Raw genomic sequence first — 120,627 nt, 5'->3', positions numbered from 1 at the left:
CCATGTATCGTGAGATCTTGAGCCAAAACCTCCTTCCATCAGTGAGAGCTTTGAAGATGAAACGTGGCTGGGTCTTCCAACATGACAATGATCCCAAACACACTGCCCGGGCAACAAAGGAGTGGCTCCGTAAGAAGCATTTGAAAGTCCTGGAGTGGCCTAGCCAGTCTCCAGACCTCAACCCCATAGAAAATCTGTGGAGGGAGTTGAAAGTCCGTGTTGCTCGGCGACAGCCCCAAAACATCACTGCTCTCGAGAAGATCTGCATGGAGGAATGGGCCAAAATACCAGCTACTGTGTGTGCAAACCTGGTAAAGACCTATAGTAATCGTTTGACCTCTGTTATTGCCAACAAAGGTTATGTTACAAAGTATTGAGTTGAATTTTTGTTATTGACCAAATACTTATTTTCCACCCTAATTTACAAATAAATTCTTTAAAAATCCTACCATGTGAATTCATGGATTTTTTTTTCACATTCTGTCTCTCACAGTTGAAGTGTACCTATGATGAAAATTACTGACCTCTGCCATCATTTTCAGTGGGAGAACTTGCACAATCGGTGGCTGACCAAATAATTTTTTGCCCCACTGTAGTTGTTTTTTTTTTTTTTTTTTTTTTTTTTAACATCTGTTATTCTGTGTTCTCTTGTTTTGCTGCCTGGTTGTATTATGTTAGTTTTCCTTATTTTATTTTCCCTTGATGTTTAAACCCGCTGTATCTGTTAATTGATTTCGTTGCTTTTAGTTCTTTCTATCCTACCCCTGCCCCTTGTTAGTCTTTGTTATCTGTGTATTTAAATGCTTGCCTTTGTTCATTTCCTTGGTCACTGTAGTTGTTGCTGTGTGTTAGTAGCTGTTTCCTAGACCTGCTCCCTGTTGTGTTTCTTTGTGTCTTCTTTTAGTTAGTTTCTTAATTTTTCCTGTTCTGTTTTAGACCCCCTGTGGTTCCTTTATTTTGTGGTTTCCCCCTTTGTGTTCCTTTTTGCTGTTAAACCCCTTTTAGTTGGAGCCGCCCCATGGAATATTCCTCTTTTCTCACGTTCACTATACCCTGCCGTGACAGAATGACTGATCCAAACTGACGATCCCGTGGAGTTTCTCAGGCTGGGATCCATATACCTCACCCTTTCTTCTGTTCCTGAGCCTGTTCCTCCAGTTCCCAGCCCTGCAGAGGTTTTTGTCAAGTTGTCTCATAGGAACACAACTCCTGCAGCTGTCTCCTGCATCACCTATTGAGGATTAACATGAGAGTACTCCTACCAGAGGCAACACTGGATGCCAAACCAGGAAAATGTCATTGTAACTAGAACGTTCGAGCTTGTTCCATAGCTTTTTGGGGATTAGCCCTGTGGAACTCCATACTTCAGATCATGGTCAAGAATATTTCTAGAGTTAATAAAAAAGTGTGATAGCAGCCACAGACAGTAGGTGACTTGTTTTATTCAGCACATTGTTGTGATGTAGCGGATTAAACTGAAATACTGACCCACTACCCCAGTTAATTAATAGGTGCTGCTTTTCACAAATGGTTGGCTTTCATTTTCTCTACATAATTATATTAACAGAACCAGCAGTGAATTTTCCACTAGATCTAACTAGTCTGCTTGAGCTGTTGCTAGTTAAGCAAAAGCAGGGTACCCTAGGCAACACTGAAAGTCCCGTTGCCAAACTTACCAGCAAGTTTTTTCTCATACTTTACCTAAGGGAGGACGTCCGTCTAGTCTCCAAGTTGGGGCTTTAGAAAGCAGCAGAAATCCTGAATCAGTCAATCTCTCCATTATTTTGGCTGTTGTAACCTAATAACTGACAATTGTTCCCAGACAATCACAAAATACCCTCCAAACCCTGCAGATAAATGAAGAACCTCTCTCAGATATGGTACCGCTTTGATTGCAGAAGAGACAATATAGGAGTTTCATTGAGTGCCACATAAGTTTGCAGGAGTGGGAAAAAGTTAAGCATTTCTCAAATATGTTTTTTTTTTTGTAAATTAAGCAAATCATTATGTTCTTGACTGAAGAGAATGTTGCATTTCTCACCTAATAAAAGAAAAACTTTCAGAAGGACATTGGCATTTGAAGTAACTCTTTGGCTGAATAGCATCCAGACCTGTTAGAATCTTATATACCTGGATCATGTCCCCCCTTAGTCTCCTTTGCTCGAGGTTAAACAGATTCAGTTCAGCTAACCTCTCCTCATAAGACATTCCTCTAAGACCAGGAATCATTCTTGTAGCTCCACGTTAAACCCTTTCCAAGGCAGCAATGTCCTTTTTAAGGTATGGTACAAACTTGCACACAATATTCTAAGTGGGGTATTATCAAGGAATTAATTAACTCCACACACCTAGAGATGTAACCCAACATCCTATTGGCCTTTTTAATTGCTTCCCCACACTGGTGAGAGTGGGACATGGAAGCATCAACATACACATCGAGGTCTTTCTCATAATTCAACTTCCTTTATTTCAGTGGAACCCTTAAAATATCTTACTTTATATTTCTGCTCCCTGCATGGATTACCTTACATTTATCTATGTTAAATCTGACAGGTATCAGCCCAGTTGCTAATTAAATCAAGATCCCATTGTAGCTTCTGTGCTGCTAGTTTGGTACCTGCTACACCACCCACCTTGGTGTTGTCTGTAAATTTAATCAGTTTACTGTATGTATTGGTGTCAATATCATTAATGTAAATTGGGAACAATAGTGGTCCTAAAATTTAACCCTGCGGTACCCCACTATGAGCGCAGGCCCACTGTGACATTGTGCCTGCTGCTTTGATCTTAAGCATGACCTGTTTGTGGGGGACAACATCAAAGGAATTCTAAGTAGATCACATCATAGGTCTTTTTATGATCAATTTCTCTTGCAGCTTCCTCAAAGAACTAGTAGATAAGTTAAACATAATCTACCTCTCCTAAATCCATGTTAACTATCCCTCAGAATGTTATTTGAATCCAGGTAATCTACCATTTTCACTTGGATTATAGCTTTCATTACTTTTCCAGTTAAAATGACCCATAATTTGCTGGATTACTTCTCCCTTTCTTGAATATGGCCGTTATATTAGCATGCTTCAAATCAGAAGGTACCACACCAGCAGATAAGGATTTCTGAAATAGTAATGTTAAAGGTTGGCTAATAATATCCCTCATCTCTTTTAAAACTAAAGGTAAGATACCATAAGGACCCTGTGATTAATTTATTTTGAGCTTAGCCAGGCTTTGTAGCACATCAGCCTCAGTTATACATATACTGGTCATAGACGACACAGGATTAGTAATAAGAGTTGGTAATTGCTCTTGTCCTCTACAGTGAATACCCATGTGAAATGGTCATTAAACTCATTTACTATATCAATTTAATTTTCAATTATAAGACCCTTACTATCCTGCAGATTAGTGATTTCAGCAGTTAGAGCTCTTTTGGAGTTAAACTATTGGAAGAAACTTTTAATATCATCCTTAGCCTCCAATGCAATCTTCATTTCTACATTCATCTTAGCGAGACTAATGTTATTTTTTAACTCAACCTTTAGACTTAGATACTCCTGCTTTATTCTGGAATCATTAGTTTTTTTTCATTTGTAGAACAGAGCCCTTTTTCCTGACTTCATTCTTAATTTCCATAGTAAACCACTTTAGATTTAGTTTAGCTGGAAACAGGAATGAAGTCCTCTTGCACTTGCAATAATGTGGTTTTGAAAAATTCCCATGCCTCTTCAACAGTTTTCCTATTTACCTCCATCCAGTTTACAGATTCTAGTTTCAGTCTCATACCATTATGGTTAGCCTTCCTAACACTGAATATTTTTGTTTTGGACAGCTCTTTGGACAATAAAATTAACCTCAAATTTAACCATGTTATCATCACTACTGTCAAGTGGTTCTAAAACCTCTAATTTTCCAATTCTATCCTGGTTATTAGAGAAAACAAGATCAAAAATAGGGTTTTAACAAACTGAGTCACAAAACAATAATGTACCAATTCCACCATGTCAAGTCCATTTATAGAAGATCCCAGGTCACACGCTGGGCACAAGGCTGGCATTTCAGGGCCACGTGTTCAGTCTTGTGCCAAACTACACTGACATTCACTACAGGTGTGAGCAAATCAAAAGTGACAATTGCACTAAAAACGGAAACAAAACAAAAATGTGTGGATTTTGTTTGTGCGGACCGATGACCTGTGATTGCAAACACAATCCATATTTCCTTTGCAGGTGGGCATGGGATGAGACTTATAAGATGCGTGTGGGAGTGGAACAAAATGTTTTTATAAAACATTATTTTACATTAAACACCAGCAATAAAGCTGTATGACAAATAAACCATAATGGCATGTAGCTTCGCTGGCTGAAGATCCGGAGATGAACCATTATGACACAGATTTCTTAAAATATTTTGATGTACATGTTATCTTTCACATTGCGATCTTTTTATTTTTAATCTTTTGCATGTTTGTGAGATGCTGCACGTTCCTAAATGTGTAACAAGCAGTGTACATGCACTATGCACACACTTATATTGGTGCATGTCACTATCTTGGTAAAGCACTCTTAAAATAACAAACACTGCGCTATTGACTTTAGATCAGGTTTTTGTTGTTCAAAAGCGCACCTGACTGCACCTCGTTTTATGATCGTTGCCCACGGGCAATCAGATGGGCGCAAGTACGTTTGCTATTTAAACAATGTGAGCGCTGAATGGGAAAATGACAACTGCTTTGGGTTCATGCTACCAAAGATGTTAGTGTACGTGTCGGGGGACTCCAAGTGTTTTTATGTCCTTGCCATCTGTTCAGGTGAGTCTAATCAAGACAAAATAGTGATACTATCTCTACCTAGAATATGGGTGTGACAGTCATATATATACACACACACACACACACACACATATATGATGATTGCATTATGCCATTTTGCTGGATACATGCTCAAGACTCTTTCTGTTTCTCTGTTTCACCATCAGGGCTAAGTTCTTTAAAGGCAAGAAAATCCATGGTGAATTTGACATCAAAGTTGAACAGGTAGGATATGCAACTGAATAATCATTTCTGTATCACTTGTAAAGCATGAAACTTAAGATCATATGATGAGCAGCGAACAGGGGCAGGGGATGTGTGACTATGGGGATTGAGGATAGGGGGCAGGTTACAAGGTTTGACTCTTAGAACAATTGATTGTTAAGTGAGAGCCAGACATGCAATGACCATTCTCAGTATTTATTTTCTGCCATGGCTTTCACTTTGGATATTGTGGAATTTTATGAATGTGTCTGAGGATCCTGTTGTCAGTCTTAAGAAATAGATATGATATGTACTCATATTGTGTGATGATTCCAGGTTATTGTACTAAGGGGAAGGCACAGTAATAAGCTGCATGAATTCAGTGAGATTTCCCCGCTAATGGTCCAGTCAGATGCCTGTTGCATGCAAAGACTCTCATTACGATTTGTCTGATAATTCATCGTGGCTTTGTGTTTGCTTAGTCGACTCGCCTTCATCGCCAGTGTTTTTCACAGTTTTCTTTTCTATTGGTGCCCACCCCCCCCTCTCCCAACAGGCTGAGTTTTCTGAGGTCAACCTGGTGGCCCACGCTACTGGTAGCTATAGTGTGGACATTGAAGCAGTCCGCAACGGTAACAAGGTGACAAAGTAAGTGTATGCTCCCTAGAATCGTTTTTCTGTGTTTCCATGGAAGGAGATTTAATCACTGCGTTATAAGCAAATAGTCTTACATCAAACATGACAGGAAAACAAATGCAAACAAGGTTAATCAAAAATGCTGTACATCTTCTACTGTCCTGGTGTTGCTGTAATTGTTGACTTTAAATGTAAGTCGAATTTCTTATAAATGAATGTCAGAGACCGGAAACAGGAGCATGTGACATAGGGACTGAAAGACAGAAAAAAAAATTGTTGCAAAGGCTTCCTATTCAAGGGATATAAAGGGACGGTCGCGGATGGGACATAACTCAACAAAGCACTGTTATTTTGGGTCTGAAAAGATAATGTGTGCAAATGAGCGGGAAAAATTACAACAGAACATGCCAAAATGTAAGGGTTAGGTGGAACTGATTAATACACATAAACCTGCTCACTTGATTCTCCGTAAGACTGCTGGATGGATGGGCCCTCAAAGGGCTTTATTAATGTTCTATATAATTTAGCACATAGCATGAACCTGTCACACTGTTGTTAATGCATCATTTTATAATTAAATTGAATAAGATAATCAGATAAAATGATTTCTGTGTAACGTTGGTACTGTAGTGGAGCATAGCACAGCTGGCTATTGCTGACAAGCGTTGCTAAGGGTCTGTTGTTGGGCAACGTTACTACAGCTGTGGCTGTTGTCTAGCAACCAGTCTGGAATGGAAAAGTCTTAATTGTCTTTCGGCAACACAACAAAATGTGGGTGTTTGCATCAAAAGACTTTGGTGCGTATATAGGTTTAAACAGATTTAATTTGACTGTATTTTAAAAATACATGATACTAGCAATTGTAATTTGAAATATTCGCCACAATTGTTTCAAAAAGCAGAATTGTCCAGGGATTGTGCTTTACGTGGAGTGGGGATGCTTATGTGAACAGCAGCACTTCAGTTAGCTCGGAGTTCCCAGAGAGACTGTGCACAGCATTGAGTTGATACCCCCCATACAAAACATCAAATTATTTGAAAGAGAAGGTGAAGAGGCAGTGGGTGGTTGCTGTGTGTAGCTGTAAAGTATCAGCATCAGTCTGTGGGGATTCTGTAGGATATTTTGATTAGTGGTGTGGGAATGAGTCGGATGATGTATCCAAACATCCATAGTTGATATATCCATACATCCACCTTGTAACCTGGAGTCTACTTGGGTTGGGGTTCTCTCTGCATGCGATGTCAGTCCAACACAGGAGGCATTCAAGTAGACAATATAGGAGATTTTATAGATGGTATTGATTGTAGCAGCATGTACAATATGTCGGTTATGGTAGGTGGTGGGATTCAATCCCAGAACCGTACAAGTATGAGGCCAACATGCCATCCATAGTTTTTATAGTGATTGTCTATTATAGTAACTCTGTAAAATCATGGTACCAGTCATGAAAGAGTAAATTGGGGGAGCATGAATATCTCAAGGTGGGACTGACCATAAAAAATTAAGCAGCCCGGAAGGGGCACCAGGACCCTGGTTCCCAGTCCAACCATGTTGTAGCCCTTCCTGCAGAGTTTTCCTCTCTGTTTGCCTTTGTACGGACACAGTAATGGCTGCTGTTTGCTTTCATGCCTCGTAACCATAAAGTCCCTGTTCCCTCCTCCCATTCCCTGGACAAATGACCGTGTTTAGTCTCCCGCCCTGAGCCTTGTCTGTAATAAGCAATAGAAAATTATTCAATGGCATGGAACAACGCAGACATCACTTCAAATTCAGTCAGAGCATCGTGACCTGGAAGAAACCGAATGAGTGTTAACTCTGCTTTACATCATGGGTTACTTTCATTAACGTGTATCTTGCCTCCAGGTGCTTTCGGCCAGACTTTGTGCTGGTCAGGCAGCATGCCTTCAGCATGGCAAAGAATGGAGATTTCCGGAACATCGTCATTGGCCTGCAGTATGCTGGCCTGCCGAGCATCAACTCCCTACACTCCGTCTACAACTTCTGTGACAAGCCATGGGTGGTGAGCACTTCAATTATGCATACTTGCTACTTTTCTAGTTTAATCTGAATGCTCTCAGATTGAAGAACCAGTGTGATACTTTTGCATCAAGCAGCCCACTGAAAAGAGAGGAGTGGTTCAGCTTTAATGCACCGGAGTCGTGATCTTGTCGATATCTGCCCATTTTTGTGTGGGTGTGTTTTTTGTGCTAATTTGCATCTATTCATATGCTTCTGGAAGAACATCAAAAAAGCAAATGAAATGCACAGTGTATTAGCTTTTATTGTCCCTCACAGTTCTTAAACTTGTTATATGGATTTCTGCCTTGTGAAGAACATGACATCTATAGAATATGAAAGAACATTTGCAGTTGTGGAATTTCAGGAAGAATTTTCAAAACCCCAGTTTTATTAACTTTCTAAAGTCTAAGGGTAATATAATTATCTCTGTAGGAATTGTAATGTTACAGTGTCACATGTGATGCTTGTGTCTGAGGGCAACAACTGTTGCATGCTAACATGTTATTTTTGCATATGAGGTTAATCGCTCTGCATGCTCACATGATATCTTTCTGTATGTGGGTAATTATCGTTACAGTCTAACATGCTATATGCATGTTTGAGATTTTTAGCTGTCTGAGGCTAACGTGCTGTCTTTGTGTGTGCAATTTATAACTGCTGCAGGCTATTCCTGAATATGAGACTGTTAACTCTGTATGAGGTTATTAGCAGCTGCAGGCTAACATGGCATGTTTGTGTTTGAGGGTAATAACACATTGCAGGCTAACATTCTAGCTTTGTGAATGAGGCTGATGGCTCTGTAGGCTGCCATGATAACTCTCTGTATGAGGTTAATAACTGTTGTATGCTAACATGCTATGCTTACGTTTGAGACTAATAACTTTCAGGCTAACATGCTATTCCTGTTCACAAGTGTGATGACAGTTGCAGACTTGCAGGCTAACATGCTACTGCTTGTCTCTTGCAGTTTGCTCAAATGTCCAGATTGTATAAGCAGCTGGGGCCTGAGGAATTCCCGCTGATTGAACAGATCTACTACCCCAACCACAGGGAGATGGTGAGTGTGCTCCTACCCCTACAGAGGCACCATCTGCACCCACCCTCCAAGGATGGGGGGATCAAACTGTGAGAAATGCAGTCTTGCACTGTGCCTGAGCCTGAGCCATGTCTATGTTGCATGTCACGCTTCAAGCACACAGGTCCACTCAGGATTATATTTTAGAAAAATAGACGTTATGGACTGGAACTTGGTGGGATTTCCCAGGAGAGGAAGCAGTTGCTATGCTCTGGAGAGTCAGATGTTCCCCGATATCAAGGTTACTAGATAAGCAAAATTCAAATATGTTTAGCTCTGAACATGTCTCTTGCTAAAGCAGATGTAATACATAAACAGTATCTGAAATGATAGGAGACTGGGAAGCGGTTGGAATGAAGGGAAATAGACTTTGTTGGTAAACTTTTCTAGGCCAATGAAGAAAAAATGGGTTTGCGTAATTACTGTCATCAGTCCAGGGCTGCTATATGAGACTGTAATGAGTAAATTGAACAGTTAGTTGGGCCAGATGGAGCCTGGGCTTCTCATTATGAAGCATGGAGCATCAACACTGGCTGAGTCATGCATTAGCACTCTGGCATTGTCTGGCAGAACAGAGCTCAGTTCTATGAATACACACCACCTCCAGGAAAGCAGCTTCAAGAGCATGGTGAGAGGTCCACTGAGGTGATTGTGGGGACTCAACCACCATTGTTATTGTGTTCCTATAACTGGTGTAGGTAGTAGATGTTATACTGTATACTATATCCACACACTATATGGACAAAAGTGTCAGGACACCTGGCCATTACACCTACTGTTATGACATCCCATTCCATAGGTATCAACATGATGTTGATTGCAGTTATTACAGCTACCACTCTTCTGGGAAGGCTTTCGCATAGAGTGTGTCTTTAGGAATTTTGGCAATCCATTCAGAAGAGCATTGTGGCACTGATGTTGGGCATGAAGGCCTGGCTCACGATCTGCATTCTAGGTCATCGTAAAGGTATTTGGTGACATTGAGGTCAGGGCTCTGTGCAGGCCAGTTCTTCCACACCAAACTCACCCAACCATGTCTTTATAGACCTTGGTTTGTGCACTGGGGCACAGTCATGCTGGAACAGAACAGGGCCTTCCCCAAACTGTTCCCACAAAGCTGGAAGCATTGTCCAAAATGTCTCAATGCTGAAGCATTAAAAGTTCCCTTCACTGGAATTAAGTGACCTCAACCCTATACCATTATCATTCCATTACCAAACTTTACAGTTACCACAGTGCAGTCAGGTAGGTAAGGTTCTCCTGGCATCCGTCAAACCCAGATTCATCCATCAGACTGCCAGACAGAGAAGTGTGATTCGTCACTCCACAGAAAACGGTTCCACTCCTCCAGAGTTCAGTGGCTTTACACCACTCCATCTGACGCTTGCCATTGCTCTTGGTAGTGTGAGGCATGCAGCTGCTCAGCGATGAAAGCCCATTTCTTGAAGCTCCCGGCGCACAGTTTTTGTGCTGGGGTTAATGCCAGAGGAAGTTTGGAACTCTGCATTTATTAAGTCAACAGAGGGAGTCTTAAGTCAACTAGGGACTTTCACGCACCATGCACTTCAGCATTCGTCAACTGCGCTCTGTTTCATTACATGGTCTGCCACTGAGTTCCTGTTCTTCCTAAAGGCTTCCACTTTGCATATGACTTACAGTTGACCGTGGAATATCTAGTGGGGAAGAAATTTGTCAAACTGACTTATTGCAAAGGTGGCATCCTATGGTAGTACCATGCCTGAATTCACTGAGCTCTTCAGAACGACCCATTCTTTCACAAATATTTGTAAACCTGACTGCATGGTTAGGTGCTTGATTTTATACACCTGTGGCAATGGGTCTGAATGAAACACCTGAATTCAATGATTATGAGGTATGTCCCAATACTTTCGTCCATATAGTGTATATACAAACACACACAGTGCCCATGGAAAGTCTTGGGACTCATTTTGTAGCGATGTTGCAAATTTATTGGTTTTATAACAAAAGTCCATTCAAATGCAATGATCAACATACCATCACGTTTTATTAAGTGTCATCACTTTTTGACTGATTCATTTAGTTCTGTTCTTGCCATTTTGCTATTAATTGCAATTGTAGTAATCATCTCCCAAAGAAATATTAAGCACCCAGTTGACTGTTTATCAATGAACGTATTTAATTCAGAACAGCACTTTAAGAATTATAGTTTGAGTTTCAGTTTATTACTACTTGAAATGAATGTTTTACTTAAGACTACTGACTGTTTATAATGTGATATATATATTTTTATACACAAAACAATAAAGTAATGATTTTGTTATGAAACCAATAAATGTGGAATATTTTTATTGAATTAAGCAAACATTCCAAGACTTTTCGTGAACATGGCATATACATGCTTACTTCATACAAGACAATTCTACATACATGACAAGTGTGTCAGACAGACGTGTTTTTAATGTTGTGCACGTCAGGATAGTCCCAGTGCCTTGTGTGGTTTGAAGCTAGGATGCAGCTGACAGTGTAGCTGGTCATTGTAATAATGTTGATTTTTGCTGCTAACCAGATACCAATAAAATATTTATTATTATGGGCTGAATCATGTCATATTAAAAATCATGTGGAAAATATCCGCTGTGTTGCTTACCAACAGCCGATCCCTGTGAGTTTGTGGCCTGAACTACTAAGCAATGGAAGTTTCCAGGTGGATATAGCATGACTCTGTTAGTGGTTGCTATGTACAACCCTGACACTCTTCGTAAGGATCACACAAGGGACCTCATGAGGGCATGCAAATCAGGTGTAGCCCATTGGACAGCCACTGCATGCTTGAAACATTTTGTGAAAGCTTGTTCATAATGAAGACCTCAACACTATGTTTTTTTTTCAAGGAATGATGTAATGCTTCATCAAATAAATTGATAAATCCTTTACTCTTTTCGGCCAAAGCTGCAAATCCAGGCCAAAGCTCTTTTACAGTCATGACCATGCAGATGCAGGACATTTGGTGCAGCCCTTGTATGTTTATTGGTGATTTGTACCGTGAAGAGCTGAACCACGTTAAGTGAGATACTTAAAATGTATGCATTTATTGCTATTATTATTATTTATGGCTAACGTGTCCTAAACCTCTGTGCAGTTCAGTTTTGTGAGATATAGATTTTCTGTCTTCTGAGTCTTGTAAATCAAGGGGGGGGGGGGCACTAGTACTAAGCCCTGCAGATGAATTCAGCATACCATGATGGAACGGCTTTTTGAGGAAGCATTTTGAAAAGCGACGCATACCAGAATATATCTACACAAGTTGCTAGGCAACGGCACTGCTACACTAATCGGGTTTTAGAAGGTTAAGCAGGAGTAGTATGCTGCATATTTCATGCAGTGTATTCTGTGTGTGTTTTTTAAATTTAATATTTCTAACACCAAAGCTGTTATAAGCTCTCACGCTTAAGATGTGCTTTCTAAAGGTCACTAGCAACCATTTCTTACATTAATGTATTTTTTTGTATTTCCCTAAGGCAATAGTGCAATATGTTCGTCATATTAGGAAGATAAGATACTTATGATTTTAGTGTTGAGTTTGTATAGTGTCTTTTTGTTCTTCTTTTTCTGTTTTTGGTTAAGACCCAGAAAGCCTCATAGTGAAACCTGCCATGTAGGTGTCTTTAGCACGGCTCATTACACACTCACCAGGGGACCTTACGCTATGTGCAAGTCTACACGTGCTTAACCAGGGGTGTAGGGACCAGGAGGGATGCAGGGGATGTGTACACACAAATATTTAACTTGAATTCATTCATGACGTCAATAAACAGGTCATTGTATTTAAATTATTGAGTTGCGTCCTCCCTCCTTCCACCCAATATCAAACTCTCTACAGTCCCATTGGGATTGTAGGGCATTACCTATGTGGAACATAAGGGGGCACTAGTGTTTTAAGAGAAAAGAGGCCCCAGGCCATAAGGAACACTGGATTTAGGGAATTACAGGTAAGGTAGCACAACAGAAAATGTGGAATCTGGGTTCAGCAGATACTATTGCGTTTGTGAGAAATCAAGAGCGAAATTTCATTGTTTGCACAGAAGCTGACATTTTGAAAGAGCGGATTGCAAAAGTGTCTGGCTGCCGACATCACGAAAGTGTTAATGCAATGTAATTTCTGTATTTTGTAAACTGCGTAGTTTGCCAGAGGCTCACAGCCAGAATGCCATTTTCGTAAAATGAAAGCCAGAATTATATAAGTGCATCCAGTCCTCCTTCTGAGACATAATTCACTTTGTTGAAGGAAGCACAGTCAGGAATTAGCCAGATGAATAAGTCTAACTGATTATGCACATATTGTTTGGAATCCATGTGTTGTAATGCAGATTTGCCATACATAGTCTCCCGACATGCCTTACTTGACTGCCAGGCTTGTTTTGGGAGAGATGGGATTAACGGGAAGTGGTGTTGCTTTCTCACACCGTAGATCACAACTCCAGGCTTCCCCGTGGTGGTGAAGATGGGCCACGCTCACTCTGGAATGGGGAAGGTAGTACAGCTGCTCTCTCTGTAACATGCCAGCTGAAGCCTGGAGCATCAATGCCAGCGGCTTCTGGGCCTCTTCAGCACTCGCCTTGTCGCTGAAACATCCAGTTGACTAATTAACATTGATTCTGTTGAGATGTGAAGAATGCCTTATATACAGCTTCCAACTTGGACACATAAAGAAGTCTTTACATGGTTTAGAATTACATGAAGAAGAGCCTCATTTTCTTACAGCCTCGTTACTTTTTATTTTATAGGTCCAGGTGTGGTGCTTCTTGAATTCTAGCTTAGCAGAGCTACCAGATTATTGACAGTACTACCATAGACACGTATGCCGTAAGATGCTATTAATAAGTTGAATTACATTTACAGACATCTACAGTGCAGGGTCTCTAAATGTACACACAGAAATGTACACACAGAACTGTGACATATGCGTTTAATGCACATAATGCTTTGAAATGGTCACACATTGGTTACCTTAACATGTGGCAAAACATGGTGAGAACTTCTCTGTCTGACATGGATCTGCAAATTGGCGCATCAACGCCAACAGAAGTGCCACGCCCACCTGTGGTCTGAACTGAGGTGTCGTCCCTCCAGGTGAAAGTGGACAATCAGTACGACTTTCAGGACATTGCTAGTGTGGTGGCCCTGACGAAGACCTATGCCACCTCTGAGCCCTTCATCGATGCCAAGTACGACATTCGCATCCAAAAGATCGGAACCAATTACAAGGCCTACATGTGAGTGTCATGAGGTGACCTTAACCAAAATGCCATGTGACCATAAGCGTCATGCAGTAAAATAGCTCCACGTTTTTCGGGACTTCAGATATTCTAGGAGTATATTTGTTTTTCTTTTACTCTTACAGATTTAGAAAGCACAGCGAGATTGAAGCAATCATTTTCAGTATGGGTTTTAGTAGACTTTAGAGAAATTTTACAAATTCTTGTGTCACCTTTGGGATTTTATTTTCAGGAGTCCTCCAGCATTTTAATAGTATCCATTTATTCACAAATTCTATATGAAACATTATCAAGAGTGAGGTGTAGGTCACTGCTAGTTATCTGTGGTTTCCTGTATGGTCATTGTTTTGATCTCTTACTGTATCACTGTTATTACAAGTTTAATAGCACACAGTTACAATATGTATGTTAGAACAAAGTAGATGCGGCCATGAATAATCAGTTATATGTATAAAATCTGTTGAGTGTATCCTTGCTCCACATAGTACCATATGTCCGGGTTTTCCTGGACATCTTCTGTTTTAGGACCCATATCCAAGCAGTTTTTCGAAAATTGGCAGTTTGTCCAAGTTTAGCGCTGCAGCTCATATGACCCAGTGCTACAAGTTACAGTAGAGTAACAAGTGATGGAAAAGTTACTGATTTTCAATTACGGCAGCCACTCAATAGCCCTCATGTGGTACCCTGTGTGAGCCCTGCATGCGTTAACTTTAAAAATTAAACGATATACACATCCCTACATGTCACGCTGCTCACGAGTGACGTCAGTTTCCAGAAACCATCATGTTGTTTGCTTGAAGTTTAATGAACTGTAGCTTATCATTTTGTAACTTTAGTTGAAATAGGCTTCCATACTCATATTTTGTGTCAGTTGTGTGTAGATTGTAAAACGAGAGTTAACTTTAAGTCTTTAACTGGCCACTTATACGCAGTAATTCAGGTTATAATTCTATAGCCTTAATTACCTGGGCTGCCTGATCGATTTCAGAAAGTGTAGATGATCAGTTTCCTTTGTTTGGCAGGAGGACGTCGATTTCTGGAAACTGGAAAACAAACACGGGATCGGCCATGCTGGAGCAGGTGGCCATGTCTGACAGGTGAGCCGCTTGTGGTTGGGCTGCTTTGTCTCTATTCTGATCTTTCCTGTGGTTTTTCCCCCCTGCCTGCGGCACGTTTGTTCCGAAGCCCAAATTCCCTCGATATTTGATGACACCATAGCACCAAATGCCACCTTAGTCATCACTTTCAATAAGGATGATCTGATCTCTGCTGTTTCTTGCTTGTTGATAAAATGTGACAACAGCTTCTTGCATAATTAAGTTACGGACTGGAAGATTTACATTTCTGTCCATAGTACTAAATGAAAATTAAGCTGTTACATGTAAGGGTGGATGTTCTTGTAAAGTACGTTCTTGTAGATTCCCCCAAAGACCAGTCAGATTTAAGTGTCAGGCTGAACCCCCCAACTCCCTCCAGTGTTCATACATCTTTTGTCACCCAGAAGTTAGTTCTGCCAGGATGCACGTTATCATTTTGCGGTCCAGGGAGCCTGAGCTTGTTAAAGTGTCTTCACTGAGAAGGATTCATTTTAGAGCCGTGTTTCGGTTAAATGTGTAGGGCATTTGATTTATATAAGGTGTAGGAATCATTATACCCTCCTCCCAGTCAAATAAAATGGGCCGTTGCCCCTTGGATGTGTCCTGGTGAGACTTTGGTCACCCATCCCCAAGTGAGGGAGGGCTTTAGGCAGCTCAGATGGAGATCTGGAGCAGCGAATGCTGCCTGATTCACCTACCTAGCAGGTGTTGACGCATCAGTCTGCAGCATGGTCTGCATGTGCTCTAAACGACTGCCCCCATCAAAACAGCACACACAGGCAGATACAGTTAGCCGTTTCTTCAGACTCATCATGTAAATTTCCACAAGCTCCGGTTTTATCTGACTGTTAATATGCAATAGACGAGAATGCCTTGGTACGAATTCTATACGTTCAATAGATAGGTATGGCTTAGGTCGAACACGATACAGCACATCTATTTTAGGGTTGGCTTGCAGATATCACTTGTAGGATAGCTTGTTTCTCTTTCCACCTGTGATTGGTTTGCTGATATTTCTTGACATTTGGTTTGTTTGTATTCACCGTTCTGATTGGCTGCCAGGTATCGCATGTGGGTGGATTCCTGCTCTGAGGTCTTCGGAGGCCTGGACATTTGTGCAGTGGAGGCTCTTCATGGTAAAGATGGAAGAGATTACATCATTGAGGTGAGAGGCTGGAGATCACGAGTCGAAGCCTGTATGTCTAATGTGACAAATTCTACATTTGCACTAAGACCAGTACGTTTCTGCTTAGACATCCTTCAAAACCCATTTAAGAATTTTCTTTAAAGGTCTCTCTAGGTATGGTGGTCTCAGATGCACTCCAAATCAGTCTCTAAATTTTTCATAACAGACTAAGCTATCAGCTTCTTAAGAACGGTGCCCCTAAGTTTTGATCTTTCTGTGTTTGGCGAGTGTGAGCATCGCAGCTGCTGTCAGAGCAGATTTCCAGTCTCCTGCTGGGTGCGTGACATTGTCTTCCCAGTGGGAGGGAATTGTTCCTGGGAGGTCCGCTCCTCTGCTTGCCTGGGTTGGCAACTGCGTCCCCTGCAGTCCTCTCTCGTTAAAGTCACGCTGCTTGGAACTGCTTCAAGTGTTTGGAACGTGCTGAGCTGCAGGCCTCTGTGGAAGTGGTCTTTCATTCAATTATAACATGAATTATAAAACAGCATCTCCTACTGCAGCGTTCCACAGCTTGAGAACTTCTTACTCGGCACAACGCGCACGACAAGGGCATTTTGTGCAGATATTATCTGACTAAGGAGCATCCTGCAATGCTGCCAGAATCCTGCTTTGTCTGACATTGATTTTAATAATGCCTACCTTGGTGTGCTTTCGTGACACAAGGCACTTTTATTTTTCGAATGTAGGAGTTGGAATTTGCAGTAAGGCAAGGCACAGTGTGGTGCTTAAGCATAGGATGTGAGATAGACTGTGTTGCTAGATATGCTGCAGTTTTCTTCTGGTGCTCAGACAAAATGGCATTATACTAATTTCTAGTTAATAAATAATCAGAGCTTAATGCATTTTACCAGCTTCAGTTCTGGAATTTATTATAACCTTTGGGTGTAATGGAAGAGCATTCTTGAGAAGTACCTTTCCATGAAAATTCATTTGACAGACATCCCGGAGTCTTGCAGCAAGTTCGTCATCAGTCCATGCACTGCGGTGTACTTAGCAGTGCAGGACACCATCTGTTACAATGCTATGGTTATAGCTTGACTATGCCATTTAAGCAAGCTACTGTCCTTGTCCCAGTATACGTGCAGACGTATGTCTGACTCCACTGCAATAGGTGACGAAAATGGATCCTTTCAGCTTATCATGGCTTTTTCCGGTTGACCTATTGTGTTACAGACATAAAACATACAAAATAAAATTTATGATAATAGATGCGAGGACAAATGAAGTAATACAACTAGAAGTAACATGCAGCACTCATGCAAAAACAGCGGAGGTAAACTTTAAACTGATTTTTAAACGTACTAGATAATCGTGAAAAGGAATAATCATTAAAATTGCAAAATGTACTAGGTTTTTTTTCCTACGACAGAGTAAAAATGCTTAAACTGCACTATAATATCCATACCAAATTGAAGGTAAGAAAAAGCCTGATCTTAATCTCGCTGACTAACAATGTAGGAATTGCATAACATTCAATGTTGGTATTAATATCACACATCATTCTGCCCTATAATACAGTACACCAATTTTTCGATTTCAGTACAAAACACCCTGCTTTACGTTTTGATGTCATTCAGCGGCAGTACCAGTTTTTACATCAGTGGAAAACCAACACTTTGAAGTACATTATTTTTGGTACCTTGTTGAAGTACCAAAAATACGATACCAGGTGCAGTGAAAAAAATGCCCTTTAGCAGTGAATTGGACAGCTTGACAGTGCTGTACTTGTCCACTGCTATTCTCCTTGCTTCTTCAGCATACCAGCTGGGGAGGTGGAACTTTGGAGTATGTTCAGAGTCCCTAGGCAGTTTGAGTCCGATTGGATGTGTACATGGAGTAAATCACCTCCCAATCACATCTTGGTGTCTTAGTGTATTAGTTCAAGTTTGAGAAATTCGATTTAGTGTGATCTCAGTCAGACTAACATGTTTACATGTACTTTAAAAATCTGGTTTTAGTCCGACTAACACAGCACTTGAGTTTTCTTAGCATGCATGTAAATATGCTGTGTGATGTGCTTCAGCCATAGCTTTAGGGGGAAGTTTTATGGCAGTATTTTAGGGGCCACATTCACAGTAAATATTAGTTTTTATCTTAATTGGCTATAAAGCCATCGCTAGTTGGTGCAGTGGTTAGCGCTGTTGCCTCATTCCTCTGCGACAAGGTTTTGAGTCTCTGCCCTGGCTTGACGTGTGGAGTTTGCATGTTCCTCATGCCATCGTGGGGCTGCCCATAGGTGTGAATGGTGTGTGTGACCTGTGGTGGGTTGGCACCCCGTCCAAGTTTATTCCCCTTGTGGCTGTAGCTTTTGGGATAGGCTCTTTGCCCCAGCATAGGACAAGCAGGTATGATTTTTAAAACAATTCTTTAGTCCTGTGGTCACCTTAGCAGAACAAGTGCAGGAGACATCTTAAAAAAGGAAATTCAAAACATTTTGTCTGAAAATAAATTTTTGAAATCCCATGTTGGTGGCCATTTTGTTCTGCGTGCCTCCTCCCGCTCTCTCTCTCCATGTGATAATGTGACATCTCTCCTTCTCACTTCTTAGTCACATGGTGCTTCTCCTTCTGCTCTACTCTCTTCACATGGTCACATACAATCTCTCTCTGGCCTTGCTCTCTATGCAGTCACATGGTGTCTGGACTTTTTCTTGTGCTTCCTGTCTCAGGTGGTGGGCTGTTCCATGCCTCTAATAGGGGACCAGCAGGACGAGGATCGTGCCCTGATTGCTGACTTAGTCATCTCCAAGATGAACCAGGCTATCCCACGTACCCCTGTCCCTTCACCCATACGTCCCACTGCTGGCCAGGCAGCACAGGTGATCCTCACCTACATTCATAGCTAGAAGACCTTAGATACAATTAGATTGACTTTTAGTGAGAGTCGATTTTAACCTGTGACTGTTTGATTCTGGCATCCATTTTTCTGCAGTCATTTAGTAGCAATAATAACAACTATATTGTTAGTCTTGCATCAAATATGACGCATGGACAAAGCAGTCAGAGTTCTAACCACATTCTTCTTTTTATCAGTCTCCCACATGCCATCTGACAAAGTAATGAAGATCTCCGTTTTCCAACAATAGATTTTGTTTCCCACATTTTTGCAAATGTCTCACCTTTTTCCATTCTAGGTGCTTCATTTCTTCAAGATGTAGTTTTTAAAAGTTATTATAAGCTTATCTTCCCTCATAAATAACAGGGTAACACTTTACTTGAGGTGGCACAAATAATCCTCATCCATAGCAAACCTCCAGCCTTGCTGGTTCTCCCCATGGCACTAACAGTGTGTCCCCACTTTCCTAATTTAGCCAGCGGTATCCCCTCAGCCCATTCAGGGACAGCAGAGGGTACCCCAGGCCCAGGCTGCCCAGCAAGGACCACCAGCTCAACAGCGCCCCCCTCCTCAAGGTGAGGTATTGCACATTTTGTGAATAAGTAATGACAGTTGCGTAATCCAACAAATACAAAGGGAAAACATTTTTTTTTTTTGAAAATGGCATCATAACTTGGGCCATTTCCTGGAATTAATCCTCACAGGTTAAGTCTGTTCATAGCAAGCAAAGGCCTGACATTTTGCCAGCAGGTTTGCTTCTGCTAAATACTCTACTGCTGCTTTAACATACGGTTCTCCTGATTGTGGAGGTTAGAGCATGGGGTATTTTCTTACCTTCATATGGTCTGGCAGTGTACCCTGACTCTTTCTCTCTTTCATTACTCTAGGTGGCCCCCAGCAGCCTCCTAGTAGCTCTCAGGGCCCCCGGCAGGGCCCCCCCTCTCAGCAACGCCCTTCCCCACAGGGCCTGAGCCAACCCCCACCCCAGGTCCAGCCACATATAACTAGCCCTGGGTCACAGCAGCCACCCCAGCCTATCCCTAGCCAGCAACAGCGGCAAACCGGTCCTGGGGGCCCTGCCCAGCCACGCCCACCTGGCCAGGGTGCTCAGCAGCAGGTGAGGGGCCCTCCCATGCAGGGTTCACCCCAACGCAGCCAGAGCAGCAGCTCCCCTCAGCTGTCGAAGCAACAGCAGCCGTCGCAGCAACAGCAGCAGCAGCAACAGCAGCAGCCGACTCCTCAGCAGCCGCAGCAGCAGCCACGCCCCCCTCCAGGAGGCTCGAGCCCTAAACCCACCAGCGGTCAGCCACCACAGCAACAGCGCCCCCCTCAGCAGAGGCAGGGCCAGCCAGCCAGGCAGCCAGCACAAGGGGGGGCGCTTCCTCCCCAGCAGCAAAGGCCGGCATCGCAGCAGGGTCGTGCCACGGGAGCTGGCCCCAGCTCCGGCCCTGGTCCCACCACCCAGCAGCCCCGGCCCTCAGCTCAGGGGCAGGGGGGCCCGATGAGCGTGGCTGGTGCAGGTGGGACTCGCCCACCTGTGCAACAGAAGCCCCAACCCCCACAAAAGCCCAGCCAGGATCACCCAGGGATGGGAGCCCCTCCCCAGCTCAAGTAAGAGCCGTTGGGGTGGCAGTGACCCCTTCCTGTGGTAAAAAGCTTATGACAGTCACACTGGCACCTTATCGTGATGTTTTAATAACATTCTTTACCTCTTTCCGTTCACTGAATGGCTATGTGTAAGGGCATAGACCATGTGCTTCGCTCATTAGCTCTCAGAAAAGAGGTGGAGATGCGTTTCTCATCCCCGAGCCGATGAAACCATTTTCCTCACAGTCATGCCTATAGAACACTGTCCAGTCTAAATTTACGGTAAGGCATGTTCATGCGGTTCTTTCGGGTCACACGGTAAATAAAGGAAATGTGTTAAGGCAGAATATGAACTGTGTGGAAGCTACGCTTGCACGTAACTGTGGGAGGAGTTCCCCTTAAAATCCATCTCCATTCAGGCCAAGGACTGCACATATTTCCCATTTGTACACTTCTCCTGTTGTGGCTTATCTGCGGCCTTGCATAAATACAACTTTAGTTCTTTAGTGAACTGCCTCACAAACTCTGGATCATGTTGTGAACATTCACTGCCAAAGAACAATGCGAAATGCTCTTATTTTTTGATAGAATGAGCCACAGAAGGTAAAAATATAACTCCTAAATAATATTTGAAAATGATATATTTATATTCACCTTTGTATTACATTTTACCTTACAAACATATGATCCATGCAGTATACCAACCTCCAGGTACTGCCAAGTCTCCTTGACTTGCAACACCTGCTTTGTCATTCTAGCATGTTTACAGCACGTCCATCACGATCACATGCCTACATCTCACATCGCAAGCCGCTCTTAACCTGAACCTGCTAGTTATGTCACTAGACTTACCCCATAAGAAGGTCAATATTCCTACTGGGAGGTAACAGGGAGCAAAAATACGGACTTTCTGGGGGGCTGGGTTGGGAAACACTGGCTTAGAGGACTGATTCAGCCTGCTTGTAAAGGGAAAAAATAGTTGAAAAGTGGCTAGTGGCTATGAAAGTATTCTTCCCTCCTGCTAGTGAGAAAATTACATTAATTAGCTCAACTAGTTAAAACGGTTAGGCTTGTATTCAGTAATTGAAGTCTTACTGAAGGAATTGTTTTTCTGGTATGGAATAGGAACTGGTAAAACAGGATAGTTTAATTAAACACCCAGCAGGTAACTAGCATAGCTTAGTTAGAAGACTTGTTTAGTCGTCTCCTAATGAAAGGAAGGATATAACTCAAAGGTTTATTTGTGTTAAAAACAGAAAATAATGAAATATTGCAATTTTACACAGAATCAAAATCAAATAACTGTGTTACCTTGTAAATGGATTTCGTCTTGGTGCATTGTGATTCTGATCTGATTGTGATTCAACATGTGGCATCTTTATTGAAACATAATGCTTTTTAATATTTATTGCTAATGGAAAAATTGGTAAATGGCACATTGACGTAGGGGTTTGAGTAAAATGGAGCTTGCATTTCAGAAAAGGGGGCTGTAGTTGTGTGTGTATATGTAGTTTAGCCCATTCCATATAAAATATCCTGAAAGGAGCATTGCTCAAACCGATATACAGCACAATGAACAGGCAAATTCTGCGTGTCTGCAACATTGAATGTAATCAGGTCTGGAATTTAATTAGCAGGAAACCTGAGAGAACAAATAATATGAAATGAATTTAGTTAGGGTATAGAAAGCAAAGAGACATAGTGGTTTTGCTCTGACAGGGAAAATTATCATGGCATATGTCTATAGAACTTTTAATGTGACACTTCAGAACTGATGGTAAATGTCTAATTACTCGAGTCTATACTGTGCATCCTTGCTTGATTGTCCTGCTCAGTTTCTTACCCTGAACATCAAAACAGTTTTTATCGTAATTATCATTACTGATATAAAAGTGTGTACTTTTCAGCTGAAACTGTTTCACAATTAATATTTCCATGTTTTTAAAAGATTTATAGAGTGCAGTATATACACGTATATGTGCTTATCTATTAAGTGTTAATAAATCACAATTTTTTAAGCGAATGTGATGTACTGTAGCACACAGACCTGTCATTGTCACTGAAATATCTTCACGTCGTAAACAAAACTCATCTAGCTGCTCTGTCGCCGCCTCACCCCTCCCCCCATTCCATGGGTTGCTGCATGAGTTTAATAGCCTTTTCCTCTCCTCTATTGCCATTCTCCTCTCTTTGTAGCAAATCCCAGTCTCTTACCAATGCCTTCAACCTTCCAGACACTTCGGCAGCTCCCCGTTCCAGCCTTAGCCAGGATGAGGTGAAGGCTGAGACCATCCGCAACCTGCGGAAGTCCTTCGCCAGCCTTTTCTCAGACTGAGCTGCCGCAGTGGCTCTCTCACAGCTTGACGGACAGACGGACGGACTGACTGACCGATGAAGAAACACCCCACCCACTGCCACCCACCTCTCCCAGTCCCCGACACCATAAAGAGCAATGGAGGAAGCCCACTCCATTGCCCATTTCCTATAGATGTAGGCTAAAATCCTTTGGAAAGTATGTGCATTCACAAAACTGTACACTGCCTGCACTGTTCAGCATCAATACTAGAAATGGGCCAGCAGGCACCTGGGTGGAACTATGTTAGAGTGGCCCAGATTGCAGCTCCGCTGTCTCCTTCATTCCAAGACACTTTCTACAAAAGAAGCTTGCTCATCCGCACATCCTTCTTCTCAACTTGCATGTTTGGTCGTGGACTGTCACAAAAAAAAGGCAAACACAGCTGTGGATTCTTGTCTCTGTCCTTTTTCTCCTACCAACCCTCCATCACTGGGCACTAACCACTTCGCGATGCACTGAAAGATTCAATGGACAGCCCAAATCTGTTTTTATTTTCTTATTTTAAATATAGATGAATAGTATATTTATATCTACCTTTTCCATACAGCTGGGTCTTTCAGTTGATTGTAAAGTTGTGCACTGAGTCTAGACCAAGAGATACCATCTCAGACCAAATCATGCAGGCTGTTAGATATATGGAGGGTGTTTTATTTTAAATCTGGATAAAGTTCAGTAGCCACATCATTTTACGGAAATTTACCAAGCCTGGAAAATTGCTTGGAGTACAAAAGGCTATAATATGATGAAAATCAACCCTTAGGAATACAAGGACTCGCAAATGAAACGCCATGTTTTTAAAGATTGTCTTATTCAACTTCCATATTAGAGACACAAAACATCACATTCCTCTATTAGCAATGTGACAAGTGTACTAATCCATAGATAATGGAAATAAAACAAGTCTTGTGCATGACAATGTACAACTCAAAGTCCTGTGCTTGTGGTGAGAGCACCAGGGTCCATGGTCCTATTCTTCCTGTTTTCCAATGGGTCATCGATGTGGGAAAACGGGGCAGGTGCTACACCCTGTCACCACCCCCACCCACTGTGGAGCTTGTCAGCTTGTTGTCACGCCTAAGTAGCTGTTGTGAAACTGTCCTGTGTTGTTTGTCGTGAATATGCCATTGCTGCATCCCTCTTTGGCCTCTCCACTCCCCTTAACATGCATCTCCTACCCCAACGATCAATCAAGCTCAGACGTTTTGTCTCAGGGAAGTCCGTAAGAAAGTAAACAGCAAAGTGGTTGTGGATTGTGGATCCCCCCCCAGTTCTCTACAAATGAAGTGTGTTGTGTTTTTAAGTGCTGCTACATACTTCTGAAAAGAAGGGGTTCGAACCATTTTGTTGTTTTTGTTGTTGCAGCCTATTTACGATGAGGGCAAAGTTGGAATGAGTCAGTTAGTGTTCATTTCAAGTCTTTTCTTGAGCTTACATTGCTTCTTGGAAAGGCCATGCTACTTGGCACTAGTTCCCAAGGACAGTTGAGGTCTCTTTTGAGGAACAGCAGTGGGTTAGTGTTCATATCTGCATATTATGGTGCAAACACCAATTGCAGATGGAGAACTACATAATTTTAGTTTTTGTCCTCCAAAAAAAAGAAAGTTTGACGTCTTTTATTTTCTATACATCGTTGGCAAAAAGCTCAAATTCTCGTGTTGCAAGAAGACTGGTGTGCACAGTGCAGGAATTTTCGATAAGGTCTTGGGACCCGATCCATGGCCTCTTCCCCATACATTACTGCCCCCCCCCCATCCACAGTAATCCTTTGTGAAAATTAGTGCATAAACATGTGAACGTTGTACTGTAAGACATAACCCCAAGTGTTGTACAGGTAGTGAATAATGAATGATGCAACCCTGCGATGCTTCTTTTTCATGGCTGTGCCTGTATTTTAAAATGTGTTGACTGAATGCCCACTGTTCTTCCCACATCCTGTCATGTTTAGTCTCAAATTATTTTATCAGTACCTAGTGGTTTATTTATGATATGGTTAAAACAGAATGGAGATATTATATAGCATTTTATATTACAGATATAATATTCCTTTAATATGATAGCTGTTTTAGACACTTAGCTATGCTCTGAGCTTCCTCTTCTGTGGGGTGTCAGTAATAACTGCTTTGAATGATGTTTTATTTGATTACAGCGCCACCTTCTGGAATATTAGATCCCAAGCGTCTACACAACTGCAAGCTTTCAGATTTCTTAGTAACGTACAATGAGCATATACAATCAGGTGGTCATGAACACTACGACCTCATTATATGCCTGTATACTGTGGGTAATGTTTCTGCACATTTCTGGGAAGTCTTTCGGTTTAACATCACTACCCTATAGGGGGAAGTGTTGAGCAAAGTTGGCTAAATGACCACTTCAGGGGTTCACTTCCTTATTTAAAGATATAAGGAAGCTGATCATGTATATTAAGCCCATCTTGGTAACTATAGTGAGTGTTTATAAAACACAGGCACATATGACTGCTCACACTCAGAGTGATATTTAAAAATGTTTCTATTATGCATTTAAAGCACTGAAAGAACTATATTTCACATCTTGTCTGTTGTATTGATTTAATTTTACTGAACTTATTTTCCTGCATCTGATGGCTGAGTTTAATTTCTGTTGTGCGTAAACAATTTTGAATGTCTTATCAAATATCTATCCATTGTGCAATGACATTTTTCAGGTGATTGATCAGTGTTTGTCTGATGCTTAGCTGTTATATAAAACAAATGTCTATCTATGGAATTATATATAACATTATATATACACATATATAATGTTAAATTGAATAATTGTATATCATGTTGTAGTATATTATGTGTATAAATGTTTATGATGTACCTGTCAGTATAGCTTAATATTTGTGAAAAATATTCTATAGAAATTGAGAAAATTAAAATAGAAGACATTGAATAAAGTATGATGAATATAAATAGTCTCAGACGTCATCTGCCAATACAAGAGTTTAATCTATAGTTACAGCTGATCTCTTTGGGGAACTGACTAACATTTTGTTAAGTTACGGTAGTATCAACAGTTAGTGATTGTGTAGCCGGCCAACAGGAAAAAAAAAATAAATGCAACATGCCAGAAATATCTCTTGGGGGGGGGGAATGTTTGACACATCGTAGGTTAGGCGTGAATTTAGAGAACAGGTAATGAAGAGAGACTGAGAGCTTAATCAAACTCTTTCACAGAGACACCGAAAAAAAAAACGGATGAAGCAAATGATCGAGCATAACACTGACCTGGGAGGTGTTTCACAAAGCAAGATTTCTCAGTCAGCTGGCTTAACCTAAGCTAGAAAGTCCATAAGCAACCCCCCTTACTGGACAGTCATGACTTCTAGCTTAGGTTAACCCAGCAAACTGAGAAATCCTGCTTTGTGGAATGATTGCACTGTGAGATGTGGTTTGCATTGTCAACCCCGGGTTCGAGTCTCCGCCTGGGTCACATGTGTGTGGAGTTTGCATGTTCTCCCCGTATCGCCGTGGGGTTTCCATCTGGTACCCCGATTTCCCCCCACACTCCAAAAACATGCTGAGGCTAATTGGAGTTATCGATTCCCACAGGTGTGAGTGAATGGTGTGTGCAAGTGCCCTGCGATAGGTTGGTGCCCCATCTTGGGTTGTTCCCTGCCTTGCGCCCGTAGCCATTCTCCAGCCCCCCCCCCCCCCCATGACCCTGAACAGGACAAGTGGTTCAGAAAATGGTTGGATGGATGATCTCACTGTGAAAATGCTGCCCCGTGAAAAATATCCTAATCTTACAAAGTAACCTAAACTTTTTAAAACTTTTTTTTTTGTTTGCTTTCAATTTAGTTCAGCAATATCTTTGATTGCCTCTCAATGTTTTCAAACATGAACACTAATGCAGTGAACAGCAGCATTTTATGCTCTGACAAAGACCGTAAAACTGTGATGTAATGGTTAACTTTACATAATGAATCACGTTTTCTACTTTCCTCCCTAACTGTAATAGAAATACAATTTGGGAGACTTCAGCGCCCATCTACACTCCCCTCAGCACAGACTGGAGGATATTAAATGGAGAAACCGCATAGATATTCCAGACTTTTATTTTAAGAATAAATCCCGCAGCCATCCGTATTTTTTACAAGACAAAAAAAAATTCTAAAAAAAAAAAAACCTAAGATTTGTCTCGTTTTAAAATAATTTGTTCTTTTAAAACCACACAAAAATAGAAACAAGTACATTTTTTACATTAAAAATGTAACTTTACACAAGACATACGTTTGCAATACAAAAAGGCAACATCCCATGTACCACTCCGACGCTGTACATCAGTGATCTACAATGTGTATTTTTCACTTCAACGCACTGATCAATTAAGTATTTCTTCAATTCTGAAGAAAACGGAAAAAGAAAAAAAAAAAAAAAAAGAAGCTCATCCGTTGAGGTCAATTTTTACTGAATCTTCCAATGGGACACTTCTGTTGTGCGCTTTTCTGAAATGGAATGCTTTGTCTACAGCCCCGAGGATGCAGATCTTTCAGGGGGAACCCTACAACACATTTCTGCTGCCACTTACCACAGTCTCAGCAGCGCTTGCAAAAATGAACTGGCTGAGAAGTGGGTGGTTAAGGTACCTGAAGGAAAATGAATGTTATTCCCTAAAGGTCCTTAAGTTTTAAAGTAATATCCAGTTTTAGAAATGGGTGAAATTTAACACAATATTCTTCTATGAAACAAAAGCTTCATATTAAGCAACCGGATGAGTGGAAACATGCACCTGGCTGGCAAGGATTGGGGTTGAATGACACAATTCTGTTTTGCTAATATTTTGCTGTGGCTTTATTTGCATCTATGGCTCCCCTGACATGTAAGAACACATTTTTCTTAATCAGACTGAAGGTGGTTTTGCAGTCGACCCCCCCCCCCCCAACTGGGCTTGTATCCCTGCTGCTTCAGGCATTCAGTATATCTGCCGCGCAGTTTACCAGTGTGTTCAGATTCTTTGATTACAAAAGGACTTTTTTTTTTTTTTTAAACAAACAAACAAATCAAGAAGATAGTAACGAAAGTAAACTAGGTTTTAAAAACCTCAGGACACGATTAGATGTGTCACAGGGAAGTCAGGAGCAGTTTTAACGTGTAATGTCGAAAAAAATAAATAAAAGTGGGAAATCATCTAGGTCACTACCCTGTTTGTTAGGAAATCCCCTGAACCCAAAAACAAAAGCAACCAAAACCCTACCAAACTACCTATATTAAACGTGAATGAGAAATGGGGTAGCCAGCCCCTTATTAAAAATTAAATAATTCTAAAACTCAAATCATATATACATACGCATTTATTCTAGAAACAAAAGCTGTCAGTTATACTTGTTCTGAAGTCCTTAACCAATTGCCAGGCGATGTCATCTTTAACATGATCATTACAGGGGTGGGCAGAATCATGCATTTCAAAATGCTGCCCTATGCAGACCCGTATTCACAGTACGTCAATAAAGAACTGGCCACACCCACCAGCTTGGCACGGGACCATGTTCAACAGTCCTGTCTTCTTCAACCAGCACCTGCACTCTACATACATGTATGATTAAGGTCACTACAAGCAAACTCCTCCCAGCAACACCAGTACTATTCACTTTCTACCAGCTACAAACTGTCCAATTTTACTGCCCAAATTTCTCATTCAAAAGCTACATATTTAGATGACGTGAACGTCGACCTATACAGAACAAAGACCCTGATGGGGGCAAAATCTGTGTGTTTATATAACTGCAAGTAAGGCTAAATTCTTAGGGAATGTCCTGAGCTGCTTGTAGGGAAAAAGAGGATAAAGTGACCCAATCTGGAAGACATACTAGATGCTGTATTCTGGAAAATGACTGATTATAAACAAATGAGGAATTTCCTGACGTGTCAATGTTAGGTCACGAGTTTCCAATCTAATAAATAGATACTAGAATAGAGATTTGTGGATGCAGACCATTTGTATTAATGTATACCTGTACATAATGCAACACTGAATATTATATAGTGATGCTTCTGCCTATTACAGGTCATTTTAAGATTAGGCTGCACCTTGTAACTGAATCTGTTAACCACCAGTGTCCCTCATCTGGCAATTACCAGTGTTCCAAAAAAAAAAAAATAATAATTTTATCCAGTTTTTCATTTTTTGTATAGCACTGCTGCCTGCAGGGGTCACCCAATGCCAGCCTCTGCTCTGCACACAGTGGATTTTTGTTTTTAAATATTATGACGGCCACTTTCCAGCTCAGATAATTAAATACATAACTTTCAGCATTCCGCTAGTGTGCGTTTGTGTGCATGGGGGGGTGGGGGGGGGGGGAACAGTCACATGCCTGTGGTGCCATTTTAAGTTCCTGTAAGCTGTATGGCAAGAAGCCGTAAATCCAGCTCTACAATGGATCAGCATCCCATATAGAATGCAGGCCAGTGTTATTCCCTTTGCTACCTGGATAGGCTGCCTGTGATCCTCACCAGAATAAGTGGTTAGAAGACAAATGGATGGATCCAAAAATAAGAATGGATGGAAAAAAAGCCAATTGTCTGTTTTTAATTCATTTAAATGGCGCAGATTTAGGCCATCATAGTCACAACAGACTATATTTCTGAGAAAAATAAGGAGGCCTCAGACCAACATGAATATTAAAATGTAAATAAGCAGCAGCTGAAAGATGCCTTCAGCGAATACATGCCTGCTTCAATCAGACATTAAGGCGCCAATGGTGAGGGAGAGTTGAAGCAAAATATACAAATGGACTTAAGACACCTTATTAAAATGTGCCACGAACCTGCATTTTGCTGCACAGCATTGAGCAGTAAGGCGTACTATTCTGATACAAGTTTCACAAACTGGCTATAAGGAGCAACCAACTATTTCTCTCCATTAAATCAAAGCAAACTAACACCACATTAAGGCATCCTACTTGGAACTCCAGACATCTACATGGCTAGAAACTTTGGGATTGACGTACTCCATCCTCACCGGCATGGTTGTAGAAAAAGAAACTGAACCAGGTCCAAAACCAGACAGGGCAAGGACCTCTCCAGGTTAATCCCTGAAGTCTACAGTGATGACAAAAAGCGAGCCTCTTACATGCAGACACAACCACACAGTTCAAGTACATATACAGAGCTACAGCCAACCTACCCAGTACACCAGAGCCAGTACACCCCAATCCCCCCTATCCTGGAGGAGGCAGGATCAAACAACAGTGTTTCAATATTCAGCCTACAGGGAGGCAGGCAAGGGCTTAACAATATAACTACACCACCGAATATGCAGAAACGGAGAACAACCAAAACCTGATCTTCTATAACCACATTTTACACCCAACAGGATGTCTCCTAGCTTCATGTTCCTTAAAGATGGACACTATTTCAGTAAACTAAACCATGATGATTTACTGTGTGAAGCAGCTTTGTTTCTGGCTGTTCCTTAACTCAATATTTATTCTAGCCCATCTATGGTTTTATTTTGAATAAAGGCAAATCCACAAAGCCTGTCCGTCTCTAGATTGTGGCTGCATGTTGTTTCAATAGCAGCTATTTTCAAAGGATTAACCGTTCTTTTAGGCGATGACTACTGTAAGTCTAAACACCAGCCAATTTTATTTTTAGCCAATATGTCTAAAAAGGCTGAATAGAGGATGCAGATTCTCTAATAGTCGCAGGTCTCCAGCTGTGCAATCTTATCACCAGCATATGTTGTTAAATATAAAATTTCCTAAAATCCAGCAACCCTTACAGTTTATTCTGAAAATTAGTCTACAAACACAGGTTATCTTCTCCGATTCTTTATTCTAAAGGGAATACCATGAAGGAGGCAGTCTAGTTCTTGGAGAACTAAGAATTTACAGGGACCTAACTGCCGAGTTAGGAAAGTCCTTTTGAATATTTCAAATAAGCTTGGGACATGAATGTAGATGATAATTCATTGCCACTCAGGTGTCTGCTTGTGGCTTTGCAGTTGAGCCAGTCTGGACCATCTTTGCTTTCCCTCCCTGTCTTGGTTTCAGCTGATATTTTCTACATATTGGGGTTGCAGTCATGGGCAGTCATGGCTGGTTATGTTGGGATCATGGCTGCCACCCCCGGAACTGAACAGCAGAGCAGCAGGTCTAGGGATGAGTACCCCTCCCGAATAGCGATCAGCAGTGTCACAGTGGCATCAGCCGTGTGGTGTGAAACAGGAGAGGGTTCAGATCCTCCGCATGAACAGCACGGTGCAAAGAGGGCTCCGACGCACTCCGCTCAATCTTTGGCATCAGGTCCTGAACCTGCTCAATACCGACCAGGATCTGTGCAGAAAAGCCAACAAACTGATGAGAATGAGGCTCTGTCATGACGAGGCCAACAACAGGAATTCTTTAAGTGGATTATGCTCAGATCGACAGTAGGAATACCACCAGTCAGTTTGGGTACAGCTAATATTGGGATGTATTCATGTCATAGCGTGCAAGTTTTAGCAAAGTGATGTTGACTAGCCGTGAAGACACAGAGGTAAGCAGATTCCAGGCGATCTCACCTGTGGGAAAAGGGGTCTTTCATCCAGTTTGAACTTCAGGCAGTCGACGATGAGCCTCTTCATGGCTTTTGGAGAGTTGCTGTACAGCTTACTAAGGTCGGGGGACAGATAGCCACGCCCCACCATGAAAATGATCTGAAAAAGGAAGATACAAGCAACTTTGGGTTTTAAATACCCAACACCAGCAAGGCGGACCACTTGAGGCAGACTGACAGGTTGAGAGTGGAATATACCTGATCACGGTTGCTGATGTTGGAATAAGGCAGCGTGCCAGACATCAGCTCATACAGAACTACACCATACCCATAGACGTCAGACTGGAATGTGTAAGGGTTGCTGTCTTGCATACGAATAACTTCCGGGGCCTGGAAAAAGAAGTCAACCGCTGTTATAAACAGAATCACCTACAACCTCAGCCATGGTTCTGAAGTTTTACTACTGACATCCCTGCTAGAAATACACATCAAACAGTTAGGAAGTAAAAAGGCAGTTGGGAACAGCAGTAAGAAAAACACTGAAGAAATACAGTTTGAGCCAAATGTCAGTGGTGGCAAACCGGCCTCCTGGGCTAGTCGGGAATTTCCAGTGTTACCTACCATCCAAAGAATTGATCCACTGGGCTGCTCCACCTGCTGGGACCCACTCCAGCGTGACTTGACCGTTGCCAACCCAAAGTCCCCAATCTTAACCGTCCAGCCTTCATGGAGAAAGATATCTGAGAGCTGAAGTCAAGGAGCATACAAGTGGTCCCTGGCAGTACAGCAGTAGGTAGGAGTGACAGATGCAGATGACCAGCCCCATCCCTCCATCAGGATGGTAACCAAGCAGAAGATAATCCACTTAGGGTCCAAATGGACGGTTTCACCATGATGCATCTCCATTAAAAGGGTTTTTGGGTTTGTTACTAAACTAGGGACTTAAAAAAAGTTCAACTGCAAGCTGTGAAACCAGAAAAATTGAGTTGTTTATCAGATCGGTGGAAAGGTACAGGACAAAAACAGTCATTAGAAAGTCAGCGTACAAGAAAAGACAGCTGCATGTCTATGTGGCAGCTACTTGGACAACACAAAATGTTAGAAGGATACTGTTTGATTTTAGGTCTCTGTGGATGATATTCTTAGCGTGAAGGTAGCTGGAATTAGAAATAAATAAATCATAAGGCATGGACAGGTTATAATCACCTGCAGTGCCTTCAGTTCCATCACAATATACTTTGTGCTCATCCCAACACAATAGAAAGAAGTTCACAAAAGGGGAAAGTCCACTAAAATCCCAAGATACACAATGCATACAAACCCCATCAGTGTACATGGATGTATTCAAATGCAATACAACATGTGAGTGCTGTGTGTGTGTGTGTGTGGGGGTTTGCATAGGTCACATTTGGGGACCAAAATGTCCCCAAAGTGCAGTAAAACCTGAACCTTCCTTACTTTTGGGGACACTTCCTCAGGTCCCCATTTGGATAACCTCAATTTTATAAAAAAATCTGTGAATGCAATCAAAAAAGCACAAGTGCCAAAAGTCTTGTATTTTGGTTGGTTACTTATGGTTAGGGTTAGGGCTGGGTAGGGGTTAAGGGTGTCATTGTTGGGATTAGGGCTTTTCCCCATAGAAATGTTATGAAGAAGAGTCCCCAAAAATAAACAAAGACATGGACTGCGTATGTGTGTGTGCTTGTGTGTGCGTGCGAGCACGCGTGAGAGAGAGGGCGCTCCGTCTTACTCCATGCCCTGGGCTGTCTGCCGCGCCACGTCGATGCGTCGCATAGTGTCGAACTTGGTCTCTGTGACGTGCAGGTGCCGGTAGAGGCTGCTGCCCTCACACCACTGTGTGATGATGGCAAACTTGGGCTTCGTCATGAAGCCCATGAAGAGCAAGATGTTGACGTGACGTGTCTTCCTGGAAGGAGAAAGAGAAAGTCAAACTCCGAGTCTCTCGCTACACATTGTGCCCCCCCGAGTAATAGCCAACAGCTGATAAAACAGTATCACTGGCCGACATCCTGATTAACATATCGCTGAAAGCAACCACCGCTGAGCTTTTGGGCCCCATGAAAGTGCATCATACTGGGTCCCCAACGAGGACTAATCCAGTTATGCTCCATCATCCCCTGGCTCCACTTATACATGTGACACGTGAGCTGGGCTGACCTGAGCACCTGCATCTCATTTTTGAAAGCCTGCAGCTGCTCTGGCGTGGGGTCCGTCACCTTCAGGATCTTCACAGCCACATCCCCATGCCACTTGCCCTTGAAGACGGTCCCAAAAGACCCCGTGCCAATGCGCTTCAGAATGGTGACCTCACTTGAGTGCACCTCCCAGTAGTAGCTGGAGTCCCGGTTTCCACCGCGGTGCTGGAACACATTTCCATTCACCAAAGTAAGGACATCTCCAGTTTACATGATTAAATATGTGAGAATTAGAACTTGATTATGCTAGATCCTGATACTGAAATTCTAACGCAAGTAGAAAAGAAAAAAAAAAACGCACAAAAGTGAACCAGGGTGCCAGCAAACAGCTGGAAACCAACTCACCACTTTCTTTTTGTCATCTGAGGAGGACGACTTTCGCTCTTTGGTCTCTGAAGGAGACTTGGGAGGTCGTTTCCCAGGCGAACCAACAGAAGGAGGACTGGTGGAAGGTTTAGACAAAGTCTCCAATCCTGGAACCAGGGGAGCAAACGCACAGAAAACTTTGACTGGAATGGGGGGGAAAGACTGAGACTCTCTTCAGTTATGGGTTTACAACTTGAATCAAACCTCAGCAGAATAATAAACTTAGAAGAGATGCAGTCCTGCAAGTTTTATTTATAAAGTAAAAAAATAATCAAACACTCACCCATTGAGTTGTTTTTAATTAGTGCTTCCTACAGACAAAAAGGCAATGTACGCATTTTAGATATCTAAATACAAAACCAATTACAATCAAAAATAAAGGAAATGACATCTTAATGCACATAACAGGAAACCTTCAGAACATTCTTTTGAATTGCATGTGGAGATACACCATCTTACAGTCTCAAATTCTCCGCCCAGATGAAATTGAAAGAAAAGCTGAACCATAAGATTAGATAGCCAACAAGCACCAAAGCTCACCTCAATAAGCCCAGGCCCTACTGTGCTGAACATGTGGACGTTGGGAGTCGATGTGGACCGGTGCCGCTGAAGGGACTGGCTGCCAGAGTCATGGGGGGGGAAGTGGAATGCCGAAGACGGTGACAGCAGCCCCCGCCTGAGAGAAAAGTGGGAGAATGGTACAGATGAAATGGTATAAACCATGACTCAGGTTAAAAGATCAATACACACAGGATTCACATTAAATGAATATTATTGCATTAAGTGTCATCAAATCAACCACATAGACAGTACCCCTCCAGAATGTCCTGCCTTCCATTTGGGTTTTCAACTTGCATTTAAACTGCAGACTAAAATGAAGGTTGAATGGTATTTCCTAAGTGTTTCTGGTTTGAATATTAGGAGGAATTAATCCTAATCTTTTTTTCTGCTCAAACAAAATCTGAATTAAACTGCATGTTGAAAAAAAGTATCCAGGTAATTTAAACTGATCTTTAGTGTACTTATGTAAAAATCAGTCACAATACTATCATGAATAGGCAGTTTTGAATCACAACACACTATATGGTTACACATGCAAAAAAGTTCATAAAACCACCCATTCTTTAGACATAAAACTAGTCCCTAGGTTACTGTTCCAAGTTGGTCTTAGTCTAATTTGTAGGTAAGTCAGAGCAGTTGACAAATAAAAATAATCAATACATACTGATTAAGGTAACTTTATACGGTACTGTACAGTGCCACAAGCCAAAGCACCACTGAAGCAGTGCAGTGTGTTCATGTCACTAAGTAGTGCTGCATTCGCTATCACAGTCCATTGTCTTTGACTCTAAAATTTTATATAATAGGCTTTATGGCAGCGTGTTTGTAAGTACAGGGTTCACTTGAACACATGCGTTGTAATATTCAGTAGCCTAAGAACTACAAAAACGAGTTTTAATTGTGGTTTTCACAAAATAGACTGAAAAATCCAACAAAATAGAAGGGTGAAGATCTTTTCATATGCCAGAAAGAACTTACTTCGGCTCTGGGTTTACTTCCATGTCACTTTTGGATAAGGAGCTGTCTGGTATGAGTATGGTGATTTGAGGATACTCATCTAGGCATGTACTGGGTAATCTGTTAAAAAAAAAAAAAAAAAAAGACCACGGTCTGTTAGTCGCCTGTCAGTGCAAACACCAGGGAACCCGCAGAGCTTCAGGGCAAAACGCAAACCCTTCACTCGCGCGTGTTGTGTGATAAAGCACTCACATCTTGTTCATTGTGTCCATGTCCACACACACTGTCGGCACCTTGCTGCTGCAGTGCTGATGGAACTTGTACCCGCAGGTCTGACAGCGGAAGCCATTAAAGAGAAATTTGTGGCAGAAATCACAGTAGGCCAGCTTCAGGAAGGTCTTACGCACCTGTGGACAGTAATTGGAACAGCCAATTGGTGAATGACCTGACAGTGACATCTCCTCTCTAATGGTGGCAGTGATATTGGCAAAATCAGGGTACTGAGTAAGGGACACCCTGCCGGTCTATTAAAGAATAAGGTCAATTTAAGTTATCGATGGACCAACTAGGGGCAGCGCGGTGGCGCAGTGGTTAGCGCTACTGCCTCACAGCAGGAAGGTCCTGGGTTCAGTCCTGGGTCCTCTCTGTGTGGAGTTTGCACGCTCACCCCATGTTCACGTGGGTTTTTCACGGGGGCTCCAGTTTCCTCCCCCGGTCCAAAAGCATGCAGGATAGGTTGTGAATGGCGAGTCTAAATTGGCCCTGTAATTGTGTGAGTGTGTGCGCCCTGCGGTGTGTTGGCGACTGCCCAGGGTTGGTTCCCGCTGTGCCCATTGTTCCAGGGATAGGCTCCCAGTTGGGATTCAGCAGTTTCAACAAATGGATGGATGGACCAACTTGTGCAAACATGGGAGGACAACCCAAGGCTTTGAGATGAAACTAATACTCCATGAATGATACCATCTCTACCTGTACCCTACAAATGTTATGAATATACCCAAAATGGTTTTATTGAAGAAAAAAAGGCTGATTTTACAAGGGAGAGACATGGGTGAATTCCCACAGCAGGATCACTCACAAAGTTGTGCATGGTAAGGGGGACGTCATCCAGGACCTCCACAAGCAGTTCCTCCCCAACAAGCGGCGTAATGTCCGTGCTCCAGTCGGTCAGTCTTTTGCGACTAGGACAGACACACATGTGATGTGTGCGTTTTCTGCACATCCACAACACACTTATCTGCTAGAGTGACCAAGCTCTCGTGAAGTTGTACTGCTTAAGATGGTGTGGACGACTGGTTCTAGAAGCATTGGAATCGGGGTTGAGAAGGCTGGTCTTGATCCTTTGTAACTCAAAAATTTCTACTTGACATTTACATGAGATCTGGCAGCATCAGCACTAATGGACTATACATATATTTCTCAGATTAGTTCATTTCAAAATTTCTCACACACACCCTCACAGACATACAGACAAGTTTCATTTATGTTTAAATACAAAATGATCAGATCAGGAAACACCGGTACCGCAAACCAGTCCTGATCTTTCTGCAACTTTAAGCAAGAGAGCAGAATACAACCAAGCACTTACCCCTCAAGAAGACGAAAAACAGCACAGCAATCCTGGCTGAGTCCTCGCACTTTCAAGGCCTTGTCCAGGCTGTCTCGGACTGTCTGTCCAGGCCGAACATTCACCTGGAGATGCAGAAGGTTGACCCGCCATTAAAGAGGTCATTCTACTGCTAAGCACAACAGAATCTAAAGTTAAAGAACTCAGACTGTCATTGCATACATGACAGCAATCTGTTACTAGAGACAAACATACTTCTGAAAATGTAAAAAGAAGTTGGTAGCTCTAACTGCACCTTCATAATGCCTTTAAAATGCACTCATATGCAGCCTGTACATATATCTTAACATCCTAACATACCTTAACAGCTTTATTGTACATTAATAAACAATATAAGCAGCATTATAATCATATAATTTTATATTTATTAATCCATAGTACACCTGTTAAGATACTGAATGTTCAATGAATGCATAATAAATGCATTGATGTAGTTAATGCAAAACGTTACTAAGAAGTTAAACCAAATAAGACTAGAAATGCAAAACTAAGCATGTTTCCTGTCATCAACAGAATGACATTTTGAAATCTATTGCATTAATATTCTCAGTATTTATTCCCAAATGACATGAATCTGCAGAAAAACGGCAAAGTCCTTGTGCTGCGGTGTTACAAGTTAAAATCACTGTTAAAATCAGACCAATTCAGGTCAACTATCATGATTCGTGTTCTTAATATTAGACCTGTAACTAATATAAGCATTGCAAAGCCAGGACCTGCAGCCCGAATATTCGACACATTAAGTCTAAGATACGCGACCCTACGGCAGCCACCCACCACAGTGCGCTGCTTATTAGGGAGGTAGACACGAATGGTACCACCACCACCACGGGGCAGGTCCTCCGGGCTGGTCTCCACAGAGGAGGAGCAAGACGAGGAAGAGGACATGGTGGGAGGCAAAAGGAGTGGAGGGGGGCGTGCTGACAGACTCAAGCCACTGGACAGCTTCATTCAATGGGGGCACAGACACAGAGCCTCACCTGGAACCTGAGACACACAGACAAGGGGGGGGGACACCAATTAGAGTAAGGCACATAAGGCAAAGAAATACATACCACCATTTTAAAGGGAATGGTCGGCATTAAATATCGGCTAATTTCTAACCACTGTGCGATACTGATGGGATGTAACAGAAAATGGTGCATTACTCAACTGTTCAGTACGCCCCAGCCGGTTCAATACACACACGAACAGTATTATGATATGCCTGTCATTTTCCTTTTTGTATTGGCACAAATATGACAGCTTTATCCACAAAAGAAAATACATATTAAAAAATGGGGTCAACTTATTTGAGGGCTAGAATTTACACAACAGCAGATGGCGTAAATTATCCACCTCCTGGCTTAAAGTACTTGCACATTTCAGATGGATTCAACGTTTCAGCATTATGTCAGCGATGCTCTCAGCCACTCGATAACTGGTTGATATAATGGGAAGCCATGGAACTGGTTTAGCAGCTGGCATGAATTGTACCACACCGCACTTAAATGAATGTAAATTAATGTGTGTGTATATTTTTTATAGATGTGTGCACATGCCCTTGCGCTGTAGTGGGGCTGTGTGAAGTGTGGCGAATGAGGCGAAAACCGCACTGTTGGTATCAATAATGGTGAAAATGAGTATCTAATCAGATACCAATATTTTATATCGATTAGTATCTGAGAATCGATTTAACAACTCCAGTCTCATTTTCCATTCCAGCGTCAGCTATATCTTCCGTTTCTGATCTTTCGCAGTACATCTTTAGTGATGCAGCAGTGAAAAAAGTCCCCCCCCCCTTAAGGAGTTTCCAGCTGCGCCACTTTCCGAACGTTGTGTAGGCTATTTAAACTGGTATTGATGTAAAAGAACAATTCATATCATAACAATAATAAAAAACATTTTTCGGTATGAACCAGTATACCGCCCAGTACTACCTGTACCCCCCATGCCCAAAAATTATTTTTATGAAATATCTACAAAAACTTGACAACACACCAAAATATCAATATGCCTAGTGGGTGCACATTACCAACCCTTTAAAAACACACACACACATTTAATGCGTGACTATTTCAATTAGTACCACGTTTTCACCACAAAATCTAATTTAGGACTTTCGCATAACTCCCTAAGCACAGCCAAATTTTAGGGCATCACATTCAATTAAACAAGCCAAAGGCCTATGTCTGGAGAGCAGCAAGACAGCAGGCTGGTTATGGAAACTGCTGGAAGCAAGAGCACAAGCCTGAGGGAACAAGCAAAACTGCCAGTGCGTCCATATCAGCACTCTCTAGGGGCAAAACTTGGCAAGATGTTCCTCTGCAATCAGCAAGACAGAAGGGCAAGTAAAGTGGGTTTTCCTGCATTTATAATATTCTTAAACTGCTTGTCCAGAAGAGTTTACCAGGAAGGATAAACAGTATAAGTATGTCCTCCAACTAAATAGTGCCAAGAACAGGCACTAATTACAATCTGTTATATACAAAGGAACTTTACATATTTACATACTTCCCGCCATCTCTGCCTGTCATGTGGCTGTCCAGGTAAGACGGCAATCCATCCACACTTGGAGAGTCATTGCTAGAGCTGCAATTGTAACCCTGGGATGCTAATTGGTCAACACTTTTGCAAAGTAACTTAGCTTCATTCATTTATGCAAGTGGACATTTCAGTGACTGATTAAGGTTCAGTCCTTTGCTCCAAGGAAAAAGCAGCAGGGCTTGTCATGGGACTAAAAGTTACAAGTTCATTACCTATATCACATACATGCCTCTCATTCCTCGAGACTCAATCTTAAAATCTAAGGACATTTTTCCACCACACCAAGAACTGTAATTTTGGTACTTTCTTGAAGTACCAAATACGGTACTTGACACCAGTGGTTTTCCATGACATAATAACGCGAGACAGGGTATTTTGTAATGAATTTGAAAAATGCTTATAGTAGGACTGGATGATTTACGATATTAACGATGCATGTTATGCACATACAATTCTTACACCGCTAGTCAGCTATATTAAAATAAAGCTTTTTCTTACTTTCAATTCTGTACACACATTATAGCGCAGAGGGTTAAAATTTCACTAAAATATTTTTACTCTGTTACTCTGTCATAGGAAAAAAATTAGTAAGCTTTGAAATTTTAATTAGTCTATTATTCATTTTATAGATTCTTAAATGTTTAGAAAACAGTTTAAAGTTTTACCTCCGCTGCTTTTGCATGAGCACTGCAGATGTTCTCAGAGACAATCATAATTATTTTCATCCTTGTCGTTTATATCACTCGAAGGCGGAGTTGTGAGAAATTTATGAACTCATTTGTTTTATACATACCCCAATATTTATTACAACAAAATCACATTGTTAGGACAGCATGCTATGTGTCTACTGCATTAGTATATTCAACAAGATACTTCTTAATTTCTTATTGTGCCATCTGGATCTTTTTGTTGTACATGTTCTTACGATCAAAGCGCATTTTTTCTTCATTTATCATTATTTTCTGAGTTTGCAATTGTTTTCAAGGTGCCATTTGTATTTTATTTCAGCAGCAGGCTATTTGCATGAGCAAATCGACAAAGAAAGCATTTCAAGTCCCACCCCAAAGTACCAAAGAAGCACCCCAGCTGGTTTGGCACTTTCAGTAATGGAACTTTTGGTACTGGTACTCAAACGGAAGTCAACGGAAAAGCGAAAGTACCATACTTGGTGCGGTGAAAAACCACCCTACATTTCCTTACTGCTGTAGGCCTGGTTGCCTGCCAGGCCTCAGATTTAAACCACCACTGCGTAGCTACAGAAAAGATATAAAAACGTCTGTCATTACATTAACACAAAACACCACCAAGCATTGCGGAAAGAACTTAATGCCTGAATGCCTCTTCTGGGAATCTTTCTACCCAGAAATCCCAACCCAATTCCACTTCAAACTTCCCAAGTAACAGCAAAGCAGATGTTTAACATCCACCATAGCAATGCCAACTTCAACAAGAACAGTACCCCCTATTTACTAGTGCACACATGACTAATACTCATACAAACTAGATAAACCAATAACCACTACAGTATATATTTGGTATGTAGCAAAATTCTGGCGAAAAAAATGCAGCTGTACAGTAAAGAAACAATCCTTTGCTAGTAAAGCACAAGATGAAGTACAAGATTACATTAGCCAAACTATGACAAAACCCACTGAGAATGAAGATTTTTATGCAAGCATATACAAATTTTGAACAAGCTAATGTAACATTTCCATAAACAATTCAATGAGCAGGAACATAAATGTAAAAGACATTTTCATTTTTATACTTCTAATTCAGAACAAGTCTGCAATAGTTAAAGAAAAAAATGATTTTCACAAGAGGAAACTGTGTGGAAATAAAGGCCAACACAAATAAAGTAGTTACACAACTTGTCCTGCCAAGAAGGTTTTAATAGAACATTTTCTAACATACTTTCAGGTTCTGCAAAGCTTGTAATTTTCTTTTGCCAGGATAATGTCAGGTAAGCTAGGCCCAATGCAGAGGAATTTACTATAATACCATAAAAGCCAGTCTTCAAAACCATTTGGTCTTCTATTCCAGAAGAAAAACTAATGAACATATGCGAATGTCTATAAACATAATACAAAGACAGTATGTAATATGTTGAAAGTGGCACGAACAGGGTCCCTTTAAGAGCAAGACACTTAAATACCTACTGAAACACCTATTCAGATAACTCACTATAACTGTTAGTGATTGAAGAGTTTAGCATTCTTTCCACGGATGTACCTCGGCCGCTTAATCCCATTCCCAAGAAGCTGGTTTCTTAAATAACACGACATCATGGGAAGTAGAGGCACTGACTAGAGGTCCTCTTATGTATAAGACATCAATGTCAAAACACTACTATTCCTACCCCACCAGTTATGCACCTGGCACAAATTGGATATGAGGAGGAAGACTAGGAGGGCCCCTCTCCGGCGCCGAAAACCCGCAGGTACGCGATCAAGGTAAATTGTGTTCCGGTAGTAAGCCGGCCAGCTACTATTAATTATACAAAAGACAACGTAATACAGTATCGACACATTATGTCCCGTCAAAGGCAGAGCAGCCACCGAGTAAGACTGTCTGCTCTCTCTAGCCGTCCAGATGTCACTTCCAGTTTGTCTCGTTACTACTCACTGCTAATCGTGGCTAGAACTATTTTACTAGAAGAGGCAGGAAAGTAGCTACGGGTCAGAGAAACGTATGGGTTAAGCAGCAAGCCAAACAATTACCCTTTTTCGCGCATAAACTAGCTCTCTGTTAAACACACAGGACTAGCCACTAAGATAAAGAGCACATCGGAATGCTCCTTGCTAACACATGGTAAGTTAACTTGTTCTTTTTCTGAATGGTTAGCTGGTTAGCTGCCTGATTAGAGTAGAGTAAAACTAGTGACTGCCGATCGCCCTTCGGTTCACAGCTTAACACCTGCTTCCTGATACGATCTTTAATGCAAACCGGTATTGTGTACATCTGGAAAGGCTTGCTCCCTCTTTGTTGTTTTCTAAATTCACGCCAGGTGTTTGTCACACTGAAACTGGCTACTGTTTCTGAGACGGAAAGGGATTAGCAGACTAGCTACTTTTACTCCCCTCCACTTTTAAAAGTTGCAGACTGCAGAATAAACTGACTCAAGATTTAAAAGAAAGCATTTCTAACCCAGAAAGACGATAAATTAAATTCTCTGTAACAAAGAGATAATCAGATATTTTCCTTAATGTATTTTTTCTGAAAATAAACACCTACCTGCGTCGGCCATCTTGAATACTCTCGAACTGAAGAACAAGGCAAGAATTTCTGTGTCGACAGAGAGGAACAAGCGCATGACGCTTCTCCATTGGTTCATTCTTGAAATGGGCTTCGCTGATTGGGTAACGAGTCCTACGAATTCTAAAATTACCTGGCTCTCTGCTAATGGGGTGGTTATTAGATCTGCATGGCTGCAGCTACTGCTGTCTTAAAAGACACCGTATAAACATTTTTCCTTTCCTTGCTTATGGGAAACATTCTCGGAACTTGCTGGATGGTGAATTTGCTAGAGTTACTTGTCCTCTACATATATGTGTTAGGTATTTAGGATATTTAACAAAATATTTAATAACATAATGTATTACTGAAGAAGTATTAGTAGTTTAGTATGAAAATGTGCCTTGAAAGAAATGTGCTTGTAGGAGGTGTAAGTGCAGCACAGAACAAATCTCGATCATGTAACATGGAAGGTTAGTATTTGGTCGGATTTCAATAAGAGAAATACCGAAACTTCGAATATAAGTCCTGCATTTCTCTTTAGATTGCGCACTGAAACAGAACCCATGGGTGAATTTTCATATATACCTGTGAAAGAATACATGACTACATGCATAATAGTGTTACTACCTCCCTAGTAACAGCAAGACACGTGCCCTCTGACTGATCGAGTTCTCGCATTTGAAAGAAAAATAATAAACGAATTCAATTTAATTTTAGCATTATTAAACAACTCGTTCCTTTAAAAGATGTTTGATAATCAAATGTTTTAACTATGAAATATTTTAAAATATACTGTCAGAAGTGGGATTCGAACCCACGCCTCCAGGGGAGACTGCGACCTGAACGCAGCGCCTTAGACCGCTCGGCCATCCTGACTCTTAAACGATTTTGTTGTTCTTATAATTAAAATAGATATCGTCGTCTTCATGTAGAATCTCTCGAAAATAATATAATACTTCAAAATTATGAGTCTAGTGTTTTTAATGAACATTTCGGATTTCTTACAAAGCTCTAAAGTTACACATGTAACCAGGAAATAAAGATTTGCGGATTTTAGTTCCAGCTCAGCTAAAACAGTAACATATGAAAAACAGACAACTGCTGAACAAACTGAGTACATTGTAATATATGGTACCACAACATACTGCATTTTGGAAACTATAAGGGAAGTAAGAATAATGAGAGATGAAGGATTTCTTAAGATTTGATTCACCACTGATCCAAAGTCAATAAGTTACAGATGGATGATATTCAGCATTGTCTCCCCTCCCAAAGACTGCCACAGATCAGTAAGGAATGCATTAAAATCTTTGAAGAAATGCCAAAGAAACTTAGTATGATACCTGATGAGTAATCTGCTGGCATTTTTGCCTGTGTTCACCATAACAAAAACACAGAACAAGAATGGTCATGAGAGGATACTGCAGAGGAAGCCATAGCTCCATTAAAAATGTTTTGTAGACAGGCGAGATAATATTATTCTTTTTGGTTTATGTGCTCAGTGTTATGTTTTGATAACCAACACCAAAACCTCATCCCAACTATGAGGCATGGTGGAGATGGTAAAATGGTGTTAGACAACTTTCACAATCAAGTGGGCTTTATTGTCATATCATACGTACATTGGTGCAACACAACATTCCTGCATGATTTGGAACACAGGCTGAAACATCTTTGTATGAAGGAATCGGCCAAATTACCATCAAATTGCAGTGCTCTTTCGCTCAGTAGAATCCAGTTGAGATTATTTCCAATTGAGGTTCAAACTAGTTACCACATACAACCATCCATAACTGCTCATCCTGATCAATAAAGATAAATGCTGTTTGTTGTCCATCATTATTATACCTTTTATGAGACTGGGTCACACAAAACCAGATATAGATTTCCCCCCAGAACACCAATGAAAAATACTTACTAACCTACTTGCAAAGCTCAAAATTGCAATTGAAGAGATGGATCCAAGGAGAAAAACACAATTTCTACAGTATAAACTTCCCTTAGGGCAAATAGAAATTGGTTTGGTTACAGAAATGCTGAAAGATTCCTGTTAGAGAAAGGGGAAAAAATAAAAAATTCACAACATCTGGGTTTCATGTCCCAATTTTGGAGCTTACTTACAATGCACTGTTTCAACAGAAAATATCAGGATAATCAGAAAATTATTCACACAACCAATCAATCAATGAGCAAGCCAAAGAGCTTGGACAAAAAAAAAAAAGTGAAACACCAACCTGCTGTATAACAAACCTCTTTGCAACCTGGTCAATTACCTATAGCCAGTATTCACTAATGTTGAAAACAGGAAATTATGGCACCAATAAATTACTTCTCTGAAGCAGTAGTAGATTCGCCGAGTAACAAATATGATACAAAAACTGTTTTTTTGGTCCCAAGTCTCACAGCTACTCTGTGGTAAGAACCCGACGCTTTTTTGCTGTATGCATGTAGCTGTGCAGACGCCACTCCACCTCTGCCGTGGCCTCGTTCTCCAGAGTGCCGAGCTTGATCATATACACTGTGACGAGACAGGAAAAACAGACTGACTCAAGAGAGGGATCCACTGCGGAGGATAGAATCATACAGGTAATTCTTATTTACACCACGTCTGTATTTACTAGGCATGATTTAAATGACAAGCATATTTTCAAATTATGCGACTTACATTTCATTTCAAACCTTGGCCCCACTTCTGTCAGTTCAATATTCTTGTGGTCAGTTTTCTTATACGTGTGATGTCTACAAACAAGAATTACCAGAGCTCAAAAGAAACATTCAGGATCACAGCATCCAAATTACGACGTAGGTTAACCAAAGGATTTATAAAGGGTAGAAATGGAATTCTTGTCCGTCTCACCTGAAAGAAACATAGTCTTCCTGATTGGAAAATGTGATCACACGTTTGCTGTCTTCCTTGGGCACTGGAAACAGATACTTCAGGATGTTGGACACCTGAATAGAGAAGTATTTCCAGATGAAAAGCATTACTACCATGACTTGTGTGACCAGTTTGAATATCACAAATCCAAAAAACCTCCGTACCAGACTGTGGCTCACTTAAGGAGCATATCAAAGTATCAAAGGGAATCAATAATAAGACTTCGATGTACAGTCAACCACCGCAGCTTTCCTCATCATGCTTTCGCTATATCTTGGCCCCAACATAAGAAATGGTGAGTTTTGTGATGGCTGCAAATGACATGCAAAGGCCAGCGGACGACACATAAAGGTTTAGTAAATTATAAATGCATAAAATATATGTACAGTGCTGGTTTGGAGGACATGTTCAAGGCAGCCTCTCGCAGTGGCCTGTAGTGATCTTTGTATCTCACGTTTCTTGCATTTCTTCTTGTTTTTTCCGCTCCGCTCACATGGTCGCTTTGCTCGCCGAGGGGGACCAAGGAAAATTTCACATTCACATCCAGATCACGGAGGACCTGTGACTCTAACCCCCGCAATGTGGTGAGGTTGACCTTTGCCAATCAAACCAATTGTAAATAGCGGGAGAAGAAAAGGCTGACATCTTTAAATAACCATGAGTCTAACTCGGAAAATATCCAAAGCTACTCACCATAATAATATATTAAATGAATATTATATAATAATATGAAGCGCCATACATTACTTGCACTTCAACAATACTGGATTACGTGAACACAAATGGAAATACTAATTGCGCCTATGTAACACTGATTGGCGATCAGAACTGTCACGATTACAGTTAAAGTCAATTACTAATAAGCACAGATTAAAATGTTCCTTCTCAATTACTCGACAAGCTGGAGGGACTACGGCACATAGTGGATGAGGGTTCAAATAAAAAGTTCCATGGAAGAACCTCTGATTAAAACTGAGTGAAAATGAAGTCGTCTGTCAGTATTGCAAAGCAGAACTTAAATATCACCACAGAACGACAGCAATGCAAATACATCTTACAGGAAGACATTCGGGATTGATCGACTCGCCCAATATCGTGAGGTTAGCCAAAGATGTGTGTCATTTAGCCTCGCGGAGTAGCATAGTCTGTCTTCGCCATCACGTCCGCTTAAATTATTTTGCTTAATTTACTTTCTATACTTCCTGTAAGTCAAAATAATCACTGCTAAAACAAAGCTTGATCCTGTTACTTAGCCACATCTTACATAATATGTTCCATAATGACTGGATTAATATTCATCTTTTTTTGTTAACATATCGTGTGTTTTACGACCAAATGAGACTGGGAAAAATACACTGCGATATTTAGGAGTTGAAAATTAACTAGACAGCCAAAAAGAACTTTAGTAGCAGAGTCTGTCAAATAAATTGGTGGTGTTGCTGTGTGTTGTGACAACAGACACAAAGCAATTCTGAGAAATCAATTACTTTTCCTCAATAATGGAATATAAAATATTTCCATTCATTGAAAGATAAATGCCTTTTTGCAGCCAGTCCTGCTCGCTTTTCCCGTCTTTGCTCATTTTTGTTTAATTTTTCACAAATGTTCTAAATAGTCTAAGAATGAGTCCAAGGGCCTGGATGAGAATGATTGTGACTGTCTCGCAGATCTCATGCAAATGCAGCCTTTAAACTAAAGCTTGCAAAGTTTCCAGTGACTGAGTAAAAAGGTTTTAGTGCAACTTCTCGACGGTTTGAACCCAACAGACTATTGCGGTCCTTACGATGTGACAGTTGCATGTGCATGAAATATCAAGTGGATATTAACATCACACGTAACAACACCATATGTTTTAGTGTGTCCCCTGCAACGATAGGCTGATTCCTGCCTCGCGCTAATTATATTATATATTACATTATGTATAAATGATTGCTCTGTGAATCATCAGCTTAATCAGTAGATTACTTGATTATTGATATAATTGATCGTGACAGGCTTATTGGTGATGCAAATGTATAACATTTTTACCCAGTACAGCGCACTGGATAAGGTTGTATGAGAAATAAGAACATGTGAAGTAAACGAATGTTAAAATATCTCATTAAGAATCTATAGCAAAAACAACATGAGCTAAAACCCACATTCATGCTGTACTCACTCTCTGCCCCAGGCGTGAGGTGAAGTTGTGGAAGATGAGGTGTGGGAAGGCCTCGGACATGGTGCCGATGTCTGGGATGTCGTGTCTCATAACCACGTTGTACAACGTGAAGTAGGCTGTAGGTCCAAATGGCAAGTGGCACACGACCAGGCCGTCTGTGGGTGGGAATACAGGTAATGGTAAACTACTGGACACTTTATTCTAATCCATATTTTTATTATCATTTTAATCTGCCCATTTCTTCCAAAGATTCTTCCAAATATCCATCTGCCACAGCTCCACGGCCGCTAGACCCCACGACCCTGCCCAACACCCAGTCTATGCAAGCATTAAACAGTCCCTCAGACCCAGGGGGACCGACACAATCCTCATAGCCAGCCTTATCAGTGTCAGTGGTTGCACTGAAGTCACCCATGACCAGGGGAGCTACTCCCGTCGAGAGCAGGAAAGTGTCATGCCTGTTCGGTCCGAGCAGACATGAGATGTTCTACTGTGGCTGGAGTGCCAATCCCACCACCAACCCCCAAATTTTCCCCAGCAAGTTGGAGGACTGCGTTCTGTGTCATTTATACACTTCAGCATGTCTCACTATATACCTACCTGGCTGGCCTCGGGTCTCATGTAAAATCACCAGGTCTGTGACCTCAGCCGCACGGCAGGCCTGGACCAATGCTTTCACCTCGTGGTTCCCTCTGTTCATGCGCTGAGCCCCTGGGAAGATGAGCTTCACTTCCTGATAACCACAATGAGGACCAAAGAAGTCAAAAACACAGACTGCAATGCTGGACCTCACTGAAACATGGCTGAAGGATAATTATCAGGTTTTCAGTTAAAATTTACTGCTATGCTCCATGTATGGCACTGTAACAGACCTTGGCGAACATTTTAAGTCTGGAGCTAGGGTCTCTAGATGTCGTCACCATAATTTTTGGGTCTTCGACTCCACCCCATTTATACTCATCATCAGTGTGACTGCTGACACCTGCCAAAAAAAATAATAAATCACACTCATTTCCTGTAGTTACCATCAGAGTGTTGACAGGACATAAACAAAGTCATAAGTTGTGTTCACCTTCTGCTCCCTCATCATCATATTCAAGAAGCTTCTGGAGCTGCAAGGCCTCCTTACGAATCTCTGTCGGGAGGAGACGATTCTCTGGAAGATATATGAAGCCCTTAGTACTGTGGTTATGGGATGTATAGAAAGACTACACAATCATACAGACTTGAGGCAATAAACATAATTGGTGCATTGCATAATTAGGGCTGTTTGATGTGTTTCTACAAAAATCACATTACAACGATCTACACCACAACATGACAGAATTCACAAAAATATAAAATACTTTAGTATCATTCATCTATTCAATGACTTGTCATTAGGGAAGGTGGGCCCCTTGGACCTATCCTAAGCAGTACAGGATGCCAGTCCAAAGCACAGCAGACCTACACAGTCACACACACACACAAAGTACAAACCATCAGTTATTTTAGAGACACTAATTCACCTAAATGCATATCTTTAAACAATGGGAATAAACCAGAATATATGCAGGAAGCCTGGGCAACACTGACATAGCATGCAAACTCCACACACAGCAGGGACAAGACTGCAACCTTCAACCTATTAGTTCTAAAATATCCATAAAGGTGACACTGGGGAGCTTCTTGAGTAATGTTTCGGGGTAGTTGCCAACCAGGTGTGACAAAGGGCAACTCACCTGTTGCCCACTTTCGATTAAAGTTTTTCAAATATTGACCGAGCAACATTGGTCAGGAACACTGCCAGGCAACAGTGCTTAAAGTTACCGTGTATCGTCACGCTTTGCTTTCAACTAGATAATTCTGGAGGGAATGGCTTCTCATAACGTTGTATACTACGGTAAAAATCTAGAAATTAACACGTGCGAGGCTCTTACCGTCTAGGGCAGATTTTAACTTGTGTTTTTTCTCCTCGATGGTGCGCAGCTTGTCCTCCTGAGCCTTCCGGTACAAGTACTCCCTCCTAAGCCTGGCTTCCCGTCGCAGCTAAATAAATACAGAAAGCGAAGATTAGCGACAACAGCTACCAATTTCTAATTGTATTTTTTTGTCCCCGATCACACGCTACAGGTTTCAAGGAGTATATTTCAGTTCCAGTTTTATTTCCATACACATTAGACGATTTGGATGGGTATACTGTACAAAAACCATCAAATTTATCGGCCTTGTTGAGGTAGCTATATGTAGCTATGACACGAAACGAAACGCCGTTATTTCTGACAACCAGGACAATATCATTAAACTTACTGACAGTTAAATGTATATTACAAATTATATTGTTGTGTTTAACATGTTGGATGCAATTTCGCTGCCGTCTCCACTATTTGGAGGATTAATTGCAGAAGCAAGAATAACGTCACGTCATGTTATTAGTATGTTTTTAAAGAAAAACGTCCGACGAACGTCGTATAAGTAGATATACAGAAAATGAAGCAGATCTCTGTATAATTCAGCTTCACAAACAGGCAAGTACTCCTAATTGGATACAGGGTTCTTGTTTTTAATGACCCGAAAGTGAGTTTCAGCTTTCTTCATGGAGTAACTCGGCAAGAAAACGAAATGAAACACAATTTTCAACATATTACTTTAGAACAATTCTACATTTGAACAAACTTACCATAATGTCAGCTCCGTTTTCAGACACCACATGGGTCAATGAAAAAGACGGATTTCTATTCGACCGTATGCGAACCAATAGTTGACATTGTTACTAAGAAATGACCAATGAGTTTTCTCAGTTCTTAAAAGTTTTGTCCTATCCGTGGGAGTTACTGAAAGATTAATATCCGACTTTGAATACTACGGTTTCAAGTAAATAAACAGCTAAATTGATTAAAAAAAGAGAGATTTAAAATTGTAAATTGAAACATGTGGTGACAAAAGTGATAGCTTATAAGACATCATCTGCCGTGACCCGGATTCGAACCGGGGTTGTTGCGGCCACAACGCAAAGTACTAACCACTATACGATCACGGCGAGCCACCCGTTATAAGAAATATCATCCGTGCGTGTTTCTGTGGAGCTTGCATCATCTGCAAGGTTTTTTTTTATGCAAGTCCTATAGTGTTCATAATTTATTATATTACTAATAATTTATTTTCCGGTGCAGAAAGAGAATCCCCCACAGAAATCAATTAGTGGGGGTGGTGAGTGGTTCAGGAGTCTGTCTTTTTGCCTGTGATAAAAATGAACCAGCACCCTCCTACCTAAAAGAACTCATCTCGCCCCGCACCGCACCACGCTCTCTCCGATCCTCCAGCACCGATCGACTGATACCACCATCTCTCACGGCGCAAGGAAGACGTGCATCTAGACTCTTCTCTATTTTGACACCCATTTGGTGGAATGATCTTCCCCTAGATGGCCGAAGAACTGAGCGATGGACTTTCTTCAAACAATGACTAAAAGCCTTCCTCTTTCGGAAGTACTTGGATTAGCACGTCCAGGATTATACTCTTGTTTTAAAAAAACATTACTTGCCAACAGATTTTTTAGAGTGATATTATTATTATTAGTCGGGTTCTATTGAACCAGTATCAGAATGTATTCATTGATGAGACCTCTAAGCACTGATGTAAGGGTGTCTGCTAAATGCCATAAATGTAAACGTAAAATGACTAACGGGATCCTCAAGGGCCAGTTCCAGTTCCTGCATGATCTCTGGGTCACTCCAACAAAGGTGTGTGACATCATCGTGGCAAGTGTTATATTCCATAACATAGCCACAGTAAAAGGAGAGAGATGTCCTTTAGTGTGCTTGTAAGATGATGACCCCCTCCCAAAAGGTTTGTGAAAGACATATTGTTAATATATGCAGATACCTTTTCCCCCCAAAGTGTTATTTTTCACACAGTATGTTGTTGTTTTGTATTTTTTTATTTAAAAAGTAAATAATTTAAGTAACAAATGTTTCAACGCATTGTCAGGTGACAAAGAAAATTGTGTATTTCATTCAGATCATACTGTTAATTTATGCTACAGTATTTCTGTTTCCAAATTAGTCATTTTCTACTGAAAGATGTTTCTCGTCCATTTGTAACTTCATGTGATCGAACTGGGGGTCACATTTATGAATCTGCTTTGCCAGATATAACTTGTACATCTCTGGTACCAGCATCTGAGCATGTTGAACTGTAACATGTAAAATCATATTGACATATTATGGAGTTCCATTCCCTTACAGTGTGATGCTGTTGTGTGGTGGTCATTACATCTTCCTGCACTGGGGGTGTGGACTGCTCTCTGTAGCAATCTCTTGATGAAAGATCAATATCTAAGATTTAGACTTTGACTCTCAGACTACACTGTAATTCAGTTCAATTCAATGTATTTTCATAAAATAGTGTTTCACAGCAGAAGTTGCCCCAATGTGCTTTACATGGGTGTGTTGTGATACATTATAACATCCTTAAGAGAGAACAATACATGAACGGGGTAAAAGAAAGAAAAAGAAATGAAAGAAATCCACATGACAATAGACGAGAGGAACCAGAAACTCCCAAGCAGGGAGAAAAAAAACCTCTGGGGGTCCAGGGTCAGCAGGTTGCCCAACACCCCAGGGCATGCTAACATTACTGAAATAAAGTTTATACCTCGCTTTTAGCAAACAAGCCCACTCTGTGATCAAGGTCAAAGCTGAAGGTGTGTTACATGTTAAGTGGAAGGTAAGCTAAACTGAAACAATAATCGAGATTTAAAGACAGAGACCGATTTGGCATCCCTAACAAAGACTGACGAACCGTTCCGCAAAACTGGGGCCCTGTAGCAGAATGCTGAGATGGAAGAAGTAATACATTTTCCAACATAACAAATTCACAATGAGAGGAGGCCATTCGGCCCATCAAGCTTGCTTTGGGAGAACTCAACTAATAGCTTTATAGGAACCCAAGGGTTTCAGCTTGCACTACACTAACAGGAAGACCATTCTGTCAGGGTCGGTGTCCTCTGATCCCTCCTTCTGTGCTCTTTCCCCTTTGGCAGCAGCAGGCACTGCTGGCCATCCTGCCTTTCCCCATCTCTGTCCTTCATGCTTGTGTGTTTTCTCTGTTCACCAGGCCACCACATAGCTCAATCGGTCGAGCACGTGGCTCAGACTATCATCCCCAGCTGCGCAGAGTAGTATTTTCTTTGTCTTTGCTTCATGTTCCTGATTTTTGTCTTCCCTGTTTGTGCATCGGTTAACCGTACTGCTTGTACTTGTTCCTAGTTTTTTCTTAGTGTAGTCAGCCCTCTTACGTTCCATAGTTTCTTGTCCCATGTATTCTTCATTTATTTCACCTGTTGCTTGTTGTCCCATGCCTTGTTGATTGAATGTTTTTGATGATTCACACCTGCCCTTTGTTAGTTCTCATTACCTGTGTATTTAAATGCCTGCCTTTGTTCACTTCCCCAGTCAGTTAGTGTGTGTTATGATACCGTGTGTTGGAAGTTCTGTCCCCTCGCCTGGTCTGTCTTTTTGTTAATGTGATTCTGTTTAATAAACCCCTTTTGTCTTGGAGTTGTAAGTGAATCGTTACCATTCTTTCCCATCTGAGCCATGCTGTGTTGTAACAGAATGTTTGACTCAACACGACGATCCCTAGGCCCAAAGATAATGATGGCAAAATGAAGCTTTCTGAGGTACTGAAGCTTTTTCCAAGTGTGAAAAATCATTCAGTGCTCGATGCTTTTCTAAATAGTGACACCAGGTGGTCAAATAAGTAAATAGCAGTTCATTTTGACTGAGTGTAGTACATCAGAATATACACAAGTAGGCAAAATATAAGTGGTCTGTAGCGCAAAGGGTTTACGGAAGTCAGGGGCCCTCCTGGATGTATCATTTTCAGTGCATGTACTGTATATAGAGCAGACAGGTGTAGGAGTCATAAGTCATAAACATCCTATTTTATTTTCTTTTACAAGCACAAACATAATATCTGAACTTTGTGTCCATTTTCAAAGTATTAATGGTTCACGTTATATTTCACATTGAGAAAAATCGAATTCCAGCAATTGAACCAGCATAACGTTGTGTTCTTATGCATTACCCATTGGCAAATAGTAATTATACATATCATCGCATAAGGGCAGTTGTGGGCACAGGCATCAGCCAGGGTGGCCACGATGGAGGCGTTGGTATCAAAGAGGTCATCCCGTGTCATCCCGGGCTTCCTGGGCACTCTAGCAGGAATGAGGACAGCTTCACTCCCCTTCAGAGCTTGCGGGAGTTGCTTTGGGCTGGCGTAGCCGGTGGCCTGGGCCCTGGTCTCAATGTGGCAGTCGTCTGGAACTACTCTGAGGGTGTGGACAACATCATAAAGTGAGAGATGGCTGACCAGTGGACTCTTCTTCAGGAGCAGTGAGAGGGGCTAGCTGATGCCCCCGGATGCACCCAACACTGCCACCTTTGTATTGCGAGCAACTTATATACTATGTAAAACGATAACTAGGCATGAAACATCTCCTTGGAGATGGACTGGAACTGAATGGAAGACCGTCACTTTGTGGACGAAAATTTATTTCGGGAGTGAAAGAAATGCATTTTGTACACGTGGCTTTTCTGAACATATAGGCTATTTCCATAGGGTAGCCACAAATGCTACAGTAAACACTGGTTCACTGCTTAAGACTAATGTACCCTGCAGTTTTAATATCAAGTAATAATAATAATAATAATATACAAATAATTGTAATTAAATAATTAATCAAAGACCAAATTAATATCCGTCGCTTAGCTCATATTATAAATAACCTGATATTGCCCTGTGTACGTTGGGCCGAAATTTCTTCCCAGTCCGAGCCCGTGTGCCGTTACAAGTACCTGACGCTAGAATTGAACTCCTAATATATCGGATAACCTGGAACATACAGGTATGTTTTAATTATCATTCCTGTTGGAAGATCGTTTAGGCTATATTTGTGAGCATTCAGATTAATCATTTTCACAGATGAGTAAAAATTAAAATGAAGTGCAACTTACCAGATGGTGTCGGAAAAAAGCGGTGGTTTGGCGCCGTCCTGGTGTAGCCGATTTCGCTCTGCGTTGTGTAGTTTTAGTTGTGCACCAATGACGGGACGACACCAACATATAACTCAAACTGGTGTATTTCTGCACAGAAAACAAATAATACAGACACAGGTCTTGTATCCCTCCTTTCTGTACCTCTCCCCGTCATGGCACGTTTCAAAAAGAGAAGTTATATTACATACCTGCACAGAAAACAAATAATGTTTGTATATGTTTGTATTATATAACCAAAATCCCCCCCCCCCCTACTGTAATCCCCGATAATCCACTCTACAGGCCAGTTAAGTGTGATGTGATCCACAAAGACAGAATCCCATAATTAATCATAGAAAATAATAATGAAATACAAGTCTCAAAGTATATTTTAAACAGTTTTTCAAAACAAATCTAGTGTAACCAAAACACCCTGGTACACTGGCTTCATATCACTGATGACAGCCGGCCTGCAGGGCTGTAGCGCAGGTAGCGGACCAGTGACTTTTTAACAAAATCGTACTGGCAAAATTGTTCAGAATCGCCGAAATTGCGCGGTAGGTGGCACTTGATTGTTTAAGGGCGGTAAGCGAAAACCGACTCGCTGGTGCTAGCCGAGCCCCCGTAGCTAATCCTTGGCGGGATCCCAGAGCGCCTCGTGGTGCGCCTAACCCGTCCGGCTACTGACGCCGGTTTTGTCACTAAAGATTAGGACCGGCGATGTGCAATGGATCTTAACATAAAAATTATGTGTAAATGTAAACAGTGTGATTTGGTTTTTATATTTCATATTTTAAACTTATAAACATCCGTTAATTTTATACTGGATGTTTGTGTGTATGTCCCTTTAAGGAAGTACCAACTGCTGATGCCTTCTGGGCACCTCAGTTTGCCACGTGGACAGCGAGACGGTACGTAGTATTTCGGCGGTCGCGTACAAGAAGTGTTTTTCAGTTATAACGTATAAAATTACGTAGCTTTACTTTTTTACGTTTGTGAATAACTATTCCTGTGTCGTTTCATGTCGTTTTTATTCAAATGCATTTTAATGGATAGGTGACGGGTGGCCTGTACTACGAAGCGGGGTTACTGGCTTATCGGGGTAACCTTGCGAGTAACTTGATGACGTGCGGTGTAATTTAGCGATTAACCCATACTACGAAAGGTGGGTAGGTTTTACTCGATGCGTGCTGCTATGGCAATATACGCTTAGTCTCAAACCTGCTCCGAGCAATTTTTGACCTTGGTTAAGTAGAGGTTTCTGCGTAAGCCAGCCCTATACGTGCACCACGCCTCCAACTACAATTTCTCCGAAGATAAAACGGGGGTATATGGATGATCCGTACGACTTTAGCGCGCTAATCGTGAGGGACTCAATATGTATGAAATATGTATAATATGCATGCAATATATTAATTAATAACTTAGAGAGAATGCTATATAGAGAAAGTTGAAAACCCAAAGGGTGTGCATTGTTCCCCGTTGTCCACTGATCAAAGCACACTTCTCTAGATGTGCCTGTCTTGTCTAGTTTTAAAGTTATTAAACCATTCATGTATTGTTCCATTGCACATTATACGGATACATTCGAACATTCTAAAATTAATTAAAATTCGTACGTAAAGCAATCTGGGAAACGGGGTATCCAACAGTCGCCATGAGCTAATGCTAAACCTCCATGTCAATGTCATTACAGCTGAAATTCTATTATATTCGCTATTAACACGATTTGGCACAGATCACGAAATCGCAAAAATAATCGGTGTGCATCGTTGTCTGTGTACTGGATATCACAATTCTGTCATGACAAACGCCCCATCTTACTTCCTGTAGAATTTATTAAAAACAGAAAACTGAATATCGAACATTATCTCGAGACAGGTGTTTTGAATCATGAAGACCGTTAGGAGATAAAGCGGCAGCGAAAGCTAATTTTAATAAAAATTATTGATCATCCCTTGATAGCCCAATTTAAAGACACCCCCTATAAGTAAAATGTTACGTTAATATACATGTTTAACCGAATTAATAGCAGGAATTACATCTTTGTTGCTGTTTTTCCTCTGCCACAGTGGTTTGCCATCTACTTTAGCCGTGTGCTTGTCCACATCTACTGAACTCCAAGGGGGATCAAAGAATCACTGATGACCTGAGTGAAATGAGGTTTTTTGTCTCAGGACTTTTTGTCTACCACAGGATGACATACATAGAACGTCTCAAACAACCTCAACCGGCTACACCAAAAGTTAGCTAATCGTCATGATTCATTTCCCCTACAGTCTCTTCTAAATACGTCATCAGGTGTTGTGTTAGTTGTATGAATAAATGTCATATTAATCTTGCATTTTACATACCAGATGTACCCAGTGACCAGCCAGACTGCCCAGGAGTGTTTGAAACAACCAGCAAGAGCATGACACACTGAAAAGTCTTTGTTCGCCGATTATCTCACTCATTCTACTGTGATAGCTCAAAATGTGGTGGCGGCAAGTAAGCTGCTGAGCAAGCTGGCAGGTAAATCGGTAAGCATGTTTTATGTTTGTCAGAAGACTTAGAAAAATCAACACAAAATCAAATCCCTCACCACTGAATACTAACCTTAGACTGTTTTTCTTTCAGTGCACAGTCTACGGAAGAGGGAACCAGTCGTGCTGCCTGTAGCACTGCACGGGACGCTGCCTTTGGATCAAATCAACAGTTGGATGTCCAGTCAGTATTTGACAGGTTTCTTCAGACCCACCTGGTGACCCTGGATGTGGACATGCCAGGCAAGAGTGCCCGTTCACAGACATCAGGCCAGTTTCAGTGACAGCTATACGAGTTTGGTTGAAGGCCCAGATGAAACTCTATGTGTAGCGTGTCCTCTGTGAGAATTGTTATTTAGACGTCGACCGATATGGGTTTTTCAATACCTGATGCCGAAATTTAGGAGTCAGGGTCAGGTGATGCCCGGTATATGCTGCTGATTTTTTATGCCCGATAATTGGACGTTTTCCCCCTCTATCTGCATCGTAATATATCACGCTAATAATAACAAACCATACAAAAAAAGTCTCAACTTAGCATTTATTGAATACTAAAACAATAATAAAAATAGCAGGATCAGAATCTTTAAGTACACAATATAGCGGCAAACTCCTCGTTTTTGAGGAAAGGAACATTTGTAAACTACAAAAAAAGGAATGTGTATGTTATCCTCAGTTTTATTCCCACTTCCAGTCCCTGAGTCTTCCTTGCCCCACCCATCCCTCACAGCCATCAGATAGCAAATACTAAAGCAAAAGAATTGCAAGGTTAGCATTTTTATTATAGTGCCTTCACCTCTAATTCATTCTACAATTCCAGTATTCCATGCACATTAAAACAATTACACTCTTAATACATTTTGAAAAAAAAAACACTAGTATTTAAGTGCATCATGGTATGATGAGTAGTGTACAAGGCCCAAAACCTTTCACTAACATGTTGTTTATGTTGTTAGCAAACAGATATCTTACAAGCTAAATTCGCAATTAGAACCTAGCGATCGCATAAAATAAAATACCTTTGGCGTATTACACAGCCTTGTATGCAAGGACAACGTAAACCCTTAGTGATTGTGACGTTGTCGACTGATAAGCCAGTATAAAGCATAGATATGATTAATGAGGAAACTAACTGCGCATAGTCGTGCACTTTTCATAGAGACGTCTGACATATTGTTACGATCTCCGCTCTCAAATGCAAACAAGTTGCACAGAAAGACCATCGTCAGCATCAGCTCAAGTGAATGGTAACCACGCTTTTGAACAAACCGTTTTCTCTGCCATGCATTGTTTTTATCAGCTCTGTGTCTCCTAGGACGGTGCTGTCTGTGATCGGGGCAGAGTAACACAACTCTCACACATGCTACAGTGTTTCAGAGCTGCCTGCTCCACCCCGCACACACAGAGTGAAACTGTCCGACACAAGAAAAAAAACAGAATTGATAACATCGGGCTGATATGGTAATAGCTAAAATTTTAACAAAATGATTTTTAACGATTAAAAAACGTCTGTGAGCCCACCAACAAGCACACCAAACTAACTCTGTCAGAATCAATGATCCTTAACGAGGGCTCAGTGTCATTACGCCAGTTCCCGACAGCATAATTCGCGTTCTCTTTTAAAGCAACATTTCATAGCAAACCAGTTAAATAGGTCTTTGAAAGATTAGAATTTAAGCCTTACCATTTATTCCCAGCACTCTTCCAAAACTTCTGGCTGGGGTCCTGCACAAGGCAGCATGGGTCATGTGTTCTACAGCGACAGTAATACTGGGCTGCCCGCAGACGTGCCTGTCTGTAAATCGGTGTACTACACTCGAATATGGCAGATGCCGATACATAAAAAAAAAGCCAAATATCGGTCAACCTGTATTGTTAACACTAATTAATGTCATATTTACTGAGAAACAATCTGTACATGATTAACATAATCTGTTTAACTGACATAATTTAATTTGTTCTTGATAGCACACTTTGAAAGACAGGAACCCTTTGGATGATCATCTCAGAGTGACATTTTCTGCAGCAAGGATTAACTGTACGCTTGCTTGAACTTCAATTCAGTTCGGTTCTTTAATCAAAAAGTTTTTGTCGGTCTCGACCTGGAGCCGTGGTAGAGACTGTCAGTGTCGTTGCTAAGATAGAATCTGCATACTTTCTATTTTGTTTTAATCCTACCAGCAAACCAGTAGTCAGAATGTTTTCCCGCGTCGCAAGATCAGCTGCAAGCATCACTCATAGCTTGCGCACCTCTTCCCAGAACCATGCCAAGGTAGCAGGTGCGTCCGGGGGCATCGGCCAGCCCCTGAAGAAGAGTCCCCTGGTTAGCCAGCTCTCTCTTTATGATATTGTCCACATCCTATTGGTGTTGCTGCTGATCTAAGTCACATAGAGACCAGGGTCCAGGTCACTGACTACGTCGGCCCATTGGATCCGAGCAACTGGATGCAGCTCTGACGAGGTGAACAGTATTGGGCCACGTACTGTGTTATGTGCAAAACTATCAGATGTATTTCTTCCGTGATCAGACTCATCACCATTCCTTTCCACTCAGAATGTGGAAATAGCCAACGGATAATATGAACGCCCACAAAGGTAGCAGCAGATTCTTCTGCTTTCTTCTGTTCATCTGCTTAATAAGCGTGAGAACCGCATAGTAACCTGTAGGTACAAAAGCTAGTTTGATGATGCTAACATAGCCTGTTTGCTGTGTTATAAGAACTTGCTATATTATAAGATCCATCCATCCATTTTCCAAACCGCGTATCCTACTGGGTCGCGGGGGGTCCGGAGCCTATCCTGGAAGCAATGGGCACGAGGCAGGGATATTATAAGATCCCCCGACATAAAGTTGCTGACTTGAAGCTAAGGAGCTAAGAAAAACAATATGGCCAAAGAAAAATAGTTCGTAAGAGTTTATTTACAGTACATTACAGGACAGTAAAAGTTTACCACAGTCACATCCTGCTCGTTCCCGTCAGTCCGGGAATACGTATAAAGTACAAAAGGAGTCCAGCAAACAGTTTGTGAAGAAAGGACTTTTAGTGCGCCTCCCCTTGACCTGCTGTGTTTGTTGCAAAGTCCTCCCCTTTCCTGATGGAGGCCTTCAGCTCATCCAACGCTTCCACCACCAGTTTGGTCTCCAAGGCGGAGAGCTTGCCAAGGCCCAGATTCCTCTTCACTCCGTGTCTGCCGAGGAGGAGAGGGGTGGAAAAGTATGTGCATTCGCCTTCCTCTGACCTGACGAATGCACATTCGATGACCCCTTCTTTGCCATTCATGGCATCCAGCAAGGACAAGGCGAACCTAGCCCCTGCATATGCCATGGAGAGGGTGGCAGAGCCTGCCCCAGCCTTCGCCTTCACCACCTCAGTGCCTGCGTCTTGGATACGCCCGTGAGGTTAGCCAGGGCATCCGCACTGAACTCCACTTTGGGAGTGCACCGAGATAAGACGGGAATTATCGTCTTGCCCGCATGGCTACCAGCTACGGGAACATTGACGTGAGCAGGATTCAGTCCCGTGAGTTCGGCCACGAAGGTGTTAGCCCTGAGGATGTCTAGAGTCACACCAAAGACCCGCTTAGGGTTGTAACCTCCATGCTTCTTAAGAATCTCTGAAGCTATGGGAACAGTGGAGTTTACTGGGTTGGTGATTAGACAAATCATAGCTTCAGGGCAGTTGCGGGCACAGGCATCAGCCAGGGTGGCCACGATGGAGGGGTTGGTATCAAAGAGGTCATCCCGTGTTATCCCGGGCTTCCTGGGCACTCCAGCAGGAATGAGGACAGCTTCACTCCCCTTCAGAGCTTGCGGGAGTTGCTCTGGGCCGACGTAGCCAGTGATCTGGGCCCTGGTCTGGATGTGGCTACTGCTACTTCCACAACAAACAATTCAGAAAACTCCGGAAATAATAAGTATGCATGTACTGTATATGTTACCCATCACCACGAAATGAGTCTTAAGTCGCACTGGTAGAAATACACCCATAAGACTCATTTCGTGGTGATTAGTCACATATAGAGTAGACAGACGTAGCAGTCATAAGTTATATACATCCTGTTTTATTTTCTTTTACAAGTACAGACATCTGAACTTTCAGTGTCCATTTTCAAAGTATTAATGGTTCACCTTATATTTCACATTCAGAAAAATTCTTACGCATTACTCTTTGGCAAATAGTAACACCAGCACAGAGGATGTTCATAGCTTTGAACCCATGACAAAACAGAAGTCTAGCGATGAGTGTTTAACATCTCCAACCTGAAGAAAAATGTTTTTTTTTGGTACATTTTAAATGTTAGCAGTATCTTTTAAAAGAGTTTAAAAACATCCAAAGCCAGGGGAATTCTTCATCCAAAAGAGGCAGCATTAAAGTGTTGGCGCACTCGCAAAGTCCTCCCCCTTCTTAATGGAGGCCTTCAGCTCATCCAGTGCTTCGGCCACCAGCTTGGTCTCCAAGGCGGAGAGCTTGCCAAGGCCCAGGTTTCTTTCCACTCCGTGTCTGCCGAGGAGGAGAGGGGTGGAAAAGTATGTGCATTCGCCTTCCTCTGACCTGACGAATGCACATTCGATGACCCCTTCTTTGCCATTCATGGCATCCAGCAGGGACACGGCGAACCTAGCCCCTGCATATGCCATGGAGAGGGTGGCAGAGCCTGCCCCAGCCTTCGCCTTCACCACCTCAGTGCCTGCGTCTTGGATACGCCTCGTGAGGTTAGCGAGAGTATCCGCACTAAACTCCATTTTGGGAGTGCACCGAGATATGATGGGAATTATGGTCTTGCCCGCATGGCCACCAACTACAGGGACGTTGACATGAGCAGGATTCAGTCCCGTGAGTTCGGCCACGAAGGTGTTAGCCCTGACGATGTCTAGCGTCGTCACACCAAAGACCCGCTTAGGGTTGTAAACTCCATGCTTCCTAAGAATCTCTGAAGCTATGGGAACAGTGGAGTTTACTGGGTTGGTGATTAGACAAATCATAGCTTCAGGGCAGTTGCGGGCACAGGCATCAGCCAGGGTGGCCACGATGGAGGCGTTGGTACCGAAGAGGTCATCCCGTGTTATCCCGGGCTTCCTGGGCACTCCAGCAGGAATGAGGACAGCTTCACTCCCCTTCAGAGCTTGCGGGAGTTGCTCTGGGCCGACGTAGCCAGTGATCTGGGCCCTGGTCTGGATGTGGCTACTGCTACTTCCACAACAAACAATTCAGAAAACTCCGGAAATAATAAGTATGCATGTACTGTATATGTTACCCATCACCACGAAATGAGTCTTAAGTCGCACTGGTAGAAATACACCCATAAGACTCATTTCGTGGTGATTAGTCACATATAGAGTAGACAGACGTAGCAGTCATAAGTTATATACATCCTGTTTTATTTTCTTTTACAAGTACAGACATCTGAACTTTCAGTGTCCATTTTCAAAGTATTAATGGTTCACCTTATATTTCACATTCAGAAAAATTCTTACGCATTACTCTTTGGCAAATAGTAACACCAGCACAGAGGATGTTCATAGCTTTGAACCCATGACAAAACAGAAGTCTAGCGATGAGTGTTTAACATCTCCAACCTGAAGAAAAATGTTTTTTTTTGGTACATTTTAAATGTTAGCAGTATCTTTTAAAAGAGTTTAAAAACATCCAAAGCCAGGGGAATTCTTCATCCAAAAGAGGCAGCATTAAAGTGTTGGCGCACTCGCAAAGTCCTCCCCCTTCTTAATGGAGGCCTTCAGCTCATCCAGTGCTTCGGCCACCAGCTTGGTCTCCAAGGCGGAGAGCTTGCCAAGGCCCAGGTTTCTTTCCACTCCGTGTCTGCCGAGGAGGAGAGGGGTGGAAAAGTATGTGCATTCGCCTTCCTCTGACCTGACGAATGCACATTCGATGACCCCTTCTTTGCCATTCATGGCATCCAGCAGGGACACGGCGAACCTAGCCCCTGCATATGCCATGGAGAGGGTGGCAGAGCCTGCCCCAGCCTTCGCCTTCACCACCTCAGTGCCTGCGTCTTGGATACGCCTCGTGAGGTTAGCGAGAGTATCCGCACTAAACTCCATTTTGGGAGTGCACCGAGATATGATGGGAATTATGGTCTTGCCCGCATGGCCACCAACTACAGGGACGTTGACATGAGCAGGATTCAGTCCCGTGAGTTCGGCCACGAAGGTGTTAGCCCTGACGATGTCTAGCGTCGTCACACCAAAGACCCGCTTAGGGTTGTAAACTCCATGCTTCCTAAGAATCTCTGAAGCTATGGGAACAGTGGAGTTTACTGGGTTGGTGATTAGACAAATCATAGCTTCAGGGCAGTTGCGGGCACAGCCATCAGCCAGGGTGGCCACGATGGAGGCGTTGGTACCGAAGAGGTCATCCCGTGTCATCCCGGGCTTCCTGGGCACTCCAGCAGGAATGACGACAACTTCACTCCCCTTCAGAGCTTGCGGGAGTTGTTCAGGGCCGACGTAGCCAGTGATCTGGGCCCTGGTCTGGATGTGGCTACTGCTACTTCCACAACAAACAATTCAGAAAACTCCGGAAATAATAAGTATGCATGTACTGTATATGTTACCCATCACCACGAAATGAGTCTTAAGTCGCACTGGTAGAAATACACCCATAAGACTCATTTCGTGGTGATTAGTCACATATAGAGTAGACAGACGTAGCAGTCATAAGTTATATACATCCTGTTTTATTTTCTTTTACAAGTACAGACATCTGAACTTTCAGTGTCCATTTTCAAAGTATTAATGGTTCACCTTATATTTCACATTCAGAAAAGTTCTTACGCATTACTCTTTGGCAAATAGTAACACCAGCACAGAGGATGTTCATAGCTTTGAACCCGTGACAAAACAGAAGTCTAGCGATGAGTGTTTAACATCTCCAACCTGAAGAAAAACGTTTTTTTTGGTACATTTTAAATGTTAGCAGTATCTTTTAAAAGAGTTTAAAAACATCCAAAGCCAGGGGAATTCTTCATCCAAAAGAGGCAGCATTAAAGTGTTGGCGCACTCGCAAAGTCCTCCCCCTTCTTAATGGAGGCCTTCAGCTCATCCAGTGCTTCGGCCACCAGCTTGGTCTCCAAGGCGGAGAGCTTGCCAAGGCCCAGGTTTCTTTCCACTCCGTGTCTGCCGAGGAGGAGAGGGGTGGAAAAGTATGTGCATTCGCCTTCCTCTGACCTGACGAATGCACATTCGATGACCCCTTCTTTGCCATTCATGGCATCCAGCAGGGACACGGCGAACCTAGCCCCTGCATATGCCATGGAGAGGGTGGCAGAGCCTGCCCCAGCCTTCGCCTTCACCACCTCAGTGCCTGCGTCTTGGATACGCCTCGTGAGGTTAGCGAGAGTATCCGCACTAAACTCCATTTTGGGAGTGCACCGAGATATGATGGGAATTATGGTCTTGCCTGCATGGCCACCAACTACAGGGACGTTGACATGAGCAGGATTCAGTCCCGTGAGTTCGGCCACGAAGGTGTTAGCCCTGACGATGTCTAGCGTCGTCACACCAAAGACCCGCTTAGGGTTGTAAACTCCATGCTTCCTAAGAATCTCTGAAGCTATGGGAACAGTGGAGTTTACTGGGTTGGTAATTATACATATCATCGCTTCAGGGCAGTTGCGGGCACAGGCATCAGCCAGGGTGGCCACGATGGAGGCGTTGGTATCAAAGAGGTCATACCGTGCCAGTGACCTGATTCCTGGTCTCGATGTGGCTGAGGTTTGCAGCTACTCCGAGGGTGTGGACAACATCGTTTAGTGAGAGCTGGCTGACCAGTGGACTCTTCTTCAGGAGCAGTGACAGGGGCTGGCTGATGCCCCCAAACGCACCCAACACTGCCACCTTTGTTTTGCTCCCGGCATTGTATTGCAATGCTCGCAGCTGATCTGGCGATGCAAGAGAACATTCTGATGCGAGAGAGTACTGCTTTGCTGGTAATCTGAAAACAAAATGAGAATTCTGTAGACTCTCCCTTAGCAACAGTGAGATTTATTCCCTGGGTTTTAGAGCTTATACACGTAAGCAACTACGTAAATACGCAAACTAGGGATGCAACATCTCCTTCGAAATGGACTGGGACTGGGACTGGAACTGAATGGAAGAACATCATTTTGTGGATGAAATGTGTTTCGGGAGTGAAAGAAATGCATTTTGTGTATGTTGCAGGTGCATGCCTGTGTAGTACCTTCTAATTCCTACACAGTAGGTATACTAACTGAGTAACAAACTGTTAAAAACACAGCTAAATTGTTTACATTTGCAGAGTAATGGTCTTTAGGTCTCCGCTATCCAGATAACATTTGTTCTTTCGTCATACACATCTTCAGTGCTATCGTCACTATTTTAAATTGAGATGGGCATGGTGATTAATCTTCAGAAGTTCAAGAAAATAAAATTGTCAGTAGTTCTAGGTAAGTCATAACTGTTTATTGTATTCTGAATCAGTTCTGCTTCATGTAGACAATTGCCAAATATAGTATATGATTGAGTTGATCTGTTTTTGCTAATATACATCCACTTTTTCAATGGGGAAGTAACTTTAACACTGTTTTGATCCAACTTGCATTCAGGCTGTGGCGTTGAGATGGCCTTGGTTAGCATATAGCAATGCTCATTATACTATATTCTTAAAGCACATTATTGCATCTGTGCTGGCCTTTGATCTGATCTAGTTTATACTATTTGACATCCTGTTTGGTTGTGTGATGATTCCATAGTCAAATTGTTTTGCTAATAAAGGTACTCAAATGGTGAACATACTGTAAATTTGTTTGTTAGCAAAGAATATTGAGTGTATTTTTGGTAGATGTTAAGTGACTAACATGCAAATATAGAAATCTCAGTGTGTGCAGAAGCTTTTGACTGAGAGTGTATTTCATTCCATTGTACATTATTTCATTCATGTGCTTCCAATCAGTCATTGTATAGGAGCAGGCATTTATGACATGCATTTGTACTTATGCTGCACTGCCAGTGCTGCCCCCAACAGGGGTATTGCCCCTGAGCTGACCCTCACAAGCACTATATGGTGCCTCTGTCTTGTGTTTTCACTACATTTGGGTGGGCTTGATTTGCACACATCTAACCACTGCACCACTCATGTACAACATTTACATACTGTAATTATATAGCAATGCAATTATATAGATAAGCAACAATGTAGTAATCTGGAATTTTTGGAAGCAGGGGTATTGGAAATGATGGGACAGGGGGGACCCCCTCTCCCTTCTCTGAAAATTAATTATGAATCTGAGCTTTAGTGAAGCTATTAAGTGTTTTATGAAGACAAAACACATCTAATGTATCCTGTTTTATATAGTTGTGAAATGGCTAATTTTAAATGATGAAATCTTTATCATTCAAAATAATTGTAACATCTTGCTCCCATCCTTTCACAATGTGACTATTGTATATGTGCCCAGTGCGATGTCACAATACACATTGCATTTGCCCCCACCCCACCGCCAAGGCAAATTCTGTTCCCCCAGTGTCACACTCCTGTAGGCACTACTGTAGGCACAAAACACATATTACTTGTGAATAATTTAGCAAGTATTATTAGAAGATAAATCAGTTTTTTGGGTGTGAAAGTATTAGTATTAGAAACTATGACATGAACTCATTTTGGCTGCATTAATGAATCACTTTAATTACTGAGGTGTTTCTCAGTCACGCCAGTGGTCTTTGGTGTCCAGGGGTGTCTTTCTCTTGTGTGATATTATGCATTCACCACTCTTTTGGGGTTTTTCCCATGTTAAGTTTAAAATGGCCTAGGAACAAATGCATTTCACGTGAAAGCATTTTGCATTTTTAATTCTCAAACAAAATATGAATACAATACGAATACAGTTCTATAGTTATTTATTTATACATCAGTTTTCACTGATTGCTTGCCCAGTACAGGAAGCTACCAGTTTGGCCAGCAGATGTTGCTGAACATCCGGTCTTCTACCCTAATGTCAGTCCTAATTTGTTTATTAAGTGGTCACACCTGTTGTTTAAACCTCATCACCTGTGTATATACCCTTTCCCTGGTTCTCTGTTATCTGACAACCACATCTCGTCATGCCACAAGTTACAGTAACTGTATTTAGAGACACCTCTTGACCAGATGTTTTTGAACTGTGGGAGGAAACTGAAGGAGATTTACATAAACAGTGGGATACTATTCAGATTCCATTTGTACATAGAGAGCAAGAGGCAGAAATCAAACCCACGAACCTTGCTTTGTGAGGCGCGCCTAAGCACCAAACCACTATGTCATCCTATTAGCATTATTAACTGCATTGACATTGCATCATTTCCCTAGATTCTTTTTCTTTTAGTGGTTTATATCCTTTTAATATTTAAAGTTGGGTGTAGGTGGTAAAAACTTCCTACTGGAGATGTTTTATTTGCATTTTAGCTCCATTACTTGGACCAGCTGTAGTCTGGGCACCAAAGAGTCACCCTAAATCACAGCAGACCTTGAAGTAAGTGACCTCATAAGCGGCCCTCACAACAGGTCACTTTCCGAGGACGGAACTGAAAATGACGGCACTGTATGACCTGTAAGCATCTGACAAGAAACTACAGGCACAGCTTTTCATTATCTTCATTACCCCAAAGCCTTGGTCACACAGAACAGCTTGCAGAAATGCAAGATATATTCACCACTGTAATTATATTTGCTTTCATTTTTACTGAAATACATGAAAACACCTTTATTCCAGTATGTAATTGTTGTAAGTGCTTTACTGCAAATTGGTATCGAATACACTTCTGAGTGGTAATGCACAGGGCATAAAATGTAGCTCTTTAAAGCAAAATTAACACTGTTTCTGCCATTAAGCAGCATGACGAAAGTACTAGCAGGAATTATGCTAGCAGAATTGCAGGTTTTGTGTTTTTCATTTAGATCTGAGGTTGGAGCAGCTGCGCTTGTGTGTGAACTCATCTGTCACTCTGACCCTCCTTATTCCAAGGTTTTCTTCCAATGGGAAATCTGCTGTCAGTTATAGAGAAAAGGATAATGCTTAGCTGCAAATCTCTGGCCATCTTTAACAATGAATCACAATGCAGAACAATATGTTTCCTTTATATATATTCTGCTCATATTTCTTTTTTATTTTCTAGTTTTTCATGTCTTATTCAGTAGTGTAGGAACTGGGGGAACTGATGCCATGTCTATAAGAATCTATGAACACATTCATGACACATTATAATGCATTCATAAAGAATTATAAATATGGCTATAAATATATATATATAAAAGGAATATCAAATTATTATGCATTATGACTTCTTTATGAAGCACTCATTTATAATGCACTATGCCTTCATAATGAAGTACAAAGCATCCTTTATTATACTGACCATTATAATACATTATGAAGATATCTGTGCTGCATTATAGATGAGAGCTTCATTTGAGCTTATGAAGTATTATAATCAACACTATAATGCCTTATGACTCTCAAAGGAAGATGTTGTAATGCTTTATTATTTTTTATACCAAACATTATACTGCATTATAGATGACAGCTTTAAGTAAAGAGTTACCCAGTATTCTTATAAAGATGAGCGATAATACTTCATACCGCTGACCTTGGTTGTGGTCATTTGAGCCCCATAACTTTTAATTAAATGCCAGGTACTAATCAGTCACTTGGAAGTTTTGAAAAGGTCATCAAAGCCATGCAGGTTCACGTGTGTGCGTGTGCGTGCGTGCGTGTGTATGACCCACACAAAAATCACGTTACTCTCAAAAAGTATGTCCATGTACACATTTATTTATTGAATGTTATTTATATCAGAATACATTGCTCAAAAAGTTAAAGGAACTCTTTTTAATCAGAGTCTAGTATCAAGTCAATTAAACTTCTGGGATATGGATCTAGTCAGTTTAGTAGCAGAGGGGGCTGTTAATCAGTTTCAGCCGCTTTGGTGTTAATGAAATTAAGAACAGGTGCACTTGAGGGGAAACAATGACACAGCCCCCAAAACAGGAATGGTTTAACAGCTGGAAGCCACTGACATTTTTCACTCCTCACTTTTTCCGACAGTTTTTTCACTAGTTTTGCATTTGGCTCCTGGTAGCATGAGGCGATACCTGGACCCTATGGAGGTTGCACAGGTAGTCCAACCCCTCCAGGATGGTGCATCAATATGTGCCATTGCCAGAAGGTTTACTGTATCTCCCAGCACAGTCTTAAGGGTTTGGAGGAGATTGCAGGAGACAGACAGTTACTCTAGGAGAGCTGGATCCATCAGTAGGGCTGGTACGTACTATTTTATGCGAGGAACAGAATGAGCACTGTCAGAACCCTACAAAATGACCTCCAGCAGGCCACTGGTGTGAATTTCTCTGATCAAACAATCAGAAACAGACTTCATGAGGGTGGCCTGAGGGTCTAACGCCCTTTAGTGGGCCCAGTGCTCACTGCTCAGAACTGTGGAGCTTGATTGGCATTTGCCATAGAATACCAGAATTGGCAGGTCTGCCACTGGCACCCTGTGCTTTTCAAAGATGAGAGCAGGTTCACCCTGAGCACATGTGACAGATGTGAAAGGGTCTGGAGAAGCCGTGGAGAACGTTATACTGCCTGTAACATTGTTCAGCATGACCGGTTCGGTAGTGGGTCAGTGATGGTCTAGGGAGGCATATCAATGGAGTGACGCACAGACCTCTACAGCCTAGACTATGGCACCTTGACTGCCATTAGATATCGGGATGAAATCCTTGGACCCATTGTCAGACCCTGTGTTGGTGCAGAGGGTCCTGGGCTCCTCCTTTTGCACGACAATGCCCGGCCTCATGTGGGGAGAGTATGCCAGCAGCTTCTGGAGGATGAAGGAATTGATACCATTGACTGATCCCCATGCTCGCCTGACCTAAATCCAATAGAACACTAGGGACTAGTGAATAATACTAGTGAATAGGGACATTATGTTTCGGTCCATCTGACACCAGCAGGTTTCACCTCAGACTGTCCAGGAGCTGTGATGCCCTGGTCCAGATCTGGGAGGAGATCCCCCAGGACACCATCCGTGGTCTCATTAGGACCATGCCTCGACATTGTCAGGCATGCATACAACCACGTGGGGACCATACAACCTACTGATTATGATTCTGAGTTACTGTAATGACATTTTGCCAAAATGGACTGGCCTGCCGCATCATTTTTTTCACTTTGATTTTCAGGGTGTCTTTGAATTCAGCCTCTGTAGGTTGATAAATTTCATTTCCATCAAACAGTGTGGCATCCTTTCATTCCTAATACATTACCCAGTCCACATTGGCATATATATCCAGTATGATTTTTTTCCCATTGAGATCTGATGTGTTTTCAAAGCGTTCCTTTAATTCTTTTGAGCAGTCTACATGTTCTCATTCAGTTGTCTATAAATAAATATATAGCAGATATTTAATTCTTGCTCAGATTTACAATCCCTCTTTTCAATAACAGATGCAAGCAACGTGACTTCACAAGAATAGCTTCAATACAACAAACGCTGCAATCACAAAAAAAGCAAAATACAAATTCACCAGAGTAGCAAAATGAAGATTCACCTTCACATGAAATAATGATGTAATCACACTTTGTTCACATACTGTAGCAGATGCTGTGAATACGGTTCTTGATATATGACTCAACAAATCTTGTGTAATTATCAAAGAGGAGATAAGGATGAAAGTTTGTGTAAATGGTAGCAAGTGGAGTTACATACTGTTCTCATGTAATTACGGTTTTAAAATGATTGTTTTCATGAAAAATTTTCTCTTTTTGTATTTCCCAGTAGGATTATGCTGCATGAAACAAATTAAAAACAAATGTATGATTATTAATGCGTAAGAATTTAGGTGTAAGAATTGGGATTGAAAACACTGGTTTCATTCTGTACTCCATATTCTATTCTCTTAGTGGAGTGGATTTAAATGAAACAGAAAACACATTGCTGTTTTTCAGTCGGTGTTATGACCCAGTTTGGTTAATTCATGAGGCTGGTTTGCTACAGCAATCTGAATAAAAGAAGAAATGGGCACAGTCTTCCAATGCTTTAAACCACATATAGCAAAATGTAATGGGACATTGATTTGCTATGATGTCTGTAAAAATAGAATTGAGAGACATTTGGATGATGCACTATCAACAAGCTGGATGATGATGAAAAACATTCACAGCCTAGGATGGACGCGAACACACATGACTGGAAATGCAGCCGTCTTTAGAACCGTCTGCAGAGGAGTTTTTAATGAAAAAATTCTCTTTATCTACTGGGCAGTGTTTCTATTTTGGAAAACAGATTTTTACTTTTGTACTGAAGGGTTTATGCTGAATGTCACTTAAAGGGTGACGCACCTGTGAAGACTGACAAAGCTTCACAGTGCAACACAGTGATATATCCAACATGGCATCCTGCTCCCTTTTGAGCTAACAAGGAAATAATGTAGCTGTCATCCATGCTGTTCTCCTGCCGCTCTCAGACTCTCAGAGGTGACACGGACTCTGTTTGCAGTCTAAGGTGCTGTTTTGTGTTCTCAGGATCCAGATCTGTTAGGCTGGTACTCTTTCAGCTCTGTGCATGTCAAAAATGATGAGTCACGCTGACAGACAGTGGAATCCTTTTGCAACCTTCTACAATTTTAGGATTATTTTCCAAACGTCAATATTTGTTGGCCGCAAAGAGAGTAGGACGATTATCCTTTTGGCATTCTAAATAGATACACATATAGCATGATGCTATGTTATTAGGCTAAAATAAAGAACTGAATGGCGTATAGAATGAAAGTCCTTCTTTTTTAATTCTGCTCAAGAAAATTCACAGGCCACCTGAACTGAAAATAATTACCAAGCTATGAGATTAATATTTTGATCACTGAGTATGTGTATACAGCCTAACGTTTTGGGCAATTATGAAAATGACTCTTACCTTCCCCTTTCCCTGAAGGCTGATGAAAAAAACAACAAATACCGTTATTGGCACATTCAGTTTGAGACTAATTCTGCTGCTTTGATTTTACTGTAGCCATGATCCTCCCTTGCTTGCCAGGTGATATTAATTAGCATTAGCTAATCAGAGATCAGTACACAGTCTCCTTGATAACATTGGTAGAGCAGGTGTAGTTGCTGGAGGTACTATTGGAGTATCTGGTCAGGACCTGTCTCTGCTTCTTCTGGTGACAGGTGTCACGATCGCAGGCTGACGAAGCGGCGATCGTGCGGATCGGCAGGCAGGAACGAGCAGACAAGCCGAATTCAGGGCTGACAAGGGGTTTTATTAAGAGATCCGGGGCAGGGAACATAGAACGGCAACTGACATCAATGACGGACGAAGGACTCAGGGAAGACACGGACTGAAATACACAGGACTGATTGAAAATAATCAGACACAGCTGGGTACAAATCGGGAAAGAACACATGGGTAATCCGGGGGCGTGGCACACACGAGGAGCCGACGAGCAGGGCATGACAGAACCCCCCCCCCCAAAGGTGCGCTGCACCGGGCACGCCAGGGAGGAGGCGAGAGACGGGACACGGGAACCGGGACCTGGAGCAAAAAAAAACAGAACCATCAACGAGAGACGGGAAACAGGACTGAGGCACAAAACAGGGCAAGCGACAGGACGTGAGACAGGAGCTGACAAAGGACAGGGAAGGCAGAAAGACAAACCAGGAAAGGGGACACAGCGGGAACAGGAGGAAAAAAAGGACCAGGAGGGAACAAAGGGAACAGAGGAGGACGGGTAGCAAAGACAGGAGGAACTGAGCCAGAGGGAGCAGAGAGAGGCGGGACAAAGGCGGAAGGAGGAGAGAGGACCGAAGGGACAAAGGGAGGAGCGAAGGGAGACAAGGAGGGGGAACAGAGGGGAGCCCGAGGGAGACCCAGCGCGCGACGGGAGGCAGCCGGAGGGGCTGCAGGCGGCCCGGAGGCCGGAGGGGACCCCGGAGGAGCCGAGGAGACCGGGCGAGGGACCGAGGCAGGGGCCGAGGAGGGAGCAGGAGGGGCCACCGGGGAAGGGGACGAGGAAGCAGGAGGGGCCCTCGGCGAAGGTCCCAAGGAGGGGGGAGCCACCGCAGGCGGCGACGTCCGGGGAAGGGCCGGAGGTAGAGGCCCCGTAGGGGACCGAGGAGCCGGAGTCGGGGGGCCCGCAGGAGCCCGACGAGACGCCGGACAAGGGACAGAGGCAGGGGGACGAGGCGTCGAAGGGGGACCGGCAGAAGTAATTTACCATGGAGAAAAAGATCTGCCTGTAGTTTGCCGATACCAGGTTGTAGAGGATGGGGTTGATAACAGAGCTGACATAGAACAGCACGTTTGTCACCATGTAGAAGTAGTGGTAGAAGTCACATAGGCTGCTGTGGAAGAAAAGAGACAGGAAGGGAATGTTGCTTGATCCCATCAATCCATGCAGAAGGTCTATACAGAACCACTTGTCTAGTTTATTTTTTTACATAATAGTAGAAACATTAGTTACACACCGTATACTGTAACTGCCAGAAAACGCTTTTCCTAATTACTGATTAGTCTCCAACAGCTCTGTGATTTTTTCTCATTAATTGATTTTTTTTTAATCAATTTATTTATTTATTACAGTTCCAAGCCTTGTGTGTACAAGGAAAGATTGGCTACTTTCCCAAATTTCCAGGACCATCAAAGTGACTCTGCAGTGTTTCCTAGACTTATTGGCATCAACAGGGACTTTTACGGTTTTAAATAATTTTTTTGATTGTGTCAGCTGCCTTGCATCTACAAATACTGTATTATACCATGGTCACACACCACAATCTCATTCCCATATATGATGCTCATTATTGTTGTTTGCACTGTGTTTATAGTGCTTGTGTTGTATATGATCAGTATATTGCATTGTTGTGCATTGTTCCTGGCTTGCGCCCGTAGCTTTTGTGATAGACTCCCGACCCCCTGTACAGAAAATGGATGGATGGATTGTGTGTTGTGTATAAATTATATGTTCATTGTCTGTCTAGCTGGTGGGACAGCATTGGCTGGAACTGAATTCCTTGTGTAATTTAACATACTTGGCCAATAAATCTGATTCTGACGAAGTTCCTGATTCTGACGACCTCAGTCCACAAACGTCGCAATCCTTTTCTAACTCTTAAGCTTAAGAGAATTAGAAAAATGTGTCCCATCACCACGAAATGAGTCTTATGGGTACAGTTCTTCAAGTGCGACTTAAGACTCATTTCGTGGCGACGGGTCACAAATATATCGTCATTTATGCAGTAAAAGCAATATTTCCAGCCGAGTATATTAAACCAATGTAATTATCGTGTCAGTATAAGCACAATGAGGTGCTGTAATAGACAGCAATAATACTGTATCCATTCAGTATTTCAGTAACAGAAAAACTGCTTCAATGACATTGAGCTTTACAGAACAAGATCTTAGTGCCAAAAGCATGGGAAGTTTATAACTCACGGCTGATTGCCCGTAGTACAGTGGAGCTGAGATGTCTGTAATGAGTCCTGTTTGAAAGGGCTCTCCACAGTACCCTTGAAAATGACACAACCTCAATTGCTAAAGTAAAAAAATTCAGCTTTACTTTACGGTTTAAAAAAGTTGCTTTGGATAAATCCATCAGCCAAACAAGCAAGCGTAACTCAGCAGAATGGAAAAAAGCCATTCCTTATTGCGTTCCTTGCTAGTGCATTTGTGTAATCAGGATATGAACATCATGCACTTTTATGTAACTCATCAGCAGCCTTTACCTGTATTATTATATTATTAAAAGCTAAGTCAGTGTACTTGTGGTAAAAAATTAAACATCTTATATAATTCCTCTCAAGTTTCCTTCGGCCTTCACAAGCATGCATTCATTTAGTCCGAGTTAAGAACACTTTTTCCCCCCCATCATCTATAAAGCTGAATGGAATTTGAAAAACCATGGCAACTGTAAAAGGAAACATATGCAGTCAACACTCTTAGTTAGGAGAATCTGACCAAATCCCATTACTAACAGCCTTTTAAATTCGGCGCTTCTGTCAGATTGGAATATTGATTTAGTTAGGCACCAGACATGCTACAGTATGACTGTGCTCAAAGTACTTCTTTTCTCTTTTTTAGCTTGTTACTTGTGTGTTTTTCAATAAGTAACCTATGGATGATGATCTTCAAACATCATATGCACACTAACCCGCAACCCTTTACCCAAAACTTGGTAATAAGATGGATGGACAGGTCGAAGGAATTTCGCAGTATTTCATCTGACATCCACCACTGAAAATGAGAGTGAATTCCTTTCCCTAAATAGCTTTGCATTTTGCCTTATTCGAACTGACCTACCGTAGTGCATCATGTGCGTGTGACACAGTTCACTGCGTAGCGATGTCTGTGGGTCTGCTAGCATTCAAACATGAGCGGTGTGTGATTCCCTCTCTCTTCAGCATACTGTCGCATTGGTACATATTGCTGCAATCTGCTCAGGAGCTGAAAAGTCAGTGTAATTACCTACATGTCACGCCCAGCTCGTACGATCCTCGTGTGTGCCACGCCCCCCGGATTACCCACGTGTTCTTTCCCGATTGTACCCAGCTGTGTCTGATTATTTTCAATCAGTCCTGTGTATTTCAGTCCGTGTCTTACCTGAGTCCTTTGTCTGTCATTGATGTTAGTTGGCGTTCGATGTTTCCCTCTCCCAGTCCCTTGATTAAACCCCTAGTTTTGCCCCGTATTTGCCTGTCTGCCTGCTCCTTTCCCGCCTGCCCGCACGATCGCCGCTTCCCGCGAACGCGATCGTCACACTACAAGACTTCTGATTAAAATGGTGACCTTGCTTGACCTTTGGGTTTGACTGATTATTCTCCCAAAGGGTTCTTCCTAAAGCAGTGGAGCAAAATAATACCACATTACGATCTGCAGTGTCACTCTGCTCCAAGCATTCCTTGTGACATATGTGGTTTGTTTGTTTCTGAAAACAATCCTGCAGAACGACTCCTTTTACCTAAAAGGCAGGACAGAAAACATCACAGGCCTAGAATATTTCATATGTAAAATAAGTCATTTATGGACAGGTATTCGTGAAGAGCACCTTGACCGATTTGATCTGCTGCACTCACTCTGTCCACTCAGTGACGTAGCAGAACATGAGCCGTCTCGTGTGGTAGGGCAGCCAGCACACCACAAACGCGATGACCACAGCGCCTGGCAAGGTACAGGGCCACACAGAGATGTCACCGAGGGAGAGACGGAGGGAGGGAGAAGAGAGACAAACAGTACTGTCACTGCAGGGGGAAAAAAAGGACTGAATGAGGAGCCGTATTCAGTCTTTTTGCCAAAATGTTTTTTAATTTAAGCGTTAATTTGTTAAGAATGCTAGTTTAATCTATCCAGTATTTCTGCTTTATTTGCCTGAAGTGAATTTACAGTAATTGACTGTTTACAGTTCTTTCCAATCATTTTCACACTTGTTTCAATACCATGTCCACTTTTTCAAAACGCTTCACGCTTCACACACAATGCACTAAAAACCACCAAAACACTTCACCCAAAAAGAAGCAGAATTAGAATTTATCATTATTCATCACTTAACTTATAAAAATCAAACAAGGGCAAGAAGCTTTGTATATCTTGTAAGAAGGGACTTAAAAGCTCAGTGGACTGTAATTTAGGCATAGATCATGTATTAATGCCATGACCCTGTTTAGCACTTGCACACAAACATGAAAACATGAAAATGAAAGGAACAGCAATTCTGATACCAAAGGAGGAGTCCAAAAGAGGAAGAACAACAGAATGTAGATGAGGCATTGTTTATTCCTCCCTGGTACCTTTGGGGGGGGGGGGGGGGCAGGGTCTGTCATTCAGCGAGTGACAAGAGTTACTGATCATACTGATCATCCCAATTACTTATTCATTTCCACACGTCTCTTGTTCCCTGGGTTTGTTTAACCTGAGATTGTTTTAATAAAATTATGTTATTTGGCATTTATAAGTTCACACACAGAGAGAAAGAGAGAGAGAGAGAGAGAGACCTTTACTCCTATATTTGTGGGGACCGTCTATTAATTTCTATGGGAAAAACCAAAATAAAAAATGACCACCTTAACCGCTACCCAGCCTTAACCCTGACCATAAGTAACCAAACAAAATACAAGTCTTTTGGCAGTTTTAGTTTTTTGATTGTAGTCACTGATTTTTATTACACTGAGGTTATCCTTAAGGGGACTGGTCCCCACAACTTAAAAATAACAGGTTTTTATCTTATTGTGGGTTCCCGCAACATAAGGTATATCTGTACACACACACACACACACACACACAGACACATGCGCGGTATGAATACATTCATCCTTTATTGCAATGTTTCCCAGTCCGGTCCTTGGGACGCACAGACAGTCCACATTTTTTCTCCCTCCCAGCTCCCTGGGCCAAAAATGTGGATTATCTGGCAGGGAGGGAAAACATGGACTGCTGTGGGTCCCAGAGGACTGGGTTGGGAGACACTGCTTTACAGTATTGATTTAAGATGTTCCTTGGTTGTCATACAACTGCTGGCCAGATAACATCCTGAACCTCTTTGGGAAACAACTCAGAGGTAAGTCCCTCTCAAAATACAAAGTGTGGTATATCGTGACAACATGACAACAAATCTCTGTTCTATGAAATTAATATTTACTATGAGGCATTTACTTGGAGCCCAGGACAGACAGTAAAATACATATTATAAAGCTCTATCACATAAAACTCCTGTAGCAGAAGGACAGCTGCAAAACTGCACCAGATAGTATTTGGCTTAACAGACTTTCTGTTACTGGATGGTCCACCAGCTGGTGGGGGGAGGGGGGGGATCTTGTTCTGGACCGGAGGAAAGGTGAGTTAGTGGTTAGTTTACCCCCTTTGTAGGAGTCTGACTGTGTGATTGTGGAGGAGTGTGAGAAGTATTATGCTTCTTGTCAGCAATGTAACATGTACGAGTACATAATACTTTCCACTAGTCCCTCATTTATTTCTTAGAAACAATGTTTTTCTTCACAAGTGAGATTACAGACTGGGGCTCACATAATAAAAGTAGAGAGTTTAAAAGATGATGATGCAGAAATATGCAGATTATTATTCCTCAGGATCTCTGATTAATACTCTGAGAATGTCTGATTATTACTCTGGGGTTCTCTGATTATTACTCTGAGTAATACTCCGAGGAACTCTGATTATTACTCTGAGGAACTCTGGATCAAACATATTACAGGGAAAAGTGCTGCTGCTGTAAGTTGATGGTACAATGGAGCTCATCACATCTCTCCGATCGGCAATGGGGCACCGCATTGTGGGGCCCTGCTGTGAAATTTGAAAAGGTGTTAAGAGTAGCTCCAGTACTTCCTTACCAGTAACACCTTGTGCCCGACCGTGTCTGTGGCAACCAAAAATTAGGGGGAAACTGAGGGAGAAAGGGGGAGGCTTGGGACACAGCTGTACTTTTGTGTGGGAAAAGATCCTATTATTGATAATGGCTCTCCCAATCCACTCCGCTCATCTGTGCTACTGAAGGAACATTTAAGCGAATTTTTTTGCTCTAAAATGAATTCTGTGCAAGTGTGTGTCTAAAACACTGTTTTGGTTATTTTTTAGTTTTGTTCTTCTAATCATCCTGGGTTTTTTTTCCAGACTCTATGATCCACAGACGTAGGTGTGTCACATAAATCCCTTTACCGATTGTCTGTTGTTTCCTGATACATGCCGAAAGAGAAAAACTTCCTTCTTGATAAAATTATCTACCATCACAGTAGGACGGAAACCATTTCAATGATCTATTTGTGCCTTCAAATTGGTCGAGTGAAATCCAGCTGATGAAGATAAAGGCTACATTTCCGCTTTTACGAAACCTTTCAGTGGCTACCTGTTGCTTTCTGGGAAATAAGTGTGTTGAAAAATCGGTCAGTGCTCGATGCTTTTCTAAATGGTGAACATTAGTGACACCAGGTGGTCAAATAAGTAAATAGCAGTTCATTTTGACTGAGTGTAGTACATCAGAATATACACAAGTAGGCAAAAATGTAAGTGGTCTGTAGTGCAAAGGGTTTATGGAAGTCAGGGGCCCTCCTCTTCATCTTCTCGTAGGTCAGATCAAGTTGCGGCCCTGCACAACCCCCAAACACTCTGTGCATGTAAGCATTCCCAAAAGACATGCATGATAGTTTCTTCCTCACTGCACTCGGGCCAGGGGCAGTGGGGGTTTCTGGTCATCTTAGGCCTGTACAAGAGATCCCTGATGGGCAGCTTACTGTGGAGGCGCCTACAGTTCAGGTCCTGCAGCTGATTCAAACTCTCAGCATGGCCTGAGTACCTCTATAATCAAGTAAATTCTTATAAAAGATGGACTTACTCCATCCCTTGTTAAATCATATACATCTCCAGACTGTATTCACTGTCACCCACCTCACTCACACAGGAAAACACTGGCATTAAATTCTTGGGCCTGTCTGGTTTTGGGTACATATGTTTAGATGGAATATATCACATATGAGAAAAATCTTATTTTCACCATTTCTATCAAGTTTTAATACTTGGACCACACTACTTCTGAGTACTTGTCTTATTATTGTGCAGTACAGACTAATTTTCTTTGGCTACACATACCAAAAAACATCACACCGTAAACAATCATTTGTAAGACTATATTTAAAGCACATTTCAGGACAGTACATGTTTGCAACAGTCAGATCCTGCTTATTCCCATCAATCCGGGAATACTTCTATTCTACAAAATGCACTCCAGCAGAAAGCCTGTGTTAGAAGGACCTCGTGTGGGGTTGCCCTTGACCTGACTTGAAGTGCACCATGTGGACTGGGAGAATTTCTGACCAGAAACAAATCCCCTTTCTTGATGGAGGCCTTCAACTAGGCAGCTATGATATTCTAGTTATCACTAAATCCCATAGGAATTTAAAAACTTGCGCTAATAAAACCCCTCACAATTTCACCAAAATTAAACAAACATACATATTAAAGAAGAAAAATAGCCTCAACAACCCAAAATTATGTAAAGTGTCCCCAGATTGATAGAAAAGAGCAGGATCTGTGACAAACATGTACTGTCCTTCCCATCGATCCGAGAATACTTATATCCCAGCTCAGAGAAAAGCCAGCAAAAGACCTGTATAGGAAGGACTTTCTGTGGGGCTGCCCTTCACCCAACTGTTCACATGAAGGTCGATCATCTTGCTTCTTGAATGCCTATGGTGAATAGAAGCAACACTGACCGTCACACCTGAACTGCAATAACTCATATTCACTCTGAAACAAATAAGTCCAGCATGCATTAAACTTTTTGGGCTGGTTTACCAGACAGACTAAGCCTAGTCCTAGAATAAAAAGGTATTTTAATCCAGATTAACTGAAGAATGCTTTCTCAGTCACGGTTTGAAATAGTTCTGATGCAACCCATGATTTATGAATTTCCCTTAACTCATCTCTGTAAACTCAGCTTCAATGAGGGGATCAGAATGGCATATTGCTTGATGACAGTGGGTATGCTTAGAATTTCGTGTTTACGTCATGCTCTCACCCATCAACAGCTGAGCCATGTCGCTACAACCAGGCTCATATGCACACTAGCGGTCTAGTACAGCAGTGATTCCAACCGGGGGTACGCGTACCCCTAGTGGTACGCGAGCACATTACAGGGGGTACGTGGAAAAAAATTTTATATTTAATTTCCCTGATGATGGGTAAATATTATCAGCCATTCCATTAGCTGTGCCCTGGTATAGAAAGAAAATCTATCTGGGATGTGTTGCTTAATGAATAACAAACCCAGCTTTTATCAATGAAAAGAGCAAAAAAAGACATAAACAACAACTACATGACGGAAAGACTAGAGCAGGGCTGTGCATCTGCACGACGCTCCGCTACCGACAGAGGGCATGAGAGAAAGTACAAGACAGACAAAAGTCACTGACGGGTCAAAGCAGCCACAGTCAAATATGGATAAATGGCTGAAACGTCCCGTTGCTCTGGATCCAGGAGAGGGTTCAGCAGACCCCAAGACACGCAAAATAGAAACCAAACGTAAACCTAGGCAGTACAATGACAATTATATTTTCTTCGGGTTCACTTCTACGTCTGCGGACCTGCCACAGCCTCAGTGCTTCTTTTGCGGGGAAATCCTAGCAAATAGCGCAATGAAGCCGGCCCATTTACAACGACATCAGAGCACCAAACACTCGGGAAGTATCGGTAAAACAGAGGCTTTTTACAAACGAAAGTTATCGGAATTTAGGTCAGGTCAGACTGTAATGATGAAAGCTACGTCTGTATCAAGCAAAGCACTGGAGGCATCATACGCCGTATCCCTGCTTGTGGCTAAGTCAAAAAAGCCACACTCAATTGTCGAAGAGCTCATTCTCCCTGCAGCTAGTGTTATGGCTGAAATTATGATTGACAAGAAAGCAGCTGACACACTAAAAAAAGTCCCCCTGTCGAACAACACTGTGTCCCGTCGGATCAACAATATGTCAGTTAATATTATTGGACAAGTGGTGAAGAAAATAAAACAAGCCGGTCAGTTCGCTTTGCAGCTGGATGAAATGACAGATGTGAGTGGAGATGCTCAGCTCCTGGCTTTCGTTCGTTACAAAGATGTGTCGGACATAAATGAGCATATTTTATTTTGTAAAAAGCTGCCAGGAAAGACAACCGGAGGAGAAATGTTCCAGGTTATAGACAGCTTTTTCAAAGAACATGATCTGCAGTGGAATACATGCAGCCACGTCTGTACTGATGGTGCGGCTGCGATGACGGGAAGCGGGAAGGGACTGTTCGGACACATCAAAAAGGTAAACAACGACATTAAATGGATGCACTGTATTATTCATCGTGAAGCACTCGCTAGTAAGAGGGTTTGTCCTGATTTATGTGCTGTTATGGATGATGCTGTGAAGATGATAAACTTCATCCAATCCCGACCACTGAATCATAGACTGTTTGAAACTCTCTGTCATGAGAATGGCGCAGAGCACGAACAGCTATTGCTCCACACAGACGTGCGCTGGCTTTCACGCGGAAAAACGCTCCTGAGACTCTATGAGCTTCGCAATGAAGTTTTTATGTTCCTCAAGGAGCATCTGCATCCTCTTGCTGTGGTGTTTGAGGATGCAAACTGGGTGGCACGCCTTGCATATCTCGTTGATGTGTTTACCAAACTTAACGAGCTCAACCAATCACTTCAGGGGAAGGAGTCACACATCCTTAAAATGTATGACAGAGTGAAAGGATTCACTAAGAAGCTCGAACTATGGGAGAGGAAATGTGATGAGGGAAATGTGAGCTGTTTCCCACTACTTGATGCCCATCTTGCCACCACTGATGTTGCCCGGGGTCCAGTGGTCAAACTGGTGAAAGCACATCTGTCCAAACTCAGCATGTATTTTAGCCAGTATTTTCAGGACATTGAAAAAAATTCAGAAAGACTGGACTGGGTGAGGGACCCATTCATTGTGAGTGAGAGCAGCAGCAACCTTCATGCAAGGCTGCAGGAGCATCTCATGGATTTGTCATCTGACCGTGGGCTGAAAATAGCATTTGCTGAGAAGACATTGACTGAGTTTTGGTGTGATGTGGAGAAGGAATATCCTGAACTGGGAAAACATGCACTGTTTGAACTTTTACCTTTTGGTTCTACCTATATGTGTGAGGTGACCTTCTCAGCTTTGACACACATCAAAACCAAGCAGAGGAATAGACTGGATGTGGAGAACAGCCTGGTAACAGCTGTTTCCACACTGCCCCCAGATCTATCAGAGCTTATCAAAGATAAGCAAGCTCAGGTGTCTCATTAAACTAAACTAAGTTGAATGATGAAAACAAAGTAAAACTGATATGGTTATTTATTTTAGTGTTTTGCTCCTGATGTTCTAAGTTTAAATGTCTGTTTAAAGGGGACTCATTCAGCTTTTGTTATAACAAAGGGAGGTTTATTTACTTTTTTTTAAATTTAGTATTTATTTTCAGATTTATCATTCACTTTCGTGGCAACATATATATTTATGTTAAATTTAAACTGAAAAGAATAAAATGCCCAATAATTAAATGTTCAAGTTATGGAGATTTAATAAAATGTTTTACATTTGATAATCAGTTGTACGTTCTACTTTTATTGAATCATCAACACATTTGACAAAGGGGGTACTTGTGGTATGAGAAAATCTCTCAGGGGGTACACAATTCAAAAAAGGTTGGGAAACACTGTAGTACAGCACGCGCGGTGTTTGGAAGAGTCATTTTCAGTGCCTTGAGAAAACACTTTGGTGTCAATTAAGAAGTTGCTGCACTGTCATCACTGCGACAGCTGTCCTTCACAACTGCCTGAAATGCATGGATGCCCAGATCCTCCATGAGAAGAGGACAACAATCCAAATGTTCCACCATTTACAACAGACTACAGAGGACTTGCATAGAGATGCTTTTGCATTGCGCTGCTTTAAGTAAATATTTTTTATTTTATTTTCATTCTTCTACTCGGATCACACAAGAGTTTTGTATTCATTTTTAAAACCATGATTAACTATTCCACACTAGGGCCAACCCCTGTCTTAATCTGAATCCTCTCTGGGAAACCAACCCCTTAAGACTAAACTCAGTACCTTGATGCTGGTCTCTGGGATCTCAAAGAGGACAGAACTCCCACATCTGGTACCCAGTTTCAGCAGCATCTCCCTCATTGTCTGCCTCGGATCTCACATCTGAAAACAATACTGCATGGTGAGTACAGGCCTATATTCCACTTTTCATTACCTTCTTCTCGAGCTTAACCCATGGGCACGGGCTTTGCACGAATTACAGCCCAGCAAATTTGGACTCTGACCGTGTATCACACTCACATCAGGACACTCAGGGTACTTCACCAAAATCCGTTTATTACCGAAAGCCAATTCGTGGTCCAAGGAACAGGCAGGGTCAAAGCCAGAGATCAGTCGGTACCAAGTGCCAAAACAATGATCGTGATCCAAATGAGTTGTCGATGAGCCGGGAGCAGGCAGGTCAGGAAGCCAAAAGGTCAATCCTTAAACAGACGGAAGACAGGAGTTAGACCCACGAGGGAGGAACGGGGTTAGGTCGGACAGGAGTGGGAAGGTTCTGGAGGCGCGGGAAGAGGAGCCAGGAAAAGTCGGGCGGTACAGACCTGAAATAGAGACGGCGTTAGATCGCTTAGCAATTGCATAACAAAAAAAAACCTTGCACTGAGCAATTTCACTTGTAATCTAATCATTTACTTGTGTCCCATTACTGTGTGACCAGGGAACTCTTCTTCAGGAGCAGTGACAGGGGCTGGCTGATGCCCCTAGACGCATCCAACACTGCCACCTTGGCATTGTTCTGGGAAGAAGTGCAAAAGCTTCGAGCGATGCTTGCAGGTGATCTTGCAACGCGCGAAAACATTCCGATTACTGGTTTGCTGGTAGGATTAAAACAAAATAGAAATTATGCAGATTCTCCCTTAGCAATGGCACTGACATCTATTAAAATAAAAGTTGTCGTGCACTCTGGGTGTTGGCGCGCTCCGGCTTTCCGCTTGTTGTACACACGCTACTTGGTACAGGATCTGCGCTGTGTTCGCATCGCGCCGTACAATTAACTGGTGTTTTGTGGTGTTTGCTTATTGTCCACCGATCTGGGTAGAACAATTATTAAAACACGTGAACATAGGGGTTACACACAGTCTTCTTCCTAACAGAGAACATAAAAAGCCCGCTCACCTATCCATCAAAATAATGCATTTTAACAAAAACGACATTAAACGACACACGAATAATTATTCACAAACGTAATCAAAAGCAAAGCTACAAACCTTTATACAGTATAACTGAAAATACACTCCTTGTACGCGACCGCCGAAACACTACTTACCGTCTCGCTGTCCACGGGGCAAACTGAGGTGCCCGGAAGAAGGCATCAGCAGTTGGTACTTTCTTTAAGGGAAATACACACAAACATCCAGTATAAAATTTTATAAGTTTAAAATATAAAAACCAAACCACACTGGTTACACTTACACATAGTTTTTATGTTAAGATCCATTGCACACCGCTGGTCCTAATCTCTAGTGACAAAGCCGGCGTCAGGAGCCGGACGGGTTAGGCGCACCACGAGGCGCTGTGGGATTCCGCCCAGGACTAGCTGCTGAAGCTCGGCTAGCACCAGCGAGTCGGTTTTCGCTTACCGCCCGTAAAACAATCGAGTGCCACCTACCGCCACGCCGCGCAATTCCGGCGATTCTGAACAATTTTGCCAGTACGATTTTGTTTGGATTTCCCCGTCTTCATCTCTGAAATCGCAAATTTCAACCCTCTTGCTGTGTCCTAAGCAGTCAAATAACACATTTATTGAGCAGATGAAGAGAAGAAAGCAAAAGAATCTGCTGTAACCTTTGTAGGCGCTCACATTATCTGTTGGCTATTTTTTACGGTGGAAAGTAATGGACTGGGAAGAAAATTCGGCCCAATATACAGGGGGCAATATCAGGTTATTTATAATATGAGCAAAGCGACGGATATTAATTTGGTCTTTGATTATTAATTATTTAATTAATTGTTATTAAAACTGCATGATACATTAGTCTTAAGCAGCGAACTAGTGTTTACTGTAGCATTTGTGGCTACCCTATGGAAATAGCCTATATGTTCAGAAAAGTCACGTACACAAAATGCATTTCTTTCACTCCCGAAATGCATTTCGTCCACAAAGTGACGTTCTTCCATTCTGTTCCAGTCCGTGTCCAATGAGATGTTGCGTGCCTAGCTAGCGTTTTACGTAGTTGCTCACGTGTATATTAGTTCTAGAACCTAGGGTGGGTGATAAGGGAGAGTCTGCAGAATTCTCATTTCATTTTCAGCGTACCAGCAAAGCAGTAGTGATAATGTTCTCTCGGATAGCCAGATCAGCTGTGAGTATTGCTCGCAGCTTCTGCAGCTCTTCCCAGAGCAATACAAAGGTGACAGTGTTGGGTGCATCTGGGGGCATCGGCCAGCCCCTGTCACTGCTGCTTAAGAAGAGTCCACTGGTCAGCCAGCTCTCGCTTTATGACGTTGTCCACACCCTCGGAGTGGCTGCAGACCTCAGTCACATTGAGACCAGGGCCCAGGTCACTGGCTACGTCGGCCCTGAACAACTCCCGCAAGCTCTGAAGGGGAGTGAAGTTGTCGTCATTCCTGCTGGAGTGCCCAGGAAGCCCGGGATGACACGGGATGACCTCTTCGGAACCAACGCCTCCATCGTGGCCACCCTGGCTGATGCCTGTGCCCGCAACTGCCCTGAAGCTATGATTTGTCTAATCACCAACCCGGTAAACTCCACTGTTCCCATAGCTTCAGAGATTCTTAGGAAGCATGGAGTTTACAACCCTAAGCGGGTCTTTGGTGTGACGACGCTAGACATCGTCAGGGCTAACACCTTCGTGGCCGAACTCACGGGACTGAATCCTGCTCATGTCAACGTCCCTGTAGTTGGTGGCCATGCGGGCAAGACCATAATTCCGGTCTTATCTCGGTGCACTCCCAAAGTGGAGTTCAGTGTGGATACTCTCACTAACCTCACGAGGCGTATCCAAGACGCAGGCACTGAGGTGGTGAAGGCGAAGGCTGGGGCAGGCTCTGCCACCCTCTCCATGGCGTATGCAGGGGCTAGGTTCGCCGTGTCTCTGCTGGATGCCATGAATGGCAAAGAAGGGGTCATCGAATGTGCATTCGTCAGGTCAGAGGAAGGCGAATGCACATATTTCTCCACCCCTCTCCTCCTCGGCAGACACGGAGTGGAAAGAAACCTAGGCCTTGGCAAGCTCTCCGCCTTGGAGACCAAGCTGGTGGCGGAAGCACTGGACGAGCTGAAGGCCTCCATTAAGAAGGGGGAGGACTTTGCGAGTGCGCCAACACTTTAACAAAATAAACATTTTTAAAGATTTATAAAATAGAATTACTGTGTAAGCCGCCATGTTGAAATTGCGTCACAGGGGCAACTCGGACAAGAAAACTCTTCGTTGACCTGTCTTGGCCACCTTACCGCACTGATGGGAATGAGCAGGATGTGACTGTGGCAAAATGTACTGACCTGTAACGTACTGCAATTAAATAAACTCTCACGAACTATTTTTCTTGGCCCGTGTTGTTTTTTGGTTTGTGAAGCAGAAAGGTTAATTGTGATTTTTGTTTTTGACAGAGGTTCTGATTCGTTTTGCGATGTAATTTTTTTAAAAGTCAAGCTTCAGAATTAAACATGATCTCCTTAGTTTCAAGTCGGCGACTTTACGTAGGGAATCTTATAATATAACAAGATCTTATAACAGCAAACAGGCTACGTTAGCAGCATCATCCTAAGCAGTTAGATAACACGTTTATCGAGCAGATGAACAGAAAAAAGCAGAAGAATCTCCTGTAAAAACATCAAAAAATGATTTGATCAACGTTCACTAGACCCTGAATGAAAAAAATCCTGGATCAATAACGGCTGCTAATGAAGTTCTGATAATATAATAAAGTTTATGGAGACAGTGTCTTGCAATTGCATGTCTTTTATATTTATTTATTTAAAACAAATAATACCAAACTTGGGGCGGCATTGTGGTGCAGTGGTTAGCATTGTTGCCTCACACCTCTGGGTCCCGGGTTCGAGTTTCCGCCTGGGTTACATGTGTGTGGAGTTTGCATGTTCTTCCCATGTCGTCATGGGGTTTCCTCCAGGTACTCCGGTTTCCCCTCACAGTCCAAAAACATGCTGAGGCTAATTGGACTTGCTAAATTGCCCGTAGGAGTGCATGTGTGAGTGAATGGAGTGAGTGTGCCCTGCGATGGGCTGGCCCCCCATCCTGGGTTGTTCCCTGCCTCGTGCCATTCTGGCATAAGCTCCGGGGACCCCCCGCGACCCAGTAGGATAAGCAGTTTGGAAAATGGATGGATGGAGAGAATACCATACTTTGTGCATTGTGACACGACGGCCTGCTGGCAATCAGCACTATACAGGCTAACAATAATCATGGTATCCACAGCGTTGGCCCAACCATTAAACCAATGCAGGGAGGATGTGAAGGACAGCAGGACAGGAGATGCCTGCTACACAGGTGTGCTCACTGTGTTTAAACTCTGGCAGGACAATATCATTAAACTTACTGACAGTTAAATATATATTACAAATTGTATTGTTGTGTGTAACATGTTGGATGCAATTTCGCTGCCGTCTCCACTATCTGGAGGATTCATTGCAGAAGCAAGAATAACTTCATGTCATTTTATTAGTTTTCTTTTTTTTTTAAAGAAAAACGTCCGACGAACGTCCTATAAGTAGATATACAGAAAATGAAGCATATCTCTGTATAATTCAGCTTCACAAACAGGCAAGTACTCCTAATTGGATACAGGGTTCTTCTTTTTAATGACCCGAAAATGAGTTTCAGCATTCTTAATGAAATAACTCGGCCAGAAAACGAAATGAAACAGAATTTTCAACATATTATTTTAGAACACTTCTACATTTGAACAAACTTACCATAATGTCAGCTCCATTTTCAGACACTACATGGGTCAATGAAAAAGACGGATTTCTATTCGACCGTATGCGGACCAATAGTTGACATTGTTACTAAGAAATGACCAATGAGTTTTCTCAAATCTCTGTCCTATCCGTGGGAATTACTGAAAGATTAATATCCGACTTTGAATACTACGGTTTCAAGTAAATAAACAGCTAAATTGATAAAAAAAAAAAAAAAAGAGAGAGATTTAAAAACGTAACTTGAAACATGTGGTGTGAAAAGTAATAGCTTATAAGACATCATCTGCCGTGACTCGGATTCGAACCGAGGTGTTGCGGCCACAACGCAAAGTACTAACCACTATACGATTACGGCAAGCCACACGAAATTGAAAAATAACACTCGTTCGTGTTTGTGTGGAGCACAAAACAACAACAAAAAAAAAAAACAGAATGGAAATTGTGCAGATTCTCCCTTAGCAATGGCACTGACATCCATTAAAATAAAAGTTGTCGTGCACTCGAGCACTCTATGTGTTGGCGCGCTCCGGCTTTCCGCTTGTTGTACACACGCTACTTGGTACAGGATCTGCGCTGTGTTCGCATCGCGCCGTGTTTTGTGGTGTTTGCTTATTGTCCACCGATCTGGGTAGAACAATTATTAAAACACGTGAACATAGGGGTTACACACAGTCTTCTTCCTAACAGAGAACATAAAAAGCCCGCTCACCTATCCATCAAAATAATGCATTTTAACAAAAACGACATTAAACGACACACGAATAATTATTCACAAACGTAATCAAAAGCAAAGCTACAAACCTTTATACAGTATAACTGAAAATACACTCCTTGTACGCGACCGCCGAAACACTACTTACCGTCTCGCTGTCCACGGGGCAAACTGAGGTGCCCGGAAGAAGGCATCAGCAGTTGGTACTTTCTTTAAGGGAAATACACACAAACATCCAGTATAAAATTTTATAAGTTTAAAATATAAAAACCAAACCACACTGGTTACACTTACACATAGTTTTTATGTTAAGATCCATTGCACACCGCTGGTCCTAATCTCTAGTGACAAAGCCGGCGTCAGGAGCCGGACGGGTTAGGCGCACCACGAGGCGCTGTGGGATTCCGCCCAGGACTAGCTGCTGAAGCTCGGCTAGCACCAGCGAGTCGGTTTTCGCTTACCGCCCGTAAAACAATCGAGTGCCACCTACCGCCACGCCGCGCAATTCCGGCGATTCTGAACAATTTTGCCAGTACGATTTTGTTTGGATTTCCCCGTCTTCATCTCTGAAATCGCAAATTTCAACCCTCTTGCTGTGTCCTAAGCAGTCAAATAACACGTTTATTGAGCAGATGAAGAGAAGAAAGCAAAAGAATCTGCTGTAACCTTTGTAGGCGCTCACATTATCTGTTGGCTATTTTTTACGGTGGAAAGTAATGGACTGGGAAGAAAATTCGGCCCAATATACAGGGGGCAATATCAGGTTATTTATAATATGAGCAAAGCGACGGATATTAATTTGGTCTTTGATTATTAATTATTTAATTAATTGTTATTAAAACTGCATGATACATTAGTCTTAAGCAGCGAACTAGTGTTTACTGTAGCATTTGTGGCTACCCTATGGAAATAGCCTATATGTTCAGAAAAGTCACGTACACAAAATGCATTTCTTTCACTCCCGAAATGCATTTCGTCCACAAAGTGACGTTCTTCCATTCTGTTCCAGTCCGTGTCCAATGAGATGTTGCGTGCCTAGCTAGCGTTTTACGTAGTTGCTCACGTGTATATTAGTTCTAGAACCTAGGGTGGGTGATAAGGGAGAGTCTGCAGAATTCTCTTTTCATTTTCAGCGTACCAGCAAAGCAGTAGTGATAATGTTCTCTCGGATAGCCAGATCAGCTGTGAGTATTGCTCGCAGCTTCTGCAGCTCTTCCCAGAGCAATACAAAGGTGACAGTGTTGGGTGCATCTGGGGGCATCGGCCAGCCCCTGTCACTGCTGCTTAAGAAGAGTCCACTGGTCAGCCAGCTCTCGCTTTATGACGTTGTCCACACCCTCGGAGTGGCTGCAGACCTCAGTCACATTGAGACCAGGGCCCAGGTCACTGGCTACGTCGGCCCTGAACAACTCCCGCAAGCTCTGAAGGGGAGTGAAGTTGTCGTCATTCCTGCTGGAGTGCCCAGGAAGCCCGGGATGACACGGGATGACCTCTTCGGAACCAACGCCTCCATCGTGGCCACCCTGGCTGATGCCTGTGCCCGCAACTGCCCTGAAGCTATGATTTGTCTAATCACCAACCCGGTAAACTCCACTGTTCCCATAGCTTCAGAGATTCTTAGGAAGCATGGAGTTTACAACCCTAAGCGGGTCTTTGGTGTGACGACGCTAGACATCGTCAGGGCTAACACCTTCGTGGCCGAACTCACGGGACTGAATCCTGCTCATGTCAATGTCCCTGTAGTTGGTGGCCATGCGGGCAAGACCATAATTCCGGTCTTATCTCGGTGCACTCCCAAAGTGGAGTTCAGTGTGGATACTCTCACTAACCTCACGAGGCGTATCCAAGACGCAGGCACTGAGGTGGTGAAGGCGAAGGCTGGGGCAGGCTCTGCCACCCTCTCCATGGCGTATGCAGGGGCTAGGTTCGCCGTGTCTCTGCTGGATGCCATGAATGGCAAAGAAGGGGTCATCGAATGTGCATTCGTCAGGTCAGAGGAAGGCGAATGCACATATTTCTCCACCCCTCTCCTCCTCGGCAGACACGGAGTGGAAAGAAACCTAGGCCTTGGCAAGCTCTCCGCCTTGGAGACCAAGCTGGTGGCGGAAGCACTGGACGAGCTGAAGGCCTCCATTAAGAAGGGGGAGGACTTTGCGAGTGCGCCAACACTTTAACAAAATAAACATTTTTAAAGATTTATAAAATAGAATTACTGTGTAAGCCGCCATGTTGAAATTGCGTCACAGGGGCAACTCGGACAAGAAAACTCTTCGTTGACCTGTCTTGGCCACCTTACCGCACTGATGGGAATGAGCAGGATGTGACTGTGGCAAAATGTACTGACCTGTAACGTACTGCAATTAAATAAACTCTCACGAACTATTTTTCTTGGCCCGTGTTGTTTTTTGGTTTGTGAAGCAGAAAGGTTAATTGTGATTTTTGTTTTTGACAGAGGTTCTGATTCGTTTTGCGATGTAATTTTTTTAAAAGTCAAGCTTCAGAATTAAACATGATCTCCTTAGTTTCAAGTCGGCGACTTTACGTAGGGAATCTTATAATATAACAAGATCTTATAACAGCAAACAGGCTACGTTAGCAGCATCATCCTAAGCAGTTAGATAACACGTTTATCGAGCAGATGAACAGAAAAAAGCAGAAGAATCTCCTGTAAAAACATCAAAAAATGATTTGATCAACGTTCACTAGACCCTGAATGAAAAAAATCCTGGATCAATAACGGCTGCTAATGAAGTTCTGATAATATAATAAAGTTTATGGAGACAGTGTCTTGCAATTGCATGTCTTTTATATTTATTTATTTAAAACAAATAATACCAAACTTGGGGCGGCATTGTGGTGCAGTGGTTAGCATTGTTGCCTCACACCTCTGGGTCCCGGGTTCGAGTTTCCGCCTGGGTTACATGTGTGTGGAGTTTGCATGTTCTTCCCATGTCGTCATGGGGTTTCCTCCAGGTACTCCGGTTTCCCCTCACAGTCCAAAAACATGCTGAGGCTAATTGGACTTGCTAAATTGCCCGTAGGAGTGCATGTGTGAGTGAATGGAGTGAGTGTGCCCTGCGATGGGCTGGCCCCCCATCCTGGGTTGTTCCCTGCCTCGTGCCATTCTGGCATAAGCTCCGGGGACCCCCCGCGACCCAGTAGGATAAGCAGTTTGGAAAATGGATGGATGGAGAGAATACCATACTTTGTGCATTGTGACACGACGGCCTGCTGGCAATCAGCACTATACAGGCTAACAATAATCATGGTATCCACAGCGTTGGCCCAACCATTAAACCAATGCAGGGAGGATGTGAAGGACAGCAGGACAGGAGATGCCTGCTACACAGGTGTGCTCACTGTGTTTAAACTCTGGCAGGACAATATCATTAAACTTACTGACAGTTAAATATATATTACAAATTGTATTGTTGTGTGTAACATGTTGGATGCAATTTCGCTGCCGTCTCCACTATCTGGAGGATTCATTGCAGAAGCAAGAATAACTTCATGTCATTTTATTAGTTTTCTTTTTTTTTTAAAGAAAAACGTCCGACGAACGTCCTATAAGTAGATATACAGAAAATGAAGCATATCTCTGTATAATTCAGCTTCACAAACAGGCAAGTACTCCTAATTGGATACAGGGTTCTTCTTTTTAATGACCCGAAAATGAGTTTCAGCATTCTTAATGAAATAACTCGGCCAGAAAACGAAATGAAACAGAATTTTCAACATATTATTTTAGAACACTTCTACATTTGAACAAACTTACCATAATGTCAGCTCCATTTTCAGACACTACATGGGTCAATGAAAAAGACGGATTTCTATTCGACCGTATGCGGACCAATAGTTGACATTGTTACTAAGAAATGACCAATGAGTTTTCTCAAATCTCTGTCCTATCCGTGGGAATTACTGAAAGATTAATATCCGACTTTGAATACTACGGTTTCAAGTAAATAAACAGCTAAATTGATAAAAAAAAAAAAGAGAGATTTAAAAACGTAACTTGAAACATGTGGTGTGAAAAGTAATAGCTTATAAGACATCATCTGCCGTGACTCGGATTCGAACCGAGGTGTTGCGGCCACAACGCAAAGTACTAACCACTATACGATTACGGCAAGCCACACGAAATTGAAAAATAACACTCGTTCGTGTTTGTGTGGAGCACAAAACAACAACAAAAAAAAAAAAACAGAATGGAAATTGTGCAGATTCTCCCTTAGCAATGGCACTGACATCCATTAAAATAAAAGTTGTCGTGCACTCGAGCACTCTATGTGTTGGCGCGCTCCGGCTTTCCGCTTGTTGTACACACGCTACTTGGTACAGGATCTGCGCTGTGTTCGCATCGCGCCGTGTTTTGTGGTGTTTGCTTATTGTCCACCGATCTGGGTAGAACAATTATTAAAACACGTGAACATAGGGGTTACACACAGTCTTCTTCCTAACAGAGAACATAAAAAGCCCGCTCACCTATCCATCAAAATAATGCATTTTAACAAAAACGACATTAAACGACACACGAATAATTATTCACAAACGTAATCAAAAGCAAAGCTACAAACCTTTATACAGTATAACTGAAAATACACTCCTTGTACGCGACCGCCGAAACACTACTTACCGTCTCGCTGTCCACGGGGCAAACTGAGGTGCCCGGAAGAAGGCATCAGCAGTTGGTACTTTCTTTAAGGGAAATACACACAAACATCCAGTATAAAATTTTATAAGTTTAAAATATAAAAACCAAACCACACTGGTTACACTTACACATAGTTTTTATGTTAAGATCCATTGCACACCGCTGGTCCTAATCTCTAGTGACAAAGCCGGCGTCAGGAGCCGGACGGGTTAGGCGCACCACGAGGCGCTGTGGGATTCCGCCCAGGACTAGCTGCTGAAGCTCGGCTAGCACCAGCGAGTCGGTTTTCGCTTACCGCCCGTAAAACAATCGAGTGCCACCTACCGCCACGCCGCGCAATTCCGGCGATTCTGAACAATTTTGCCAGTACGATTTTGTTTGGATTTCCCCGTCTTCATCTCTGAAATCGCAAATTTCAACCCTCTTGCTGTGTCCTAAGCAGTCAAATAACACGTTTATTGAGCAGATGAAGAGAAGAAAGCAAAAGAATCTGCTGTAACCTTTGTAGGCGCTCACATTATCTGTTGGCTATTTTTTACGGTGGAAAGTAATGGACTGGGAAGAAAATTCGGCCCAATATACAGGGGGCAATATCAGGTTATTTATAATATGAGCAAAGCGACGGATATTAATTTGGTCTTTGATTATTAATTATTTAATTAATTGTTATTAAAACTGCATGATACATTAGTCTTAAGCAGCGAACTAGTGTTTACTGTAGCATTTGTGGCTACCCTATGGAAATAGCCTATATGTTCAGAAAAGTCACGTACACAAAATGCATTTCTTTCACTCCCGAAATGCATTTCGTCCACAAAGTGACGTTCTTCCATTCTGTTCCAGTCCGTGTCCAATGAGATGTTGCGTGCCTAGCTAGCGTTTTACGTAGTTGCTCACGTGTATATTAGTTCTAGAACCTAGGGTGGGTGATAAGGGAGAGTCTGCAGAATTCTCATTTCATTTTCAGCGTACCAGCAAAGCAGTAGTGATAATGTTCTCTCGGATAGCCAGATCAGCTGTGAGTATTGCTCGCAGCTTCTGCAGCTCTTCCCAGAGCAATACAAAGGTGACAGTGTTGGGTGCATCTGGGGGCATCGGCCAGCCCCTGTCACTGCTGCTTAAGAAGAGTCCACTGGTCAGCCAGCTCTCGCTTTATGACGTTGTCCACACCCTCGGAGTGGCTGCAGACCTCAGTCACATTGAGACCAGGGCCCAGGTCACTGGCTACGTCGGCCCTGAACAACTCCCGCAAGCTCTGAAGGGGAGTGAAGTTGTCGTCATTCCTGCTGGAGTGCCCAGGAAGCCCGGGATGACACGGGATGACCTCTTCGGAACCAACGCCTCCATCGTGGCCACCCTGGCTGATGCCTGTGCCCGCAACTGCCCTGAAGCTATGATTTGTCTAATCACCAACCCGGTAAACTCCACTGTTCCCATAGCTTCAGAGATTCTTAGGAAGCATGGAGTTTACAACCCTAAGCGGGTCTTTGGTGTGACGACGCTAGACATCGTCAGGGCTAACACCTTCGTGGCCGAACTCACGGGACTGAATCCTGCTCATGTCAACGTCCCTGTAGTTGGTGGCCATGCGGGCAAGACCATAATTCCGGTCTTATCTCGGTGCACTCCCAAAGTGGAGTTCAGTGTGGATACTCTCACTAACCTCACGAGGCGTATCCAAGACGCAGGCACTGAGGTGGTGAAGGCGAAGGCTGGGGCAGGCTCTGCCACCCTCTCCATGGCGTATGCAGGGGCTAGGTTCGCCGTGTCTCTGCTGGATGCCATGAATGGCAAAGAAGGGGTCATCGAATGTGCATTCGTCAGGTCAGAGGAAGGCGAATGCACATATTTCTCCACCCCTCTCCTCCTCGGCAGACACGGAGTGGAAAGAAACCTAGGCCTTGGCAAGCTCTCCGCCTTGGAGACCAAGCTGGTGGCGGAAGCACTGGACGAGCTGAAGGCCTCCATTAAGAAGGGGGAGGACTTTGCGAGTGCGCCAACACTTTAACAAAATAAACATTTTTAAAGATTTATAAAATAGAATTACTGTGTAAGCCGCCATGTTGAAATTGCGTCACAGGGGCAACTCGGACAAGAAAACTCTTCGTTGACCTGTCTTGGCCACCTTACCGCACTGATGGGAATGAGCAGGATGTGACTGTGGCAAAATGTACTGACCTGTAACGTACTGCAATTAAATAAACTCTCACGAACTATTTTTCTTGGCCCGTGTTGTTTTTTGGTTTGTGAAGCAGAAAGGTTAATTGTGATTTTTGTTTTTGACAGAGGTTCTGATTCGTTTTGCGATGTAATTTTTTTAAAAGTCAAGCTTCAGAATTAAACATGATCTCCTTAGTTTCAAGTCGGCGACTTTACGTAGGGAATCTTATAATATAACAAGATCTTATAACAGCAAACAGGCTACGTTAGCAGCATCATCCTAAGCAGTTAGATAACACGTTTATCGAGCAGATGAACAGAAAAAAGCAGAAGAATCTCCTGTAAAAACATCAAAAAATGATTTGATCAACGTTCACTAGACCCTGAATGAAAAAAATCCTGGATCAATAACGGCTGCTAATGAAGTTCTGATAATATAATAAAGTTTATGGAGACAGTGTCTTGCAATTGCATGTCTTTTATATTTATTTATTTAAAACAAATAATACCAAACTTGGGGCGGCATTGTGGTGCAGTGGTTAGCATTGTTGCCTCACACCTCTGGGTCCCGGGTTCGAGTTTCCGCCTGGGTTACATGTGTGTGGAGTTTGCATGTTCTTCCCATGTCGTCATGGGGTTTCCTCCAGGTACTCCGGTTTCCCCTCACAGTCCAAAAACATGCTGAGGCTAATTGGACTTGCTAAATTGCCCGTAGGAGTGCATGTGTGAGTGAATGGAGTGAGTGTGCCCTGCGATGGGCTGGCCCCCCATCCTGGGTTGTTCCCTGCCTCGTGCCATTCTGGCATAAGCTCCGGGGACCCCCCGCGACCCAGTAGGATAAGCAGTTTGGAAAATGGATGGATGGAGAGAATACCATACTTTGTGCATTGTGACACGACGGCCTGCTGGCAATCAGCACTATACAGGCTAACAATAATCATGGTATCCACAGCGTTGGCCCAACCATTAAACCAATGCAGGGAGGATGTGAAGGACAGCAGGACAGGAGATGCCTGCTACACAGGTGTGCTCACTGTGTTTAAACTCTGGCAGGACAATATCATTAAACTTACTGACAGTTAAATATATATTACAAATTGTATTGTTGTGTGTAACATGTTGGATGCAATTTCGCTGCCGTCTCCACTATCTGGAGGATTCATTGCAGAAGCAAGAATAACTTCATGTCATTTTATTAGTTTTCTTTTTTTTTTAAAGAAAAACGTCCGACGAACGTCCTATAAGTAGATATACAGAAAATGAAGCATATCTCTGTATAATTCAGCTTCACAAACAGGCAAGTACTCCTAATTGGATACAGGGTTCTTCTTTTTAATGACCCGAAAATGAGTTTCAGCATTCTTAATGAAATAACTCGGCCAGAAAACGAAATGAAACAGAATTTTCAACATATTATTTTAGAACACTTCTACATTTGAACAAACTTACCATAATGTCAGCTCCATTTTCAGACACTACATGGGTCAATGAAAAAGACGGATTTCTATTCGACCGTATGCGGACCAATAGTTGACATTGTTACTAAGAAATGACCAATGAGTTTTCTCAAATCTCTGTCCTATCCGTGGGAATTACTGAAAGATTAATATCCGACTTTGAATACTACGGTTTCAAGTAAATAAACAGCTAAATTGATAAAAAAAAAAAAAAAAAGAGAGATTTAAAAACGTAACTTGAAACATGTGGTGTGAAAAGTAATAGCTTATAAGACATCATCTGCCGTGACTCGGATTCGAACCGAGGTGTTGCGGCCACAACGCAAAGTACTAACCACTATACGATTACGGCAAGCCACACGAAATTGAAAAATAACACTCGTTCGTGTTTGTGTGGAGCACAAAACAACAACAAAAAAAACAGAATGGAAATTGTGCAGATTCTCCCTTAGCAATGGCACTGACATCCATTAAAATAAAAGTTGTCGTGCACGCGAGCACTCTGGGTGTTGGCGCGCTCCGGCTTTCCGCTTGTTATACACACGCTACTTGGTACAGGATCTGCGCTGTGTTCGCATCGCGCCGTGTTTTGTGGTGTTTGCTTATTGTCCACCGATCTGGGTAGAACAATTATTAAAACACGTGAACATAGGGGTTACACACAGTCTTCTTCCTAACAGAGAACATAAAAAGCCCGCTCACCTATCCATCAAAATAATGCATTTTAACAAAAACGACATTAAACGACACACGAATAATTATTCACAAACGTAATCAAAAGCAAAGCTACAAACCTTTATACAGTATAACTGAAAATACACTCCTTGTACGCGACCGCCGAAACACTACTTACCGTCTCGCTGTCCACGGGGCAAACTGAGGTGCCCGGAAGAAGGCATCAGCAGTTGGTACTTTCTTTAAGGGAAATACACACAAACATCCAGTATAAAATTTTATAAGTTTAAAATATAAAAACCAAACCACACTGGTTACACTTACACATAGTTTTTATGTTAAGATCCATTGCACACCGCTGGTCCTAATCTCTAGTGACAAAGCCGGCGTCAGGAGCCGGACGGGTTAGGCGCACCACGAGGCGCTGTGGGATTCCGCCCAGGACTAGCTGCTGAAGCTCGGCTAGCACCAGCGAGTCGGTTTTCGCTTACCGCCCGTAAAACAATCGAGTGCCACCTACCGCCACGCCGCGCAATTCCGGCGATTCTGAACAATTTTGCCAGTACGATTTTGTTTGGATTTCCCCGTCTTCATCTCTGAAATCGCAAATTTCAACCCTCTTGCTGTGTCCTAAGCAGTCAAATAACACGTTTATTGAGCAGATGAAGAGAAGAAAGCAAAAGAATCTGCTGTAACCTTTGTAGGCGCTCACATTATCTGTTGGCTATTTTTTACGGTGGAAAGTAATGGACTGGGAAGAAAATTCGGCCCAATATACAGGGGGCAATATCAGGTTATTTATAATATGAGCAAAGCGACGGATATTAATTTGGTCTTTGATTATTAATTATTTAATTAATTGTTATTAAAACTGCATGATACATTAGTCTTAAGCAGCGAACTAGTGTTTACTGTAGCATTTGTGGCTACCCTATGGAAATAGCCTATATGTTCAGAAAAGTCACGTACACAAAATGCATTTCTTTCACTCCCGAAATGCATTTCGTCCACAAAGTGACGTTCTTCCATTCTGTTCCAGTCCGTGTCCAATGAGATGTTGCGTGCCTAGCTAGCGTTTTACGTAGTTGCTCACGTGTATATTAGTTCTAGAACCTAGGGTGGGTGATAAGGGAGAGTCTGCAGAATTCTCATTTCATTTTCAGCGTACCAGCAAAGCAGTAGTGATAATGTTCTCTCGGATAGCCAGATCAGCTGTGAGTATTGCTCGCAGCTTCTGCAGCTCTTCCCAGAGCAATACAAAGGTGACAGTGTTGGGTGCATCTGGGGGCATCGGCCAGCCCCTGTCACTGCTGCTTAAGAAGAGTCCACTGGTCAGCCAGCTCTCGCTTTATGACGTTGTCCACACCCTCGGAGTGGCTGCAGACCTCAGTCACATTGAGACCAGGGCCCAGGTCACTGGCTACGTCGGCCCTGAACAACTCCCGCAAGCTCTGAAGGGGAGTGAAGTTGTCGTCATTCCTGCTGGAGTGCCCAGGAAGCCCGGGATGACACGGGATGACCTCTTCGGAACCAACGCCTCCATCGTGGCCACCCTGGCTGATGCCTGTGCCCGCAACTGCCCTGAAGCTATGATTTGTCTAATCACCAACCCGGTAAACTCCACTGTTCCCATAGCTTCAGAGATTCTTAGGAAGCATGGAGTTTACAACCCTAAGCGGGTCTTTGGTGTGACGACGCTAGACATCGTCAGGGCTAACACCTTCGTGGCCGAACTCACGGGACTGAATCCTGCTCATGTCAACGTCCCTGTAGTTGGTGGCCATGCGGGCAAGACCATAATTCCGGTCTTATCTCGGTGCACTCCCAAAGTGGAGTTCAGTGTGGATACTCTCACTAACCTCACGAGGCGTATCCAAGACGCAGGCACTGAGGTGGTGAAGGCGAAGGCTGGGGCAGGCTCTGCCACCCTCTCCATGGCGTATGCAGGGGCTAGGTTCGCCGTGTCTCTGCTGGATGCCATGAATGGCAAAGAAGGGGTCATCGAATGTGCATTCGTCAGGTCAGAGGAAGGCGAATGCACATATTTCTCCACCCCTCTCCTCCTCGGCAGACACGGAGTGGAAAGAAACCTAGGCCTTGGCAAGCTCTCCGCCTTGGAGACCAAGCTGGTGGCGGAAGCACTGGACGAGCTGAAGGCCTCCATTAAGAAGGGGGAGGACTTTGCGAGTGCGCCAACACTTTAACAAAATAAACATTTTTAAAGATTTATAAAATAGAATTACTGTGTAAGCCGCCATGTTGAAATTGCGTCACAGGGGCAACTCGGACAAGAAAACTCTTCGTTGACCTGTCTTGGCCACCTTACCGCACTGATGGGAATGAGCAGGATGTGACTGTGGCAAAATGTACTGACCTGTAACGTACTGCAATTAAATAAACTCTCACGAACTATTTTTCTTGGCCCGTGTTGTTTTTTGGTTTGTGAAGCAGAAAGGTTAATTGTGATTTTTGTTTTTGACAGAGGTTCTGATTCGTTTTGCGATGTAATTTTTTTAAAAGTCAAGCTTCAGAATTAAACATGATCTCCTTAGTTTCAAGTCGGCGACTTTACGTAGGGAATCTTATAATATAACAAGATCTTATAACAGCAAACAGGCTACGTTAGCAGCATCATCCTAAGCAGTTAGATAACACGTTTATCGAGCAGATGAACAGAAAAAAGCAGAAGAATCTCCTGTAAAAACATCAAAAAATGATTTGATCAACGTTCACTAGACCCTGAATGAAAAAAATCCTGGATCAATAACGGCTGCTAATGAAGTTCTGATAATATAATAAAGTTTATGGAGACAGTGTCTTGCAATTGCATGTCTTTTATATTTATTTATTTAAAACAAATAATACCAAACTTGGGGCGGCATTGTGGTGCAGTGGTTAGCATTGTTGCCTCACACCTCTGGGTCCCGGGTTCGAGTTTCCGCCTGGGTTACATGTGTGTGGAGTTTGCATGTTCTTCCCATGTCGTCATGGGGTTTCCTCCAGGTACTCCGGTTTCCCCTCACAGTCCAAAAACATGCTGAGGCTAATTGGACTTGCTAAATTGCCCGTAGGAGTGCATGTGTGAGTGAATGGAGTGAGTGTGCCCTGCGATGGGCTGGCCCCCCATCCTGGGTTGTTCCCTGCCTCGTGCCATTCTGGCATAAGCTCCGGGGACCCCCCGCGACCCAGTAGGATAAGCAGTTTGGAAAATGGATGGATGGAGAGAATACCATACTTTGTGCATTGTGACACGACGGCCTGCTGGCAATCAGCACTATACAGGCTAACAATAATCATGGTATCCACAGCGTTGGCCCAACCATTAAACCAATGCAGGGAGGATGTGAAGGACAGCAGGACAGGAGATGCCTGCTACACAGGTGTGCTCACTGTGTTTAAACTCTGGCAGGACAATATCATTAAACTTACTGACAGTTAAATATATATTACAAATTGTATTGTTGTGTGTAACATGTTGGATGCAATTTCGCTGCCGTCTCCACTATCTGGAGGATTCATTGCAGAAGCAAGAATAACTTCATGTCATTTTATTAGTTTTCTTTTTTTTTTAAAGAAAAACGTCCGACGAACGTCCTATAAGTAGATATACAGAAAATGAAGCATATCTCTGTATAATTCAGCTTCACAAACAGGCAAGTACTCCTAATTGGATACAGGGTTCTTCTTTTTAATGACCCGAAAATGAGTTTCAGCATTCTTAATGAAATAACTCGGCCAGAAAACGAAATGAAACAGAATTTTCAACATATTATTTTAGAACACTTCTACATTTGAACAAACTTACCATAATGTCAGCTCCATTTTCAGACACTACATGGGTCAATGAAAAAGACGGATTTCTATTCGACCGTATGCGGACCAATAGTTGACATTGTTACTAAGAAATGACCAATGAGTTTTCTCAAATCTCTGTCCTATCCGTGGGAATTACTGAAAGATTAATATCCGACTTTGAATACTACGGTTTCAAGTAAATAAACAGCTAAATTGATAAAAAAAAAAAAAAAAAAAAGAGAGATTTAAAAACGTAACTTGAAACATGTGGTGTGAAAAGTAATAGCTTATAAGACATCATCTGCCGTGACTCGGATTCGAACCGAGGTGTTGCGGCCACAACGCAAAGTACTAACCACTATACGATTACGGCAAGCCACACGAAATTGAAAAATAACACTCGTTCGTGTTTGTGTGGAGCACAAAACAACAACAAAAAAAAAAAAACAGAATGGAAATTGTGCAGATTCTCCCTTAGCAATGGCACTGACATCCATTAAAATAAAAGTTGTCGTGCACTCGAGCACTCTATGTGTTGGCGCGCTCCGGCTTTCCGCTTGTTGTACACACGCTACTTGGTACAGGATCTGCGCTGTGTTCGCATCGCGCCGTGTTTTGTGGTGTTTGCTTATTGTCCACCGATCTGGGTAGAACAATTATTAAAACACGTGAACATAGGGGTTACACACAGTCTTCTTCCTAACAGAGAACATAAAAAGCCCGCTCACCTATCCATCAAAATAATGCATTTTAACAAAAACGACATTAAACGACACACGAATAATTATTCACAAACGTAATCAAAAGCAAAGCTACAAACCTTTATACAGTATAACTGAAAATACACTCCTTGTACGCGACCGCCGAAACACTACTTACCGTCTCGCTGTCCACGGGGCAAACTGAGGTGCCCGGAAGAAGGCATCAGCAGTTGGTACTTTCTTTAAGGGAAATACACACAAACATCCAGTATAAAATTTTATAAGTTTAAAATATAAAAACCAAACCACACTGGTTACACTTACACATAGTTTTTATGTTAAGATCCATTGCACACCGCTGGTCCTAATCTCTAGTGACAAAGCCGGCGTCAGGAGCCGGACGGGTTAGGCGCACCACGAGGCGCTGTGGGATTCCGCCCAGGACTAGCTGCTGAAGCTCGGCTAGCACCAGCGAGTCGGTTTTCGCTTACCGCCCGTAAAACAATCGAGTGCCACCTACCGCCACGCCGCGCAATTCCGGCGATTCTGAACAATTTTGCCAGTACGATTTTGTTTGGATTTCCCCGTCTTCATCTCTGAAATCGCAAATTTCAACCCTCTTGCTGTGTCCTAAGCAGTCAAATAACACGTTTATTGAGCAGATGAAGAGAAGAAAGCAAAAGAATCTGCTGTAACCTTTGTAGGCGCTCACATTATCTGTTGGCTATTTTTTACGGTGGAAAGTAATGGACTGGGAAGAAAATTCGGCCCAATATACAGGGGGCAATATCAGGTTATTTATAATATGAGCAAAGCGACGGATATTAATTTGGTCTTTGATTATTAATTATTTAATTAATTGTTATTAAAACTGCATGATACATTAGTCTTAAGCAGCGAACTAGTGTTTACTGTAGCATTTGTGGCTACCCTATGGAAATAGCCTATATGTTCAGAAAAGTCACGTACACAAAATGCATTTCTTTCACTCCCGAAATGCATTTCGTCCACAAAGTGACGTTCTTCCATTCTGTTCCAGTCCGTGTCCAATGAGATGTTGCGTGCCTAGCTAGCGTTTTACGTAGTTGCTCACGTGTATATTAGTTCTAGAACCTAGGGTGGGTGATAAGGGAGAGTCTGCAGAATTCTCATTTCATTTTCAGCGTACCAGCAAAGCAGTAGTGATAATGTTCTCTCGGATAGCCAGATCAGCTGTGAGTATTGCTCGCAGCTTCTGCAGCTCTTCCCAGAGCAATACAAAGGTGACAGTGTTGGGTGCATCTGGGGGCATCGGCCAGCCCCTGTCACTGCTGCTTAAGAAGAGTCCACTGGTCAGCCAGCTCTCGCTTTATGACGTTGTCCACACCCTCGGAGTGGCTGCAGACCTCAGTCACATTGAGACCAGGGCCCAGGTCACTGGCTACGTCGGCCCTGAACAACTCCCGCAAGCTCTGAAGGGGAGTGAAGTTGTCGTCATTCCTGCTGGAGTGCCCAGGAAGCCCGGGATGACACGGGATGACCTCTTCGGAACCAACGCCTCCATCGTGGCCACCCTGGCTGATGCCTGTGCCCGCAACTGCCCTGAAGCTATGATTTGTCTAATCACCAACCCGGTAAACTCCACTGTTCCCATAGCTTCAGAGATTCTTAGGAAGCATGGAGTTTACAACCCTAAGCGGGTCTTTGGTGTGACGACGCTAGACATCGTCAGGGCTAACACCTTCGTGGCCGAACTCACGGGACTGAATCCTGCTCATGTCAACGTCCCTGTAGTTGGTGGCCATGCGGGCAAGACCATAATTCCGGTCTTATCTCGGTGCACTCCCAAAGTGGAGTTCAGTGTGGATACTCTCACTAACCTCACGAGGCGTATCCAAGACGCAGGCACTGAGGTGGTGAAGGCGAAGGCTGGGGCAGGCTCTGCCACCCTCTCCATGGCGTATGCAGGGGCTAGGTTCGCCGTGTCTCTGCTGGATGCCATGAATGGCAAAGAAGGGGTCATCGAATGTGCATTCGTCAGGTCAGAGGAAGGCGAATGCACATATTTCTCCACCCCTCTCCTCCTCGGCAGACACGGAGTGGAAAGAAACCTAGGCCTTGGCAAGCTCTCCGCCTTGGAGACCAAGCTGGTGGCGGAAGCACTGGACGAGCTGAAGGCCTCCATTAAGAAGGGGGAGGACTTTGCGAGTGCGCCAACACTTTAACAAAATAAACATTTTTAAAGATTTATAAAATAGAATTACTGTGTAAGCCGCCATGTTGAAATTGCGTCACAGGGGCAACTCGGACAAGAAAACTCTTCGTTGACCTGTCTTGGCCACCTTACCGCACTGATGGGAATGAGCAGGATGTGACTGTGGCAAAATGTACTGACCTGTAACGTACTGCAATTAAATAAACTCTCACGAACTATTTTTCTTGGCCCGTGTTGTTTTTTGGTTTGTGAAGCAGAAAGGTTAATTGTGATTTTTGTTTTTGACAGAGGTTCTGATTCGTTTTGCGATGTAATTTTTTTAAAAGTCAAGCTTCAGAATTAAACATGATCTCCTTAGTTTCAAGTCGGCGACTTTACGTAGGGAATCTTATAATATAACAAGATCTTATAACAGCAAACAGGCTACGTTAGCAGCATCATCCTAAGCAGTTAGATAACACGTTTATCGAGCAGATGAACAGAAAAAAGCAGAAGAATCTCCTGTAAAAACATCAAAAAATGATTTGATCAACGTTCACTAGACCCTGAATGAAAAAAATCCTGGATCAATAACGGCTGCTAATGAAGTTCTGATAATATAATAAAGTTTATGGAGACAGTGTCTTGCAATTGCATGTCTTTTATATTTATTTATTTAAAACAAATAATACCAAACTTGGGGCGGCATTGTGGTGCAGTGGTTAGCATTGTTGCCTCACACCTCTGGGTCCCGGGTTCGAGTTTCCGCCTGGGTTACATGTGTGTGGAGTTTGCATGTTCTTCCCATGTCGTCATGGGGTTTCCTCCAGGTACTCCGGTTTCCCCTCACAGTCCAAAAACATGCTGAGGCTAATTGGACTTGCTAAATTGCCCGTAGGAGTGCATGTGTGAGTGAATGGAGTGAGTGTGCCCTGCGATGGGCTGGCCCCCCATCCTGGGTTGTTCCCTGCCTCGTGCCATTCTGGCATAAGCTCCGGGGACCCCCCGCGACCCAGTAGGATAAGCAGTTTGGAAAATGGATGGATGGAGAGAATACCATACTTTGTGCATTGTGACACGACGGCCTGCTGGCAATCAGCACTATACAGGCTAACAATAATCATGGTATCCACAGCGTTGGCCCAACCATTAAACCAATGCAGGGAGGATGTGAAGGACAGCAGGACAGGAGATGCCTGCTACACAGGTGTGCTCACTGTGTTTAAACTCTGGCAGGACAATATCATTAAACTTACTGACAGTTAAATATATATTACAAATTGTATTGTTGTGTGTAACATGTTGGATGCAATTTCGCTGCCGTCTCCACTATCTGGAGGATTCATTGCAGAAGCAAGAATAACTTCATGTCATTTTATTAGTTTTCTTTTTTTTTTAAAGAAAAACGTCCGACGAACGTCCTATAAGTAGATATACAGAAAATGAAGCATATCTCTGTATAATTCAGCTTCACAAACAGGCAAGTACTCCTAATTGGATACAGGGTTCTTCTTTTTAATGACCCGAAAATGAGTTTCAGCATTCTTAATGAAATAACTCGGCCAGAAAACGAAATGAAACAGAATTTTCAACATATTATTTTAGAACACTTCTACATTTGAACAAACTTACCATAATGTCAGCTCCATTTTCAGACACTACATGGGTCAATGAAAAAGACGGATTTCTATTCGACCGTATGCGGACCAATAGTTGACATTGTTACTAAGAAATGACCAATGAGTTTTCTCAAATCTCTGTCCTATCCGTGGGAATTACTGAAAGATTAATATCCGACTTTGAATACTACGGTTTCAAGTAAATAAACAGCTAAATTGATAAAAAAAAAAAAAAGAGAGATTTAAAAACGTAACTTGAAACATGTGGTGTGAAAAGTAATAGCTTATAAGACATCATCTGCCGTGACTCGGATTCGAACCGAGGTGTTGCGGCCACAACGCAAAGTACTAACCACTATACGATTACGGCAAGCCACACGAAATTGAAAAATAACACTCGTTCGTGTTTGTGTGGAGCACAAAACAACAACAAAAAAAAAAAAACAGAATGGAAATTGTGCAGATTCTCCCTTAGCAATGGCACTGACATCCATTAAAATAAAAGTTGTCGTGCACTCGAGCACTCTATGTGTTGGCGCGCTCCGGCTTTCCGCTTGTTGTACACACGCTACTTGGTACAGGATCTGCGCTGTGTTCGCATCGCGCCGTGTTTTGTGGTGTTTGCTTATTGTCCACCGATCTGGGTAGAACAATTATTAAAACACGTGAACATAGGGGTTACACACAGTCTTCTTCCTAACAGAGAACATAAAAAGCCCGCTCACCTATCCATCAAAATAATGCATTTTAACAAAAACGACATTAAACGACACACGAATAATTATTCACAAACGTAATCAAAAGCAAAGCTACAAACCTTTATACAGTATAACTGAAAATACACTCCTTGTACGCGACCGCCGAAACACTACTTACCGTCTCGCTGTCCACGGGGCAAACTGAGGTGCCCGGAAGAAGGCATCAGCAGTTGGTACTTTCTTTAAGGGAAATACACACAAACATCCAGTATAAAATTTTATAAGTTTAAAATATAAAAACCAAACCACACTGGTTACACTTACACATAGTTTTTATGTTAAGATCCATTGCACACCGCTGGTCCTAATCTCTAGTGACAAAGCCGGCGTCAGGAGCCGGACGGGTTAGGCGCACCACGAGGCGCTGTGGGATTCCGCCCAGGACTAGCTGCTGAAGCTCGGCTAGCACCAGCGAGTCGGTTTTCGCTTACCGCCCGTAAAACAATCGAGTGCCACCTACCGCCACGCCGCGCAATTCCGGCGATTCTGAACAATTTTGCCAGTACGATTTTGTTTGGATTTCCCCGTCTTCATCTCTGAAATCGCAAATTTCAACCCTCTTGCTGTGTCCTAAGCAGTCAAATAACACGTTTATTGAGCAGATGAAGAGAAGAAAGCAAAAGAATCTGCTGTAACCTTTGTAGGCGCTCACATTATCTGTTGGCTATTTTTTACGGTGGAAAGTAATGGACTGGGAAGAAAATTCGGCCCAATATACAGGGGGCAATATCAGGTTATTTATAATATGAGCAAAGCGACGGATATTAATTTGGTCTTTGATTATTAATTATTTAATTAATTGTTATTAAAACTGCATGATACATTAGTCTTAAGCAGCGAACTAGTGTTTACTGTAGCATTTGTGGCTACCCTATGGAAATAGCCTATATGTTCAGAAAAGTCACGTACACAAAATGCATTTCTTTCACTCCCGAAATGCATTTCGTCCACAAAGTGACGTTCTTCCATTCTGTTCCAGTCCGTGTCCAATGAGATGTTGCGTGCCTAGCTAGCGTTTTACGTAGTTGCTCACGTGTATATTAGTTCTAGAACCTAGGGTGGGTGATAAGGGAGAGTCTGCAGAATTCTCATTTCATTTTCAGCGTACCAGCAAAGCAGTAGTGATAATGTTCTCTCGGATAGCCAGATCAGCTGTGAGTATTGCTCGCAGCTTCTGCAGCTCTTCCCAGAGCAATACAAAGGTGACAGTGTTGGGTGCATCTGGGGGCATCGGCCAGCCCCTGTCACTGCTGCTTAAGAAGAGTCCACTGGTCAGCCAGCTCTCGCTTTATGACGTTGTCCACACCCTCGGAGTGGCTGCAGACCTCAGTCACATTGAGACCAGGGCCCAGGTCACTGGCTACGTCGGCCCTGAACAACTCCCGCAAGCTCTGAAGGGGAGTGAAGTTGTCGTCATTCCTGCTGGAGTGCCCAGGAAGCCCGGGATGACACGGGATGACCTCTTCGGAACCAACGCCTCCATCGTGGCCACCCTGGCTGATGCCTGTGCCCGCAACTGCCCTGAAGCTATGATTTGTCTAATCACCAACCCGGTAAACTCCACTGTTCCCATAGCTTCAGAGATTCTTAGGAAGCATGGAGTTTACAACCCTAAGCGGGTCTTTGGTGTGACGACGCTAGACATCGTCAGGGCTAACACCTTCGTGGCCGAACTCACGGGACTGAATCCTGCTCATGTCAACGTCCCTGTAGTTGGTGGCCATGCGGGCAAGACCATAATTCCGGTCTTATCTCGGTGCACTCCCAAAGTGGAGTTCAGTGTGGATACTCTCACTAACCTCACGAGGCGTATCCAAGACGCAGGCACTGAGGTGGTGAAGGCGAAGGCTGGGGCAGGCTCTGCCACCCTCTCCATGGCGTATGCAGGGGCTAGGTTCGCCGTGTCTCTGCTGGATGCCATGAATGGCAAAGAAGGGGTCATCGAATGTGCATTCGTCAGGTCAGAGGAAGGCGAATGCACATATTTCTCCACCCCTCTCCTCCTCGGCAGACACGGAGTGGAAAGAAACCTAGGCCTTGGCAAGCTCTCCGCCTTGGAGACCAAGCTGGTGGCGGAAGCACTGGACGAGCTGAAGGCCTCCATTAAGAAGGGGGAGGACTTTGCGAGTGCGCCAACACTTTAACAAAATAAACATTTTTAAAGATTTATAAAATAGAATTACTGTGTAAGCCGCCATGTTGAAATTGCGTCACAGGGGCAACTCGGACAAGAAAACTCTTCGTTGACCTGTCTTGGCCACCTTACCGCACTGATGGGAATGAGCAGGATGTGACTGTGGCAAAATGTACTGACCTGTAACGTACTGCAATTAAATAAACTCTCACGAACTATTTTTCTTGGCCCGTGTTGTTTTTTGGTTTGTGAAGCAGAAAGGTTAATTGTGATTTTTGTTTTTGACAGAGGTTCTGATTCGTTTTGCGATGTAATTTTTTTAAAAGTCAAGCTTCAGAATTAAACATGATCTCCTTAGTTTCAAGTCGGCGACTTTACGTAGGGAATCTTATAATATAACAAGATCTTATAACAGCAAACAGGCTACGTTAGCAGCATCATCCTAAGCAGTTAGATAACACGTTTATCGAGCAGATGAACAGAAAAAAGCAGAAGAATCTCCTGTAAAAACATCAAAAAATGATTTGATCAACGTTCACTAGACCCTGAATGAAAAAAATCCTGGATCAATAACGGCTGCTAATGAAGTTCTGATAATATAATAAAGTTTATGGAGACAGTGTCTTGCAATTGCATGTCTTTTATATTTATTTATTTAAAACAAATAATACCAAACTTGGGGCGGCATTGTGGTGCAGTGGTTAGCATTGTTGCCTCACACCTCTGGGTCCCGGGTTCGAGTTTCCGCCTGGGTTACATGTGTGTGGAGTTTGCATGTTCTTCCCATGTCGTCATGGGGTTTCCTCCAGGTACTCCGGTTTCCCCTCACAGTCCAAAAACATGCTGAGGCTAATTGGACTTGCTAAATTGCCCGTAGGAGTGCATGTGTGAGTGAATGGAGTGAGTGTGCCCTGCGATGGGCTGGCCCCCCATCCTGGGTTGTTCCCTGCCTCGTGCCATTCTGGCATAAGCTCCGGGGACCCCCCGCGACCCAGTAGGATAAGCAGTTTGGAAAATGGATGGATGGAGAGAATACCATACTTTGTGCATTGTGACACGACGGCCTGCTGGCAATCAGCACTATACAGGCTAACAATAATCATGGTATCCACAGCGTTGGCCCAACCATTAAACCAATGCAGGGAGGATGTGAAGGACAGCAGGACAGGAGATGCCTGCTACACAGGTGTGCTCACTGTGTTTAAACTCTGGCAGGACAATATCATTAAACTTACTGACAGTTAAATATATATTACAAATTGTATTGTTGTGTGTAACATGTTGGATGCAATTTCGCTGCCGTCTCCACTATCTGGAGGATTCATTGCAGAAGCAAGAATAACTTCATGTCATTTTATTAGTTTTCTTTTTTTTTTAAAGAAAAACGTCCGACGAACGTCCTATAAGTAGATATACAGAAAATGAAGCATATCTCTGTATAATTCAGCTTCACAAACAGGCAAGTACTCCTAATTGGATACAGGGTTCTTCTTTTTAATGACCCGAAAATGAGTTTCAGCATTCTTAATGAAATAACTCGGCCAGAAAACGAAATGAAACAGAATTTTCAACATATTATTTTAGAACACTTCTACATTTGAACAAACTTACCATAATGTCAGCTCCATTTTCAGACACTACATGGGTCAATGAAAAAGACGGATTTCTATTCGACCGTATGCGGACCAATAGTTGACATTGTTACTAAGAAATGACCAATGAGTTTTCTCAAATCTCTGTCCTATCCGTGGGAATTACTGAAAGATTAATATCCGACTTTGAATACTACGGTTTCAAGTAAATAAACAGCTAAATTGATAAAAAAAAAAAAAAAAAAAAGAGAGATTTAAAAACGTAACTTGAAACATGTGGTGTGAAAAGTAATAGCTTATAAGACATCATCTGCCGTGACTCGGATTCGAACCGAGGTGTTGCGGCCACAACGCAAAGTACTAACCACTATACGATTACGGCAAGCCACACGAAATTGAAAAATAACACTCGTTCGTGTTTGTGTGGAGCACAAAACAACAACAAAAAAAAAAAAACAGAATGGAAATTGTGCAGATTCTCCCTTAGCAATGGCACTGACATCCATTAAAATAAAAGTTGTCGTGCACTCGAGCACTCTATGTGTTGGCGCGCTCCGGCTTTCCGCTTGTTGTACACACGCTACTTGGTACAGGATCTGCGCTGTGTTCGCATCGCGCCGTGTTTTGTGGTGTTTGCTTATTGTCCACCGATCTGGGTAGAACAATTATTAAAACACGTGAACATAGGGGTTACACACAGTCTTCTTCCTAACAGAGAACATAAAAAGCCCGCTCACCTATCCATCAAAATAATGCATTTTAACAAAAACGACATTAAACGACACACGAATAATTATTCACAAACGTAATCAAAAGCAAAGCTACAAACCTTTATACAGTATAACTGAAAATACACTCCTTGTACGCGACCGCCGAAACACTACTTACCGTCTCGCTGTCCACGGGGCAAACTGAGGTGCCCGGAAGAAGGCATCAGCAGTTGGTACTTTCTTTAAGGGAAATACACACAAACATCCAGTATAAAATTTTATAAGTTTAAAATATAAAAACCAAACCACACTGGTTACACTTACACATAGTTTTTATGTTAAGATCCATTGCACACCGCTGGTCCTAATCTCTAGTGACAAAGCCGGCGTCAGGAGCCGGACGGGTTAGGCGCACCACGAGGCGCTGTGGGATTCCGCCCAGGACTAGCTGCTGAAGCTCGGCTAGCACCAGCGAGTCGGTTTTCGCTTACCGCCCGTAAAACAATCGAGTGCCACCTACCGCCACGCCGCGCAATTCCGGCGATTCTGAACAATTTTGCCAGTACGATTTTGTTTGGATTTCCCCGTCTTCATCTCTGAAATCGCAAATTTCAACCCTCTTGCTGTGTCCTAAGCAGTCAAATAACACGTTTATTGAGCAGATGAAGAGAAGAAAGCAAAAGAATCTGCTGTAACCTTTGTAGGCGCTCACATTATCTGTTGGCTATTTTTTACGGTGGAAAGTAATGGACTGGGAAGAAAATTCGGCCCAATATACAGGGGGCAATATCAGGTTATTTATAATATGAGCAAAGCGACGGATATTAATTTGGTCTTTGATTATTAATTATTTAATTAATTGTTATTAAAACTGCATGATACATTAGTCTTAAGCAGCGAACTAGTGTTTACTGTAGCATTTGTGGCTACCCTATGGAAATAGCCTATATGTTCAGAAAAGTCACGTACACAAAATGCATTTCTTTCACTCCCGAAATGCATTTCGTCCACAAAGTGACGTTCTTCCATTCTGTTCCAGTCCGTGTCCAATGAGATGTTGCGTGCCTAGCTAGCGTTTTACGTAGTTGCTCACGTGTATATTAGTTCTAGAACCTAGGGTGGGTGATAAGGGAGAGTCTGCAGAATTCTCATTTCATTTTCAGCGTACCAGCAAAGCAGTAGTGATAATGTTCTCTCGGATAGCCAGATCAGCTGTGAGTATTGCTCGCAGCTTCTGCAGCTCTTCCCAGAGCAATACAAAGGTGACAGTGTTGGGTGCATCTGGGGGCATCGGCCAGCCCCTGTCACTGCTGCTTAAGAAGAGTCCACTGGTCAGCCAGCTCTCGCTTTATGACGTTGTCCACACCCTCGGAGTGGCTGCAGACCTCAGTCACATTGAGACCAGGGCCCAGGTCACTGGCTACGTCGGCCCTGAACAACTCCCGCAAGCTCTGAAGGGGAGTGAAGTTGTCGTCATTCCTGCTGGAGTGCCCAGGAAGCCCGGGATGACACGGGATGACCTCTTCGGAACCAACGCCTCCATCGTGGCCACCCTGGCTGATGCCTGTGCCCGCAACTGCCCTGAAGCTATGATTTGTCTAATCACCAACCCGGTAAACTCCACTGTTCCCATAGCTTCAGAGATTCTTAGGAAGCATGGAGTTTACAACCCTAAGCGGGTCTTTGGTGTGACGACGCTAGACATCGTCAGGGCTAACACCTTCGTGGCCGAACTCACGGGACTGAATCCTGCTCATGTCAACGTCCCTGTAGTTGGTGGCCATGCGGGCAAGACCATAATTCCGGTCTTATCTCGGTGCACTCCCAAAGTGGAGTTCAGTGTGGATACTCTCACTAACCTCACGAGGCGTATCCAAGACGCAGGCACTGAGGTGGTGAAGGCGAAGGCTGGGGCAGGCTCTGCCACCCTCTCCATGGCGTATGCAGGGGCTAGGTTCGCCGTGTCTCTGCTGGATGCCATGAATGGCAAAGAAGGGGTCATCGAATGTGCATTCGTCAGGTCAGAGGAAGGCGAATGCACATATTTCTCCACCCCTCTCCTCCTCGGCAGACACGGAGTGGAAAGAAACCTAGGCCTTGGCAAGCTCTCCGCCTTGGAGACCAAGCTGGTGGCGGAAGCACTGGACGAGCTGAAGGCCTCCATTAAGAAGGGGGAGGACTTTGCGAGTGCGCCAACACTTTAACAAAATAAACATTTTTAAAGATTTATAAAATAGAATTACTGTGTAAGCCGCCATGTTGAAATTGCGTCACAGGGGCAACTCGGACAAGAAAACTCTTCGTTGACCTGTCTTGGCCACCTTACCGCACTGATGGGAATGAGCAGGATGTGACTGTGGCAAAATGTACTGACCTGTAACGTACTGCAATTAAATAAACTCTCACGAACTATTTTTCTTGGCCCGTGTTGTTTTTTGGTTTGTGAAGCAGAAAGGTTAATTGTGATTTTTGTTTTTGACAGAGGTTCTGATTCGTTTTGCGATGTAATTTTTTTAAAAGTCAAGCTTCAGAATTAAACATGATCTCCTTAGTTTCAAGTCGGCGACTTTACGTAGGGAATCTTATAATATAACAAGATCTTATAACAGCAAACAGGCTACGTTAGCAGCATCATCCTAAGCAGTTAGATAACACGTTTATCGAGCAGATGAACAGAAAAAAGCAGAAGAATCTCCTGTAAAAACATCAAAAAATGATTTGATCAACGTTCACTAGACCCTGAATGAAAAAAATCCTGGATCAATAACGGCTGCTAATGAAGTTCTGATAATATAATAAAGTTTATGGAGACAGTGTCTTGCAATTGCATGTCTTTTATATTTATTTATTTAAAACAAATAATACCAAACTTGGGGCGGCATTGTGGTGCAGTGGTTAGCATTGTTGCCTCACACCTCTGGGTCCCGGGTTCGAGTTTCCGCCTGGGTTACATGTGTGTGGAGTTTGCATGTTCTTCCCATGTCGTCATGGGGTTTCCTCCAGGTACTCCGGTTTCCCCTCACAGTCCAAAAACATGCTGAGGCTAATTGGACTTGCTAAATTGCCCGTAGGAGTGCATGTGTGAGTGAATGGAGTGAGTGTGCCCTGCGATGGGCTGGCCCCCCATCCTGGGTTGTTCCCTGCCTCGTGCCATTCTGGCATAAGCTCCGGGACCCCCCGCGACCCAGTAGGATAAGCAGTTTGGAAAATGGATGGATGGAGAGAATACCATACTTTGTGCATTGTGACACGACGGCCTGCTGGCAATCAGCACTATACAGGCTAACAATAATCATGGTATCCACAGCGTTGGCCCAACCATTAAACCAATGCAGGGAGGATGTGAAGGACAGCAGGACAGGAGATGCCTGCTACACAGGTGTGCTCACTGTGTTTAAACTCTGGCAGGACAATATCATTAAACTTACTGACAGTTAAATATATATTACAAATTGTATTGTTGTGTGTAACATGTTGGATGCAATTTCGCTGCCGTCTCCACTATCTGGAGGATTCATTGCAGAAGCAAGAATAACTTCATGTCATTTTATTAGTTTTCTTTTTTTTTAAAAGAAAAACGTCCGACGAACGTCCTATAAGTAGATATACAGAAAATGAAGCATATCTCTGTATAATTCAGCTTCACAAACAGGCAAGTACTCCTAATTGGATACAGGGTTCTTCTTTTTAATGACCCGAAAATGAGTTTCAGCATTCTTAATGAAATAACTCGGCCAGAAAACGAAATGAAACAGAATTTTCAACATATTATTTTAGAACACTTCTACATTTGAACAAACTTACCATAATGTCAGCTCCATTTTCAGACACTACATGGGTCAATGAAAAAGACGGATTTCTATTCGACCGTATGCGGACCAATAGTTGACATTGTTACTAAGAAATGACCAATGAGTTTTCTCAAATCTCTGTCCTATCCGTGGAATTACTGAAAGATTAATATCCGACTTTGAATACTACGGTTTCAAGTAAATAAACAGCTAAATTGATAAAAAAAAAAAAAAAAAAAAAGAGAGATTTAAAAACGTAACTTGAAACATGTGGTGTGAAAAGTAATAGCTTATAAGACATCATCTGCCGTGACTCGGATTCGAACCGAGGTGTTGCGGCCACAACGCAAAGTACTAACCACTATACGATTACGGCAAGCCACACGAAATTGAAAAATAACACTCGTTCGTGTTTGTGTGGAGCACAAAACAACAACAAAAAAAAAAAAACAGAATGGAAATTGTGCAGATTCTCCCTTAGCAATGGCACTGACATCCATTAAAATAAAAGTTGTCGTGCACTCGAGCACTCTATGTGTTGGCGCGCTCCGGCTTTCCGCTTGTTGTACACACGCTACTTGGTACAGGATCTGCGCTGTGTTCGCATCGCGCCGTGTTTTGTGGTGTTTGCTTATTGTCCACCGATCTGGGTAGAACAATTATTAAAACACGTGAACATAGGGGTTACACACAGTCTTCTTCCTAACAGAGAACATAAAAAGCCCGCTCACCTATCCATCAAAATAATGCATTTTAACAAAAACGACATTAAACGACACACGAATAATTATTCACAAACGTAATCAAAAGCAAAGCTACAAACCTTTATACAGTATAACTGAAAATACACTCCTTGTACGCGACCGCCGAAACACTACTTACCGTCTCGCTGTCCACGGGGCAAACTGAGGTGCCCGGAAGAAGGCATCAGCAGTTGGTACTTTCTTTAAGGGAAATACACACAAACATCCAGTATAAAATTTTATAAGTTTAAAATATAAAAACCAAACCACACTGGTTACACTTACACATAGTTTTTATGTTAAGATCCATTGCACACCGCTGGTCCTAATCTCTAGTGACAAAGCCGGCGTCAGGAGCCGGACGGGTTAGGCGCACCACGAGGCGCTGTGGGATTCCGCCCAGGACTAGCTGCTGAAGCTCGGCTAGCACCAGCGAGTCGGTTTTCGCTTACCGCCCGTAAAACAATCGAGTGCCACCTACCGCCACGCCGCGCAATTCCGGCGATTCTGAACAATTTTGCCAGTACGATTTTGTTTGGATTTCCCCGGTCTTCATCTCTGAAATCGCAAATTTCAACCCTCTTGCTGTGTCCTAAGCAGTCAAATAACACGTTTATTGAGCAGATGAAGAGAAGAAAGCAAAAGAATCTGCTGTAACCTTTGTAGGCGCTCACATTATCTGTTGGCTATTTTTTACGGTGGAAAGTAATGGACTGGGAAGAAAATTCGGCCCAATATACAGGGGGCAATATCAGGTTATTTATAATATGAGCAAAGCGACGGATATTAATTTGGTCTTTGATTATTAATTATTTAATTAATTGTTATTAAAACTGCATGATACATTAGTCTTAAGCAGCGAACTAGTGTTTACTGTAGCAATTTGTGGCTACCCTATGGAAATAGCCTATATGTTCAGAAAAGTCACGTACACAAAATGCATTTCTTTCACTCCCGAAATGCATTTCGTCCACAAAGTGACGTTCTTCCATTCTGTTCCAGTCCGTGTCCAATGAGATGTTGCGTGCCTAGCTAGCGTTTTACGTAGTTGCTCACGTGTATATTAGTTCTAGAACCTAGGGTGGGTGATAAGGGAGAGTCTGCAGAATTCTCATTTCATTTTCAGCGTACCAGCAAAGCAGTAGTGATAATGTTCTCTCGGATAGCCAGATCAGCTGTGAGTATTGCTCGCAGCTTCTGCAGCTCTTCCCAGAGCAATACAAAGGTGACAGTGTTGGGTGCATCTGGGGGCATCGGCCAGCCCCTGTCACTGCTGCTTAAGAAGAGTCCACTGGTCAGCCAGCTCTCGCTTTATGACGTTGTCCACACCCTCGGAGTGGCTGCAGACCTCAGTCACATTGAGACCAGGGCCCAGGTCACTGGCTACGTCGGCCCTGAACAACTCCCGCAAGCTCTGAAGGGGAGTGAAGTTGTCGTCATTCCTGCTGGAGTGCCCAGGAAGCCCGGGATGACACGGGATGACCTCTTCGGAACCAACGCCTCCATCGTGGCCACCCTGGCTGATGCCTGTGCCCGCAACTGCCCTGAAGCTATGATTTGTCTAATCACCAACCCGGTAAACTCCACTGTTCCCATAGCTTCAGAGATTCTTAGGAAGCATGGAGTTTACAACCCTAAGCGGGTCTTTGGTGTGACGACGCTAGACATCGTCAGGGCTAACACCTTCGTGGCCGAACTCACGGGACTGAATCCTGCTCATGTCAACGTCCCTGTAGTTGGTGGCCATGCGGGCAAGACCATAATTCCGGTCTTATCTCGGTGCACTCCCAAAGTGGAGTTCAGTGTGGATACTCTCACTAACCTCACGAGGCGTATCCAAGACGCAGGCACTGAGGTGGTGAAGGCGAAGGCTGGGGCAGGCTCTGCCACCCTCTCCATGGCGTATGCAGGGGCTAGGTTCGCCGTGTCTCTGCTGGATGCCATGAATGGCAAAGAAGGGGTCATCGAATGTGCATTCGTCAGGTCAGAGGAAGGCGAATGCACATATTTCTCCACCCCTCTCCTCCTCGGCAGACACGGAGTGGAAAGAAACCTAGCCTTGGCAAGCTCTCCGCCTTGGAGACCAAGCTGGTGGCGGAAGCACTGGACGAGCTGAAGGCCTCCATTAAGAAGGGGGAGGACTTTGCGAGTGCGCCAACACTTTAACAAAATAAACATTTTTAAAGATTTATAAAATAGAATTACTGTGTAAGCCGCCATGTTGAAATTGCGTCACAGGGCAACTCGGACAAGAAAACTCTTCGTTGACCTGTCTTGGCCACCTTACCGCACTGATGGGAATGAGCAGGATGTGACTGTGGCAAAATGTACTGACCTGTAACGTACTGCAATTAAATAAACTCTCACGAACTATTTTTCTTGGCCCGTGTTGTTTTTTGGTTTGTGAAGCAGAAAGGTTAATTGTGATTTTTGTTTTTGACAGAGGTTCTGATTCGTTTTGCGATGTAATTTTTTTAAAAGTCAAGCTTCAGAATTAAACATGATCTCCTTAGTTTCAAGTCGGCGACTTTACGTAGGGAATCTTATAATATAACAAGATCTTATAACAGCAAACAGGCTACGTTAGCAGCATCATCCTAAGCAGTTAGATAACACGTTTATCGAGCAGATGAACAGAAAAAAGCAGAAGAATCTCCTGTAAAAACATCAAAAAATGATTTGATCAACGTTCACTAGACCCTGAATGAAAAAAATCCTGGATCAATAACGGCTGCTAATGAAGTTCTGATAATATAATAAAGTTTATGGAGACAGTGTCTTGCAATTGCATGTCTTTTATATTTATTTATTTAAAACAAATAATACCAAACTTGGGGCGGCATTGTGGTGCAGTGGTTAGCATTGTTGCCTCACACCTCTGGGTCCCGGGTTCGAGTTTCCGCCTGGGTTACATGTGTGTGGAGTTTGCATGTTCTTCCCATGTCGTCATGGGGTTTCCTCCAGGTACTCCGGTTTCCCCTCACAGTCCAAAAACATGCTGAGGCTAATTGGACTTGCTAAATTGCCCGTAGGAGTGCATGTGTGAGTGAATGGAGTGAGTGTGCCCTGCGATGGGCTGGCCCCCCATCCTGGGTTGTTCCCTGCCTCGTGCCATTCTGGCATAAGCTCCGGGGACCCCCCGCGACCCAGTAGGATAAGCAGTTTGGAAAATGGATGGATGGAGAGAATACCATACTTTGTGCATTGTGACACGACGGCCTGCTGGCAATCAGCACTATACAGGCTAACAATAATCATGGTATCCACAGCGTTGGCCCAACCATTAAACCAATGCAGGGAGGATGTGAAGGACAGCAGGACAGGAGATGCCTGCTACACAGGTGTGCTCACTGTGTTTAAACTCTGGCAGGACAATATCATTAAACTTACTGACAGTTAAATATATATTACAAATTGTATTGTTGTGTGTAACATGTTGGATGCAATTTCGCTGCCGTCTCCACTATCTGGAGGATTCATTGCAGAAGCAAGAATAACTTCATGTCATTTTATTAGTTTTCTTTTTTTTTTAAAGAAAAACGTCCGACGAACGTCCTATAAGTAGATATACAGAAAATGAAGCATATCTCTGTATAATTCAGCTTCACAAACAGGCAAGTACTCCTAATTGGATACAGGGTTCTTCTTTTTAATGACCCGAAAATGAGTTTCAGCATTCTTAATGAAATAACTCGGCCAGAAAACGAAATGAAACAGAATTTTCAACATATTATTTTAGAACACTTCTACATTTGAACAAACTTACCATAATGTCAGCTCCATTTTCAGACACTACATGGGTCAATGAAAAAGACGGATTTCTATTC

At 42.7% G+C, this 120,627-nt stretch overlaps 11 protein-coding genes, 2 long non-coding RNA genes and 2 other non-coding genes across 26 annotated transcripts; 10 read left to right on the top strand and 5 right to left on the bottom strand.

The window, feature by feature from the left end:
• Positions 1 to 4,974: 4,974 nt before the first annotated feature.
• Positions 4,975 to 25,963, top strand: LOC125729034 (synapsin-1-like; the record flags this gene model as incomplete). Its single annotated transcript, XM_049005596.1, has 12 exons — positions 4,975 to 5,032; positions 5,568 to 5,659; positions 7,511 to 7,667; positions 8,634 to 8,723; positions 13,192 to 13,254; positions 13,854 to 13,996; positions 15,022 to 15,096; positions 16,159 to 16,261; positions 18,948 to 19,097; positions 19,590 to 19,689; positions 20,002 to 20,725; positions 22,898 to 25,963. Coding segments are annotated over 12 exons (1,894 nt in total), but the record flags the coding sequence as incomplete, so codon positions are not given.
• Positions 25,964 to 28,023: 2,060 nt separating this feature from the next.
• Positions 28,024 to 43,104, bottom strand: LOC125729021 (serine/threonine-protein kinase A-Raf-like). Its single transcript, XM_049005579.1, has 16 exons — positions 43,046 to 43,104; positions 38,063 to 38,272; positions 37,247 to 37,350; positions 36,737 to 36,839; positions 35,911 to 36,065; positions 35,680 to 35,778; positions 34,681 to 34,816; positions 34,424 to 34,451; positions 34,120 to 34,247; positions 33,737 to 33,939; positions 33,309 to 33,485; positions 32,669 to 32,715; positions 32,180 to 32,298; positions 31,817 to 31,948; positions 31,584 to 31,718; positions 28,024 to 31,356 (listed from the first exon to the last, which is right to left on the bottom strand). Exons 2-16 carry the CDS (start codon positions 38,234 to 38,236, stop codon positions 31,216 to 31,218), a joined length of 1,881 nt encoding a protein of 626 aa, XP_048861536.1. The 5' UTR covers positions 38,237 to 38,272; positions 43,046 to 43,104; the 3' UTR covers positions 28,024 to 31,215.
• Positions 43,105 to 43,841: 737 nt separating this feature from the next.
• Positions 43,842 to 43,924, bottom strand: trnal-cag (transfer RNA leucine (anticodon CAG)). Its single transcript has one exon. It is a non-coding gene; the product is annotated as a tRNA-Leu (tRNA).
• Positions 43,925 to 45,117: 1,193 nt separating this feature from the next.
• On the bottom strand, positions 45,118 to 120,583 carry LOC125729030 (U3 small nucleolar ribonucleoprotein protein IMP4-like). Of its 9 annotated transcripts, none has more exons than XM_049005588.1 (9): positions 120,567 to 120,583; positions 50,004 to 50,112; positions 49,157 to 49,240; positions 48,957 to 49,066; positions 48,685 to 48,817; positions 48,085 to 48,239; positions 45,906 to 46,000; positions 45,714 to 45,787; positions 45,118 to 45,566 (listed from the first exon to the last, which is right to left on the bottom strand). In XM_049005588.1, the coding sequence occupies exons 1-9, from the start codon at positions 120,567 to 120,569 to the stop codon at positions 45,454 to 45,456; spliced, it is 876 nt and encodes a 291-aa protein (XP_048861545.1). In that variant the 5' UTR covers positions 120,570 to 120,583; the 3' UTR covers positions 45,118 to 45,453. The 9 variants fall into 9 exon arrangements, with proteins under 9 accessions (XP_048861545.1, XP_048861546.1, XP_048861547.1 ...); XM_049005589.1 differs by lacking the exon at positions 120,567 to 120,583 and adding an exon at positions 116,071 to 116,087; XM_049005590.1 differs by lacking the exon at positions 120,567 to 120,583 and adding an exon at positions 111,576 to 111,592.
• Positions 51,032 to 51,103, bottom strand: trnah-gug (transfer RNA histidin (anticodon GUG)). Its single transcript has one exon. It is a non-coding gene; the product is annotated as a tRNA-His (tRNA).
• LOC125729033 (uncharacterized) lies at positions 53,996 to 57,835 on the bottom strand. Of its 2 annotated transcripts, none has more exons than XR_007389562.1 (3): positions 57,705 to 57,835; positions 55,086 to 55,214; positions 53,996 to 54,400 (listed from the first exon to the last, which is right to left on the bottom strand). It is a non-coding gene; the product is annotated as an uncharacterized LOC125729033 (long non-coding RNA). The 2 variants fall into 2 exon arrangements; XR_007389563.1 differs by having other exon boundaries at positions 55,086 to 55,268; positions 57,705 to 57,811.
• Positions 55,894 to 66,399, top strand: LOC125729032 (uncharacterized). Of its 3 annotated transcripts, XR_007389561.1 has the most exons (5): positions 55,990 to 56,017; positions 57,179 to 57,351; positions 57,464 to 57,628; positions 57,726 to 62,684; positions 64,002 to 66,399. It is a non-coding gene; the product is annotated as an uncharacterized LOC125729032 (long non-coding RNA). The 3 variants fall into 3 exon arrangements; XR_007389560.1 differs by lacking the exon at positions 57,179 to 57,351 and having other exon boundaries at positions 55,894 to 56,017; XR_007389559.1 differs by lacking the exon at positions 55,990 to 56,017 and having other exon boundaries at positions 56,289 to 57,351.
• Positions 86,503 to 87,519, top strand: LOC125729028 (malate dehydrogenase, mitochondrial-like). The gene has a single exon (XM_049005585.1). The coding sequence runs from the start codon at positions 86,503 to 86,505 to the stop codon at positions 87,517 to 87,519; it is 1,017 nt and encodes a 338-aa protein (XP_048861542.1).
• Positions 90,996 to 92,012, top strand: LOC125729027 (malate dehydrogenase, mitochondrial-like). Its single transcript, XM_049005584.1, has one exon. It carries the CDS (start codon positions 90,996 to 90,998, stop codon positions 92,010 to 92,012), a length of 1,017 nt encoding a protein of 338 aa, XP_048861541.1.
• Positions 95,484 to 96,500, top strand: LOC125729026 (malate dehydrogenase, mitochondrial-like). Its single transcript, XM_049005583.1, has one exon. The coding sequence runs from the start codon at positions 95,484 to 95,486 to the stop codon at positions 96,498 to 96,500; it is 1,017 nt and encodes a 338-aa protein (XP_048861540.1).
• Positions 99,972 to 100,988, top strand: LOC125729024 (malate dehydrogenase, mitochondrial-like). Its single transcript, XM_049005582.1, has one exon. It carries the CDS (start codon positions 99,972 to 99,974, stop codon positions 100,986 to 100,988), a length of 1,017 nt encoding a protein of 338 aa, XP_048861539.1.
• On the top strand, positions 104,468 to 105,484 carry LOC125729023 (malate dehydrogenase, mitochondrial-like). Its single transcript, XM_049005581.1, has one exon. It carries the CDS (start codon positions 104,468 to 104,470, stop codon positions 105,482 to 105,484), a length of 1,017 nt encoding a protein of 338 aa, XP_048861538.1.
• LOC125729022 (malate dehydrogenase, mitochondrial-like) lies at positions 108,958 to 109,974 on the top strand. Its single transcript, XM_049005580.1, has one exon. The coding sequence runs from the start codon at positions 108,958 to 108,960 to the stop codon at positions 109,972 to 109,974; it is 1,017 nt and encodes a 338-aa protein (XP_048861537.1).
• On the top strand, positions 113,454 to 114,470 carry LOC125729029 (malate dehydrogenase, mitochondrial-like). The gene has a single exon (XM_049005586.1). The coding sequence runs from the start codon at positions 113,454 to 113,456 to the stop codon at positions 114,468 to 114,470; it is 1,017 nt and encodes a 338-aa protein (XP_048861543.1).
• On the top strand, positions 117,951 to 118,966 carry LOC125729020 (malate dehydrogenase, mitochondrial-like). Its single transcript, XM_049005578.1, has 2 exons — positions 117,951 to 118,778; positions 118,835 to 118,966. Exons 1-2 carry the CDS (start codon positions 117,951 to 117,953, stop codon positions 118,964 to 118,966), a joined length of 960 nt encoding a protein of 319 aa, XP_048861535.1.
• Positions 120,584 to 120,627: the final 44 nt, after the last annotated feature.

Source organism: Brienomyrus brachyistius, unplaced genomic scaffold, assembly GCF_023856365.1.
Source record: "Brienomyrus brachyistius isolate T26 unplaced genomic scaffold, BBRACH_0.4 scaffold413, whole genome shotgun sequence".
NCBI classification, from domain to species: Eukaryota; Metazoa; Chordata; class Actinopteri; order Osteoglossiformes; family Mormyridae; genus Brienomyrus; species Brienomyrus brachyistius.
Note: the sequence above shows the minus strand (reverse complement) of the source record. Positions and strands in the feature narration are given on the sequence as shown.

Bases quoted from the DNA above. Each gene is read 5' to 3' on its own strand.
- LOC125729026 (XM_049005583.1), top strand. From the start codon at position 95,484: ATGTTCTCTCGGATAGCCAGATCAGCTGTGAGTATTGCTCGCAGCTTC.
- LOC125729028 (XM_049005585.1), top strand. From the start codon at position 86,503: ATGTTCTCTCGGATAGCCAGATCAGCTGTGAGTATTGCTCGCAGCTTC.
- LOC125729029 (XM_049005586.1), top strand. From the start codon at position 113,454: ATGTTCTCTCGGATAGCCAGATCAGCTGTGAGTATTGCTCGCAGCTTC.
- LOC125729023 (XM_049005581.1), top strand. From the start codon at position 104,468: ATGTTCTCTCGGATAGCCAGATCAGCTGTGAGTATTGCTCGCAGCTTC.
- LOC125729030 (XM_049005588.1), bottom strand. The intron at 49,067-49,156 runs GTGAACACAACT...TTTTTTTGGCAG, and splicing joins TGATGATGAGGGAGCAGAAG to GTGTCAGCAGTCACACTGAT. The intron at 48,240-48,684 runs GTAGGTATATAG...TCCCACCCACAG, and splicing joins TGAGACCCGAGGCCAGCCAG to ACGGCCTGGTCGTGTGCCAC.
- LOC125729022 (XM_049005580.1), top strand. From the start codon at position 108,958: ATGTTCTCTCGGATAGCCAGATCAGCTGTGAGTATTGCTCGCAGCTTC.
- LOC125729027 (XM_049005584.1), top strand. From the start codon at position 90,996: ATGTTCTCTCGGATAGCCAGATCAGCTGTGAGTATTGCTCGCAGCTTC.
- LOC125729021 (XM_049005579.1), bottom strand. From the start codon at position 38,236: ATGAAGCTGTCCAGTGGCTTGAGTCTGTCAGCACGCCCCCCTCCACTC. The intron at 35,779-35,910 runs GTGAGTGCTTTA...TTTTTTTAACAG, and splicing joins ATGGACACAATGAACAAGAT to ATTACCCAGTACATGCCTAG. The intron at 34,248-34,423 runs GTGAGTGTTTGA...CCCTGGTTCCAG, and splicing joins AATTAAAAACAACTCAATGG to GATTGGAGACTTTGTCTAAA.
- LOC125729020 (XM_049005578.1), top strand. From the start codon at position 117,951: ATGTTCTCTCGGATAGCCAGATCAGCTGTGAGTATTGCTCGCAGCTTC. The intron at 118,779-118,834 runs GTCAGGTCAGAG...CCTCCTCGGCAG, and splicing joins GGGTCATCGAATGTGCATTC to ACACGGAGTGGAAAGAAACC.
- LOC125729024 (XM_049005582.1), top strand. From the start codon at position 99,972: ATGTTCTCTCGGATAGCCAGATCAGCTGTGAGTATTGCTCGCAGCTTC.